The following is a 124,421-nucleotide window of genomic DNA, read 5'->3' as shown; positions in this document are numbered from 1 at the left end:
CAATGACCGATGGGTGAGGGGCTGGGGTCTGCAGTGCGCTGGCTGTGGCTGCACATAAGTGTTTCTGGAGAAGCGTGTTCTGTGCAGGAGGCCGTGATAATGAACATGTTAACCAGAGAGCGCTTCCCGGGGCGTGTGAAGACTGATCAGCAGCCTGGCAGTGCTGCTGTGAGCGGGAGCCGTGGTGCCCGGGACCCCCGAGCCCGGCCCTGCAGGGGGGAGAGTGTGGGATGCGGGCCTTGTGCTCTTCCTGCAGGGGCTAGGCTCTGCTTTCAATCTCCAGAGATCACGGCTGCAATGTCTCCGAGGCCTCTGCTCCCTGTGGGCTGGGTCTCAGGGTCAGACCCTGGGTCTCGGGGTCAGACCCTGGGTGGGTTCCTGATCTTCCGCCCTGGATCTTGCTGGCACCTGTGGACTCTGGGCAGCACCACGGACAGCGGTTGGAGCCGCCTGCCTCCCTGGAAGTACCTTCTGGTGGAGGCTCCTGTTCTCAGGCCTGCCCGTGGGCGGGCACTGTGTGCAGGGGCCCTGGAGGCAGGTATCAGCCCCCTCCTCTCCTGAGGCTTCTGGCTGGTGATCCCAGGTGGTGTCCGGCTCTCGCATGCCTGACTGCCCGTGGTCAGCTGGGGTTTTGGAGGAGTGTCCCCATCACCCAAGGGGTGCTTTGCTCCAGGACAGTGCTGTTGGGCCAATGGCGTGTGAGGAAACTGAAGCCAGGGAGCGGGAGGTTGAGGCCAGGCAGCTGGGGGAGCAGGGCAGACCAGAAGCAGAGTCAGCCTGACCAGCCCTGCCCTGTGGGAGGCCCCAAGCCCTGGAGGAGCCCCCTCCTCACCGGCCTCCAGCCCACCCAACTGCCTGCAACCCACTGGCTCCTCCCTTGTGCCTATCCATCCGGACCAGGCCCAGAGGACATGTGGGAGGCCAACCCCTGATCCCCAAGGGCCTCAGGCAGCAGGGCTGGCACACTCCTTGGAGAAGGCCAGCCTGCCTTTCACCGCTGATGGTGCCTAGAGCGGTGACTCCCCAGGGAGGCTGGAGGCTGTGGGATGCCGCCTCTGTGGACGGAAGGGGACACATCCCCATCCACCTGCCTTTGAGATCGGCATCCGCCACATTAGATAGGAGTCCTCGGACCCGACACTGAGGAGCAGGCGTTTCTTAAGCTTAGAAATCGAGACACTGTGGGGCGAGGCAAAAGGCAGGAGGCCCCGGGACTGGAGCTGCCGGTTGTGGTGTGAGCCGCCCGCTCGCCATGGCGTCCACATGCCTGCGCTCCCCACTCACCAGCTACTGTGGTCCTGCTGCTGCCAACAAGGGGGCAGCCGGGGGCTGGTCAGGCCCAGACAGAGGTGCCCACGACCCTGGACAGAGCCCGGCATCTCGGCTCCAGGGTCAAGCGTGAGGATGAGGTTGGGATGGACACCTTGGCCACCCCTGGCCCGAAATGCTGAGGCAGCAGGTCAGGGGCATGAATCTACTGCCTTTTCACTAAAGGCTGACGTTCTCCAGGCTCAGGTGTGGGTGGTGAGGGTCCGCCCGGGGTCCCCTGGCCTGCCCCTCCCCCGCTGCCGGTGATGCGTCCCCGGGGGTGGGGCCAGCTTTATGATGCCTCTTGGGTCCCTGTTAGTCTCTCAGTTGGGCCTGGGCTGAGTGAGAGGTGCCTGTGCGTCCCCAGCTCACCCAGGACCTGAGAACTGAAAGGAGAGGGTGCTCCGCATACTTTTGGCTGCGCCTTCCTGCTGTGAGGGAGGTGGGTGCCTCGCCTCCGTAGGCTCTGCCCAGGCCCTCGCAGGGGGCCTCCTGGACATCCATCCGCAGAGAGTCCAGGGCCGTCAGGACACGAGCAGACCTAGGACAGGAGTGGCCAGGGTCTGCGCCGCATTCAGAGGTTGTATGGTGCCTGGATGCCTGTTCCAGGGAGGACAGGAGCAGCGTGGGCCGGGGGAGACCTGGGCCTGCCCTGCCGCCCACCCCCCGGTCACCACAGCCAGCTCGCGGAGGCTGCTCGGGCCCACATGTCTCGGTACTCGTGTTGGGGGCCCGGAGGTGACACCGCCGCACAGGTCGTCCCAGCACCAAACAGCCCAGAGCCTCAGGGACGATGGAAAACCAGACACAAGAACCAGAATAGAGCAGAAAGGGGTCCCAGGCACGTCACACCCCAAACGGCCAGTGTTACGAGACTGACCCAGCGGTCTGTCCGCTGGTGATGTCAGGATGTCCAGAGGGAGTGGCCCCAGGATGGGGCCTGAAGGGAGGAGGCGGCGGGGGGCGGGACAGCGGTTCCTGCGGGCCCGGGCCCAGGAGTTTGGCCAGGAGAGCCGAGAGAGCGCGCCTGGGGTGCGAGGTGTCTGTGGCGCCTGTGGTGTGGTGGTGTGTGTGGGCTCTATGGTGTGTGAATTGTGTGTGGTGTGTGAGGAGTGTGGTTTGAATGTGTGTGGTGTGTGTGTGTGTGTGTGGTGAATGTGGTGTGTATGGTGTGTGTGCTGTGTGTGTGCTGTGTGTGCTGTGTGTGGTGTGTGGTATGTGTGGTGTGTGTGGTGTGTGTGCTGTGTTTGCTGTGTGTGCTGTGTGTGGTGTGTGTGGTATGTGTGGTGTGTGTGCTGTGTGGTATGTGTGGTGTGTGGTGTGTGTGTGTGTGGTGTGTGTGGTGTGTGTGTGTGTGGTGTGTGTGCTGTGTGTGCTGTGTGTGGTGTGTGGTATGTGTGGTATGTGTGGTGTGTGGTGTGTGTGTGTGTGGTGAATGTGGTGTGTATGGTGTGTGTGCTGTGTGTGTGCTGTGTGTGCTGTGTGTGGTGTGTGGTATGTGTGGTGTGTGTGGTGTGTGTGCTGTGTTTGCTGTGTGTGGTGTGTGGTATGTGTGGTGTGTGTGCTGTGTGGTATGTGTGGTGTGTGGTGTGTGTGTGTGTGGTGTGTGTGGTGTGTGTGTGTGTGGTGTGTGTGGTGTGTGTGCTGTGTGTGGTGTGTGCTGTGTTTGCTGTGTGTGGTGTGTGGTATGTGTGGTCTGTGTGGTGTGTGGTGTGTGTGTGTGTGGTGTGTGGTGTGTGTGGTTGTGTGTGTGGTGTGTGTGCTGTGTGTGCTGTGTGGTATGTGTGGTGTGTGGTGTGTGTGTGTGTGGTGTGTGTGGTGTGTGTGTGTGTGGTGTGTGTGCTGTGTGTGCTGTGTGTGGTGTGTGCTGTGTTTGCTGTGTGTGGTGTGTGGTGTGTGTGTGTGTGGTGTGTGGTGTGTGTGTGGTGTGTGTGGTGTGTGTGTGTGTGGTGTGTGTGCTGTGTGTGGTGTGTGCTGTGTTTGCTGTGTGTGGTGTGTGGTGTGTGTGTGTGTGGTGTGTGGTGTGTGTGGTGTGTGTGTGTGTGGTGTGTGGTGTGTGTGTGGTGTGTGTGGTTGTGTGTGTGGTGTGTGTGGTGTGTGTGTGTGTGGTGTGTGTGGTCTATGTGGTGTGTGGTGTGTGTGGTGTGTGTTGTGTGTTGTGTCCACGTGCAGCAGCTCTGTGGAGCCGTATCTCAAGGGGTGAGACAGGAGATCCTGTCCCCACAACAGCTGTTGGGCCCGCCGGGTTCCAGCTCCTCGTGCGTTGGGGACAATAATGGCAGCAGTCATGGCAGGGCCGGTTGCGGTGGCGGTCGTGGCGGTGGCAGCGGTGGTGGCAGTGGCCGTGGACTGCCGCCCGCCCCGGGTGCTCAGCTGAGCCTCCTCTTAGCGCGCCTGGCGGGCAGGGCGCGGAGTCAAGACGCAGGGAGGCTGAGCCACGGCCGCGGTCAGGGTTGGAGTCGGACAGCAGGGCAGGGACGGTCCGGCCTCGGGCAGAAGGCCGGGCCCCGTGAACGTCCCTGGAGGAGGGCGGGCACGGGCCACCGAGGCAGACGAGCTCTTCCAGCTCCAGGGACCCTGATCCCCGGGGCCCTGACCCTCAGGGGTGCTGCCCAGGAGGGGCAGGGGCGAGAGGTCCAGCCCTCGCAGCCCGTCTGCCCTCCCCAGGTCCCCAGCGTCAGAACCAGCACACGGACCCCCGACGTCCCAGCGCGGAGCCGAGGGGAAGGTCTGCAGCCACCGCCGGCCAGGTCTGCCTGCAGGGGCCCCAGGTGGGGCGGGTGGCCGGGCTCCCCGCATCCGAGCACAGCCAGCGCTGTGGGCTCCGGGTTTCGCGGAGACACACTGGCTCCCCCCGTAGCCTGCATACGAGGTGCCGGGCGTATCGGGGTGAGTCTTGGATCTGAAAAGGTGAGCAGGTGGCCCTGCGTGCCCCGAGGCGCCTCCTCTGTCCCGCCTGCGGTGATAGCCTGGCTGCTCATCTCCGGACAGGAGACTCAGCACTTGAGCTCGCTGAGTGCCAGTTACGTCGCGCCGTAGGTTTCCTTCCAGGACACAGGACTCTGTCCTCGGAGCCCCCATCGCCACCACTGTAGGTTCTTTCTTGTCTCCCTGCTGGTTCCTGGAATGCGATTTAAGGCTGGAGTCTTCAGTCCCCCTCAGCGCACATGCTTCCCTTTTTTCTTTGTTTTTTCTCTTACACCCGCTTCCTTCTCCCCACCTGGAAACCCGAACAGACCAGTCATGTTGTCTCCAGCTTTGTGGCGTTGAGCCTCATAACCATCGCTTCCCCACACCTCTGTTCCAAGACCTGCAGGAGTCCTTGATGCGACCTTCTGCATGCCTGCTGTGTGGGCACATGTTTCTCTCTGGGAATCATGTTTCTGCTCCAGGCCTGCCCCTCAGGGTTCTAATTCCCAGGGGCCTTGGTCTTGTTGCACAAAATGTGCCGTTCGACTTGCTAGATCCCAGCAAACTAGGGCCGCTGTAGCCTCTGTCCACGCGGGGTCTCGTCCAAGGACCTGGGTGGATGGCCAGCAGAGGCCGCTGCTGAGATCCGCCCTCAGGACAGCCCCCGGGGGGTCACAGCTCACGCAAGAGTCGCAATATTTTCATTGTTTCTGTTTCTTCCTGAAATGATGACCTCCTGTCAGCTAAATGTGCTGTGTAGGCTGTGTGCAGGGTCTTCTAAACTCCCCCAAGTTCCACCTGTAGCAGCTGTTAGTGTCACCGCTCCAACACCCATAAACACCCCACGGCCTCCCCAGGACACGTCCCTCCCCTTCCTGGCGGCCCTGCCCACCTTATGGGCTGGAAGGGCCCAGTTTCCTCCCACCCCTGGAGGGCCTACCCCTGGGCCAGGACCCTGGCCTTGCAGCCCTCCTGCCCTGGGGAAACATGCAGGGTTTCTGGTGGATGAAAGCATCTGACTGACCTGGCTGCAGCTGCCTTTTGCTCCCACTCTGGGCTTTCCCAGGGATGTGGACCTCTTCCTCATGTGGGTCCCCCACTTCCGTGGATTTTCTGATGAGGTGTGTGCATTTGTACAGTGACCAGCACACCGTCGCTGTAGGTGGCCCGCCGGCCACAAAGGACTGGTAACTGCCCGCCCTGGGGCCCCAGCAAGGGTGGGGGGGCCCGGAGACCACACACCCCGGACCTGCTTGTCCAGCTGTGACGTCCCAGGTTGCATGGGCTGTGGACAGGTGCCCACGCCCCCCCGCCGTGCCCCTGCTGTCTTGCAGATGGCCTTCTGCGCCAGGAGGTCAAGGCGGGTCGTCCCGGAGGCTGCGTGCAGCAGGAACACACAGGCGTTGCCGCCCCGCCTGCCCAGGGTGAGCGGCTGGTCGCGGCCCGTGCATTCCTTCCAGGTCGTGGCCTGGACCCTGTTCCTGATTCTGGCCCTCACCACCTTCGGGGTCTTCATCCCCCTCCTACCACGTGACTGGAAATACATCGCCTACAGTGTATCCTTTTCCCAGGGGCATTGCTGTGCTCTAAGCTGGGAGGGGCTGCCCAAAGGGCCCCCAGTGGGCCTGGCTCTGCCCACAGGGGTGGTCAGACCTGCCTCCTCCTTGGCTCCCACAGTTCAGCCATGGTTCACCCCCACCATCTGCACCAGAAACCCCACGGCTGCCCTCCAGTGGCTGCTGGATCGGGGTCCCGGCTACCAGTTCCTACCTGTGGGCAGGGGGAGGGCGCCCGGCTGGTGGCAGGGACGAGAGGGTCCTGGGTGAACAGAGACCCCAGGAGGGGAGGAGCTGCAGATGGGCTGCAAGCTGCCCTGACCGTGGCTACACGGCCATTCTGTGCTGTCCGAGAGGAACTGTGTGCGTGTGTGCACGCATGTGCGTGCACACGTGTGTATTGTGCACATGTATGTGCGTGAGTTGTGTGTGCGTGCACATGTGCAAGTGTGCCTGTTGTGTGCATGTGCACGTGTGTGCGTGCACGTGTGTGCATGTGTGCATGTGCATGTGTGTGCGTGTGTGCGTGTGTGCACGTGTGTGTGTGTGCGTGTGTGCATGCTGTGTGTGCACGTGTGTGCATGTGTGCGTGTGTGCACGTGTGTGTATGCTGTGTGTGCACGTGTGTGCATGTGTGCGTGTGTGCACGTGCGTGTGCGCGCACATGTATTGTGTGCGTTGTGTGTGTGCACGCGCGTGTGTGTGCACATGTATTGTGTGCGTTGTGTGTGTGCACGCGCGTGTGTGCGCACATGTATTGTGTGTGTTGTGTGTGTGCATGTGCGTGCATGCGTGTGTGTGCATGTGCGTGTGTGGTGTGTGCGCGTGTGTGCCTGCATGTGTGTGTGTGCGTGTGTGGTGTGTGCGCGTGTGTGTGCCTGCATGTGTGTGTGTGCGTGTGTGGTGTGTGTGCGTGTGCATGCACGTGTGTGTGTGCATGTGCGTGTGTGGTGTGTGCGCGTGTGTGCCTGCATGTGTGTGTGTGCGTGTGTGGTGTGTGCGCGTGTGTGCCTGCATGTGTGTGTGTGCGTGTGTGGTGTGTGCGCGTGTGTGTGCCTGCATGTGTGTGTGTGCGTGTGTGGTGTGTGTGCGTGTGCATGCACGTGTGTGTGTGCATGTGTGCGTGTGCGTGTGTGGTGTGTGCGTGTGTGTGTGCGCGTGTGTGTGCCTGCATGTGTGCCTGTGCATTAGTATTCGCTTTCTCCATCTATCTGCCTGCACTGGGTCTTAGCTGTGGCTCTCGGGATCTTTGGTTGCCGCATGTGGGATCTCGTTCCCTGACCGAGTGTGACCCTGGGCCTCTTGCATTGGGAGTGCAGAGTCTCACCCACTGGGCCCCCAGGGAAGCCCCAGGAACGGTGTGTTTTCATGAGAAAGGACTTGAGGTGCTCACATGCCCCCCTCAGTGTCAGGTGCACGGAGCCCCCCCCACGCCTTCCCTCTGAGGCGCTGATGTCTGTGACCCCCGGAGTGGCCTTGTTCTGGGTATAAGACATCTGATCTCTTGAGTGGGCGTCAGGGTGGTTTGGGGCTCCGCCAGAAACCCTGGCCCCCACCCCAAGGGCCACTGCATATTAGAGCCAGTGCGCGGGCTGTGTGTTAGTCACTTCAGCCGTGTCCGACTCTGAGACCTCATGGACTGTAGCCCAGCAGGCTTCTCTGTCCACGGGATTCTCCAGGCAAGAATACTGGAGTGGGTTGCCATTCCCTTCTTCAGGGGATCTTCCCGACCCAGGGATCGAACCCGCGTCTCTTACAACCCTTGCGTTGGCAGGTGGGTTCTTTACCACTAGTGCTCCCTGGGAAGCCCCGTGGACAGGACGGGCTGCTGTAAAGAGGGTTCTGGAGCCGTCTTCTGAAAGTGGGGTGTCTGCGCCTGCGCCATCACTCTGCACTGAGGAAACGGGCTACGCTGCCCACCCGCCAGGCATCTGTGGCCAGGTAGCGGAGGTGGCAGTGCGGCTAGGCGGGAAGTGGCAGGGCAGGAGGGGCTCGCGAAGCTGCCCAAGCCTTGAGCTCAGCATCTTTCAGCTTTGAAGAAGCAGGGAGAACAAAGTAACGGACCTCAAATCCTGGGTGCTAATTGCGACTGCCAGTCTTGTGTCGTGTCTGATGCATGCCGAGTGCCTCACGTGATGAAATGTCACCGGAATGCCCAGTCTGCCGCTGACAGAGACGTGTGTCTCTGCGCCATTCTGTTTTTCCACCTAAAAAATCCTTGGGAAGTTACCACGTGTTCTGTAATACCAAGGTTGGCATTTCCCCATTTCTAAGGTCCTTTTGCAGATGTGGGGCTGTACTGAGCCCCAAAGCACCCCCCCTGCCCCGCCCAGCCTCCATCAGCCAGAGAAACCAGGGCATCTGTATGGGTGTCTCTCCCTCAGATGAGGTCTGTCTGTCCCTGCCCCTGAGTTAGCAGAGACTTCTTTGTGGTAAGACTTGCCATGATCAATTTGCTCAGTAGAAAAGGGGCCTTTCAGCTTTCTCTGTTTCGTCTTGTCTGTTCTGGCAAGTCGTGTTTTTGGGAAATTTGAGAATGTCGCCTGGATTGTCATTTCTTGGAATAAAGCTCTTCGCACAATTTCCTGTTATCCGGCCAGTGTCTATAGGATCTGTAGTGATGTCACCAGTGATCCGTCTTCCTAGGGCTTATCACTTTTATTGGTTATTCAGGTTATTTGCCTTTGGACTTACTGATTTTCCCTGTTTACTTTTTCTGAATTTCTGCTTTTATTTTTGCTATTTCCTTTCAATGTACCGGCTTTCATTGCTCGTTTTCTACCTTCTTAATGTGGAAGCTTCAGTCATTGGTTTTAGACCTTTTCTCCTTTTTATTGTATCTGAAGCTGTAAGTTTACCTCTAGGCACATGCACACACAGACCCACAAACACACACACACATACACAAGTCTACATATAATGCACAAGTGACCCGCCAGCCACACACATGAACGCCCCCAGTGTTACACGCACTGAGGCACAGATGCACGGGGGATGTTTGAGATGTTTGGGGGGTGTGCCCCCTGCAAAGCTCCTGGGAACCACCCCAACTCTGCTGGCCCCAGGCGGCCACTGGCTGCAGATCTGGCCATCTCTGTGTCCTCACAGGGTCGTCCCCATGCGTGTCTGAGCCCTGGGCTTCTCTTCTCATAAGGTCACCAGTCCTGTGAGGTCAAGAGACACCACAAGGACCTCAGCTTAACTTGATCATCTGCAAAGACCCCATTCTCAGGTAAAATCATCATAGTTCCTGGGGTTGGGACTTAAGTGCCGTTCAGAGACACAGCTCCACCTGACCTGTGGGGCTCTGCTTATGTTGGTGTTCAGTCGCTCAGTCGTGTCCAACTCGTGGTCCCATGGACTGCACACACAGGCTTCCCTGTCCTTCACTGTCTCCAGAGCTTGTTCAAATTTGTGTCCATTGAGTCGGTGATGCTAATCCAATTTATCATCCTCTGTTGTCCCCTTCCCCTCCTGCCTTCAATCTTTCCCAACATCAGGGTCTTTCCAGTGAGTTAGTTCTTTGCATCAGGTGGCCAAAGTATTGGAGTTTGAGCTTAATCATCAGTCCTTCCAATGAATATTCAGGACTGATCTCATTTAGGATGGACTGGTTAGATCTCCTTGCAGTCCAAGGGGCTCTCAAGAGTCTTCTCCAAGACCACAGTTCAAAAGCATCAATTCTTCAGTGCTTAGCTTTCTTTATAGTCCAACTCTCACATCCATATATGACCACCGGGAAAACCACAGCTTTGACAAGACAGGCCTTTGTCAGCAGAGTGTTGTCTCTGCTTTTAACACGCTTTCCAGGTTGACCATAGCTTTGTGCTGGGCTATAATCCAGTCTCTTTGCTCTCTTTTGACCCAACACTTAGCTGAGTTTTGGCCCTGGGAGTCTTTTCAAGTGACCCACGTGCCCTGTCCGGTACCCCTGTGAGTGCCTGCCTGCTTTGTGCCCGGCAAGGAGCCCCAGGTGGGCAGTCCTTACTCCCCCGCCCCCGTGGCCCCGCACCCTGGTGGCTCAGCACCCAGTGTCCGTGAGCCCCTCCTGCCTGTCCCAGGCCGAGGATTCAGGGTGGCCTTCCTGGCTGTCCAGAGCTCAGACTGCCCGTGGGATGTGTTTGCTGGTCAAGTCTCCTGCTGCCCAGACCCGCCCTGTCGCAGCGAAGTCCCTGAAGGGCAGCAGTGCAATGAGTGTGGCCCTCTGGCCACAGTGGGGCGCCAGTGCCCCTTGGCACCTGCAGGGACCCAGGAGCGGAGCCTTCGGAGGGCCAGGGCCAGGGTCAGGGCTGCGGGGCTTCCGGAAGTCAGGAGGCACCCCACAGGCACCCTGGAGACGGAGTGAGGGGGGTGGGGGGTAAGCAAGTTGGACCCTGGCCGCCCTGCGTGTGCGGGAGGGGTGGGAGGGGCAGGGGTCCTCAGGGACCCAGGCCGTGGGGGGCAGGCCCAGTGTGGGCCCCGCCCCCAGCCTAGGGCTGGCGGGGCAGCCGGGGGACAGGGTGGGTGTCCTGGGCTGCGGCCGGCGCTGTTTGTTTACTGAACACAGATAGTTGCTAGGGGACCAGCCGCGTCCTCGTCCTGGAGCGGCTCGGGGCCTGTTTGCTGGAAGTGAGACGCTGGGCCAGGTTCTTTGTATTATTAACTTGAACCTAAGACTCTCCTGAGATAAAATTACATCCGAAAGTGAAAGCTGGCAGCTGGAAGGTGCGCCGCCTGCCTGCACCCATCTGTTCTGGGGCTCAGTGCCACTCACCCTATGTGTGACCAATGGGAATGGCCAGGCAATCGCGGGCAAGCATGACTGACCTGGCCTCCCCACCTGCAGACGGGCCCAGGTGTGTGCCTGCCGTGGACTCTTGGTGTCTGAGGGGCCCTGGCAGCTTGGCCCACTGTGTCTAGGTGGCACGCTGTCCTGGGGTCCCTGGCACCTGCAGTTTTGGGAAGGCTGTGGGGCTGCCTGTTGGCTGTGGGTCAGGCATCCCCACGTAAGGCTGAGGGTCTGAGCATGGGCACCATGCCCACACTCCCTGCCCAGCAGTGGTCTCTTGGGGAGAGAGCATGTGGCCCACCCGCCTGCTGTCCTGCCCACGGTCCCGGCTCTGCCTGAAGGTGCCCGGTGGGGTCAAGCCCACTGAGGCAGCAGAGCAGGACCTTACCTGGGCAGTGAGCCACTTCCTGCCCCCCGCCCGCCCCGCCAGCCACTCCCGTCTGCGCTCCGGAAGCGCTCCCGTTGCCCCAGAAACTATACAAACAGAGCAGCCCGCTGTGCTCCGGGAAGTGGGTGCCGGGGGTCAGCGGGCACAGACCATGTGGTGTCCCCAGCTGTGACACTGCAGGCTGGTCATGGAGCCCCGCCCGCCGCCCCACACCCTGCGCTGGGCATGCCCGTCTGCTGGTCAGCACTGTCAGAGGCGCGCCGCACCCCCTTCCCAGCCCTGCAGGGCCCCCAGCCTCAGGAAGGGCCCCAGTGGTTCCGAGGGATTCGGCAGCCCTGCCCCCATTGGGCAGCTGGTCCTCAGTCAGCCACATTTCCCATGTCCTCCGGGCCGTGCACCCGGCCAGCCCTGACCCAGGTGCCAGCCCTGACCTGGGCAGCAGCCCTCCAGTCGGCCCCGCCCTCTGGCCCAGCTCGCTGTAACCCGCATGGTAGTCTCCAGGCCCCCTAGCCAGCCCAGGCCTCTCTTGTCCCATGCCTGGCACCCAAGGCCCGGGGTCTGCGCTGGAGACTGGAGGACAGGGGGCCAATCAGCTTCGGGCAAAGCAGCACCCACTGAGGCCAGCTGCTCCCTGCAGGTGGTGGGTCCGGGGAGCCCCATGCAGGCCGTGAACGGGCTCCCGAGCCTGGGGGTCCCACCAAGCTGAGCGCCACAGGGGCCACAGGTGCCTGGACCCGACGGCAGTGCTGGGTAAGGAGGGCCCAGGAGGCTGGCCCTGCCCAGAGCCCATACACGGCATGGCCCGGCAGACCCTGCCAGCAGGTGGGAAGTGGGCCGGAGGTTCTGCCCGCTGCGCCCAGGTGGCCCTTGCGGAGCGGGCCTGTGCACCCAAACCCCCCTGCAGGACCCTCCTGGGAGTCAGGGCAGGGCTGAAGGGAGCCAGAGCGGTGCTTCCTCCCGTCTGTTTGGTTTCCATGGGGACAGTGTGTTGGTCCCTGAAGAGAACGTGCAGAGGGTGGATCTCAGCGCGTCATCTCATCCTGGGAGCCCTGGGGGAGGGGGTCGACGCTGAGAGGGCTGGGGGGAAAACAGACAGACAGAGAGACAGGGACACAGAGAGACAGACAGTCAGTCTTGGGCCCACTGGCCACAGAGGCTCACCCTCCCACCCTCCTCGTTTTCTGAGGACTCAAGCTCAGCACAGCCCCCCTGCCCCAAAGACCCCCACAGGCATGCACAGGCCTGGCCTTCTCCTCCAGGAGGCTCAGGGGAGTCTCAGGGCCACGGCCCACCCTGCTCTGTCCCTGGAGGATGGAGGGCTCGGGGGTCCTGCTGGGCACACGGCTGTCAGAGGGGCAGGCCTGCTCCCTGCCGCCAGCCACACACGGGCCCCCCCGGCAGCCGAGGACCCGTCCACCTGCCTTCTGGGAGGGCCCCACGCGTGCTGCCTGGGCCGAGTTGCTCCTTGACGTCCCTGCAGGTGACCGGCGGGATATTCTTCTTCCACTTCCTAGTCCACCTGATCGCCATTTCCATCGACCCGGCCGAAGCCAGCGTCCGCTTGAAGAACTACTCCCAGCCTATGCCGACCTTCGACCGGTCCAAACACCTGCATGTCATCCAGAACAAGTACTGCCATCTCTGCGAGGTCACTGTGTGCGTGTCCGGGGCGGGCGGCCACGGCAGGGGTGCCATAGTGTGTCAGGGGTTGGGGGGGGCTCACGGGCTGGACTCAGGCACCCCTGTTCCCCGGCAGGGTCCCGGGCACAGTCCCCCACCCCCTCCTGGGCAGAGCGCCCGCCTGAGGTCTCAGACGAGCCGCTGACCCTGGCCCGATCACGGCCCGGGCTGCTCAGGGCCCCGGGGGCATCCGTGGGTGGGCGGGAACAACCCGAAGCAGGCTCAGAGAAGGCGCCCACTGCGTTGGGTGGGCCCTCTGAGCAGATGGGCTCTGCCCGGCCCCCCACCGCACAGCCTACTGACAGGCTGCCACATCCACCCTTCCTCCCAGGAATGCCAAGGCCAAGCATTGCAGCGCCTGCAACAAGTGTGTCTCAGGCTTTGACCATCACTGCAAGTGGCTGAACAACTGCGTGGGAAGCAGAAATTACTGGTGAGGCCCCTCCCCCGCCCCAGATGGCAGAGGGGCCCTGGTGCAGGGCAGGAGCAGGCCAGGACCCACCTCCTTAGCCTGCTCAGCGCCCCTCCCTGGGGCACACCCCCTCAGGGTGCCTGCTCCCTGCCTGCAGGCCTGGAGGCCCAAGGAGGCTGAGCTCATGGGTGCTGCAGGTCCTGACACAGAGCGGGCTGAGAGGGGCTCTGGGCGGGGCAGGTGAGCCTGGGAGTCCCCACGTCCAAAGGCAGGGTCAGCAGGATGGGGCCACTGGGGGACAGGGGGCCGGAGTAAGGGACCTTCAGGTACAACAGCAGGAAGACCGAAGGAAGACACTTCAGGGAAGCCAGGCTCCGAGAATTGCCGCCCAGGGTTCATTGTTTTGGAGGGAGAGATGTTATTCTGGTCACAGGCTCTTGACAAGGGTCCCGGGGCTCAGCGGGGGTCCCGGGCTTAGTGTGGGTCCAGGGGGCTCAGCAGCGGTCCAGGGGGCTTGGCGGGGATCCCAGGGCTCAGCAGGGGTCCAGGGGGCTCAGCAGGGTTCCTGGGGCTTAGCGGGGGTCCAGGGGGGCTCGGCAGGGGTCCAGGGGGCTTGGCAGGGATCCCAGGGCTCAGCGGGGGTCCAGGGGGCTCAGCAGGGTTCCCGGGGCTTAGCGGGGGTCCAGGGGGTCTCGGCTGGGGTCCAGGGGGCTCGGCAGGGGTCCCAGGGTTTCGGCGGGGACACTCTGGAGCTGGCGACCCCCCTCCGGGGCTGTTGGGCCGCCGGGCGCTCAGCCAGCTCTGCCCACAGGTGCTTCTTCAGCTCGGTGGCCTCCGCTGCGGCCGGCCTGCTCTGCATCATCACCATCCTTCTGTACATCTTATGCCAGTACTTCTTCAACCCCGCCGCCCTGCGCACCGACTCGCGCTACCGGAGTGCGTGCCCCCTGCCCCCCAGGCCGGCCGCCCACCGCCCGCCTGGGGTGCCGCACGGGGCAGTCTGGCCCAAGCACCTGTCCAGACCTAGTTGTGGGGCGGACATTTTAGCGGAAACTCAGCCTTCAGTGGCCCGCACACGACCCCTCCCGGCTTTTCCTCACTTGGGTTTTGGAGACTGCGTGGTTGTGGTGTCAGGCCCCCTTGTCACAGAGGACTGTGTCCTGGAAATGCCCCCAAGGTGGTGGCTGCGGCCTTTCAGCTCTAGGGACAGTGGGGAGGGCCCAGCACAGTGGACGCCAGGGCCAGGCTCTGTGACTGGGGCACTTAGTTACTCTCTCCCAGCCTCACCTTCCAGACCCATAAGGGGAACCATAATGCCCACCGCCACGAGGAGGGGATGCCAGGGCACTCAGGCAGAGCGACGAGGAGCAGCTCACTGGGCAGGGCGGGGCTCTCTCGGGCTGCAGTCCCCTCCCCTGCTGCCAGGCACTGACCCCAGGACGCACCTGATGAGGCGCTGCCTCCACAGGTATTTCCAACAAGGACACGTGGCTGCTGTTCCTCCCGATCTACCCCGTGAGGACCAGCCCCGGCCTCCTCCTGGCGCTCGGGCTGCTGGTGCTGCTGCTGTCGCTCATCAGCCTGCTGCTGCTCGGCCACCTGCTCTTCTTCCACCTCTACCTGAGTACGTGTCCCTGGCTCCCCTCCAGCCAAGTACATGCTCCCCGGAGCACATGCTCCTCAGGTTGGCTGGCCTTCACCACTGTGCTCACACGGGTCCCCGGCAGGCTGCCCTCTCCAGCAATGAGTTCAGGGTAGAAAGGAGAACTCCAAGAGGGCAGAGGGCTGAGTTCTATTCTGAGACCTGCAGAAACACAAGGGGTTAAAAAGTGGGCGGTGACAGTGTTGAGAGAGATCAGGGGATGGAGTCTGTGAGGCAGGAGCAGGGCATTTAGAGAAGTACCTGCCAGGATTCCTGACAATAAAGAACACTGGACCTGATGACTGCGTCTCCAGCTCCTGTGTGGTTGGGGAGCAGGGAGGTGGCCAGGACGGGCCCCCGCAGACACAGGGCCCGAGGCGGAGCCACCAGGCCAGCGCACAGACTCAGCTGTGAGGAGCCTGGCCCGGCTGCTGCGAATCCTCAGTGAGCTGGCGGGGGAGACGGCCTCAGGCAGAGGTGCCGGGCAGTTGCACGGAGGCTGAGGGTCAGACCAGGGATGCAGGCCCTTCCCGCGTCTCCTCCTCTGTGTGCCCACCGCCGTCCAGGCCCATGCCACACCAGGCGGGCTCCGGGAGACACGCAGAGCCTGCCGGCAGCCCGTGTCCGGGGGCCTCTGTGCAGACCTGGGCAGAAGATTGGATGTCTTCACTAGAATGTCAGCAAGGCCCAGTTCGCATCCTCCAACTGCGACGGCCTCTGAGGGAGTGTGTGTAGTTAATGGAGAAAGAATTCAGCAGCTCTTGTAGGAGCCCCTGGGGAGGGGCGAGGCCGGGGAGGGGCTGAGCCTGGACCCCCCTCGGGAAGCAGACCCCCTGCCAGGGGCTGTGGAGGCAGCAGCCTTCCGTCTGCTCCTCAAGCTGCAAATAGGCTTCTGTGGGTGGCCTTTTCTCTTTCCAGAAATAATTATAAACCATCTGTTCCCATGTTTGTCAGTTTTCAGAGAAAGAGAAATGGAAAATTTAGCCCCCACCCCGCACCACCAGAGCAGAGACACGTGACTGGATCGTGTTTCCTTTCGTTAGTGGTGATCTTCTGTTGACAAACACGTTAGAGACTCTTTAATAACCTGTCTGTCTGCCACGTGCTGGCCGCTGTCTCACCTTAATTAAGACAGAGCTGGGCTCCGCACTTGTCACATCCATGCTGACTTTACGGGCCTGTGAGGCCCCCTCGGGCCAGGGCTGGTGGGCTTCGCAGGTGCAGGCACCTGCCGGCTTCGGCCCGAAGGTCAACTGGGCTCCAGGTCGCCTTCCAGCCGCTCCCCAGGCTCCAGGCTGGGAGCCAGCTCCCAGTACTGCGGGCGGCGGACGGTGGGTGGTGACTGCCTCTTGCCTGCCTTCTCCTTTCTAGTGGCCAAAAAGCTGAGCACGTTTGATTACATGACACAGGGCCGCCAACAGCAGAACTTGAAACACCAGACAGGGAAGAGGAATGTGAGTTTACAAATAGAAGACCTTTCACAGGTACGGGCGTCCGTGCTCCCCCATCTATCCGTCCAGGACTGGGGGTCCCAAGGTCACCTGGAGCCGGGACCTCTGTGTTGGTGTGGTGGGGTGGGCGTTGCGCGTATCTGTGAGTGTGCTTGGGGGTGTGTGTGTGTGTGATGCAGTGCACGTGTGGGGTTCTGTGTGTGTGGGTCTTTGGAGAGTCCTGTGGGTGTGTGTGTCGTATCATTTCTGAATTCACTCTCCACAAGATCAAGCCGGCGCGGCTGACTCCTTTCAAAGCCACCCATTTCTGCAGCTCCTCATGAGTTAACTTTTAGTCTTTAAAGGTCACCATTCAGAAAATGGAAATATAAGCCACAGAGAGAAATAATTATTTGCAAATTATATACATGTACCCAGAATATGTATAGAACTTTCAAAACTCATTTACAAGAACACTGACCAGGTTTTTTAAATGGGCAAAATATCTGAACACACTTTACCAGAGGGGGATCCCATGGGTGGCAGACAAACCCAGATGGTCAACTTCAGCATCATTCCCCCTTAAGGAAACACAAGCTAAAACCACGATGAGACGCCGCTACTTTCTGCCCAGAGTGGCCGTAATCAAAAAGCCCAACCCCCAGGGCTGGCACGGCTGTACACAGTGGGCTCGCACGTGGCTGGTGGGGTGTGAAGCTACAACCCTTTGCGAAGAGTTGGTGTTTTCGTGTAAAATAAATACATTGCTCTTCCTGTCTCTCACCAATGAGAAGCAGAGACGCTCACGCATGGGCAAGGGCGCGGGGAGGGGGCTCCCCTGTGAGACCCTTCCTTGTCCAGGACCCCGAGACCCCGAGGCACCCCTGCTCCGAGTCAGCTGCAGAGGACGCGGGTGCTGTGTTGACAAGCTCAGTGTCCACAGTGTTGTCACCGTGTGCCTGCGTTCCTCCCACAGCCTCTGGACAGCCCCCGGGGAGCCTCCGTGCAGGGGTGAGTTGCCATTTCTCTACAGCTGTTTTGTGCATCTGAAGTAGCTATATTCTCCTCAACTGCCTTGCTTTAAAAAATCGTTCTTTTCACAGAATATCCTCCATACTCCTTCCTAACACTTTTGTAATTTTTATTTGCTTCATATTTTGGTTTTCAAACCATCTTCAATGAATTGTTTTATTTAGTGAAGTAGGAGTCAAGGTTGTCTCATTCCAGCTGAGCTGGTGGTTGTCGTCTCGTTAACTGAATGGCCCTCTTTTCCTCCTCAAACCCAAAGGCACCTTCCTGATACCCCGAGCTTCCTTGGAAGCTGGTCTGTCTGCTTCTGGGTGCTGGTCTGTCCATCTGCTGTGAGTCCCCAGGACACCGTGCTGTTTTAGGGGCTGGACTACATTTGTTGTTGTTCCCTTACTAAGTTGAGTCCGACTCTGCAACCTCATGGGCTGCAGCGTGCCAGGCTGCTCTGTCCTCCACTGCCTCCTGGAGTCTGCTCAAACTCGTGTGCATTGAGTCGGTGATGCCATCCAACCATCTCATCCTCTGTTGCCCCCTTCTCCTCCTGCCTTCAATCTTTCTCAGCATCAGGGTCTTTTCCAGTGAGTCAGTACTTCGCATCAGGTGGCCAAGGTACTGCATCAGTCCTTCCAGTGAATATTCAGGATTGAGTTCCTTTAGGATGGACTAGTTGAATCTCCTTGCAGTCCAAGGGATTCTCAAGAGTCTTCTCCAGCGCCACAGTTCAAAAGCATCAGTTCTTCAGCGCTCAGCCTTCTTTATGGTCCAACTCTCACATACATACATGACTACTGGAAAAACCATAGCTTTGATTAGATGAACCTTTGTCAACAAAATGGTATCTCTCCTTTTTAATACACTGACTAGGTTTGTCATTGATTCCCTTCCAAAGAGCAAGTGCCTTTTAATTTCATGGCTGCAGTCACCATCTGCAGTGAGTTTAGAGCCCAAGAAAACAAAATCTGTCACGGCTTCTACTTTTCTCCCTTCTATTTGCTATGAAGTGATGGGACCAGAGGCCATGATCTTAGTTTTTTTCACATTAAGTTTCAACTTTTTCACTCTCTTCTTTTACCATCATCAAGAGGCTCTTTAGTTCTTCTTCACTTTCTGCCATTAGAGTGGTTTCATATGCATATCTGAGGCTGTTGATATTTCTCCCAGCAATCTTGAGTCCAGCTTGAAATTCATCTAGCCCGGCATTTTGCATCACGTACTCTGCATATAAGTTAAATAAGTGATGACAATATATAGCCTTGACGTACTCCTTTCCCAGTTTGGAACCAGTCTGTTTTTCCATGTCCAGTTCTAACTGTTGCTTCATGACCTGCATACAAGTTTTTCAGGAGGTGGGTAAGGTGGTCTGGTATTCCCATCTCCCATCACTTGAAGAATTTTCCATGGTTTGTTGTGATCTGCACATTCAAAGCAGAGAAGGTGATGGCACCCTACTCCAGTACTCTTGCCTGGAAAATCCCAGGGACGGAGGAGCCTGGTAGGCTGCAGCCCATGGGGTCATGAAGAGTCAGACACAACTGAGTAACTTCACTTTCACTTTTCACTTTCATGTATTGGAGATGGAAATGGCAACCCACTCCAGTATTCTTGCCAGGAGAACCCCTTGAACAAACAGTAAGGAAAGGCAAAGATATAGGATGTCAGAAGATGAGGCTCCCAGGTCGGAAGGTGCCCGGTGCTCCCGGGAAGAGTGCAGGACAATTGCTGACAGCTCCACAAAGAACAAAGCTGCTGGCCGCAGTGGACGCGACGCCCGGCTGTGGCTCTGTCTGGTGGTGAATGTAAGGTCCGATGCTGTGAAGAGCAATGCTGCGCAAGAACCGGGAGCATTAGGTCCATGGGTCAAGGCAAACTGGACGTGGCCAAGCAGGAGATGGCAAGAGTGAACAGCAACAGATTAGGACGGTGAGCTAAAATGGATGGGAATGGGAAATTTTAATTCAGATGACCATTATATCTACTACTACAGGCAAGACTCCCTTAGAATAAATGGAATAGCCCTTATAGTCAATCAAAGAGTCTGAAATGTGGTACTTGGGTGCCATCTCAGAAAAGACAGACAGATCTCAGTTTGTCTCCAAGATAAACCTTTCAACGTCACAGTAATCCAAGTCTATGCCCCAACCACTATTTCTGGAGAAGATGGAGTTGAATAGTTCTATGAAGACCTACAAGACCTTCTAGAACTAACACCAAAAAAAAAAAAAAAAAAGTCCTTTTCATCACAAGGGACTGGAATACAAAAGCAGGAAGTCAAGAGAAACCTGGAATAACAGGCAAGTTTGGCCTTAGAGTACAAAATGAAGCAGGAAAAGGCTAAGAGAGTTTTGTCAACAGCCTGCCTGAAGATCTATGGACAGAGGTTGATAACATTGTATAGGAGGAAGTGACCAAAACCATCCCAAAGAAGAAGAAATGCCAGAAGGTAAAGTGGTTGTCTGAGGAGGCTTTACAAATAGCTGAGCAAAGAAGAGAAAGGTGTACCCACTGAACGCAGAGTTCCAGAGAACAGCAAGGAGAGATCAGAAGGGCTTCTTCAATGAACAACCAAAAAAATAGAGGAGAACAACAGAATGGGAAAGACTAGCAATCCCGTCAAGAAAACTGGAGATGTCAAGGGAATATTTCATGCAAGAATGGGCTTGACAACCGACAGAAACAGTAAAGACCTGACAGAAGCAGACGATGTTAAGAAGAGGTGGCAGAACACACAGAAGGATTGGACAAAAAAGGTCTTCACGACCCAGATAGCCACGATGGTGTGGCCACTCACCTGGAGCCAGACATCATGGAGTGCGAAATCAAGTGGGCCTTAGGAGTCATTAGTATGAACAGAGCTAGTGGAGGTGAGGGAATTCCAGCTGAGCTATTTAAAATCCTAAAGGATGATGCTGTTAAAGTGCTATACTCAATATGTCAGCAAATTTGGGAAACTCAGCAGTGGCCACAGGACTGGAAAAAGTCAGCTTTTATTTCAATCTCAAAAAAGGATTTCATTTAGCTACATTTTAATACCAACAAGTGAATCTTCCTCTCATATATTTGTTTTTCTTTACAGTTGACAATTCTTTCACATTTATTTTTCCCTATAAGCTTAAAGATCATTTTGTGTAGTTCCAAGAAACCTGGAATTTGAACTAGAGTTAGGTTAGGTATGCACTTTACGTGAGAGGGACAAAGCCTGCCTTCCCATCTCCCCAGCCCAGCGTCTGTGTTGAAGAGTACCAGGAAGCCAGTCTCCTGGGGGTGGAGGGGGCATAGAGGGCCAGGAAGTGCCGGGTGCACCCACCCCTTGCGGGCTCCTTCTTCCCGGAAACCTTCAGGGCAGGCTCTAGCATTCCTGGAGGAGATCGGGCTCCTGGGGGCTCCACATCTCCCCACCCTTCAGCCCAGCTGGCAAAGAGACCCTGAAAAGGGAGAAGCGCACCGTGAGTCCATTTCCCCAAAGCTGACAATTGCTGCAGATTTTTGATTAATGATCAGGGAGTATAGTTTAGTGTGAAAGATCAGTCCCTTTCAAATAACCCCGTTTTTTTCTTTCAAATTTATTAGAAACCTATGGCACTAGTATTGTGAAAATCTTAGTCAGTTTGAATTTCACCTTCAAGAATCACCCAACTATACAGTCCTTTACATAAAATCTAAGATTATTTTTTCCTTTAACCCTTTCTGTCAAGAATGGCAAGAAACTAACTGGAATCAGTTTGGAAAACTTAACTCTAAAAATAAACAAGACAAAAGCCTCTTTTTTTTTTCAAATTGCCTAATCAATGTATATTCATTACAGAAAATTTGGAAACTGCAAAACTTCCCAGTGTGAAAATGAACATCCCTTCTTTCCCCACCCCCCAGTCGCCACTGCTGGCATTTCGATTAGTATTTTTCAGGTCTTCCTTTAAAAACTTTATGTGTGTATTAACATACATCATGTCTTATAAAGTTACAATCATATTTGTAGACCTCTTTAGAAGCCTTGAAAACTTCATATATTGTGAATATGTGGATTTTTATGAATATAGGTTGTTGCATCTTTGGAATGTACTGTATTGCTCATTTTTGGAATACTATTCTTCATTTTCAATCTAACCCTGCATTCCTTTACTGAAGGTTGATTGTGTGGGAAGTGTGCAAGTTTACAACCCTCCAGACCCAGTGAGCAGGAGAACAGGTGACCCTTCTTCTGCAGAAATGCTCCTGGGCTCATCTGCAGCCAGCCTAGCAACTGGCTAGTTGTTGCTGTTCAGTCGCTCAGTCGTGTCCGACTCTCTGTGGCCCCGTGGACTGCAGCACGCTGGGCTGCCCTGTCCAGCACCATCTCCTGGAGTTTGCTCAAATTCGTGCCCGTTGAGTCAGTGATGCCATCCAACCACCTCATCCTCTGCCACCCTCTCCTCCTTCTTTTGCATCAAGTGGCCAGAATATTGAATATTTTGCTTCAGCATTTATCCTTCCAATGAATATTCAGAGATGATTTCCTTAAGGATTGACTGGTTTGATCTCCTTGCAGCCCAAGGGACTCTGAAGAGTCTTCTCCAACACTACAATTCAAAAGCATCATATTTTCGGCACTCAGCCATCTATATGATCCAACTCTCACAACCATACATGACTACTGGAAAAACCAGAGCTTTGACTATATAGACCTTTGTCGGCAAAGCGATGTCTTTGCTTTTTAATAAACTGTCTAGGTTTGTCATAGCTTTCCTTCCAAGGAGCGAGCGCCTTTAAATTTCATGGCTGCAGCCACTGTCCATGGTGATTTTGGAGCCTGTCACCCTTTCTATTGTTTCCCTTCTATTTGCCATGAAGTGATGGGAGCTGATGCCATGATCTTCGTGTTTTGAACTAAGCCATCCTTTTCACTGTCCCCTTTCACCCTCATCAAGAGGTTCTTCAATTCCTCTTCTTTCTGCATTAGAGTGGTATATCGTCTGCATATCTAAGTTAAACAGAGTGAATATATAGCCTTGATGTACTCCTTTTCCAATTTGGAACCACTCAGCTGTTCCATGTCCAGTTTTAACTGTTGCTTCTTGACTCTTGTACAGGTTTCTCAGGAGACAGGCAAGGTGGTCTGGTATTTGCAGTCTCCTGAAGAATTTTCCACAGTTTGTCATGATCCACATAGTCAGAAGCTTTAGCGTAGTCAATGAAGCGAAAGTAGATGTTTCTGGAATTCCCTTGCTTTCTCTATGATCCGATGAATGTTGGCAATTTGATCTCTGGTTCCTCTGCCTTTTCTAAATCCAGCTTATACATTTGGAAGTTCTCAGTTCACTTACTGCTGAAGCCTAGCTTGAAGGATTTTGAGCATAACCTTACTAATATGTGAAATGAGTACAGCTGTCCTATAGTTTGAATGTTCTTTGACATTGCCCTTCTTTAGGACTGGAATGAAAACTGACCATTTTGAGTCCTGTGGCCCCTGCTGAGTTTTCAAAATTTGCTGATGTATTGACGTGCTGACTTTAACAGCATCATCTTTTAGGATTTTAAATAGTTCAGCTGGAATTCTATCCCCTCCACTAGCTTTGTTCATAGTAATGCTTCCTAAGGCTCACTTCATTTCACACTCCATGATGTCTGGCTCTAGGTGAGTGACCATCGTGGTTATCCAGGTCACAAAGACATTTTTTATATAGTTCTTCTGTGTATTCTTGCCACTTCTTCTTAATCTTTTCTGCCTCCATTAGGTCCTTACCATTTCTGTCCTTTTCATTCCCTTGATATCTCCAATTTTCTTGAAGAGATATCTAGTCTTTCCCATTCTATTGTTTTCCTCTATTTCTTTGCATTGTTCATAGAAGAAGACCTTCTTATCTGTCCTTGCTGTTTCCTGGAACTCTGCATTCAGTTGGGTATATCTTTCCCTTTATCCCTTGTGTTTTGCCTCTTTTCTTTGATCAGCTATTTATTTGTAAAGTCTCCTCAGACAACCACTTTGCCTTCTTGCATTTCTTTTTCTTTGGGATGTTTTTGGCCACTGCCACCTGTGCAATGTTATTAACCTCTGTCCGTAGTTCTTCAGGAACTCTGTCTATCAGATCTAATCCCTTGAATCTATTAATCACTTCTACTGTATAATCATAAGAGATTTGATTTAGGTCATACCTGAATAGCCTAGTGATTTTCCCTACTTCCTTCAATTTAAGTCTGAATTTTACAATAAAGAGCTGATGATCTGAGCCAGAGTCAGCGCTAGCTCATGTGTTTGCTGACTATATAGAGCTTCTGCATCTTCAGCTGCAAAGAGTACAGTCGATCTAATTCTGGTATCCATCATCTGGTGATGTCCACAGGTAGAGTCATCTCTTGTGTTGTTGGAAGAGGGTGTTTGCTGTGACCAGTGTGTTCTCTTGACAGAACTCTGTTAGCCTTTGCCCTGCTTCACTCTGTGCTCCAAGACCAAACTCGCCTGTTAGTCCAGGTGTCTCTTGACTTTCTACTTTGCATTCCAAACCCTTATGAAGAAAAGGATGTCTTTTTTCAAGTGTTAGTTCTAAAAGGTCTTGTAGGTCATCAAAGAACAGGTCAACTTCAGCTTCTTTGGCTTCCGTGTTGGGGCACAGACTTGGATTCGTGTGATGTTGGACGCTTGGCCTTGGAAATGAACGGAGAGTAATACACACAGCTTGGGAGATGCTGCTGGAACAGGTCAGGAGTCTGGGCTTCTAGAGACCTGGGAACATGCTCGAATCCTGGGCACTGCCGTGTCTCACGGGCGCTTAGTGGCAGCACTTTGTAGGACTTTACAGAGTGTGTCCCTAGCAGCAGTGATCAGACCGATTTATTGGGAGTGTTCCTTTTGGACTGTAGGCTGCTGTGGGACTGTAACTGGATTGGTTGTTGGGACTGACCGGCCAGGATGGAAACGTGAGTGGGGATGGCCACACACGGGCAGGCGTGCACTGTCTAGTCTCGCGGGCATGGCCTGCGCCCGTTCCCATTGCTCCACAGACGGAGTGACAAGTCACGGCCCCGGTGGCTCACACTCCAGCCGGCGCGCTGGGCTGTGCTCAGTGCTGTGCATGCACAGCCAGGACTCCCAGGCCGTGTCCCCATGGATGGTGGGCCTGGAGCTTTGACCGGCCCGTGCTGTCCTTATGCTCCCCTGTCAGGTCGGTAGAGGAGGGCCGAGTCCCCCTCTTGTTCGTGTGACGACGATGCCCCCCGAGGGTGTCCAGGACGAGTGTCCCGGGGCCTCCACCGGGAGGGGCCGTGCCATGGCCGCGGGCTCAGCTCCGTGCCCTTGTGCGCTTCTGCAGGCCCCTGCCCCACTGCTGCCCAGATTGGCATGTGCAGGGGTCGGGGTGCTCGGTGGGTGGGGAGAAGCCCAGGCAGCCGCTCAGAGCCCTGTGGGGCAGGAGGGCCGTGTGCTGCGCCCCCCCCACAGCCAGGCCCCCCTGCTGACCCCACCCCCACTTGCAGAGAGACGCCCAAGGAGCTCCGGCCCTCTTCCCGGCACCCAAGTCTGTGTTCCACCGCCTCCATACAGCCAGAGGACACCCCGCCATCGCTGAAGGTGAGCCTCCAGCCCCCGGCAGGAGCCGCCCCACCGCCCTCCAAGAACCAGGGCAGAGCCGTGTTTGGAATCACTTGTGTGAACTGCAGCCCTTATGTGGTACTTGGGGAGTGCCGCTCACGGGAACAAGGAGGTAGGGACAGGGGGCAAGTGACAGAACTCAGCTGAGCCACGGGTGGGCACTGTGTGCGAGTGTGTGTGTGAGTGAGTGTGTTTCCGTGGGGTGTGAGTGTGATGTGTGTGTTCTCTCTGCGTTTGTTCTATGAGTGTGATGTGTGTGTGTGTATTCTGTGTGTGTGTATTCTGCGTGTGTGTTTTCTGTATGTGATGTGTGTGTGCTGTGTGTGTATTCTGTTTGTGTGTGTATTCTGTGTGTGTGTGTATTCTGTGTGTGTGTTTTCTGTATGTGATGTGTGTGTGTTCTGTGTGTATATTCTGTTTCTGTGTGTATTCTGTGTGTGTATCCTGTGTATATGTGTGTATTCTGTGTGTGTGTATTCTGCATGTGTGTTTTCTGTATGTGATGTGTGTGTGTTGTGCGTGTATTCTGTTTGTGTGTGTATTCTGTGTGTGTGTTTTCTGTATGTGATGTGTGTGTGTTCTGTGTGTGTGTTCTGTGTGTGTATTGTTTGTGTGTGTATTGTTTGTGTGTGTATTCTGTGTGTGTATCCTGTGTGTCTCTGTGTATTCTGTGTGTGTGTATTCTGTGTGTGTGTGTATTGTGTGAGTGTGTATTCTGTGTGAGTGTGTATTCTGTGTGTGTGTGTATTCTGTGTGAGTGTGTATCCTGTGTGTCTCTGTATATTCTGTGTGAGTATTCTGAATGTGTATTCTGTGTGTGTATTCTGTGTGTGTGTATTCTGTGTGTGTGTGTATCCTGTGTGTATGTGAGTGTGTATCCTGTGTGTCTGTGTGTGTGTGTGTGTATGTGTGTTGTGAGGGTGTGGCGTGTGGGCATGCTCCATCATCCCCACCATCCCTGGATGGAGCCAGCGGGGCTGCCTCTCTTCGGCCCCCAGAGGTCAGATGCTCTGGGGTCTCTGGTGGGTGGGTTATTGTGAGCAGGTTTGCGAATGCTGACTCCTGCAGGCGACTGGTGACTGCGCTTTCTCTGCAGCGGAGACTCATCTCACGACCCCTGCAGGGCATCAGAGAGGGGCTCCTTGTAATAATGTAGAAGTAGGAAGCGGGTCGGCACCTGCCTTCAGCAGCAGTGATGTTTTCCTTGTTTACACTTGTACCAGCAGCTTCCATTCGAGGTTTGGAAGCACATTTAGGGGAACCTATAATCCTGTCCCTATCCCAGACTCAACCGCTAAACGTGATATCCACTCCAAGGTGGGAGCAGGTAATCAGGGGTTATGCTTTGCTGTCATTGAAGCCAGGGTGACCCCAGGTTCCAACATGCCTGCGACAGTCCCATTGGACACCTGCTGCCAGCCCTGACCGTGCAGCCACCACCCTGACGGACACTTGTCACTGACCATTGTGTTAAATCTCAGCTGGATACAGCTTTGTTACATTTATTTGGTGGCAAACAGGAGAGAACAAGGTGATCTCTAAGATTCTAAGAGCTGAAAGATTTGTCTCTCCTGCACAGGAGGACACATCATCTTTGGCATTCAGGAAGGTGAGATCCAAATTACCAATGTGCCGATGACTTGCTAATGCAAAAACAGTAACGTCATGGGTTTGGGTCTCTTAAACTTTTCTATACTTAATTATAAGTGTTCCAAGGTTGAAGCATGCTTTATTACTTAAGAAAGGGATTTACCATTCTACGTAATTGATACAAGTTACTAAACAATTCAAGAAGAAATAGAAAATTCAAATGGACATATAACAAGTAAAAGCTGTGAACTAGTAATTTTAAATTCTCCACAAAGAAAATCCTAGGCCCTAATGGCTTCATTGGTGAATTCTACCTGATGTTTTAAGGGAAAAAAACCCAAATCAATCATGCACAAACTTTCAGAAAATGGAAGAGGAAGAAATACCACACAGTTCATCCTACGAGGTGAGTACATAATCAATTCAGTTCAGTCGCTCAGTCATGTCTGACTCTGTGACCCCATGGACTGCAGCACGCCAGGCTTCCCGGTCCATCACCAGCTTCCAGAGCTTCCTCAAACTTATGTCCATCGCGTCGGCGATGCCGTCCAGCCCTCTCATCCTCTGTACATAAATGAGTACATATACTAAAGCCAGATCCTGTCGCCAAAGAAGAATCTTATAAGCTGATATCACCCGTGAATATAGAGGCAAATATCATTAACCAGACATAGGCATATATACACACACATAACAGGTCCATACATTGTAAGTAAGGGAGGGTTATTCCAGAAATACAAGGTCAGCTTGACATCTGAAAATGTATTAATGCAATAAGCATATGAAAAAATAAAGTACAATAAACATGAGCACACCCAATCAGAAAAAGCATTTGTTAACGGCCCATCCAGATAAAATAAAACAATTTCACAACCTAGGGGTTCAGTTCAGTTCAGTCGCTCAGTCGTGTCCGACTCTCCACGACCCCATGAATCACAGCACGCCAGGCCTCCCTGTCCATCACCAACTCCCGGAGTTCACTCAAACTCATGTCCACAGAGTCGGTGATGCCATCCAGCCATCTCATTCTCTGTCGTCCCCTTCTCCTCCCGCCCCCAACCTTTCCCAGCATCAGAGTCTTTTCCAGTGAGTCAACTCGTCGCATGAGGTGGCCAAAGTATTGCAGTTTGGGTAGAACCCCCTAAATCTGATAAAGAACTCTGATGAAACTTACAACTAACTCATACTTAATTCATACCAAGGCTCTTCCCTTAAGACTTGGACCAAGACAAAAATGTGTACTCCAAACTTCTATCTGACATTTTACTTAAAAGTTCCAGCCAGTACAGTAAAGCAAGAAATAGAAGTTAAAGGCACATATATCTGAAAGTGAAACTGTCTTTATTTGCAGGTAACGTGATCCTAACAAACCTGCATAAAAGCTAATAGAAATGATAGGGTAACTTAGCAAGGTGGTAGGATGCAAAATCAGTATTAAAAACCTGAATTATATTCCTGTAAACCAGCAGTGGGAAATCCGAAAACAGCACTGAGAAAGACATTCCATTCAGAGCAGCATCAAAAAACAATAAAACAACAAATACAAAATCCATATATATAAAGCTACAAGCTATTGTTGAGAGAAATTAAACACAATCCAAATAAATGGAAAGATTGATAATATTTATGGATTGGAGTACTCAGTATTGTCATGATAAGAAATTTCCCCCACACTGATCTACAAACTTACATTACCCCCATTGAATTCCCAGCAAGCTTTTTTCTTTAAGGAAATATCAAGCTGTATGTAGAAATTCAGAATCCTTAAGAATGACCAAAATAATTTAGAAAAAGAAGAACCAAATCGGAAAACTTCCATAATCTGATTTCAAAATTTACTACGAAGCTACTGTATGGTGCCAGCGTAAGGACAGACATACAGATTGGTGAAACAGAATTGAAACTCCAGAAATAAAACATTTACATTTCTGGTCATTGGATTTTAAACCAAGATGCCAAGGCAATTCAACGGGGAGAAATGTATTTTCAATAAATGGTACTGGAGCAATCAGATACCCACAAGGAAAAAACGAACCTGACGCACTATTTCACAGCAGACACAAAAATAACTCAGAATCAATCTTGGAGCTAAAATTTAAGGGTAAACTACAATACTCTGGGAAGAAAACAGAATATGTGATCGTGAGTCAGGCAAAGTTTTATGACACCAAAAGCACTATTAGAAAAAATTGGACTTCATAAAAGTGAAAAATATTTGCTCTTTGGAAGTCACCGTTTCAAAAATAAAAATACTTTTGGCTGGAATATCTCCAAACTGTTTACTTGTATTCAGAATATATAAAGAATTTTCAAAATTCAATTATAAGAAAAATGACCCAGGTTTTTAAATAGGAAAAGATTTGAACAAACTTTGCACCTATATATATATATATATGGGTGGCAAATAAGCACATGAAAAGATGGTCAACACCATTAGACATTAGGGGAATGCAAATTAAAGCCACAATAAGACACCACGGCACAGGAGTCAGGGCTTCCCAGGGGACGCAGTGGTAAAGAATCTGCCTGCCAATGCAGGAGATGCAGGCTCGATCCCTGTGTCAAGAAGATCCCCTGGAGGAGGGCATGGCAGCCCACTCCAGTATCCTTGCCTGGAAAACCCCACAAACAGAGGAGCCTGGTGGACTACAGTCCACGGGGTTGCAAAGAGTCAGACACGACTGAGCACACACGCACCTGAACCAGAACGGCTAGAACTGAAAAGGCCAGCAGGACCAGGCGACGGTGGCCCCGCAGAGGAGCTGGGTGTCTAATGCATTAAAAGTAAGACGAGGACTTAAAGTGACGCCCCTTGGGAAAGCCGTTTGGCAGTTTTCTTAGAATTTAAACACGTTCATGCTCGCCGAGAAGTGACACCACGCCGGGCACACAGCATGGTTGGGGAGGAGCATGTCTCCTCAGACAGCATGCTTGTGGGGGAAAGAAGCTGTCTCCTCAGTGAAAGCGCTCCCCAGGCCTCAGACATCCCTGCAACAGCATCCCGTGAAGTCCACTAACAACAAACTTGAAGTTTCTGAAAAAACAACCTCAACGTCGACAGTGTCTTCTTGTGCAATGTTACTGATTCTTATTTATTCTCACAGAAGTCAGTTGCCAACCCGGGGCCATCTGTACAGAGGTAAGTTAAATAAAATAGTTCGCTTAACATTACTAACAATTACTCATATCTCAGTTTTACTTATCTTGCAAAAAGTACAATAATTCTTCTCAGCCTTCTTTACAACTAACGTTTGAACGAATGCATGAAAGTCAGACAACACCCATCTATTTTCTAAGCCGGCTGGAGAGCATGGGCAGTGCTGCGTCTGAATGTCGCCCGTATGGTCCCTAAGAACATCTGGTTTCTGTGAAGCTCCTAAAAGTCAGGCCGGCTCACTCTGAGTCAGTTAATCAGTTAACACTGACCGTTTAGGGCTCCAGGGCAGTCATTCTTGCTACTCGTGGGAGGTTGGCTCCAGGAGCCCTTGCGTTTAACAAAATCCATGGATGCTCAAGTCCCGTAGTTGGCCATCCATATCCACGCGTTCTGGATCCAAGGGCTCAACCAAACAGACATTTCAGTCCAAGGTTTGGTGATCCCTGGATATGAGACCCATGAATCCAGAGGGCCAATGGTATACTGAAAAACACACACATATATGTTAACCTGCACAGTTCAAACCCATGTTGTTCGAGGGTCAACTGCTCATCTTTTTTGAAGGGACACAATTTGGTTCACACCAGTCTGCCCTCTGGCTCCCCAAAGCCCACTCCCTTCTGTCGCACAGAATAATTCACTGCATCACAACTTCCTGAATTCAGCCATCAGCACTAAGTCCCAAAGTCCGTCACCTATGTCACGTACCTCAGTGATGGCTGATATTCCGGGCAGGATTCATCCTGGGCCAAAGTCCTCTCTATATGTGAACCCGTGAAACCAGACAAGCCGTTTGCTCCAAAATGCAGTGAGGAGACCGTCATAGGCGAGACACACCCATTCTAGAAAGAAGAAATCAGAAGGAAGCAAAGGTCACCAGCCCCAGTCTGAAACCCAGCAGAGCAAATGCCTCAGATTTCACGTGTTAACAACCCCCTTTGGCTTGGTCATCTGTGGTATCGCCAGACCCCCCAACACCGTGCCAGGAAGCTGGACTGGTTACCCATTTGAAGTGTGAGAATTGGTTGAGATTAGTTCCACACCACTTCTTCATTATTATATCGTAACATGGGCTCGTGAACCAGTGTAAAGACAGTGGCACCCCCAACGGAACCTCAAGGGTGATGCCCGAGCAGCTCTCAGTGTGTGAAACTTCCAGGGTTAGGGTTCGACGGCACTGCACCTGTCCGTCTGCCACGCCCTAGTTCCCACCCCCAGCCGTGCATCTGGGACGGCGCCTGTGACCCAGCACGCAGACGCGACCGCTTCTCATCGGCAGTGTCGCCGTCCACCACAGGCAGACCGTGAGTTGATGGCCGTCCCCCAACAGGCCCTGCGGTTTGGCTGGCATGCCTCGTTCAGACGGTTTACCAGGAGTATCTCTGTGCCAATATTGTCAGGGGCATGCCTGTGCTGAGTCGCTTCCGTCGTGTCCAACTCTTCGCTACCCTGTGGACCGTAGCCCACCAGGCTCCTCTGTCCACAGAATTCTCCAGGCAAGAATCCTGGAGTGGGTAGCCATGGGCTTCTCCAGGGCATCTCCTTGATGCAGGGATCGAACCCGCGTTTCTCACCTTGCAGGTGGACTCTTTACCGCTGAGCCACCGAGGGGGCCCTGTTGTCAGGTGCAACTGGTCTTACTTCTGTGGACGTCCAAAAGGCAAAGGGCTGCCTGTGCTAAATCTTCATAAGTCTTCACGATTACTGTCCCCAAAGCTAGAGTGACTCACACTTCACCAGTTTCCCCAGACTCTGCAGCATAAGAACAGTATATTTGGTTTTATCCAGGTAAAACAAGTAATTGTTTCTATGAGCATCCCTCTGATACCAGTGGGAATGTACATCCTTTCATCTGTTTGACCATTCGACAATCTCTCTTGTGTGCACTGCATTAGGTTTTCAAATATTTTTCCCATTTTTATTCCGAAGTATTTGTATATTATCCATTTTAAGAGCTCTTTGCCTATTGAAAATACTGATTAATTCTTTGTTCCTTGTGTCTCAAATATATTTTATCCAATCTGTCATTTTAAAAAGTTTCTTTATTGTGTCTTTTACAATGTAGAGGTCACAAATTTTTCTGAAGCCAAATGTGTCAAATTTTTATTTTGTCTTTTAAAAACCTTCTTTGCTCCTGAGTTTTCCAAACACTCCTCCAATAGTCTTTGCAGTATTCTCATAGTTTTACTTGCTTTCCTTGCACGTTGATCCCCGTGCCGTCTTGGTGTTGGATACAGTGACGGGGGACAAGGCCAGTGGCCCCGTGACACAGACGGCCCACCGTCCCCTCTGAGTCTGGGCCCGCCTGCCTCTGCCTCCGTCTTCTGTTTCTACTGCAGCCTCTCCTTACTCCCTAGTAGACAGATTCCTCCCAAGCCTTTCTCATTTTTCAAATTTGTTGACAATTCTTGCACATTTGTTTTTCTGTGTAAACTTTCAGGTGATTTTGTCCAGTTCCAAGTCACCTGCATTTGGGGTTGGCGTGCTGAATACACCTTCACTCATGGGGCGGGGCTAGGCTCCTCCCAGCGTCACTGCCACAGGTGGGGACACAGAGTTGTCTCCCCTGGGGGTGGGGAAGAGGCCTGGAGTGCCTTCAGGAGGGGCGCCCTGCAGCCAGAGGGGGGCACTGGGGCTGTGGTCCTGGGGTCACTGTGTCCCCGTCCTGCATTCAGAGGGGCAGAGAGGGCCCACGGACCCCCAGGAGCGGGGAGCTTAGAGAAAGACAGCGCTTGGCAATGTCCCAAAGGCTGAGAGTTCCTGAGGTTCTTGCTTAGTTAACAGTTGGCCAGGAAATGCAGTTCACCGTGCAAGGACTGTTCTCTTTCAAACAACCCAGTAATTTTTCTTCCAGTTTTTCTTCCTTGGAAATCTGATTGGCAATACTAACATGTAAATCCACATCATTTTGAACTTCACTTCAAAATATCATTTAACCATGATCCTTTAAGTAAAATCTAAGAACATTTTCTACTTTTTCCTTTTCTGGTAAGAACGACAGAAACTTAACTGGAACCAGGATGGTAGACTTTTCCCTTAAAAATTTTCTTTTTTCAAATCAACGCGTGTTTATTATAGAAAATTTGGAAATACAAATTCCCAGTGTAAAAGCAGAAATGCACAGAGTTCCCCGCTCACTAATAACTATTGCTGGGACATGATTTGTATCTCTTACGTCTTTCTTTCCAGTACCTTTTCTGTGCGTATATATATAATGTTTTATTTTATAAAAGAGTGATCATATACGATTCCTTAGGAGCCTCTTGTTTTACCTCACGTACTGTGAGGTTCTTTCTGTTAAAAGAAAAGAACAAGACTTTTCTGGGCATGCTCACCCGCCTTGGGCAGGTGCCACATCTTTACAGGAACATTCGTTTTCATTTCCAATCCAGCCTGTGTTCCTCCTCCTGGAAAAGGAGCCGGCCCTATTTAATAAAAAGGTTAACGGGTAAAATGTGATACAAGGAAGTTACAATCCTCTAGATGAGATGGGAAGTAAATTACTGGTAGTCTTTTTTGTCGCAGGGAGTGTTTTCCGGGTAACGTAGTTTCTGGGCCCAGTTGAGCAAACTGGCACTGCTGACGACCATTCCCAGCCCCACTCCCGGGGCTGATCCTCTTAGAGCCAGTTAGAGCCAGTGGATCGAGTTCACAGAGATGAGAGGAAGTTTCTAAGCCTGTGACACCTGCCAAAGGAAGGGACACGCCCAGCACGCACCCACGCGTGTCGGGGCTCCGCAGGCGTGTTTCAGAGGAGAGCCTCTGTGCAGGACTTGACACAGTGTCCCTGGAGGCGGCGGCTGTCCATTTCTGAGAGTTTCTTCGGGACTACTTCCTCTGTTCTGAAATGTGAAGTGGGTGGGATGAGAATATGACGAGGATTGCGGTCTCACACACGAAGACACCAGCACGTATCTTCTCGTGGTTTCCTTGGAGCAGAAACCCGGCCAGATGAGCCTGGTCTCTGCTCTGCCCCCCCAGGGAGGACCCCCCGAGCACGCCGCCCCTCCTGCTTTGCTCCTCCTGTCAGCCGCGGCAGTCCAAGTCCTTCTCATGCTTGGAGCCTTCCCGGGTCCTCCGTTCCTCAAGGCTCAGACAACCACACGTGCATAATTCAACGTGACCCTCCTGTGTGCATTTTAGGTTCAGTGCGATGAATTCCCACAAAACAGGGCTGAAAACAGGAGGCCTCCATTCTCCATCCGTGTTGGAGGCTCCGGGGCTCAGCAGGGCTGCTCGCTTTCTGACTTTTCTGGGGCAGGGGGAGCCTGTGACCCATCCCAAGCTCCGAGGTCCTCAGGAAAATGGAAAATCATGACAGTGAGGCTTTCTGGGCCCCCAAGAACCCCCATTTGCTGACACGTGCTTCCTCTCTCCTCTGCGTCCCCACCAGCGTGAAGCCCACGCAACTCTTGCCAGAAGCCCTGGACCACCTCTCCAACCTCAACATCCGTGCCGACAGATGCTTGTTGCAGCAGGTGAGCCTGGTGTGTGGGGGGGTGGGGGGCAGAGGCAGGGGCGCGGCCGCCCCAGGACCTGCAGAGGACCGCACGGCATGGGAGGTGCTGGTCCGACGCGCTCACTTTAAATGTTTGCAGCTTTTTGGGGCCGTGCTACTTGAACGGGAATGATGGTGAGCATGTGACGGTGTTTGTAGCTCTGAGGCACAGGTGAAACAGGTGCAAACCATGTGCAGACCTGTCAGGCCAAGCGCGCCGTGTCCACACGGCCCCAGCCCGTCTGCTGCGGGTTCGCCCCCTCGTGGGCTCAGCAGCCTCCGGGCACCCAGTGCGAGGCTTTCCGAGGCCTCCCTGGGCAGCGGTGGGGACATGGTCCACCTGCGAGGATGCGCTGCTCCTGGGCCCTCACTGGGTCGACCTTCAGCGGCAGAGGCCAGTTGGTCCCTGCCGGTCCTCACGGGCCTGGGTGCGGCCGTCCGGAGACGCTGCAGCTGCCCAGGGGGCACCGTGTCTGAGGCCTGGGTCGGGTTAGGGTTGGACAACCATCGTATGGACGTGGTGGTCATCACAGAGCGAGGACCAAACAGTAACGAATCCCATTAATGATTTTAAAATATCCCCGCTTGGGAACGCAGACAAGATCCCCGTTCCCACAGGGGGCACCTTGAACGCTCACAGCTAACATCTTACCTCATGGTGAAAAGCTGAAAGCTTCCCCTTAAGACACACACCACTTTTACCTAAGATACTCGAGTCCCAACCCAGGTGAAGGGTGAGGGTTTGACTTCTTGAATGTAGGTCTGTGGTCACTTTTGAGACGCGTGTTTGTGTGGGTGAAGCAGGGTTCTGTGTCCATTCTCAGGTCCAGACGGGCACTCAGACAAACTGATTTCTCCCCATTTACTGCTTCTGGAAGAAATCGCATGTGATCTCCTGTTAAGATTTCCTGTGTAAGGTTTCCTTGGATACGGTACACAAAGTGCTACCTATTAAAGAGAAAAATGACCCATGTGTCCTTCCTGAGATGACTGCATATTATTACCGCTAGTCTCCTTTGTGTGTGAGACGACCTTGAGATGCACTCTGAAATTGCAAGTTCAGTCCCCACGAGGCATGTTAGGTCACTGGTTCACTTTTAAAGGGTCTTCCTTTGGGTAAACCCACTGATAAACGTTTGGACCCAGCCATCGCACTCCCAAGAAGGAAAACAGACACCAAGGCTTCCTGGGTCTGACCCTTTTTGCAGTTACCTGGGCAGGGGGCCCTGCGCAAACCTCCGAGTGTGTGGGTGATGATTAAAGGAGATGACCCACTGGCATAGCGCTCAGCACGTGGGAGCATCAGCTGTCTCCCACCATTAACTTAAAGCCCAGTCTTTGAAAAACAGACAAAGCTCTATGACAGAGATGTTCCCTGTAACTTTGCTTATAATAACAAAGATCTGAAATAACCTCAGTTCAGTTCAGTTGCTCAGTGGTATCCGATTCTTTGTGACCCCACGGACTGCAGCATGCCAGGCCTCCCTGTCCATCACCGTCTCCCGGAGTTTACCCAAATTCATGTCCATCAAGTCGGTGATGCCATCCAACCATCTCATCTTCTGTCGTTCCCTTCTCCTGCCTTCAATCTTTCCCAGCATCAGGGTCTTTTCCAATGGGTCAGTTCTTCACATCAGGTGGCTAAAGTATTGGAGTTTCAGCTTCAGCATCAATCCTTTCAAAGAATATTCAGGATCGATCTCCTTTAGGATGCACTTGTTGGATCTCCTTGCAGTCCAAGGAACTCTGAAGAGTCTTCTCCAACACCACAGGTCAAACTGAAGTTTTGAACAAACTTTTCACCCAAAGCGATCTATCGGTGGCAAATGGGCACCTGAAAAGATGCCCAGAATCAGGCGCCGAGGACGCACGGAGGCAGCACCACACACCTGCCCATAAGGTTCTAACCTACGGACACCAGGTGTGCGCCAGAGGCAGGGAGTCCAGGCCCGCGCCCTGGGAGGCAAGTGGGCGCCTCCGCGACCGGTCTGTCCCTCTCTCGCCCTGACCAAGGAGAAGCGAGCGCACGTGTAGGTGTGACGGTGTGTTTCTCTGCTGGGGCTGCAGAGGCCGAGCTGCCCAGACAGCTCACTTCCTTCTCCCATCCTGGAGGGCGCCGCCAGGGCTGGTGCTTCTGAGCCATCAGGGCCACGGTCTTTGTCCCGAGCTCGTCGTCCTACGAGGACATCGTGCCTCGCGCGCCGGGTCCCGCACGAGTGACCTGGCTCCACTGTTGATAGGCTCCGTGAGGCCCCGTTTCCAAAGACGGTCACAGGGCTTCAACCACGGAAGGGAGGGGACGCAGCTCAGCCCGAGCTCCAGGGTGGGGCCAGGCGCTGGCCTCCCTCTTCCGCCCTAGACCTGGGGGCCCCCAGGCGCCCTGACACGACAGCCAGGGTGGGGCTTGGCTGCTCCTAACCGGCTCCTCCTCCCCTCCTGCCCGCAGGGACTGAGTGCCGCCCGGGGCGCGTCCGCGGTGCGGTGAGTTGCCAGCCTTTCTACCCGACGGGGGCTGGGGGCTCGGCTCGGCGCAGGTCTCCTAGGAGAGCGAGCCATCTGGGGCGGAGCATCTGGGGCAGGAAACCCCTGCGCGGAGTTCACTCACTCACTCTGGCGCTCAGCTCTGCCCCAGCCTGGAAGTCATGACCCCTCGCGGTCACCCTGCTCACGGCCGCGCCTGAGCTGAAGGCCGCCGGGCATCACGCTCGTTTGACTTCTGTCTGCGGAAGTGTAGGCGGCCCTTCCGATGGTTCACAAACACGCACACGGGAGCGCACGCACGAGCGCGCACACACACGCACACGGGCACACACGCACGCACACGGGCACACACGCACGAGCGCGCACACACGCACGAGCGCGCACACACACACACACGCACAGGGCGCGCGCACACGCACACGGGCGCACACACTCTCCCCTCCAGCCCTCAGACACCCCAGCCCCAGCCCCCGCTCCCTCGTGCCGCCGCCCCACGCCCGGGTCCCCTATGCCTCTGCCTCTCGTGGTCCAGCAGAGTCAAGCGGAAGGAGTTCCTGCCTCCACTCTCCAGATGCTCCAGCCTGAGCTCCGTCAGCACCGTCACCCCCGAGAGCTCCCCGCCACCCCAGGTGAGCCCGCGGCCCCGGGGTCACAATTACGAATGTTTCAGAGATAGTGCTTTGGGGCTCTGTTCACAAGTCTTGCACCCGAAGACCTAAAGGAGAGTCTTGGCTACTTCCTGCCGAGTTTCAGGTTCTGATCTTGAGAGCTGGGTCCTTTCCTGCCTGTGGTGGTCGGTGTCTGTGGTGTGAGGCGGGGTCTGGCTCCCCACTTCCCAGGGGATTGCTGCTGTTTCCTGCTCCGTTCACCTTTAGGGTAATCAATCGGTAGAGAAGGATTTACTTCTGCTGCTCAGCTAACATACTGTTTCAATTCCTCCATGAGGGGCTGAGGAATAAATACAACTGACCTTTTGTATTTGATTGAGGTTTTGTGCGGCCGTTGGTTACCTGCTCCCTTCCTTTCCTACACGGTCTTTAGTCGTCTTCTTGGGGAGCCTGTTAGGCTACCGTCTATGCGGTCACACAGAGTCGGACACGACTGAAGTGACTTAGCAGCAGCAGCAGCAGCAGTCATCTTCGTAATGGTTACCTTGAGGATTACAATGAACATTCTAAATCTATAACAATAAAGTTTGAATAATGCTAATTCAGTTTTCAATAGTATTTTAATTCAGTTTTCAATAGCGTTCCAAGACTCTGTTCTCATACATTTCCATCTCTCCTCCTTTATGTGGTTAATGTCACAGATTATATATTTGTATACCGTGTGCCCATGAACAAAGATTTATAATTATTGTTTTATGCATCTATCTTTAAATCATATAGAAAAGGGGAAGAGTTACGAATCAAAGTACAATAATGCTGGCTTATAAATTAACGTATGTAGTTACCTTTACCTGCATTCTTTATTGCTTTTATGGCTTTGCTGTCTAGTGTCTTTTCATTTTAACCTGAAGAATTTGGAGAGACTAGTAAACTGTGTAAGTCTCTTTAGCATTTCTTGTCCATTGTAATAAAGTCCCTCAGCCCTTGTTTACCTGAAAATGTCTTAATTTCCGCATCATTCTTAAAAGATAGCTTTGGGGGTTTAGAATTCTCGGTTGGCAGTTTTTTCCCTTCATGACCTTATGTCACCCCGTGCCTTCTGGCTTCCGTGGAACCTGATGAGAAATTGCTGAGGGCCTCTCCTCTGTGACTAGCTCCGTCTCTCGTGCTGCTTTCACGTTTCTCTCTGGGTTCTAAGGGCTTGGCTGTACTATCTCTCACTGAGGCTTTTTGGCTTGTCTTGCTTGGAGTTAAGTTAAGCTTCTTGACTGTGCTGCTGCTGTTCGGTCGCTCAGTCGTGTCTGACTCTGTGACTCCATGAACTGCAGCGCGCCAGGCTTCCCTGTCCTTCATGTCTCCTGGAGCTTGCTCAACATGTCCACTGAGTCAGTGATGCCATCCAACCATCTCATCCTCTGTCGTCCCTTCTCCTGCTGCCTTCAGTCTTTCCCAGCATCAGGGTCTTTTCCAATGAATCAGTTCTTCGCATCAGGTGGCCAAAGGATTGGAGCTTCAGCATCAGACCTTCCAGTGAATATTCAGGATTGATTTCCTTTAGGATTGACTGGTTTGATCTCCTTGCAGTCCAAGGAACTCTCAAGAGACTTCTCCAACACCACAGATCAGAAGCATTAATTCTTTGTGCTCAGCCTTCTTTATGGTCCAACTCTCACATCCATACATGACTACTGGGAAAACCGTAACTTTGATTATATGGGACCTCGGTTGGCAAAGTAATGCCTCTGCTTTTTAATATGCTGTCTAGATTGGTCATAACTTTCCTTCAGAGGAGTAAGCATCTTTTAATTTCATGGCTGCAATCACCATCTGCAGTGATTTTGGAGCCCAAGAAAATAAAGTCTGACACTGTTTCCATTGTTTCCCCATTTATTTACCATGAAGTGATGGGACCAGATGCCATGATCTTAGTTTTCTGAATTCTGAGTTATAAGCTGGCTTTTTCACTCTTCTCTTTCACCTTCATCAAGAGGTTCTTTAGTTCCTCTTCACTTTCTGCCATTAGGGTGGTGTCCTCTGCATATCTGAGGTGATTGATATTTCTCCCAGCAATCTTGATTCCATTGTGCTTCATCCAGCCCAGTATTTTGCATGATGTACTCTGCATATAAGTTAAATAAGCAGGGTGACAATATACAGCCTTGACATACTCCTCTCCCGATTTGGAACCAGTCTGTTGTTCCATGTCCAGTTCTAACTGTTGCTTCTTGACCTGCATACAGGTTTCTCAAGAGGCAGGTAAGGTGGTCAGGTATTTCCATCTCTTAAAGAATTTTCCACCGTTTCCTGTGATCCACACAGTCAAAGGCTTTGGCATAGTCAATGAAGCAGAAGTAGATTTTTCCCTGGAATTCTCTTGCTTTTTCTATGATCCAACAGATGTTGGCAGTTTGATCTGGTTCCTCTTCCTTTTCTAAATCCAGCTTGAACATCTGGATGTTCTTGGTTCACATACTGTTGAAGCCTGGCTTGGAGAATTTTGAGCATGACTTTGCTAGTATATGAAATGTGTGCAATTGTGCAGTAGTTGGAACATTCTTTGGCATTGCTTTTCTTTGGGATTGGAATGAGAGCTGACCTTTTCCAGTGCAGTGGCCACTGCTGAGTTTTCCAAATTTGCTGGCATATAGAGTGCAGCACTTTCACAGCATCATCTTTCAGGATCTGAAATAGCTCAGCTGGAATTCCATCACCTCCACTAGCTTTGTTCGCAGTGATGCTTCCTAAGGCCCACTTGACATTGCAGTCCAAGATGTCTGGCTCTAAGTGAGTGATCACACCATCATGGTTATCTGGGTCATGAAGATCTTTTTTGTACAGTTCTTCTGTGTATTCTTGCCGCCTCTTCTTAATCTCTTCTGCTTCTGTTAGGTTCATACAGTTTCTTTCCTTTATTGTGTCCATCTTTGCATGAAATGTTCCCTTGGTATCTCTGATTTTCTTGAAGAGAACTCTAGTCTTTCCCATCCTATTGTTTTTCTCTATTTCTTTGCATTGTTAACTTAAGAAGGTTTTCTTATCTCTCCTTGCTATTCTTTGGAACTCTGCATTCAGATAGGTATCTTTCTGTTTCTCCTTTACCTTTTGCTTCTCTTCTTTTCTCAGCTATTTTAAGGCCTCCTCAGACAACCATTTTGCCTTTTTTCATTTCTTTGTCTTGGGGATGGTTTTGATCACCACTTCCTGTACAATTTACGATCCTCCATCTATAGTTCTTCAGGGACTCTATCAGATCTAATCCTTTGAATTTATTTGTCACTTCCACTGTATAATCGTAAGGGATTTGATTTAGGTCAGACCTGAATGGTCTAGTGGTTTTCTCTATTTTCTTCAATTTAAGTCTGAATCTGGCAATAAGGAGTGCATGATCTGAGCCACAGTCAGCTCCCAGTATTGTTTTTTTGGACTGTATAGAGCTTCTCCATCTTCAGCTGCCAAGAATATAATCGACCTGATTTCGGCGTTGACCGTCTGGTGACGTCCGTGTGCAGAGTCGCCCCTGTGTCACTGAGAGAGGGTGTCTGCTGTGACCAGTGCGCTCGCTTGGCGGAACTCTGTTAGCCTCTGCCTGCGTCATTCCGTGCTCCAAGGCCAAACTTTCTTGTGACTCCAGGGATCTCTTTACTTCCTACTTCTGCATTCCAGTCCCCTGTGATGAAAAGGACATCTTTTTTGGGTGTTAGTTCTAGAAGGTCTCGAAGGGTTTCCCTGATAGCTCAATTGGTAAAGAATCCGCTTACAATGCAGGAGACCCCAGTTCGATTCCTGGGTTGGGAAGATCCCCTGGAGAAGGAATAGGCTACCCACGCCAGTATTCTTGGGCTTCCCTTGTGGCTCAGCTGGTAAAGAATCTCCCTGCAATGTGGGTGACCTGGGTTCTATCCCTGGGTTGGGAAGATCCCCTGGAGAAGGGAAAGGCTACCCACTCCGGTATTCTGGCCTGGAGAATTCCGTGGACTGTATAGTCTGTGGGGTCACAGAGAGTCAGACACGACTGAGTGACTTTCACTTTCTAGAAGGTCTTGTAGGTCTTCATCAGTTCAGTTCAGTTCAGTCGCTCAGTCGTGTCCGACTCTCCGCGACCCCATGAATCACAGCACGCCAGGCCTCCCTGTCCATCACCAACTCCCGGAGTTCACTCAAACTCATGTCCACAGAATCGGTGATGCCATCCAGCCATCTCATTCTCCGTCGTCCCCTTCTCCTCCCGCCCCCAACCTTTCCCAGCATCAGAGTCTTTTCCAGTGAGTCAACTCGTCTCATGAGGTGGCCAAAGTATTGGAGTTTCAGCTTTAGCATCAGTCCCTCCAATGAACATCCAGGATTGATCTCCTTTAGAATGGACTGGTTGGATCTCCTTGCAGTATAAGGGACTCTCAAGAGTCTTCTCCAACACCACAGTTCAAAAGCATCGATTCTTCGGCGATCAGCTTTCTTCACAGTCCAACTCTCACATCCATACATGACCACGGGAAAAACCATTGCCTTGACTAGACGGACCTTGGTCATTCAATTTCTACTTCTTTGATATTACTGGTTGGGGCATAGACTTGGATTACTATGATATTGAATGGTTTGCCTTGGAAACAAAGAGATCATTCTGTCATTTTTGAGACTGCACCCAAGTACTGCATTTTGGACTCTTGTTGACTATGACGGCCACTCCACTTCATCTAAGGGATTCTTACCCACAGTTGTAGATATAGCGGTCATCTGAATTAAATTTACCTATTCTAGTCCATTTTAGTTCACTGATTGCTAAAATGTCGATGTTCACCCTTGCCATCTCCTGTTTGACCGCTTCCAATTTACCGTGATTCATGGACCTGACATTCCAGGTTCCTACGCAGTCCTGCTCCTACAGCACCGGGCTTCACTCCCACCACCAGTCACACCGACAGCTGCACGCTGCGGAGTTTCACTCTGGCTCTGTCTCTACATTCTTTCTGGAGTCACTTCTCCCCTCTTCTCCAGCAGCATATCGGGCACCTACCAACCTGGGGCGCTCATCTTTCAGTGTCCTATCTTTTTGCCTTTTCATCCTGTTCATGGAGTGTAGATTGGATGTGTAGATTCATGTTTTTATAGGCTTTGGGGAGTTTTCATTATTTCTTCAGATATTTTTCTGCTATGTTTCTCTCTCCTCCTGGGAGTCCTACAAGGCACATCTTGATACCTCTGATGGAGACCCACAGGCCCACCAGGCTCCGTCCACTTCCTTTCATGGTTTTTTCTTTACAGTTCAGACTGGATATTAATAATTTCAGTTTAGTCAAGTTTTTCTTTATCCGTTTTTCACTGCTCAAATCTGTTGAGCTCCTCTAGTGAATTTTTTTATTTCAATTTTTACACTTTTTAGCTCTAGAATTTTAGTCTCTGCTCACAATTCCTACTTCTTTGTTGGTATTCCGACCTGTCCCTACACCATTATCCTGGTCTCCTTGATGTCCTTCGTCCTTGATGTCCCCTGACCCACTGAGTGTTTCTGAAACAGCTGATTTCATGTCCTTGACTATTAACTTGAAAGTCCGGACTTCCTGTTTCTTTGTAGTATTACCATGTGATAACGATGGAAGTCAGATTTGTCCCTTGGGGATTATAGATTTTTGCCCATTGAAGGCTGAATTTTGCAAAGAGTGTATTTCTTGTCTTGAAAAATTTCTTCCATTGCCTGTTTTGGTCAGCCAGTGGACTGGGGAAGACATCCTTGACTGTCTGGCTGCAAGCAGGAGGGGGAAGGTCCTGTCTCTTTAAGTCTTCCACTGGGTGGCACGCAGGAGGCTGCTGCTGCCAAGGGGGCCAGAACCAGGACAGCAGCTGTGCCCATCCCTCAGGGCAGGGCCAGGCCAACCAGAGCGCACACTCCACGCCTGTGATGCGCCAGGCGCCAGCGCTGCAGAGTGGTGAGTGGGGGCAGCCCTCCCTGAGCTGCAGCCAGACCCCATGGACTGTCACCCGCCAGGCTCCTCTGTCCATGGGGTTTTCTAGGCGAGAATCCTGGAGCGGGTTGCCATTTCCTCCTCCAGGGGATCTTCCTGGTCCAGGGATTGAGCCTGTATTTCTTACCTCCCCTGCACTGGCAGGCAGTTCCTTACCACCAGTGCCCCCTGGAAGCCCCGCAGTGGAGGGCCAGCTTCTGAAGGTTCCGACAGCTCCCCTCTCCTTTTGGCAGACCCCCGTGTGCTTGATGCACAGCCCCCACCCCAGCCAGCCCCCAGGCTCTGCTCCTCACCGTCCAGCGCGTCGCCCGCCCGCTGCGCTGGGGCCTCCTCTTCACTCCGGAGCAGCGCTTTGCTCCTGACTCCCAGCGGCACTGGTGCTTGGCGACACCTCGGCCCCCCTCCACTCCCGGGCACCACGCCCTTGGGTGTGTGTGCGCTCACACTGCCCTCTGTCCACTGAGGTCACCGCTTTCGTGCGGGGCAGGCACCCACTGTTGCTGTGGATTCGGGAGGTTTTGCAGCAGCAACCCGCTGCCCGCCTGGCCGCTCAGCCTGCTGCAGCCCCAGCAAGCTACCCATCGGGACCCCCACTCCCACGGCCGCCCCCGCCTCCCTCGCGGTGGAGTCCATGAGGGCCTCTCCCGCCGTGCACAGCAGCCGCCTCTGACCTCCTCTGGACCTTTGCTTTCTCCTCTGTGGGGCGTCGGTGCTTCTGGCCCAGCGAGGATTCCCTCCTTGTTTCCCCTGAAGTTGTATCTTCACGCACTCATGTTATCTATCAATATTTGTACCTTGATAATTTTAAAGTCCTGGACCAGGGAAGGGACGAGAGCATTTACAGATGTGCTGTTTGGACTGAGAAGTCTCCCAGCGACAGATCTGCTTCAAAGTCTGTCCAGACTCTCAGAGACGTTTTGCATAGGCCCAGTCTCTGGGACCCGCGCACGCACCACTGAAAGCTGGGATGAGCACACCCCTTACCCTTCAGTGAGTCTGGTGAGAACTGCGGTCACCTCTTCGACCTGCCAGCCGGCAGACACAGGACAATACTGCAGTCAGTCTGCAGGGCCAGGGCAGAGGACACACGCCTGTGTTCAGATGGGGGTGAAATGCTCAGGCTTCTTGGTAGGCAGAACCCCGCACTGGGAGCAGCCAGCCTTTCTTGTGCTGGGAATCACGGGGGTCTCCCTGGCTTCCTGAGACCCTCACACTCATCAGACAAAGCACACCTGTGTCCGTCCTGACGCACAGGCCGGAGAAGGGTCAGCCTCTTGGTGAGGCTGCTGGGTTCCAGACCCAGGTCGAGGGGAAGGTTCTGAAGCTCCCGGTGACCGCCACAGCTCACGGGGGGTGGGGGGCAGACCTGTCTGTCTCTGAAGCGTCCCCTCCAAAGTGTCACCTGTTTTGTTCTCTTCGGCAGTATGACAAGCCCTGTATCATGGAGTCCCTGTGGTTTCTGTCTCTGTAGAATACACTGGATCAGAGGGAAAGAAAGCAACTTCAAGCAGGAGACGCGGCTGAAAACCACGGCTTCGCCTCAGGTGAGACCCTCTGCAGTCCGGCTCGTCGAGGTCTACCTAAATTTGATTGTCTAGAACGTCCAATATTCTCAAAAGGAGAGAAATCGCCAGAAAGCCAGGGTTGGGACCCTTGTGTTTGTGATGCAGACAAGGGGGAGCCTTCCAGGGGGTCCGCAGACAGCCCCCGCCCCCACTGCATGCCAGACAGCAGTGGGCTCCAGGGGTGAAGCTGGACACGGGTCTAAGCAGCAGCAGCAAACGTCTGCCTGGGCTGAGGGTCACTCTGGTGTCCTCTCCTGTGGCCCCACCAGAGCTGAGGAGCCCAGGAGTGATGGCAGCTGAGCTCTCGGCGGCCGCAGGGCAGGGTCCCGCAGACACCTGGGCTCAGCCCCGCCACGTCCCACCTGTAAGGGCCTCCAGAGCTTTACACAGACCTCTTCATTCGCGAGTCTTCATCCTTTCAGAGTTTAAACAACATCCACCACTCAGCTTTTCAACAGTGAATGTTCACAATACTAATTTCTCACGAGCGTGCGTCCCTGAGGAGTACGGGACACCTGAGCTGTTAACTCTTCAAAATGCCTGACGCGGGGCTCAGCACCTCCGACCCCTGGGAGGGAGCTGGCGGCTGGAAGGGCTAGTTTGATGTCTCCGTGGTTCCACGTAAGGTGGTTTTGGAGGATCACAAAGTACAAACATGAGTCAGTGAAACTGGCAGAGAAGGGAGGCTGTTCTGTGAGCCTGAGCGCGCGTCCTGACTCTGAGGACGGAGGGCGCGTGGTGGGCGCAGGGCGCGCCCCACGCACGGGGAGGGCCTCCTGTGGGCGGTGAGCCAGCAAGGAGGTTAGGGAGTCTCTGGCGGACACTGAGGCAGAGAGACGCCCGGGGCACCAGCCCCGCTGAGGTTAACCTTCCCAGACATGCAGGAGGCAGGAACAGAGGGCCAAGTCCAGGGCTGACTTGACTTCATGGGTTAAGTTGTCCCATGAAACCAGGACCCCCAGGTGCAGAGGTGAACAAGAGGCCCAGCGCTCCACCCCTAGCCCCAACCCTCGGGGAGAGTTCAGTTCAGTTCAGTCGCTCAGTCGTGTCCGACTCTCCGCGACCCCATGAACCACAGCACGCCAGGCTTCCCTGTCCATCACCAACTCCCGGAGTACACTCAAACTCATGTCCACAGAGTCAGTGATGCCATCCAGCCATCTCATTCTCCGTCGTCCCCTTCTCCTCCCGCCCCCAAACTTTCCCAGCATCAGAGTCTTTTCCAGTGAGTCAACTCGTCTCATGAGGTGGCCAAAGTATTGCAGTTTCAGCTTTAGCATCAGTCCCTCCAATGAACATCCAGGATTGATCTCCTCTAGAATGGACTGGTTGGATCTCCTTGCAGTATAAGGGACTCTCAAGAGTCTTCTCCAACACCACAGTTCAAAAGCATCGATTCTTCGGCGATCAGCTTTCTTCACAGTCCAGCTTTCACATCCATACATGACCACGGGAAAAACCATTGCCTTGACTAGATGGACCTTGGTTGGCACAGTAATGTCTCTGCTTTTTAATATACTATCAAGGTTGGTCATAACTTTCCTTCCAAGGAGCAAGCGTCTTTTAATTTCATGGCTGCAGTCAGCATCTGCAGTGATTTTGCAGCCCAAAAAAATAAAGTCTGACACTGTCTCCACTGTTTTTCCATCTATTTCCCATGAAGTGATGGGACCAGATGCCATGATCTTTGTTTTCTGAATGTTGAACTTCAAGCCAACCTTTTCACTCTCCTCTTTCACTTTCATCAAGAGGCTTTTGAGTTCCTCTTCACTTTCTGCCATAAGGGTGGTGTCATCTGCATATCTGAGGTTATTGATATTTCTCCCAGCAATCTTGATTCCAGCTTGTGCTTCTTCCAGCCCAGCGTTCCTCATGATGTACTCTGCATATAAGTTAAATAAGCAAGGTGACAATATACAACCTTGACGTACACCTTTTCCTATTTGGAACCAGTCTGTTGTTCCATGTCCAGTTCTAACTGTTGCTTCCTGACCTGCATACAGGCTTCTCAAGAGGCAGGTCAGGTGGTCTGGGATTCCCATCTCTTTCAGAATGTTCCACAGTTTATTGTGATCGACACAGTCAAAGGCTTTGGCATTGTCAATGAAGCAGAAATAGATGTTTTTCTGAAATTCTCTTGCTTTCTCCATGATCCAGCGGATGTTGGCAATTTGATCTCTGGTGCCTCTGCCTTTTCTAAAACCTGCTTGAACATCTGGGAGTTCACGGTTTACATACTGCTGAAGCCTGGCTTGGAGAATTTTGAGCATGACTTTACTAGCGTGTGAGATGAGTGCAACTGTGCGGTAGTTTGAGCATTCTTTGGCATTGCCTTTCTTTGGGATTGGAATGAAGACTGACCTCTTCCAGTCCTGTGGCCAGCGCTGAGTTTTCCAAATCTGCTGGCATATTGAGTGCAGCACTTTCACAGCATCATCTTTCAAGACTTGAAATAGCTCAACTGGAATTCCATCACCTCCACTAGCTTTGTTCGTCGTGATGCTTTCTAAGGCCCACTTGACTTCACATTCCAAGATGTCTGGCTCTAGGTCAGTGATCACGTTATTGTGACTATCTTGGTCGTGAAGATCTTTTTTGTACAGTTCTTCTGTGTATTCCTGCCACCTCTTCTTAATATCTTCTGCTTCTGTTAGGTCCATACCATTTCTGTCCTTTATCGAGCCCATCTTTGCATGAAATGTTCCCTTGGAATCTCTAACTTTCTTGAAGAGGTCTCTTGTTTTTCCTATTCTGTTGTTTTCCTCTATTTCTTTGCATTGATCAAAATCACTGTTGACTCCTGGACCCCTGGCCTACCCTGACTTTGTGAAAGGGGGTGACCCTGAGCCCCCAGCTGAGACCTGACAGACGGTTAGGGTCACCCCCAGTGCCAGGCAGGGGCCCTCTGAGACTTGCCCCTCATCATGCAATGCTGCTTCCCTGAGGACGACACGGACAGAACACAGAAAACCAGCGACTCCTTGACCGAGTGACTGACTCCCCACGGAGACAAAGCAAAACCACAGGAGAAACAGCCCCAAGGGCCTCGGGACTCAGCAGGGGAAATCACCAAATAACTACGAGGGTTTACTTTGCTTAGAGAAATAAAAGACAAAGTTCAGAATATCTGAAGAGAACAGAAAACTGTTAATTACCAAACACATCTGAGGGGCTTCCCTGGCAGCTCAGTGGTAAAGAACCCAACTGCCAATGCAGGAGGCCCAGGTTCAATCCCTAGATCAGAAAGATGCCCTGGAGAAGGAAATGGCAACCTGCTCCAGTACCCTTGCCTGGAAAATCCCATGGACAGAGCAGCCTGGTGGGCTACCATCCATGGAGTCGCAAAAAGTAGGACGCGACTGAGTTATGAGCAAAACACATTTGAGAAAGAATGAAACAGAGCTTACAGAAGTGCAAAGGGGCAGGAAAGCGGCACACAGGGCTGAGCCTGGGCTTTGCAGCCAACGGCAGTCCCTGCTGTCTGGGGGCCTGCGTGCAGGGCCCTGTGCGGCGTCCAGGCTCCACTCCCATCCCTGCCCCGAGGTGCTCACAAGGAAGTCTCCTTTCTCTGCAGGAGCCCAGGGACCCGAACCAGCCGAGGCCCGCGTCCAGGGGTCCTTTTCTACCGGGATCCCAGCTGCGGAGTCTGTCCTGGGAACCCTCCAGCTCCCGTCCCCGCTGCAGGGCCATGACTAGGACACGTGGCCCCAGAAGCACCAGGACACTGTCCCCAGCCGCCAGGAGCCCTGGACTGTGGAGTCCACAGTCATCAACATCCCCGGAGGCCTGGACAGCGCACTGGACGTCCATCAGGTGCCTCACACGCTGGTGGAGATGCCGTCCATCCAGGCGCCCGAGAGCCTGCCTGCCATCAAGAAACAGTGTGAGGAGGAGGGGACCCTGGTCATCAGAGAGGTGGGGGCCTCAGCCCCACCTCCGTCACCATGATCACGATGCCGGAGGACCCGGAGCTTGGGGACAGGGCTCCTCAGCTGATGTAGAGCCAGGACGCATCCCCCAGGCCCCCAGGACGCCCCTCCTTCTGGCTGGCATTGCCCACGCTGCCCAGCCTGGCTTCCACCTCGAGGAGGAGCCCCGTCCCCCGGCATCAAGAGGGAACAGAGCTGAAGCCCGCTGCTTCTGGTCACGCGGGAATAGTCTCATGAGCTCGCATCTCCCTCACTCCAGAAGCCATATCCTAAAGACCCACCGAGTTTTCTAAACATGTCTATATGTTATTCCGGAAAGAAGGCAGATTCAAGACAGGCTGAGTGCCATGTTTTTACTTTTGTTGATTATTAATGTTTTTAACTGTATGAATTTAAGTAGCTTTTAAAGAAAATTCTTTGGAACTCTTTAGTAAGTTATATAGAAAATAATAAAAGTTAATTCTAATGGCAATGAGCTTGAAATCAGTCTGGTAGATGGCTTTTGGGCAGCAGCTTCCTTGGAGGGCTGGCAACCGACCCTGGCCCTCCCCTACACTGGCGCTGGGTTCTGCAGCCCGGTGGGAACCAGGCCTGAACTGGGCCTCCAGAACAGGCTCCCAAGCCCGTCTCTGGAGGGAGACCCCTGAAATGAGGTGTGACCCTCCAGGCCTCTCTGGCTGAAACGAGAGGAAGAAAGTGAGCTTGAAGATAAGTGGTGAGCACCCAGAAGGGTGGGCTTTTCTGAAACCAGGCCTGGGATCAAAAGCAGGCTTGGGTGCAAGATCCCAAGACAAAGTCAGGGACCGAGGTGGAGACAGACTGCAGGAAGGTCGCCAGGCCGGGGACGCCGGGCCTCTGAGCGCTCTCGAGCCCACAGTCTCGGGTCAGTCCCAACAAGCTCACAGTCAGAGGTCAAAAGGAAGCACCGTCGGGAGTAGAAGCCAACAAGCAGCAAAGGTGGATTCAGGCCCCGGGACGCGAGCCTGGAGCCAGAAACACAGAGTATTCAGTAGGCTGCATAAAGCACGTGAACACACGAGAGCCACAAAACATAAGCAGTACGTGGATTTTCTGCATGATCAGAGGACGCGTAAAAGAAGTCGAATTTTCAGAAATAAATACACTTGTTAAAGTAAGTGAAACAATAAACACAGTTGAAGACTTATTAGGCTGGAAGATAATCTGAAGAAATTACCCAGCAGGGAGAACGAGATGGACAGAGGAGGCAAGGTCGGCAGAGGTGAAGGGCAGAAGGGGATCGCATGTGTCCAGCTTGAGCCCAGGAAGACAGGCGTGCAGGGAGGCCAGCGTTACAAGGGGCGACAGGGTCCCCCGAACTGACACAGGAAGTGAAGGTACAGAACAGGGGGCACCGAGCACAGCAAGCTGCGTAAACAGACCCCACCCAGAGGTCCTGTGGGGAAGGGCAGCGGGCTCACACCGGGGGCGACACCACAGAGGACGGCAGAGTGGTCAGCGTGGAAGCACGGACCCAACAACGCCGGCCTAGGGGGAGCACGTCGGAGGCGCCGCCCCGCAGGCCTGGCACAAGCAGAGGTGAGGAGGGACGGGGGGGCAGCGGGGCCCCAGACCCAAGGGGAAGCCCCCGGCCGCCTTGATGAGTTGAAGCCAGGCTAGATTTTCTAAGAAACAGAGTAAATAATAGGTCCCAGGTCCTGAAAATCTTATTACAATAAAAATTATGGAATCATCTTAAACCATGAGAAATTTATATGGCTTTCTTAATAAGACTGTATGCCCAGGTTTGTGACTGCAAGGGTAAACCTAAGCCGGAAACAGGTCTCCAAGGTGAGCGCCTAGCACACGCTGCTGGTGGACGTCAGCCCTGCCCCGAACCTGCCGTGTGTCCTGGGTCAGCAACTCAACCTCCCTGAATCCCGGGGGCACTGCCTTAAAATCCAGACGGCGATCAGGCCATTCACACCCAGGACCCCTGGGAGGTGCCCGGGGCTGGTCCAGTGTTCTGCTGCCGCCATCGTGAGATTCTTCACGATCTGGAGCAAATGTTTGGCCCCTGACGGGCTCTGGACGTCCACCCCAGGAGGCCTGTGCAGGGGGACAGGGCCCCCATGAGCACAGAGCGGGCGCTGGGCGTCCCCAGTCGCCACACCGAGCACGTTCACCATTGAGGACGCCATCCTGAGGACGTTCCTCCAAGGAGCTGGCTGTCCCCCCTCCCACACGCCTCCCAGAGGGGAGGGCCCTGCCCACAGAGGGGCTGCCCCGCAGTGCCCGGCCAGGGCTCCGCACTGAGGGCGCCCCCTGCCCGTGGAGGGGCTGCCCCGCAGTGCCCGGCCAGGGCTCCGCGCTGAGGTCTCCCCCTGCCCGTGGAGGGGCTGCCCCGCAGTGCCCGGCCAGGGCTCCGCGCTGAGGGCGCCCCACTCCCTGGGCTGCACAGAGCTCCTCGGGTCTCGTCTGTGATGAAGGGCAACTCTGCCTGAGCTGAGCAGCCCCACCAGGAGCCCCAGAGCTCTGCCCCCGCCCCCGGCGAGAAGACAGGCCCCCACTGCCGCTTGAGTGGGGTCTGGACACGGCCTGCGGCCCACGAGCAGCTTCCCACCTGGGGAAGCCTGTGTGGTCCAAGATGGAGCCACCCAGGCCTCCAAGCGTGTGGACAAGGACGCATTTCAACCGAGATTTCCTTTGGGATTTAAACTAAGGACCACGTTTGTGCCCAGCACGTGTTTGGTGCAGCCCTGGAGCCTGACGCCTTCCTGCCCACACCCATCCATCGCGGTGGTCCTCGGGGAGGGGGCCCAGGGTCTGGAGCCGAGTTGGCACAGTCGAGACATGGGACGCGGAGCCTGCCCAGGACGCCAGGCCGGGGCCGCTGGGAAGCGGAGACGGCGCCCAGTGAGCCCAGCACCCACCCCAGGCGGACGGCACAGACGGTGGTCTCTGCAGGCGTACTTAGGGGCTCGACAGGAGGGCAGCCCAGACGACCCGCTGGGCCCTAAATCCACGCGTGTCCTGGTGCAAAACACCGGGGGAGAAAGACATGGGGAGGAGCTCACGTGAGGATGGAGACCCGGGTCGGGCGATGCAGCTTGGGGCCCAGATGCCGGAGGACATAGGAAGGGCCCCAGAGCCATTGCAGGCAGCATGGCTACTGACACCCTGGCTGTGGACTGTGTGGACTCCTGCTGTTTAAGCCACCAGCACGTGGTCCTCTGCCCTGTGGCCCTGAGAAACCAGCACAGTGTCCCGCAAGGGCAGACGGTCCCATCCGTGGGCCTCCACATGGCCACGGGGCAGACCTGCTCCTGCCCACTCAGGCTGGGCTGCAATGACTGTAGGGCAGACGGGGATCATCCAGGTCTTGTCAGAGGACCAAGGGCCAGGGGGCAGTCATCGCCCACAAAGGATCAGTCCGGCAGCCACAGATGGAAGAAGGGTCCCCTGATCCCAAACCAGGACATAAACTGCCTCCCCTCGAGAAGAAAATGCTCCTAGCAAAACAGCTGTCACTATTTCAGGCGATTTTCTGAGTGTGCCCAGAACGGACCCCACGCTATGAAACAGCACACTGTGAACTCAAAACAAAATTTCACTCGCAGACAACGAGAGGCAGCCTTCAGAATGGGAACAGGGTTCCCCTCGTGGCATCTGGCAGTCTGCGACTGGGGTGTCGGGTGGGGCTGAGGGCTGCAGCTCCAGGAATTCTGTTGTTAGGGGATCACATGTGTGGGAGCCCACCTTGGCCCCCAGGCCCCGTCTGTGCTTCCCAAGGACGCTGTCCCTCGAACATTTCTACCCAAAGCCTGCCACGTGCCTCCCAGAGCAGCTCTACGTTGGCAAAATCACCAGGGGTCATGTCATGGCATTTGCACAGGTTTTGAGAAATACCCGCCTTTTGGTTATACGACAGTGGGGACATAACACTGAGAAGTCTGCATGACTTCGTTTGCGTTGTGAAGAACGTGGGTGGCACTCAGGGCTGAGGGGGCCCGGTGGGGCGCAGCCCAGCGTCCACTTGGAAAGTTAGGACCAAGATTCGCCAGGAGCCGGCCTTGGGTGACTCCCCGCTCTTCCTGCTCTTCCAGGTCTAAGACTCTGGACTCACCTGGGCTCCGCAGTATGAACCTTTGCAGAGAAATTAGAAGCCTGTCTTCGGCCGGTTCTGAGCAGAAGCAGAAACTAGAGGGAAAGGCCCAGGACCCAAGGCCAGGGTGGACAGCGCAGGACTCACCTGCCTGACCGGCGTCCTCTCACCCGCGGGCCGCCTGTCAGTCACCCGGCCTCCGGCTCAGCAGCCTGGCTTCCTCTGCTGCCTCTGTGGCCCCCTGGACTGGCTGGAATCCCAGGCGAAGTCAGAAGAAGCTGCTGCCACAATTCTGATTCAGGTGAGACTCAAGTCAAGTTGGGGTGCAGGGACTTCGCAGCCAGGTCAGAGGACAGGTCCTGGGAGTGGGGGTAGGGGGTGTGTGTGAAGTGTGTGTGTAACCGTGGCAGGGTCGGGGGGTGGCTTTGCAGCTGGGAGGGGAGGAAGGGCCTGGGGTGGCTCCTTGGCCAGTCACAAGGCAGCGAAGCTGGAAACGACCCAAAGGCCACTCTTCCCCCGGAGGCTGGGCATCCTGGCAGCCTGGGGCTGGTTCCTCCACTGGAGGGGGTCTTGGAGGATCCACCGGAAGACCCCCGCACCCCAAGTCGTAGCACTGAACACTAGCACCCCTGTCACCCCAGCCCCAGAACCTCTGCCGAGCACTGCTGTCCAGGTCAGCGGGGGTGCCCGCGAGCTCACCGTCTGGAGGGGAGAGGGCAGCAGGTGCCCCGAGAAGGAAGGAGGCGGGGGAAGAGGCTCTGAGGTCAGCGCTTTCGCACGGGCAGCCCGGGCCGGGCCTCCGCAGAACACCGATCGCCTCCAGCTGGAATGGGGTTGCACCCCGCCCCCGCCAAAGCGGCCCAACTGCGCACGGCGCCCAGTGCCCGGCCCGACCCCACCGAGGCGCTCACCGCACGCTCTGGCCGTCCCCCAGCTCTCGCAGGGCGCGCCCACTCCCCGCGCCCTGCACCCGCTCCGTGGGGCCCCAACCCCGCAACCGCGGCCCCCAGCGCGGCCCCACAGCGTCTCGGCCGAGAGGCTCGCACCCGACCGGCCCACCCGGGAGGCCGGTCCGCGCGCCCCTCCGTCGCCCAGCGCGCGGCGGCCAGGAGGGGCCGCCTCCGCCTGCGGAGCCGCATGGCCCCGGGGCCCGCGCCGACCCGCCTTGTAAGGCAGAGGCCGGGCGAGGCCGGGCTCGGGGCGCCGGGCGGCCGCGGGGAGGGCCGGGCGGGGCGGCCGGAGCGCGCGGGGCGGGCCGGGCCGCGTCTCCCAATGAGAGCGCGCGGCGCGCAGGGCGTGGGCCGGGCCGGGCGCGGAAGCGGGGGGCCGGGGCGGGCCCGGCGGCGGCGAGGCGGCGCGGGCGCAGGCCGGGCACCGGGTCGCTGGCGGCCGAGTCGCGGAGGCGCTGCCGCTGCGGTCGCCGCATCTCCGAGGTGAGTGGCCGCGGGGCGCCTGCTCCTCCAGCCACCTGCACCCGCAGGTCGGGGCGCGCGCCCCGGCCCGCGCGCCGGCCGCGTCCCTTCCCCGAGGCCCCGCGCCCCCCAGCTGGCGGCTCGGCGCTCGGGCCCCCGCGGCTGCGTCCGGACGCGGGTCTGGGGACGGGCGGCGGGGCGCGGGGGGCGCGGGCCGGAGCGGCCGGCGGTGCAGGGGACGGTTTGTAATGGGCCCTCGCTGGGGCGCCCCGGCCTTTCTGCCCGTCGGTGCGCAGAGGACTGAGGACGCCCCTTGCAGCCCCTTCCCCCTCCGCGTCCGTCTGCATAAACACGGTTCACACGCCCAGGCCCGGGGTGGCGGCTGCCAACGAGACGGCAGGAATTTAGGGCTTGGAGGCTTTGAAATGGAGCCGCTGTCACGCTGCACAAATTTCAGGGCCACAGAAAGGGCCGTTTGCGTCCGCGGCCCAGAATGAGCGTGATCCTCTGGCGAGAACGCCGCCCCTGTGTGTCCGGCATTGCTGTGCCCTATCGGAGCAGGTGAGTGTGTCAGAGCGACAGTCTGCGATCCAGAATACGCCAGAGGGCTGTTGTGTTTTCTTATCGCATGTGGGCACTAACCGTCAATCTAGATAAAGAGGTTGGCGGCCAGTGTGTGTTTTCCACACGCCCCTGGGGACCAGAGCCCCGCCCTTGAAGGAGGATCCGGAGAAACCCTTTATCTGCGGTTTCAGTTATGTAAATCAAGCCTGGAAAGGAGGTGGGAAGAAGGGCCCTGTGTGCCTGCCCTGTTGATGGGCGTTTTGTGTTCTCTGAAGAGGAGACACCTTTTAGGATAAGCTGGCTGTGCTGTCACCTATGTATGTATTTATTGGCTAATTCCTCTGACATTTATGAATGATAAAAGACCTAGCTTCCCAGGCCCCCAGCACACATCCTGGGGCTCGCTAGGGCTGGTCTCTCAGGGAGGGGTGCTGGCAGGGCCTCCCCAGAGCCTGGGAGGTAGTCAGTGAACCTGAACGCCAAATGCCCTGGGACCACATCCGGGGATGGAAGGATGAGGTGGTAAGGGCAAGCTTGGAGCAGGCAGGAAACGGGGGTGGGGCGGGGCCGCGGGAGGGGCGCCTTGATGAGGCCTTCCCCTGGACTCGTGATCCCGGCTCTGGGACCGGCCCCTGTTCCCACCCCACAGTTGGAATCCCAGGGCTCAGGGATAGCGAGGGGGCAAGGCGGTGCTAGTGAATTTCCTGGAGTATCTGCCAAGCGTGACACACACGAATGTGCGTGTTTTCTTGGGGAAGGGCCCGTGGCCTTCATGACTTTCAGAAGGATCTCCCAGGAAGGTGCCATCATTTAAGTACTGTATTAAAAATTTATTCTCCCTCTTTCTGGAATGATGACGTGAGCGAGACCAGAGGAAGCCGTGTGAGGCTGTGTTCCTGTCGTCTCGGTGTTGTTTGCCTAATCTCTGCGAATCCTTTGAAGTCGCAATAAATAAACTGTTTTAACTACATTCAAGGTTATAGATGCTCACCGTGGGAAATGTGCAAATCACAGGAGAATTTCGTAAAGAAAATTAAAATGGCTCATCACTGATTGAGGTTTAAGAGAAAGCTGTGAGCAGCCAAAGTGCCCTCTGGGGTGGCTTCCACGTGGCTCCCTTCCGCCGTGGGTAGAGGAGCCGTTCCCTGCAGAAGAGGCTGAGAATTAAACGCTTCCTCAGGGAGAGGCTTGCTGACTTAGCGCCAGGGCTATTTATAGCTGGTGATGTTGCTGGTGAGGCTGGAGGAGCATGTACAAGAGATGCCATCCGGGGATGCGGGGACCACGCGGCACCGGGCATCAGGTCCTCCTCGGGCCCCACCTGGCGCCACCCCGGAGCCACCGCAGACCCAGGGTGCAGGGCGCTGTGAGGAGCCCACCTGAGCTCAGGCAGGCCGCGGGCGCAGGCAGGAGGAGTGACCCGTGTCCAGTCCCGGCCGCTCCATCGACAGGTGTTCCCAGGGCAGGAAGGAGTGGAGCCCGGGTGGGACCCGCGGGGCCCTGGCACGCTCGCTTACCGTCCAGCTCCTCCTGGGAAAGCAGCTTCCTCTCTGGCTGTGGAGGTGGCCGTGGGGTCACAGTCCATGGATCCCCAGAGCCGGCACCCCCAAACTCCAGCATCCTCGATGAGACCTCGGTGTCCCAGCTCAGCAGCGCCTCTGCGGAGGGCAGGTCCTCTGCGGCATTCACGTGGCTGCTCCTGGGGTGCGTCCCCAGGGGTTGCATCATGGGGGGTGTCACCAGGGGGATGGGTCACTGCAGGGGGTCACCAGGGGGGTGCGTCGCCTGTGGGGGTTGGTCGCGTTGCCAGGGGGTGCGGGTTCTGTGATCTGCAGCCTCCAGGAGGGGTGTGTGGGGTAAGGGCAGGGCTGGGAGAGGACCACAGCAGGGTCAGGAGAGTGCTGGCACCCTGGCAGGGAAGCAAGACTCCTTGCACGTTGCAGAGTTGCCCTTGGACTGTACCAGGACGTGCAGTGACATGCAGTGAAGCTCAACCGCAACGTAATGTGTGCCTGTCCAAAGGAAGGACGTTCTTGGCTGAGGACAGGTGGACTGGCTCCCACGGGGCGTGAGGACGGGCCCTGACTGGCAGTGGACGCGCATGTCTTCTGTGGCGTGGTGGCGGGCTTACTCGTTCACACCGCTTTCCCTTTTCTTGCTAGACTTGTGGAAAGGAAGCACTGACCTTTCTCCAAGCCTAGAACTTAAGAGCACCTGGGGCCCTTACCCCCGCCCCGCCTTCCCCCTGCCCTGTTGCGCAGCGTCCCTGAGTGTGCTCCCTCCTGTCGCGTGTCCAGCACAGCCCCCCTGCTCTGGGCCAAATTTCCCAGGGTCTCACCCTGTTGCACCCGTGTGTTAGGGGCCAGGTGGCCAGACAGACGCAGGTGAGCCCTGGGAGGGCTGCCCCGGCGGGAACGTCACGAAGCTGGATGTCTCACACGCCCTCTGCCTCTGGCCACTGCGGCCACAGCTCTGAGCCCGAGCAGCCTCTGGGAGCAGGTTCAGGGCTCACTCCGCTCCACAGCCCCGGGCCCACGCTGCCCGCGGTGCCCTCCTGTCTCCTGCAGGGGCCGTGGCCGTCCCCACCATGTCCCCGGGGAGGGGCTCTGCCTCCTGCTGGCTTTCCTGCCTGAGCCTGTCCCCCCGCCCCCCGTCTAGTCTAACCTCGGCTCAGACCACATGCTCTTGTACCGTCAGCGCGTGTACATTCTGTGAACACGCCACCGCCATCCACTGCTCCGCTGCGCCCCACAGGCCCGGGGTTGCTTCTGATTTTTGGCTCCTGTGAGCGCGGCCGCCAGGAGCCTCCCTGCTCTGCTCCTTGGGGGACAGGCGAGCATCTGCAGGGCCCTGGGCGCCACCTGGCCTCCCAGTCACAGCCCCATCGCCAGCAACGCCAGCAGGGCACGGCCACCTGCAGGACGCGCATGAGAGCCTGCGCTTCAGGCCACGGTAATGGGCTGGCGTCCCCGCCTGGGCCTGGTGCCCGAGCCCCTCCCGCGCCTTGGCATTCCTCCGGGGCTGTCTGCTTCTGATTGATCCACAGAGCTCTCTCTAGATGCTGGAGACCAGCAGCGTAGGCTGCACATGGGAGACACCTTGTCCACCCCACAGCCACCTTTTCACTCCTTAAGTGACACTTTTGGAGGAACTGACGTTCCACATTTTAGTCTGGGGCCGTTTCGGAATCTTCTGCTTTGGGGACAGTGGTTTTGTGTACTGTGTGCAGTCTTTGCCACACAAGGACATCGGACGTTCTTAAGCAGCACTCACCTGGGGCTTAATGGCCTTGCCTCCTGCTGCAGTTGGCACCTGAATTAATTCTCATTTCTCTCTGTGGATCCAGTCAGTAAACCTGTCTCCTTTCTTGGAGAACATTTTCTTCTCTCTTTTCCTACAGGACCGCCTTGCCGTCCACCCTGTCTCCGCCCTGTGGGTGGGTGGGGAGCTTCCTTCTGCCCCGTGGTTCATTCTCTGTCCTAGCCAGGACCACACGCCACTTCATTTCCAGAACTGCCCATCAAGTCTCAAAACCGCTGGGCAAATTCTCCACCTGGTCTTCCTCCGAGATGGCTATTTAATTCACAGTCCTTTGCCGTTTCGTTTGCTTTGTGTTCAGCTTGTCTCACAACCCAGACCAAAAAAAAAGTGTAGGAATTTTTGATTGGATTAAGTTAAAACTGTGGTGAATTCGGGGATAACGGGCGTCTCTGCACTCAGACTTCGTCCGTGTTCACGATGTCACTGTTCTCTCAGTGACCTGTCGACGGTCTTGCGCAACTTTTGTCGAATTGATCCCTAGGCTATTGATCGCACGTTATTTTAAATGATGTATTTCTAAACACTGTTCTTGTCCGGTTTTGCTGCTTCATGGAAATAAAACAGACTTTTGTATGGTGACCGTGTAGGCAGAAATCTTGATAAACTCACATTGATTCTAAAAGCTTTCCCAGGATCCCTTTGGACTCCGTGTACACAATCATGGAAGCTGCGCGCAGCGGCAGTTTCATTTCTTCCTGTGTTGGTGCCACTTCTCTGTTTGCCTCACCGCACTGAACAGAGGTGGACAGAAGTGGTGACAGCAGGCAGGCACCCTCCCCTCACTCCAGCCTGAAATGAGAAACGTCCAGTATTCACACGTTTTTGTAGTTTTTTTACGTTTCCATTATCAAGGGCTTCCCTGGTGGCTCAGATGATAAAGAATTCGCCTGCAGTGCGGGAGACCCTGGTTTGATCCCTGGGTCGGGAAGATCCCCTGGAGAAGGGAATGGCGACCCACTCCAGTATTCTGGCCTGGAGAATCCCATGGACGGAGGAGCCTGGTGGGCCGCAGTCCCTGGGACTGTAAGGAGTAGCACAGGACTGAGCAAGTGACACAGCACCACCCATTATGAAGTTGAGAAACATTTTCCTTTTCTAATTCGCTAAGAATCTTTATGGTGAATAAATGCTAAATCCCATCAAATGGTGCATTTGTGTGCACACCATGTGTCAGTCACTTAGTCGTGTTCAACTCTGTGATCCTGTGGACCGCAGCCGCCAGGCTCCTCCGTCCATGGGGTTCTCCAGGTGAAAGTACTGGAGGGGGCTGCCATTGCCTTCTCTGGGGGATCTTCCCGACCTGGGATCAAACCCGGGTCTCCTGCATTGCAGATTCTTCATCATCTGAGCCACCAGGGAAGCCCGTGTACACCACACACGCGCGCGTTTACACATCTAGGGGTTTTCTTTTGGGGATTTCAGATCCAGGGGTTCTTTAATCTGCCCTGCTGTGAAACTGATCCGCTGAGTTCTGAATTTTAGTTGTGAAACCTTTTAGGGCTAGACTCTAAGGTGTTCTCTTTTCGGAGCGGCTCCCTGCATGCTCATAGCCGCTGTTCTCGTCTGGATTCCTCGCCTTGCCCTTTCTCTTCGCACATGGCCTGCCCACCCGTTTCCTCCGCGCGGCACACGCCGTTGCTGTGAGCGTCTGGCTGAGTCCGGTGCGGGGCGTGGAGCCTCTCGTTGCCTCTGTCCCCTGCTGCCTCTGCAGGCTCTTGGCACTTCCCGTTCAGCTCGGTGGTTTCTTTACCACATGTGGATACGGTGATCTGAAGATGTCACAGAAACGTCTCTGTCTCCAGTGGGAGTCTCTTCCTCTGGAGTGGGTGTGTCCTGCAGTGTTTGGGGCACAGCGATTCGGGGCCCCCAAGTCCACGTTGTGAGTTGAGAGGAGCCCACCTGGCGGCCCTTGCCGGCTGCCCGTCCACTCCCGGGCGCCCCTCTGTCTGGCAGGCCTCTCCTCGCCCCCCAGCCCTGAGTGCAGGGCTGGCCGCTATGGGGCCCCCCTCCCCTGGAGTGAGCCATGGGCTTCATGCTCCCCGGGAATGATGGCCCGGCCTCCACTCCAGTGCTGGGGGCCACCTCTCCCCTCTGCAGGGCTTTGAGGCCTGCGGGCCACACTGTCCCCCACCTGCCAGCTGGTCAGGTGTGGGCAGCGGCCTACCTTGCAGCCCTGGGCCTGCCCCTGGCCTGTGAGTGGCCTCCCAGGCCCACCCTTGGCGCCACGGTGTCTGGGGATCTCGGTGGTCCCGGGCAGGAGAGGCCTGGCTCTGGGACCAGCTGTGTGGGCCCGTGGTGACTGCTGGGTGCTGCTGTCAGGGAGAGGCCAGACCGCCCATGGCAGCCACGTTTCTGGAACGACAGACTTCCTGCCAAGGCCCCCGCCTCGCCCGCCATGCATAGCAGCAGGGGACCGGAGCCCGGGACGGGCCCTCTGCCGGCTTTGGCCGCCGGGTCTGTGTGCCCGCCTGGCGCTTCACCGCTTGGGCCTCCTGAGCACTCTTCTCTGGGGCAGGGACCCCCTGCCCAGTCCCCCGGTCTCCCCGGTGTGCGAGGGTCCGGGGCTGCTGTAACAAATACCCACAGGCTTGGATGCAACAGCAGAAATGTGAACTCCTTTCGCTCTGGCCCAGACCCCCATCCAAGATGAAGCTGATGCAGGATTGGGCTCCCTCGGGAGGCCCAGGAGGGTCCCGCCTGCTTCTGCCCTCTCCCAGGGTGCCAGGGGTCCCTGGGCGGGGCCGCGACACTCCCGTCTCTGCCTCCATCTTCACGTGGCCTCTGCTCTGTGTCTCTTCCCTTCTGCCCCTTGCAAGGACGCCTGTCGCTGGATTTAGGGCCACCCTGGTCTGGAGTGGGCCCATCTAGAGATCCTTAGCTTGATGACGTCTGCAGGGACCCTTCTTCCAAACAGGGTTCACCCACCTTGTGAGGATGTGGCCACACCTGATTCACCCTGGCACCAGGTGGGCTACAGATGCTGTGTTCTTGGGCTTTGTAAGAAGCAAGCTGAGGGTAGAGGCTGGCTCTGGGGCCCAGACACTGGGGCCCGGGTGTGGTTCCTGGGAGGCCAAGGGGTCCCCAGGAGGGAAACCCCCAACCTCGCAGGGACCCAGTGATCTCTGTCCACATGAGGTCTGCTGAGGGCAGGGCAGGTAACCGTGTTCTGGCCTCTTCCTCCCCTCCCCCAGCCCAGCTGCAGCAGCCCCCAGGTTTGGGGGGTGGGGTGGCTCCCACAGCGGTCCCGCTGCAGGAGAGTGGCCCTGGTCCTCAGTGGACGCCCCCTTGGAAAGACTGCCCACCCACCCCTTTCTTCTCGTCCCAGAAACGTCACCTCTGATTCCAGGACCCAGACCAGTGTGGCTGTGACCAGGCTGCTCCGAGGGACACCTCGCCCCATGCGGGAGGTCCCCACCTCCGGGGGCCTTTCCGGGCCCCTGACCTGAAGTGCGTGATGCGGGCCCTGAGCGTCTTCCTCGTCAGCCGGTGTCATGCGCCCCTTCCTGCCGGGGCCTCTGCAGAGCCTGTGACAGGCAGGCTGGGGCGGGGGGCTGCGTCCACGCCGAGACTTCAGGCACCGTCAGCTCTGCGGGGCGGGTGCCCTCCTGGGAGGCTCCGCTGACTGGGATGGGTGGTCATTCACATCGAGTGCTGGGCAGCTGCGGAGTGGTGGCCGTATTGTGACTCGAATGTGAACAACTGCCAAAAGGCTGCCTTGTGCCCAAGTGGACTCTGGAACAAAGGGCCAAGGCTTCAGGCTGCGGGCAGTCAGCGGGTCTGCGGGCTCGGCTCTGCTGCTCCCGGGGCTGTTTGCTCGGGGACTGTGCCCTTGCCAGGGGCTGGACCCGACCCTGGGAGCAGAGCTCTGGGGGGTGGGGGGCCGCAGAGTGGTGGTGTCCACTCCCTCGGCTGGGTCTTTTCAATATACTGTCCACCTCCTACCCCCGCCCGCAAGCCCTTCTGCAGGGGTCCAGCACTCACACCTGGCGGGGGTCTGGGGGGTGGGTGGGGGTCCTCCCCGGCACATCTGACCTGGCTCCCAGCCTCCTTTGCGTGGCTGTGGAGCAGGTGCGCTTGGGGCTCCCATGAGGGCAGCGGGCATCACGCCCCCAGCCTCCCCGCTCCGCCACATCCACCCCGGGAGCCGAGCCAGCCAGGGGGCTGAGGTGCCCCGGGAGGCGCCCGCTCTCCGCACTGCCTCCCCTCTGTCTGCCCGCTGCACAGGGCCTCTGGGTTCCCTCTGTGTGTCCAGCGGTGTCTAGCGTGGGGCCTTCTGTGGCTTGGCCTCCATGGGGCCGAGCTCAGGCACCCTTAGCAGACGGTCAGCCTGGCCAGCGGCCGAAGCTCCATCGAGGTCCAAGCTCGGCCCACTTGTCAGAGGCTCAGGGACCTGCTGTTTCCAGGGCCCGTGTGGTTCTTGCACAGAAGCTGGTCAGCAGGACCCTGGGCCTGGGGGTCACGCCGGCTGGCCCAGCCATGGCCCAGGGACTCGGGCTCCTGGCCCGGGGGGAGGGTGCTGCCCGTGACCTGGCTCGTAGGGGTGGCTGGCCGCCAGCCGCCCTGAGGAGCCCACAGGAGCTCCAGGGCCCAGGGCCCCTCCTGGCCCAGCTCCCACTCCTGAGCATCTTCCTGGGATGCAGCCCCCAGCGTGTGGTCACTCAGCGGGGCGGGTGCCCCCCAGCTCTTCAAGTAAGGGTTGTGATGCTGGCCCGACAGCCCAGCCTGGTGACCTGGCAGAGCCTGAGGGGGTCCAGGCACCGTGGTTCCTGGGCTGTGACCCCAGCTCCCCCGTGTTGCCAGCCCAGCTCCCTGGGTGTGAGGTGGGAGAATCACAAAGCTTGGAGTTGGGGCATCCTGAGGCCTGAAGGCCCCTCACCCGCTCGGGGCTGGTCGGCCCTGGGTTTTGCAGAGCAGGACCTCACACAGCCCCCAGGGAGGTGCTTGGAGCCTGGGGGTTGGGGGTGGGGGGCGGAGGGTCCCCTGTGCAGGTCCAAGCTCCAGACGTGTGTGTCCTGCCCATCTGCACACCAGCCTAGACCCCTCCCCAGTGACACTTGTCTCCCCCCAAGAAGGCCGGGTCATCTGGGCATACCTGGCACTCGCGGGAGTTGGGGCGGGTGCAGGGAGGCAGTGTGTCTGGTCCGCACCGAGACTTCAGGCCCAGAGCACACCGAGGGATGGGAGGGGCCTGGGGCTGAAGGCAGCCGGAGTCCCAGGGCAGGATGCTCCATCCGATCAGGAAGTGCCTGCAGGCTGGGGTGTAGACTACGGGCAGGATGAGGGGCAGAAAACTGAGGGAGCCAGGGAGTGGAGGCGTGTTCACACCTGCAGAAGAAGGAACCCACACTGCATCTCCACTCAGCACAGACCTGCCTTCTGCTCCAGCAAGGAGAACCAGGAGAGGCAGTTGATGCTGCCTTTAAAACACCACCTGGCCCAGCTCACAGACACCTGGTCCTGCTCACAGGCACACCTGGCCCGGCTCACAGGCACCCCTGATCCAGCTCACAGACACCCCTGATCCAGCTCACAGACACCCCTGGCCCGGCTCACAGACACCTGGCCCAGCTCACAGGCACCCCCGATCCAGCTCACAGACATCCCTGGTCCCACTCAGACACCTGGTCCGCTCACAGGCACCTGGCCCAGCTCAGACACACCTGCCCAGCTAACAGACACCTGGTCCCACTCACAGGCACACCTGGCCCGGCTCACAGACACACCTGATCCAGCTCACAGACACACCTGGTCCAGCTCACAGACACACCTGGCCCGGCTCACAGACACACCTGATCCAGCTCACAGACATCCCTGGTCCCGCTCACAGGCACACCTGGCCCGGCCCACAGGCACACCTGGCCCGGCCCACAGGCACACCTGGTCCGGCTCACAGACACACCTGGTCCGGCTCACAGACACACCTGGTCCGGCTCACAGGCACACCTGGTCCGGCTCACAGGCACACCTGGTCCCGCTCACAGACACCCCTGATCCAGGTCACAGACACACCTGGTCGCGCTCACAGGCACACCTGGTCCCGCTCACAGGCACACCTGGTCCCGCTCACAGGCACACCTGGTCCCACTCACAGACACCTGGCCCTGTTGCAGGCACATCACTATTGTGGATTCCCAGCCCTCCTGGCTGGGACACTGTGCTGAAGTCATGCAGAGGCGGTGACTATGGTGTGTAAGGGTCAGTCCTGTGTGATCTTTTCTATGGGGTTTGCTTCAGGCACCTGTCTTAAGGGCACTGCCAGGCAGAGTCGTTCTGGACATACAGCCTCTCCTCAGTCCCCTCCCCTGAGGCCTCGGGGGTCTGCGGGCCACGCTCACACGGCTGCCTCCAGGCCCCCTGCCCGTCCGCCCGGCCCCAGCCCTGGTCCACACCAGGACCAGCTGCTGACAGGGCTCCCCTGCAAACAGGGGCAGAGCCTGCCGGGCATCCTGCCTCCAGGCACGCACCTGCTCTACATCCCTGTCGGCTCCGACACGGGCTGTGTGATTTCTGCTCTCCCACCCAGTCCGGCTTCTCTCCAGGACACCTCGGAGTCACCTTGGAGAGCTTCCCACCTGCGCACAGGGTCTGACTCCTGTTTTCTCGTTTATTTTTGGCTGCACTGGGTCTTCATGACCGTGCGTGGGCCTCTCATTGTGGTATCTCATCGTCCCTTTGTTGCTCCCGGGCTCCAGGCGCCCTGGCTCAGAGCCTGTGATGCTCGGGCTTAGCTGCTCTGTGGCGGGCAGGACCTTCCCGGACCAGGGACCGAACCTTGGCACCCTGCACTGGCAGGCAGATCCTTAACCATTGGACCTCCAGGGAAGTCCTGACTCCTGTTCTTTTTGTTAAAGTAATTTTCAGGTTATTAAGATACTGTGTATTCACGGTGAACATGGAGCCCTGAATGGAGAGCCTGGCTCTGGGGCTCGCAGCCGCGTCCACCCGGCCCTGAGTCCCGGGCTTCCCGCACCAGCGACGGGGCTTCCAGCATGTCTCGAGCTATGCCAACCTTTCTCTTTGGGGAACTCGTGGGTCCTGAGTTCAGCCGGGCCTGGTGGGGACTCCCTCCATGCCAGGTGCTGCTTCCTGTGCTCTGACTCAGACTTGAGGGTTTTCTGTAGGTTCAGCTGTGAGCGAGTTCGCGTCTGCAGCTCTGACCTCACAGCTGGACTCTGTCTCTCCACTCACTGACCTGCTGGTTCTCCCGAGGCCGCTGCTTCTCCGGGGGCTGGGCTCTTGGGTCCGGCCCCAGCCACCAGCTGTACCTCTGGGGGTGTCGATGCTCAGCTCCGGGCCCCACAAAGCTGCTGGAGGTGGGCATGTCTCAGCCCCATGGGGACCTGGGCCCAGCCTTGGGGATTCACTGGGCTCCGGACACCATCAGCCACCCCTACAACACGGGGCCTCCACCTGGGGCCTGGGCACAGCTGTGCTCAGCCCTCGGGGTCCCCCAGACGCCTGCCCTCACCTGGGGCTCCCTATCCCCCTAGCACTCCGCTTGGCCACCCAGGTGAGGGGCACCCCGGTCAGCAGGCCGGGCTGTGCGGTGGGGGCAGTGGTGTGACCGCTCAGGATCCTCGCCGCAAGGACTGTGTCAGCCCACCGGTGCCGAGGGGTGTGGCTCGGGGAGCCCCTGGAGCAGGAGTAGCCGGGGGGAAGGTGAGGGGGTCGCTGGAGTGGTCCTGCACCCCCTGGGCTGCTGGGCTGCACGCTCCCCCTGTGGCTGGGGCTGTGCCTTTGGGGAACAGGTGGACAGGGTGCCAGGGCCGGAGGGGCTGGGCTGTGTCTGCAGCAGACGTGGGACACTCGGTGTCCCCCACGGTCACGAAGTCGCTTCTGGGCAGGGCTGCTGTCTGTGGGTGGCAGGGAGTCTCACACAGCCATCCACAAAGCAGCTGATCTCTCGTCTCTTCCTCCTGGCAGCATGGCTGACAGCAGGCCCAAGCCCGCCAAGCCCACCAACAAGACGCCCCCCAAGTCCCCAGGGGACCCCGCCAAGGACAAGGCGGCCAAGAGGCTGTCGCTCGAGTCGGAGGGGGCCGGCGAGGGGGCGGCCGTGGCGGGAGCAGAGCTCAGCGCCCTGGAAGAGGCCTTCCGGAGGTTCGCGGTGCATGGGGACACCCGGGCATCGGGCAGGGAGATGCACGGCAAGAACTGGTCCAAGCTGTGCCGGGACTGCCAGGTGATCGACGGCCGGAGTGTGACCGTCACCGATGTGGACATCGTCTTCAGCAAGATCAAGTGCGTTCCGGCTCCGCCCAGGGCCGTCAGGGCAGGTCTGGGTCCCTGTGGGTGGGGCCAGGGGCTAGGGTTGGGGGCAGTCACAGACAGCCGCGCGGGCCCAAGGGTCTCGCGTGGCCGAGTCCTGCCTGCGGGGGGTGGCGGGGGTGGCAGCCGGAGGCGGGCGTCCGTGGTGCGGCTCCTCAGCTCTGGGGGGCACTCCTGTGTGAGCAAGGGCAGGGGTAAGGAACAGTGGCCGCTGCACCCGTGTCTTCAAGTGTGAGCACCTCCAGGCGTCGGTGCACCCCCCTCCTCCTGCCCGCCACACCCAGGACCACACCTGAGAGAAGCACCCGCCGCATCACACACGTGAGCACACGTCGAGCTCAGGGCTCCACTCCCTGGTCAGGGCCCACCCGGAGGACAGTGCTTTGGACAGGCCCCGAGACACCATATGCAGGAAGCACGGGCGGTGGGGGGACACAGGCCCTCCTGGCCCCAGTCCCACTCCAGGGGGCAGGACGCCAGCTGCTCGGACACATGGGCGCCCCAGTCCCCTGACACGTGGGCGCCCCAGTCCCCTGGCACGTGGGCGCCCCAGTCCCCGGACACGTGGGCGCCCCAGTCCCCCGGCACGTGGGCGCCCCAGTCCCCGGACACGTGGGCGCCCCAGTCCCCGGACACGTGGGCGCCCCAGTCCCCGGACACGTGGGCGCCCCAGTCCCCCGGCACGTGGGCGCCCCAGTCCCCGGACACGTGGGCGCCCCAGTCCCCGGACACGTGGGCGCCCCAGTCCCCGGACACGTGGGCGCCCCAGTCCCCCGGCACGTGGGCGCCCCAGTCCCCCGGCACGTGGCCGCCCCAGTCCCCCGGCACGTGGCCGCCCCAGTCCCCCGGCACGTGGGCGCCCCAGTCCCCGGACACGTGGGCGCCCCAGTCCCCTGACAGACACGTGGGCGCCCCAGTCCCCTGACAGACACGTGGGCGCCCCAGTCCCCTGACAGACACGTGGGCGCCCCAGTCCCCTGACAGACACGTGGGCGCCCCAGTCCCCGGACACGTGGGCGCCCCAGTCCCCTGACACGTGGCCGCCCCAGTCCTGACACGTGGCCGCCCCAGTCCTGACACGTGGGCGCCCCAGTCCCCTGACAGACACGTGGGCGCCCCAGTCCCCGGACAGATACGTGGGCGCCCCAGTCCCCGGACACGTGGGCGCCCCAGTCCCCGGACACGTGGGCGCCCCAGTCCCCTGACACGTGGGCGCCCCAGTCCCCTGGCACGTGGGCGCCCCAGTCCCCTGGCACGTGGGCGCCCCAGTCCCCGGACACGTGGGCGCCCCAGTCCCCGGACACGTGGGCGCCCCAGTCCCCCGGCACGTGGGCGCCCCAGTCCCCGGACACGTGGGCGCCCCAGTCCCCGGACACGTGGGCGCCCCAGTCCCCCGGGCACGTGGGCGCCCCAGTCCCCCGGGCACGTGGGCGCCCCAGTCCCCCGGACACGTGGGCGCCCCAGTCCCCCGGCACGTGGCCGCCCCAGTCCCCCGGCACGTGGGCGCCCCAGTCCCCCGGCACGTGGGCGCCCCAGTCCCCGGACACGTGGGCGCCCCAGTCCCCTGACAGACACGTGGGCGCCCCAGTCCCCTGACAGACACGTGGGCGCCCCAGTCCCCTGACAGACACGTGGGCGCCCCAGTCCCCGGACACGTGGGCGCCCCAGTCCCCGGACACGTGGGCGCCCCAGTCCCCTGACACGTGGCCGCCCCAGTCCTGACACGTGGCCGCCCCAGTCCCCTGACAGACACGTGGGCGCCCCAGTCCCCGGACAGATACGTGGGCGCCCCAGTCCCCGGACACGTGGGCGCCCCAGTCCCCTGGCACGTGGGCGCCCCAGTCCCCGGACACGTGGGCGCCCCAGTCCCCTGGCACGTGGGCGCCCCAGTCCCCTGGCACGTGGGCGCCCCAGTCCCCGGACACGTGGGCGCCCCAGTCCCCGGACACGTGGGCGCCCCAGTCCCCTGACAGACACGTGGGCGCCCCAGTCCCCTGACAGACACGTGGGCGCCCCAGTCCCCTGGCACGTGGGCGCCCCAGTCCCCGGGCACGTTGCCGCCCCAGTCCCCGGGCACGTGGCCGCCCCAGTCCCGACACGTGGGCGCCCCAGCCCCCTGGCCGCCCGGACCGCATCGTTGCTGCCTCAGCTCGCGGGATGCCGGCCATCTGGGGGCTCGGGCCCAGCGAGGGTAGTGATCAAGACACAGCTAAGAGCAGCCTGTGGCTCCTTCCCACTGCCATCCTGAACCTAGACTCCCCGTGGGGTCCCTGTGACCTGTCCCGGGGGCAGGCCCCCCAGACCTCCCGGGCATGGAGGGAGGGACCCACCCGCATGCTCCTGTCCTTGGGGAGAGGCGGGTGGTGCTCCAGGCAGGGTCCTGCGGGACAGGCTGGGTGCCCAGGTCTGCAGAGCGTGGTGTGGCGTGGACGTGTGCGTGCTGGTTGAAGGTCCCCAGGTGGTGGCCCTGGCAGAGGCGGCCCGGCCTGTGGGAGCCGTGGAGGTGGACGTGGAGCCGCGGGGCCGACAGCGACGGCTGTTTCTGTTTGGGGCGGTTGCCATGGCTCGGTGGCCCTGCCGCCGGCCGGTATCTGCAGCCTCTGTTTGGGCCTGTCGCCATGGCAGCGCTTGTTTGTTTTGATGTTACTATGTGTTAAGTTTTAAACAAACTTCTTCCCTAGGCCTTGATTGAAAACTATTGTTTCCGAGACTGGGGCTACCCACCCCATCCCTGCTCCGCGCCCCAGGGCTGAAAGAGTGAACGCAGGACACCCGTTCCCACGAGCACGTCGGGGGTCCGACACTGCCGTCTGGGGGTCTGCGGGTGGCGGGGTCCCTGTGTGCACACCCAGGTGGGGCGGCCAGGAGGCGAGGGTGGGGGGCATCCCCCCTGGCCCCCACTCACAGCTTTCTGGCCGACGGTCACGTTCCCCGTGATTCCGCAGGCTCATCTGGGCTGGTTGGGACGCCGCGGGCTGGGACGGGGCGGGGACTGTGCGAAACGCGGAGCGTGGCACACCACAGGGCCTGAGGGCGCAGTGGGGGTGGGCTGAGCTCCTGGGGTGGGGTGTCCCAGGCCCGCCAGGGGGCCGCCCCTGCATCCAGGCTGGTAGGGACGCGGCCCCGAGGTCCTGCTTCCAGCTGCGGTGTTGCGGTCTCACAGGGTCCGAGGATCCTCTTCCGGCCCCCTGAGGCAGTGCAGGCATCCAGCAGCACCGGGGCTGGCTTGCTGCGGCCCGCCTAGTGTGTCTGCAGAGTCTGGGCCTGGGGTGGGGGGCCGGCCGGCACCCCAGAGCTGTGTGTGAGCAGCGTCCCCTCGGGCCCCAGGCCCAGGCGGGAGTGAGGCCAGGAGGCGGCCTGCAGAGGGGAGCCAGGGAAGGAGCAGGGGCCAGTGTCTGGCACCACTCGTGTGGCAGCCTGTGTGTCCGCTATGGTCCAGTCCCCCCAGGGCCCCCTCGGCCCGGGGCTGCTGCGGGTCACGCCCCACCTCCTGCTCTCTGGACGGGTCGCCAGGTCCGGCTCCTGCAGGTCAGGGGTGCCCAGAGTCGGCTTCCTCCAGCCCCGCATGTGGCAGGTTATCTGTGGTCCGGGGGGGCCCTTGCCTCGTCCTGGGACATGTTGGCTAAAGTCCAGGGCCCTTCATGACGCTGACCCTGGAGGCACCGAACTCTGTCCTCGGAGGGCTGGCTGGCCCCCGCCAGGATCCCTGGCCACCCGGTGTCCCCGGGTGACCTGCCCTGGGCCTACAGGCCCGGGAGTGCAGCGCCCAGGGAGCTCAGCTCGGGGGCCATGTGTGTGCCGGGTGACCCCATTATCGCCGGGCCAGCGTCCCCACAGGACAACAGCCCCCGACCCGGGAGCCAGGCGGGAGAAGGGGGTCTGCTGTGGGGACCCTCTCATCTCTGTGCTCGGCAGAACAGGCGCCCTGTGTATGCAGCTGCGTCAAGTAACCCGGCGTCTTCAAGAGCTGGCATTGTCGCTGGAGAGCTCCCGGGGACTGCTCTCAGTGGCCGGCCCCGGGCCCCCGGGGAAGCTCCCTGCTGGTCCCAACCAGGCCCCGAACCCTACGGGGCAGTCACGGTGGGGACACCCGCCCCTCCCGGCATGGCAGGCAGGTCAGCCCTGGCCCCGCGTACATGCGATCTGAATGCGGCCTCTGATGGAGGCCTGGGCGGCCGTCCCCCCGCCCCAGCCGAGTGACTCACGCTGGTGGCGCCTGGTGCCGGGGGGCTGTGCGCCCCCCGGCTGGACACTGGGCTGCCGGTCGGGCCTGGAGCCCGGGAATAGAGACAGGCCCGCCTTTGACAGCCCAGTGCAAACAAGCGGGACCCCGCAGCCGTGGAAGGTCACCCCCCAGCTGGGACGGTGGGGCCGAGCCCGCAGCCTCAGAGCGGCTGTGCAGGGCAGTGGGGCTTCCAGGGTAGGTGCAACCCACGGCCTGGACATCCAGTCTCATGAGGCCTCCTTCCGCTGGCGCCCTGGCCTCGGCGCAGTCAGTCAGTGTGTCCTGTATCCTCCGGCTCACATGTCAAGTGTGAGTCCCTGTGTGTGCCCGGGATGTCCCGAGGTGTGTCTGTCCATCGTCGCCAAACTGCTTGAGTTCTGGTGACTGAACTGGTCCGTGAACAGGAGGGTCAGCGAGTGGGCCAGGAGGGCTGGCGGGGGCTGTGTGGGCCACCAGCCTCCCAGGGGCCCCGCCACACCCTGCTGCGTGCTCATCCAGCCTTCACGGCAGCTGTGCTGGCGGGTGTGTGCTGGCAGGGGTGCCACGCCGGGCCACACTGGGATGCCCTCACTTCCCTCACACCCGGCAGCGTGGAACGTCCTTCCGGGGCTGCTTTGTATCTGGTAGACCTTGGACAAGGCGTCTGGTTCAAGTATTTTGCCCACGTTTTTCCCTTGCGTCTTCTTGGTGAGGTGTAAGGGTTGTTTGCGCTTTCGGATACAAATACTTCAGTGAACTTTTTCCAGTCTGTGGCTTGTCTTTTGCTTAACAGTATCTTTTTGAAAAGCATGGTTTTAAAAGTTTTGGTCAAGTCCAATTCATTTTTTCCTAGGTTGTTTTTTGGGGGCTGTTTCTAAGATCTCTGCCTAAGCCGGGGTCACAAAGATTTCCACCTGGATGCTCTCTCAGAAGGGGGACGGTTCGGGCGCTCTGACAAGCGCAGGACTGTGGTCCACTTACTACTGTAGGTGGTGCGGGCCAGCCCAGGCCTGCTCCTCTGCACACTGCCCACCGGTCGCCGTGGCTCTGTTTGATGAAAAGACAGTATGCGATCACTCACTGCCTTTGTGGCCTTGTGGAAATCCTCTGTGTTCCCCACCTCTGACGCTGTCCTGCGGCCACTGTGGCCAGTGCCGACGTGGGCGTGCTGCCTTCCACCCAGGGTGCCCTCCAGCCAGGACCCCGGGCACTGCAGCCACGCTGCCCCTGGAGTCCTGGGCTCCTGCAGGCGGCCTCTCTCATCCCAGGCCCATCCTCCACCTTCTCTTGCTGTAAACCACTGAAGCTCTCACTGAACGGATTAGCCGGGGGAGATCTGCTCCAGGGGGCAGAACTGTTTACCAGTTAAGATTCTCAGAGATGGAGAGCCATTTCAGAGCCACCTTGAAGTTGGGAGAATGACCTACCGGGTCCGGGCAGCCAGGGGCTGTGTCTTCGTGGAGAGCTGCTTCCAGACCCCTGGTCAGGCCGGGACGTGGGGAGGTGGCCCCCAATCCTGGCCCCAGGGGACGGTGCCTCCGTGCAGGCTGGGGGGCCCTCGCTGGGGCTGAGACATCCTCGCCACTGCGGGGGGCGACATGCTTCCCACCCTCTCTCTCTGCGGGTCCGTCTCCCACGGAGGCCGCACACTTGCCTGCTTTAGAACCAGACGAGGCTGTGTTTTGATGTCCAGTCTTTCATAAACGATGTGCTTTCTTTAAGCTTCTCTCCAAGACAATTTATATTTGCTGCCGTTGCCAAGAGCAACCAACTGCTGGGTGCAAACGCTTCAGACTGGGGTGGGGGAGGGGCAGGCTCACTCTGGGCTCTGCGGGGGAGGTGGGGGACCCCGATGTCATGGGGCCGTGGGCGGGGCGGGGGTCCGTGGGTGCCCCCTGAGACTTTGCTCCCTGCAGGGGCAAGTCCTGCAGAACTATCACATTCGAGCAGTTCAAGGAGGCGCTGGAGGAGCTCGCCAAGAAGAGATTCAAAGACAAGAGCGCAGAGGAGGCCGTCAGGGAGGTGCATAAGCTCATCGAGGGCAAGGCCCCCATCATCTCGGGGGTGACGGTGAGCGCCCCGGGCGGGCGGGCGGGACAGGATGGGTCCCCGCGTGGGTGGCCCCTGTCCGTGGTCTGGGCCCTGGGCTGACCTCCCCCACGCCCCGCTCTCTTGCAGAAAGCCATCTCCTCGCCCACTGTGTCACGGCTCACGGACACCACCAAGTTCACGGGCTCCCACAAGGAGCGCTTCGACCCATCAGGCAGGGGCAAGGGCCGGGCGGGCCGCGTGGACCTAGTGGATGAGTCGGGCTATGTGCCGGGCTACAAGCACGCAGGCACCTACGACCAGAAGGTGCAGGGGGGCAAGTAGCCGGCGGGGCCTCCCCACCTCCCCTTCAGTACATTCCTGTGCTCACCGGCAGAGCTCGGACCTGGGGCTGGGCGACCGCGGGCTGCCGACCTCCCTCCTGCCGCCCTCGCGCCCCCCGGACCCCAGCTTGGCCCCTGAACTCACCTTTCCTAACACATCCGCTTCATCCCTGCCAGGAAGTAGACAGACGGCCCTTTCCAAAGTGTCTCCCAGAACCAGACCACACTGGCCACTGGCTTGCAGCAGAGGGGTGTCCAAAGGAGCTGGCGGGACAGGTCGGGTCTGCTGACGAGGGCGCCTACCTGCAGCCCCGATGACGCGGAGGAGCCCAGTCAGGGCCCAGGGGGCCCGGAGAGCACTGTGCAAGCAGGGGAGGTGGGCACACGCGTGCACACACACACGTGCATGTACACATATGCTGCATGCACACACGCACACACACGCACACACAGGCTGCACACACACACACATGCTCAGGCACACGCGCCCATAGACCAGGGCTGTGCTAAGGGTGGGCGCTGAGCTGAGGGCTGCTGTGCAAAGGAAGGAGCCTCTTCCATCAACCAAAGTGACTTGAAGTGTGAAGTTATAGGATTCTAAAACTAAGGGCAATTCATTTCATTTCACTTTTCTGAGAAGAAATAAGAAATGGTGATTAGAGTTTGCTCTCAGAACGGCTCAGGGAAGACTCAGAATAGCCCGTCTCTGGGCCTCACTCCCACAACCCCTGTGCCTTGAGTCCTGGGCCAAGAAGACTCCTGGGCTCAAGGCTGCAGGTGGCCTGGCTGCCCCCCGCCCACAGCTGGCCACTGCGGCCTCTGCGAGCGGTCCTATCGTCCACCCCTGCCCAGGAGAGCAGAAACCGCAGGGTGAGACCAGCCCGAGGAGGGCCCAAGACAGCAGCGTCTGTGTTGGGGTCTCCGAGAGGCCAAAAGCGGGGCCTCCTGCTGTCACACTGGCTCCTTGGCAATGTGTCCTTTTGCGTAAACCTGGCCGCAGCCTGGCATGTGACCCGCCGGGCCCCAGGATCCTGGTGTCAGTCTTGGGAAAGCCCATGGTGGCCCCTGGGGAATGCCTCCTGGAGCCCAATGCTCTGCCACTGTCCGTCCTGTGTCCAGGGTAGTAGGCCACCTGGGGCACCCCTCCCTGGACATACGGCCGGCCCACAGCACAGGTGGCTGTGAGAAGGCCAGCACTGCCATGCACACTGGTCCCTGCTGGACCTGGAGGCCCTGCCCACCGCAGAGGGGCTCAGGCCAGCGCTGGACACGGCCCCCCGCACGAGGCTCCCTGGAATGGCAGTGGCTTCCGTGGGCAGCTTCGTCCTAAGCCCCTGGGACCTCGCTGCAGAAACACCTGAGAAGTGAGAGATGGAACACAGGCATCCAGAAGCACTTGGAGGACATGGTCACTGCCATCTGGGAAGTCTCAACCTTGGGGAAACGAGGCTGCCTGCCAGGCCCTCACCCCACCACCAGGAAGCCAAAGGCTGGGGGGCGGCAGGTAGGCAGGACACCGGTCCCTGCCCTGGGCTCTTCTCTGAGAGGCAGCTGCCAGGTGGGGAAACACGTGTGCAGACAAACACGCAGAGTCCCATGTCCCACGGCCCCCAGGGCTGGCCTGCAGGGCAGCACCAACCGCTACGGGAGACCGGCTCCCCATGGCAGCGGTGGCCCTGCCCCTGGTCCAGGGAAGGTCAGTGCACGGCAGCCACCCTGGCCCAGCCCCGTACTCTTGGGCTCCTGAGGTGTCTAGAGGCATCCAGGCAGGTCTCGCGTGTCCCTGGCCCAGCTGAGGTTCCCTTCCTGAAGTGCAGCTCTGGAAATGCACCTCCAGCTCAGGGCAGGGCACGCGGAGGTCCCGGGCCTACCGGCCCTGTAACTCAGCACAGTCACTGTGGACACAGGCAGGTGTGCCCTCGCCGCACATCCTCTGCAACACCCGCTCGCTTCTGCTAACTGCGGTCGACTAGAAATTACATGTCTGTCTGTGAGCCAAGGAAACTGCACAACAAGCCCGCTGGGACGCGGGGCCGTGGTCGGGGCACTCCTTGAGGACGGTGCCCAGCCAGGACCGCAGCGCGCACGTGAGCACCACTGCCCCTGTATTTATTTCTATTTAACGCTGTAGGAGAAGCAACCAGGCAACAGTCAGGTCGCCAGAACTGAAGCTGAAACCGTGTACGTTTAAAACATTACAGGAAGAGGTCTATATTTGTACTGGAGTATTTTTACACCTCGAGTATCCTCAGTCTTAAGGTTCGAGCAGGTAGAAACCGGTCAGGAAAAGGCAGGTGGGGCTCGGGCCATCCACACCACAGGGGCCGCCAGCTCAGGGCAGGCCGAGGCGGCCCCTAGAGGCCCGGGGGTGGAGGCTCTGTGGGAAGCCCAGCAGCCTGAGGTCAGGAGGTCTCTGGCCGTGTGGGCAGAGGGAGCCGAGGCGCAGACCCACGGCCCACAAGGCCCGCAGTCACCAGGAAGGCCGCCGGGGCCGACCCCCCAGGACCCAGTGGGCACCCCCCCAAGGGTGGTGTCCCCACATGAGCCCGCGGCACATACGGGTGCGGACGCCACTGTCACCTGTTCCCACGGCACAGGCCGACAACTCAGCCATACTGTGAAGTGGAGAGACCGTCCTCAGAGCGCTGACCCCGAGCAACTTCCCTCCACAGACCGACTACTGAACGCTCTGGGGCCCCGCAGCTCAGCTGTGTGACCTCGCCCGGGGAGGGAGGGGGCTGCCCCGCACTCGGGGGTGCTTCGGCTAACGCTCTCATCCCCAGACCAAGCCAAACAACAAGGAAACGCACATAATTCAGACTTGAAAGGGATCATAGGCTACTGGTTTGTATTAAGTCTTTTCAGGAAGGGAAATAAATGTACATAGAGGTGCGGTCTATTTTTGCACTGTTTTCTTACTGTGAGGGAGTGATGACAGCGTCACCTGGTCAGTGTGCTGGGGCAAGCAGTGGGCGGCTTGGAGCCCGGACTCAGAGCCGCTCTCCAGGAGCTCTGGGGGCATCCGGGGGGCAGGCACAGTGTTCCGCCGGAGCCGCTGTCCAAGGCCTGCTCGCAACCCTGTGGTGAAACAGCTCGCTGTCTGTCTGCATACCTCCTCGTGTGACCCCTGTTGCTAACGTTGTGTCCGGTTGGTAACGTGACAAATAAAGGTGTTGAATTGTGGCCTGTGGTCCTCCAGCTGCGCCGTGTGTACGGGGGTCACGTGGGGCCACAGCGGCACGAACCGCCTTGCAGGGCCTGTGGCTCACAGCAGCGCCTGCCATGGGCCAGGCGCGAGGCGGGGAGCGGGGTCTGGACACAAATCACAGCACAAATGCCAGCAGCAGCCCCGGATGCGGGGTGATGGCGCCCTCAGGAATGACATAAAGTAAGGGTGTTTTTGGATCGTTACGGGGGGAACTCCAGCCAGTAGGTGAGAAAGGAGAATCCAAATGCAAAAGGCGAGGACAGAAGGCAAATCTGAGCCCTAAAGGGGAAAGTGGGGTGAAGAGTGAATGGTAAATAACCACAGTGACTGTGTCCGGTGACACAGAATACTTCACTCGGGCCCGAGCGCTGTGTAAGCCGGAGGGGGCCACAGGGAGTCACGTGCTCAGAGCTCGTGTGTGGTGTCAGCCATTCTATGATGCCACCCACACCAGGAACAGGGCATACAGCGTCCACACCCGCAGAGGTGAAAATGTGAGCAACAGAAAACTATCCCAAACAGCAAAAAAAATCACACAAGTAGAACAAGCAGCATGAAATGAGACGGCCAATTCAAACTAAAACCTATCGATTCCATTAGCTGATAGAAACCAAATGAAGCAACTGATAAAGGATTAATCTCCAAATTATACAAGCAGCTCCTGCAGCTCAATTCCAGAAAAATAAATGACCCAATCAAAAAATGGGCCAAAGAACTAAACAGACATTTCTCCAAAGAAGACATAAAGATGGCTAACAAACACATGAAAAAATGCTCAACATCCCTCATAATCAGAGAAATGCAAATCAAAACCACAATGAGATACCATTTCACACCAGTCAGAATGGCTGCTATCCAAAAGTCTACATGCAATAAATGCTGGAGAGGATGTGGAGAGAAAGGAACCCTCTTACACTGTTGGTGGGAATGCAAACTAGTACAGCCACTATGGAGAACAGTGTGGAGATTCCTCAAAAAATTGGAAATAGAACTTCCATATGATCCAGCAATCGCACTCCTGGGCATACACACCGAGGAAACCAGAATTGAAAGAGACACGTGTACTCCAATGTTCATTGCAGCACTGTTTATAATAGCCAGGACATGGAAGCAACCTAGATGTCCATCTGCAGACGAATGGATAAGAAAGCTTTGGTACATATACACAATGGAGTATTACTCAGCCATTAAAAAGAATGCATTTGAATCAGTTCTAATGAGGTGGATAAAACTGGAGCCTATTATACAGAGTGAAGTAAGCCAGAAAGAAAAACACCAATACAGTATACTAACACATATATATGGAATTTAGAAAGATGCAAATGATAACCCTGTATACGAGACAGCAAAAGAGACACAGATGTATAGAACAGTCTTTGGGACTCTATGGGAGAGGGTGAGGGTGGGATGATTTGGGAGAATGGCATTGAAACACGTATGTTGTCATATGTGAAACGAATCACTAGTTCAGGGTCAATGCATGTTATAGGATGCTCGGGGCTGGCATGCGGGGATGACCCAGAGGGAGGATAAAGGGAGGAGGGAGGTGGGAGGGGGGTTCAGGAGGGGGAACTTATGTAAACCCGGGGCAAATTCATATCAATGTATGGCAAAACCAACCAATATAATATTGTAAAATAATTTGCCTCCAATAAAAAATAATTACCTAAAAAAAAAAAAAAAAAAGAAACCAGAGCGGGCAGCAGGAGGGAGCGGGGCCCCTGCCCACGGCCAGGCTCGCCAGGGTCTCACTCCGTGACCAGAGGGGACCGCAGCCCTGCCGGGGTCACGCGGTCACTGGCCGGGGTCACGCGGTCACTGGCCGGGGCATGGGCAGCAGTGCGCGTGGAAGGAAAGGCTTACAGGACAAGGGGGAGAAGCCGTGCGGCCGTCCCAGAGCGCGGGAAGAGCGCCTTCCTAATACAAGTCGTCCATTCGTGATGACAAACTCTTAGCAAACCAACAACAGAAGGAGCAAGGTCAAAAACCTATTTTAAATTTATTGGAGAAATGGTGAAAGCCCCCCTTGATTCCGTCCACGCATAATCCACACTGCACCAGATGAGCCCGCCAGCATGAAGAAGCAAAACTCGGAGCAAAACCAAAACCAGCGCATACAGTAAAACCCAGAGTGACGGCATGGAACAGAGAGAAGAGCCATTTCTCACAGAGCTACAACTGTTCTAGGAAGGTCAGTACACCTACAGGAAAATTGGTAGGAGTCTAACAAGACTAAAAAATCAATTATATTTCCATATAATGAAACAGACACATTTTAAAAATATATCTTTTAGATATAGCATCACAAAATAAGAAAAACCTAGGAAAAAACAAGAAGTACAGAACTGCAATTAGAGGAGATCTGGTCAGTGGACACAGAACCCAGAGTCATGGCCTCTAAGGCCCAATCTTACCTGTGTCCACTCTTTCCAAGTGACAACGCAGCCTCAGACGAAACCCCAACTGAACCAGCTGATTCTAAAGTTCATGAAATTCAAAGGGTCACAAGCAACACAAACGTCCCGAGAGAGGATGGGAGGCCCTGACCTGTGGCTGTGGTGCTGCTCAGGGACGGACGGGAAGCCATGGGGAGCGGACACAGAAATCACTCTGACTGAGCAGCCGTGCGAGTAATGACGCCAGGCAACTGGACCTACGTGGAGGGACCCTGGAGCTGGGCTGCTAAACTGTACCACATGCACACAGTCAGCTCCGGGGGAGCATGTGTCTAAAACTCAAAACAGACAGAGCTGTGCACTCTTAAAAGATACATGCAATGTGTTATGACCACAGACAAAAATCATCATGGAAAACACTGATTAATTGCCTCCTATTCAATTTTCTCTTCCTCAAAAGACACCATTAAAATGTGAAAAGACTAGAAAGAGCTATTTGCAAACATATTCCACAAAGTACTAGTATCTAGAATTATAAATAACTCCTACAAATAAGTAAGAGACAGACCCTCCTGTAGGAAAACAGAAGGCCTAAAGAGACCCTCTGGAAACTCAGGTGCTTGCCCCAGGGGACAGGGCGGTGGTGGGGCGCAGGGGTGCGGGCCTCTGGGAGGGAGGTAGACTTGGGAAGCTGCCAGTGGGAGCAGGGCCGGCAGGGCCCCCAGACCTGCTGGCAGGCGTGTCAGCTGCCTCAGCACCGCACAGTTTCCCAGGGCCTGCAGTAAGGCTGTTCAGAATACAGTTGAAGAGTCACATGAAACGTGAACGTATGGGAAATAAAACCTTTACAAGAAAGCTTCTTTCCTTTTTATAAAAGAGGACCAAATGGAATTTTAGAACTAAGAAATATACAATCTCTGAAATTAAAAATTCACTCTATAAGCCGACAGTGCACCAGGCAGGCGGAGGAAAGTGCAGTGAGCTGCGGCAGGACGGAGGAGGCTGAGAGCCTAGGAGGGAGAGACCTGAGTGCAGGGCAGTGGGGGCCAGACCCAGGGTTTGAGGCGGTGGCATGGAGTCCCAGGAAGGCAGGTGGGAGGCTGCGTCAGGCGAGAAACACCAGGAAACGGCAGCCAAAACTTTTTTTTCCCAACATTTGTTGAGAAATACAAACTCAGGTTTCTAAGAAGCTCAACGAAATCCAAACCAGAAACAAACTAACAGCACGGTGACAATTTCCTACAGGCTGGAAGTGCATTAATGCAAAAGTCTTTAAATTAAAAAAAAAAATCTGATGATGACCCCCTCCCCCAACCTCCCTGCGAAGTTGCAAAAACAAAACATGACCTGAGGGTGGGTGATGCTCCCTGTCCGGGACCCACACAGCCCCCATCTCCACCTGCAGATCTGCCCCCAATCTACCACAGGCCCTTTCAGCAGATCACGTCGTTTCACCAAAGACAGCATGTATCCCATGAGATAAGTTTCCAAACTGAAAATCTAGCTCTGTGCTGTTAGGATGCAATTCTAAGAAACGCCCTGCAAACAAGAGCCGGCGCTCGGGCCGGCATCCCCCTGGATGTCAGTCTCCACAGCCCTAAGGGCTCCTTGTATTCAGTCTCCGTTTCGACAGTTCCTGCTCATCAACTGTGGAGCACAGCTTATTTCATAACAGAATTCAATGTGAAACTCAGTTACAATTAAAGCCACTTTCTAGAACAACGTGTTTATTAAATAAGGCTGCCTGTTACACAGTAAGTTATTTTCTTTAACTGTCCTTGCACGTTCCGCAGAAAAATGCAACGTTTTCTTTACCTCAAGATAGTTGATGGAAAAGTAGAGATCTGACTGACACGTGAAGGGCGTGGATGAACCTGTCTTTTTAGGCCGCTTCGGGCCCTGAAGACGCAGTGGGGAGGGGCTCACAGGGCACGCGGCGGGGAGGCGGGCCGCGCATCTCGGGGGCTGCTGGGGAACAGCGCCAGGGTCTTCTTGAGCTCCCTGTAGCTCCAGTGCAGCTGCTCCACCTCAGCCTGGTGCTGTGCCCGCACCTGGCCCAGCTCCTGCAGCAGGCGCTCGTTGGTGCTGACCAGGGAGCTGGTGGACGGGGCGGGAAACAGGGACAGCACTCAGCCCAGAGCCACCCGGCCTCCTCGGGGCCCCGCCTCCCCTGCCGCTGCCCAGCGCCCCTCGGGGCTGGGTCTTCTTGGCCTGGGGCTGGCGGGTGCCCCACTGGCCTGTGAGCTGAAGGGGTAGGGAGGGCCCACTGACAACTGTTTCACTTCTAAAACAGGCTCAAAGACGGAGACACTTCTAATTCCTGGTCAAACACAATTCTGATGTGGACACAGTAAACTGGAAGTCCTGATTCTGGGTCACTGGGGCCACCTTTAACTCTGCAGGGGTCTCGAGAGGAGGGTGGGGCTGGACACTGCCGACCCCGGCCCGACACTGACTGAGGGCCTTCATGGCACCACGAGCAACTGATGACACAGGGCCGTGTCCGCCACGGAGCTGCCCCCAGGGACAAACCCTGTCTGCCAGGACAGCAGAGGGCCAGGTGGACACCCAGCGCTGCCCGTGGCTCGCGGAGGCACCGCAGCCCCACCCGTCCACACCAGGCCATGGCGCCCCATGGCTGGGACCTGCCTGGCCCTCCCCTCTGGGTCAGGGGCTGCGTAGGCACGGGGCCATGGCCCTCCACCCCTACAGAGTCACTGGCTCCACTAGCCCCAGGGGAGCTACGGAGACCTCAGCCCGACAGTGCGGAGGGGCAGGGGAGCAGAGGACGGGGGAGAGTGCCGCCCACTGGCCAACCCCTGGCCGGCGTCCCCTCTGCAGACGCCACCCCCTCTCCCCTCAAGTCTCATCACAAAAACTGGGCCAGGGAGTGAGGTGGGATCTCCCTGTTCCTGAACAGTCGAGAAGCACGCTAGGGGACGTGTGCAGGCCACCCCCGCCCCGCCCCAGGAGGCTGTAGTGGGAGGGGCCTCGCTGCAGGGGCAGGGCCAGTGACACCTGTGGCTCTCCTGCAGCATCTGCGTGAGCTCCTGGATCTTGTCGTAGTGTTCCAGATGCTGCTTGAGCTCCACGAGCTCGCCCGAGAGCCGCTTCACACTCGCCTGGAGTCCTGACGGGACAAGGGTGGCTGTGCTCAGGGAAATCACTCACTCCTGGGCTGGGAGACTAGATGATTCTAGGGTGTCAGTGAGTCTGGGGAACGTGGGGCGAGGTCACTGGGGTGGATAGCATGGCCCCTACATCCCACCCAGGCCCAGGGCCAGCCCTGCTGGGGGCAAAGCCCCAGACCCCGCCCTCTGGATGCCCCTGAGGGGCACGTGTCCAGGAGCAGAGAAGGCCAGAGGGGGCTGGATCTACTGGACGGGTTGGCCTTCAGGGAGAGCCCGGAGCCAACACGGCTGGGATGAAGGTCAGCGGGGGTTGGTCTCCGAGCAGGAGGGCCCGGAGAGCCTCCGCTATGGCCGTGCTCATGCCTGAGGTGTGTCTGCCGGCCCTTTAGGGGACTGCCTCAGACCTCAGAGGTGAGAACGGAGTGGGTGCTCAGACCTCAGAGGTGAGAACTGAGTCGGTGCCTCAGACCTCTGAGAGGTGAGAACGGAGTCGGTGCTCAGACCTCAGAGGTGAGAACGGAGTCGGTGCCTCAGACCTCAGAGGTGAGAACGGAGTCGGTGCTCAGACCTCAGAGGTGAGAACGGAGTCGGTGCCTCAGACCTCAGAGGTGAGAACGGAGTCGGTGCTCAGACCTCTGAGGTGAGAACGGAGTGGGTGCTCAGACCTCTGAGAGGTGAGAACGGAGTGGGTGCTCAGACCTCTGAGAGGTGAGAACAGAGTCGGTGCTCAGACCTCTGAGAGGTGAGAACGGAGTGGGTGCTCAGACCTCTGAGAGGTGAGAACGGAGTCGGTGCTCAGGCCGAAGCCCCGGGGGTCCTGCAATGCATCACCTACCCCAGGGCAGGCCACACCCCAGCTCGAAGTCCCAAGGGCGTGCCTGCAAAACTGGCAAAACAGAATCCAAGAGAGGGAAGAGAGGAAAACATCGACCTGGGTACAGATGGAGCCATGAGCAAGGAGCGCTGGGGAGGGTTCTGCAGCCTCTTGGGGTCAGCGGGCTGGCCCTGCGCACTCCCGCCCAGACATGCTCACAGCTCCCGCCAGGCCTGGGCCCAGTGACACGGGGACGCACACACGGTTGAGAGCCGTGAGCTCACCGGAGATCTGCAGGTTCAGCGCAGACGGCGCGTCAGCGGTCCTCACGTCTTTCTTCACGCTGAACAAAAGCGACTTCAAGCTGCTGCTCTCCTCCAGAGACCTGTCCAGATGCTGCCTCAGGTAATCCTGGATAGAACACCACATGCAAACAGGTCAAACTCTGTCCACCGCACTGGTACAAGGCCGGCACCCAGGTCCGTCTACCTGGATGCAAATGGTCCCAAACCGCACAGGGTGAGGGGAAGGGATGCCACCTGCTCATCCACCCAAGCCTCCAGATCCGTGGTCCTGCTTCCAGGCCGCTCTGCCCAGAGGGACGACGCGGGAGCCATTGGTGTGCAGACACCCAGCGGCTGCCGGTATCACGCCACTGCTTTCACGTATCCCTCTAAAATGAGGCTCTGTGTGGGGTCTGTCTTGATAAAACGAGCACCAGACGTTTCTGACACTTGTCTCCAGCAACCTCGTGGCTACTGTCCCTCCTGTTCTACGAACGAGGGGACGGAGCAGAGGGTGCTCTCGCCCTGGGAGGCTCCCCCTTTAAGCGGGCCGCCCCAACACACACACGACACACAGAAGCCACAAGCGCACCCTCGGGGTGGCCTTCCGCCTGGGCACCCTTGTTAGCAGCTGTCGCACTGTGACTCCCAGGACTGCCTGGAGTAAGTGCAGAGGACCCACATTCCCTTGAGCCTTCGGAAGTGACCACAGCCCCAAGATACAGCCTGATGGCAACTTCAGGAGACCCCGAGTCAGACACACAGCTCAGCCGCACTGGGCCCTGACCAGAGGTCACACGGGGAAGCATGTGTTGTCTGAGGTGTGACCAGGTGGTAACAGACTACCGAACACAGAGGGTTTAGCACCTGCTGCCACCCCCACAGCCCATCCTCCTAACCACGGGACAGAAACCAAAAGCTCCTGCACAATCAAGGAAACCAGCAACAAAATGCAGAGCCAGCTTACAAACTGGAAGAAAAGTATCTGCAAACCATGTATCTAATAAGAGGTTAACATAAAAAATGCATAAAGAACTCACACAACTCAATAGTGAAAAAACATCTGATTTAAAAATGGGCAGAGGATCTTAACAGACATCTTTCCAAAGTATACAGATGGTCAACAGGAACATGAAAAGAGGCTCAGCATCACTAATCACCAGGGAGACACAGATCAAAACCACAGGGAGGTATCCCCACCCTTGTCAGGATGACCATCATCAAAAAGACAAGTGATAGCAAGTGTCAATGAGGGTGTGGGGAAAGGGGAGCCGTCCTCTGCTGCTGGGGGCGGTGTACGTTGGTGCAGCCACTATGTAAAATCGTACGGAGATTCCTCAAAAAGTTAAAAACAGAGCTACCAGATAAAGCAATTTCATTTCTGGGTATTCATCTGAAGAAAACAAAAACACTAATTTGAAAATATATGTGCACCTCCATCTCCACAGATTACTCACAATTCCCAAGATATGGAACAACCTAAGTTCCCATTTGGAGAAGGAAATGGCAACCCACTCCAGTGCTCTTGCCTGGAGAATCCCAGGGACGGGGGACCCTGGTGGGCTTCTGTCTATGGGGTCACACAGAGTCGGACACGACTGAAGTGACTTAGCAACAGCAGCAAGTTCCCATTAACAGATGAATAAAGATGTGGGATATAAATACAATGAAGAAAGCAAATACCACATGACCTCACTCATATATGAAATCTAAAAGGACAAACAAAAAAAAGAAGTGAGGCTCATGGATGTAGAGAACTTGGTAATTGCCAGAGACAGAGGGCAGGGGTGGGAAGAATGGGTCAACTGTTCTGGTTTTCTAGTTTAAATCAACTTAAAGTTTAAAAAATGCTACTGCAAAAAAAGGCTGCTGCTGCTGCTGCTGCTAAGTCACTTCAGTCGTGTCTGACTCTGTGTGACCCCATAGACGGAAGCCCACCAGGCTCCCCCGTCCCTGGGATTCTCCAGGCAAGAACACTGGAGTGGGTTGCCATTTCCTTCTCCAATGTGTGAAAGTGAAAAGTGAAAGTGAAGTTGCTCAGTCGTGTCCGACCCTTAGCGACCCCACAGACTGCAGCCCACCAGGCTCCTCCATCCATGGGATTTTCCAGGCAAGAGTACTGGAGTGGGGTGCCATTGCCTTCTCCGACTTTCTTGTTATAAACTATAAACAACATGGAAGTAACAGGAGAACACTCTAAACAGTCCCCATACCATTAAACTGACCCAATGACTGGAGGTGAGAGCCCCTCGCACTGAGTGCGTGACGGCCTCCCTCCCGACAGCATGCGGCCGAGGTGCCCCTGATGACAGCACGTGGTCTGCACGCGCTCAGTGGCCTGATGACCACAGTCCAGCACACACGTCTCCTCACAGAGGAAGCACGTTTTGGTGATGAGAGCTCCAAGACTCTGCTCTCAACAGAGCTCCAGGGTCAACGTGGTCTGACTAACATGACTGTCAGCCATGCTTAGAGCCCTGGACTAACCCCTACAGAACTGCCACTCTGCCTGGGCCCACCGTTCCCCCACCTCCCGCCGAGGGTGACCAGCGGTCTACCCGCTACTTCTGTAAACTCACCTCTTAGATCCCAGGTATGAGATCACAGAGGTTTTTCTTTGCACGTCTAACTTCACTTGGACAATGCCCTCAAGGTCCAACCAACATGACCAACTTGATGGACATGAGTTTGAGCAAGCTCCAGGAGACGGTGAAGGACAGGGAAGCCTGGTGTGCCGCAGTCCATGGGGTTGCAGAGTCGGACACGAGTGAGCGACTGAGCCGAGGAACTGGAGTAGGAAACGGCAACCCACTCTGGTATTCTTAGCTGGGAAATTCCCAAGACAGAGGAGCCTGCCACATTGCAATCCACGGGGCTGCAGAGTCAGAGGTGACTGCGCGTGCACACACGACAAAGCTGAATAACGTCCCCTTTATCTATTCCTTCATCAGGGGCCTCGGGCTGTTTCACGTCCAGGCTACTGTGAATGTGCTGCATGAACATGGCAGTGCATCTCTCCCTGAGATCCTGATTTCACCTCCTCTGGATAAACACACAGAAGTGGGATTGCTAGAGCATATGGTAGTTGAATCCTGAATATTCACTGGAAGGACTGATGCTGAAGCTGAAGCTCCAATCCTTTGGCCACCTGATGCAAAGAGTTGACTCACTGGAAAAGACCCTGATGCTGGGAAAGATGGAGAGCAGGAGGAGAAGGGGGCGACAGAGGATGAGATGGTTGTATGGCATCACCGACTCGATGGACATGAGTTTGAGCAAGCTCCAGGAGACAGTGAACGACAGGGAATCCTGGCGTGCTGCCGTCCATGGGGTCACAAAGAGTAGGACACAACTTAGTGACTGAACAACATGATAGTTCTACTGTGGATTTTCTGAGGACTCCCTATACTGTTTTCCAGTGTCTGCACCAAGCTGCATTCCCACCCACAGAGCACAAGGGTTCCCCTGTCTCCACACCCTCCACTTGCTGTCTCTTGTCTTCTGACGGAAGCCATTCTGCAGGTGTGCAGTGGCATCTCGCTCTGGTTTTGACTTGCACTTCCGTTGACGATCAGTAATACTGAGCATCCTTTTCACATGTCTGTTTGGCCACACCATGTGGCTTGTGGGGTTATAGTTCCCGGCTGGGGATAGAACCCACACCCTTACAGCGTAAGCAGAGTCCTAACCACTGGACTGCCAGGGTACTCCCTTCCAGGAGTTTTATAGTTTCAAGTCTTATACTTAAATCTTTAGTCCATGCCGAGTTGGATTTTGTGTGTGCTGTTAAGACAAGGGTACACGTTCATCTTCTACATGTGAACATCAAGTTTTCCCAACATCATTTACCAAAGAGATTACTCTTTCCCCATGGTGTGTTCCTGGTGCCTTTGCCAAAAATCAGTTGTGAGGGTTTATTTCTGGGCCCTTTATTCTGTTCCAGCAATCTATCCCTGTTTTTATGCCAGCACCATACTGTTTGATTACCACAGCTTTGTAATATAATTTTAAACCAGGAAGTATGATACCTGAAAAATGATCTTTCTCAAGAACACTTTGGTGATTTGGGGTCTTTGTAGAACTAGAAAACGAAGAATACAAATGATAAGAAACATACAAATTTTAAACTTGTTTTTTCTGTTTCTGTGGAAAATGCCATTGGAATTTTTACAGGGATTACACTGCATCTGTAAATGTCTTTAAGATCTTTCACCTTCTTGGTTAAGCTTATTCTTTAATGTTTTATTCTTTTTGACACTATAAATGGAATTGTTTTGGAATGCTCATTGGTATAAAGAAATAAGAATGAGCTGTTATGCTTTGTATCCTACAACTTCACTGAGTTTATTCTAATTTTCTATTATGGTATCTTTAATGTCTTATACATCATTTATAAGCAGAGGTAACTTTACTTCTTCCTTTCCAACCTGGATGCTTTCTATTTCCTTTTCTTGTCCGCTTGTGCTTGCTAGTATACCTGACCCCTGAACAATGGCGGGTGGAGAGGGTAGGGGTGCCAACTCTCCTTGCAGCTGAAAATCCACAAATAATTTATAGTCAGTTTATAGTCAACTTCCCAAATCTGCAATTCCGTATCCAAAGATGCAACCCACTTCCAATTGCACAGTATTACTATGTTTACTTCACATTCCAAGATGTCTGGCTCTAGGTCAGTGACCACGTTATCGTGACTATCTTGGTCATGAAGATCTTTTTTGTACAGTTCTTCTGTGTATTCCTGCCACCTCTTCTTAATATCTTCTGCTTCTGTTAGGTCCATACCATTTCTGTCCTTTATCGAGCCCATCTTTGCATGAAATATTCCCTTGGAATCTCTAATTTTCTTGAAGAGGTCTCTTGTTTTTCCTATTCTGTTGTTTTCCTCTATTTCTTTGCATTGATCGCTGAGGAAGGCTTTCTTATCTCTCCTTGCTATTCTTTGGAACTCTGCATTCAAATGCTTATATCTTTCCTTTTCTCCTTTGCTTTTCGCCTCTCTTCTTTTCACAGCTATTTGTAAGGCCTCCTCAGACAGCCATTTTGCTTTTTTGCATTTCTTTTCCATGGGGATGGTCTTGGTCCCTGTCTCCTGTACAATGTCACGAACCTCCATCCAGAGTTCATCAGGCACTCTATCAATCAGATCTAGTCCCTTAAATCTATTTCTCACTTCCACTGTATAATCATAAGGGATTTGATTGAGGTCATATCTGAATGGTCTAGTGGTTTTCCCTACTTTCTTCAATTTAAGTCTGAATTTCGCAATAAGGAGTTCATGATCTGAGCCACAGTCAGCTCCTGGTCTTGTTTTCGCTAACTGTATAGAGCTTCTCCATCTTTGGTTGCAAAGAATATAATCAATCTGATTTCGGTGTTGACCATCTGGTGATGTCCATGTGTAGAGTCTTCTCTTGTGTTGTTTGAAGAGGGTGTTTGCTATGACCAGTGCATTCTCTTGACAAAACTCTATTAGCCTTTGCCCTGCTTCAAAAGCCTCTTGATGAAAGTGAAAGAGGAGAGTGATAAGGTTGGCTTGAAGCTCAACATTCAGAAAACAAAGATCATGGCATCTGGTCCCATCACTTCATGGGAAATAGATGGAAAAACAGTGGAAACAGTATCAGACTTTATTTTTTTGGGCTCCAAAATCACTGCAGATGCTGATTGCAGCCATGAAATTAAAAGATGCTTGCTCCTTGGAAGGAAAGTTATGACCAACCTTGTCTATTAAAGAGCAGAGACATTACTTTGCCAACCAAGGTCCGTCTAGTCAAGGCTATGGTTTTTCCCGTGGTCATGTATGGATGTGAGAGTTGGACTGTGAAGAAAGCTGATCGCCGAAGAATCGATGCTTTTGAACTGTGGTGTTGGAGAAGACTCTTGAGAGTCCCTTATACTGCAAGGAGATCCAACCAGTCCATTCTAAAGGAGATCAATCCTGGATGTTCATTGGAGGGACTGATGCTAAAGCTGAAACTGCAATACTTTGGCCACCTCATGCGACGAGTTGATTCACTGGAAAAGACTCTGATGCTGGGAAAGGTTGGGGGCGGGAGGAGAAGGGGACGACGGAGAATGAGATGGCTGGATGGCATCACCGACTCTGTGGACATGAGTTTGAGTGTACTCCGGGAGTTGGTGATGGACAGGGAGGCCTGGCGTGCTGTGATTCATGGGGTCGCGGAGAGTCGGACACGACTGAGCGACTGAACTGAACTGAACTGAACCATGTTTACTGGGCCTCCCAGGTAGTGCAGCAGTGAAGAATCCACCTGCCAATGTAGGAGCCATAGGAGGCACAGGTACTGTACCTGGGCTGGGAAGATCCCCTGGAGGAGGAAACGGCAACCCTCTCCAGTACTCCTGCCTGGACAGAGGAGCCTGGTAGACTACGGTCCATGGGGTCAGAATCGGGACACAACCGAGTGACTGAGCACAGCACATACACGATTTACTAATAAAAAAATCTGCACATAAATGAATCCATGTAGTTCAAACCCACATTGCTCAAGGGCCAACTGTCGTCCCAGTAGAAGAGACGAGACAACAGTGGACATCCTTGTCTCATACTGGATCTCAGAGGAAAAACTCAGTTCTCGCCACTGATTGTGAGGCTGGCTGAAGGCTTCTCATAAACAGCCTTTATCATGCTGAGGAAATTTTCTTTTACACCTATTTTGTTGAGCCTTTTTTAAAAATCATGAATGGATGCTGAACTTGGTCAGATGCTGCCCCTGCGTGAATTGGGCTGACAGTATTTTCTTTCTCTCTCCATGTGTTAATGTATCTGTGCACACAGCTCCCTCAGGGGTGTGTACAGTCTTCCTGATGTGTTGCTGGACTTGGCATGTGAGTCTTCTGCTGAGTCTCAGATTCGTTAATATGGCGTGTCTGTGTATGGTAAAGCAACCGTGCTCTCCAGGGGACAACCCCCTTGGGGGTGTGTATGGTGTTGATGTGCCGCTGCACTTGGGATGCTAGTCTTCTGTTGAGTCTCAGAGAGCAGTCTGTAGTTTCTCTTCTTGTGGAGTCTTTGCTTTGGTGTCCAGGTAATGCTGGCTTCATAAAATAGTGTGAAAGTAGGCTCCCTACTTCTATGTTTTGGAAAAATCTGAGAAGGATAAGTATTAATTTTTCTTTGAGTATCTGGTAGAATTCAGCCATGAAGCCATCTGGTCCTTGTTTTCTGGGCTTGCTTTCTTAAGAGGTTCATTACTGTTCCATCTTATCTATTATTGGCCTATTAAGCTTTATTTCTTCTCGACACAGCCTTAGTAGGTTGTATGTTTCAAGGAATTTATCCGTTTCTTCTAGGTTCTCCAGAATGCTTGTAAATAACCATTCCTTGACCACATTTCTGAGGCATCCATTGTAATGTATCCGCTTTCAATTCTGATTTTGAGTCTTCTCTCTTAGTCTACCTAAGAGTTTATCAGTTTTGTGTCTTTTCAAAATCCAGCTCAGTTTTGCTAATTTTTTCCTGTTATTTTCTACTTTCTACTATTTCTGCTCTATCTTTATTATTTCCTTCCATTTACTTTGGGTTTAGCTTCTTCTAGTTCCTCAAGTTGTAAAGCTGTTTACTTGATATTTTGAGACCTTTTCTCCTCTTCACGTAGGCATTCATGAATGATGGTCTCAGGGTGAAGCTACAGAGGACAAGGGTGGCCTGTCCGTCCGGAGTTGAGCTCCACTGTCACGTCCGTACCATGCTGGCTCTGGCTGCCCAATGGTGCCACCTGGTGGTGGAGCTCTCGCAGGTCCAACAGAACACCCCGGCCCCGCGCTGGCTGGGGCAGGCAGGACAGCAGCAGGGACCCATGTCACCCAGGTCCCTGGAACCTCCTCACCAATGGTCTCGGAGCATGGGCCAGGGAACACCGGGACCAGAGAAACTCCCCTGCCAAGCCCAGCCTCATCCTCCTGCCTCTCTCAGAACAGAACAAAGCCGCCGGGGCAGGCAGAGCTGGGATTGGCAGCAACGCAGACATCTGCAGCCACTGTCACGAGGGGTCCTGGAGCGAGAGCCAGGCTGTGCCCCTCAGGGCAGCTGGCGTCCTGGACGGGGAAGCCTGGTGGAAGAGGCGGCTCATGTTCTGCGAAGGCAGGAGGGGCCCCAGGGTTGTGCCTGACAGCTGTCAGGGGAAGCAGAGTTGAGAAGCTACCCGCATTCTGTGATGTCAAGACTGTTTTTGGCCCCTGCTGAGAATGAGTGGGACTAACCATCTCCTTCCGAGTGTCACTGAGTTCCACCACCACCTCAGCCATCTTCATGCCATATTGCTGCTGCAGCTCGGCAAGGCGACTGTGCAGAGACCTAGTCTCCAGAGTCAGGGAGCTGACTTCTTCACTCACAGTTGTCCAAGTGTCCCGAGTGGTTGTAAGCTCTTGAACAGAGGACAAAATGTGTCTCGCCTGAGCTACAAGAGAGAATGTTGAGAAAATGAGTGTAGACAAAATGTGTTCAATGCATTTTGAAACACACAGGCTGCACACCTCAAAAACACTGACAGGTATGAAGACTAGAAAAGGGACATGTATGCCACTGAAATGACCTTGTCAGGCCTGTTTACCCCAGGCATGGATGGGGATGACAGACAGACAGCACCAGCTCTAGGGACCTAGAGGAAGGAGCCAGCATTGCTGGCTGCTGATACCTTCCAGGAAGCTGGGCACCAGCATGTGTGGAGCAGCAGCCACTGGGCCTCCTCGTCTGCCCCCCGACCCCGAGCACTCAGACACCGTAAGCAGGGCCCTTGGGATGTCCCCGCAGCCCAGAGGGCAGTGAGGCCGGGGACTGGTCCAGCAAGGCCAGGGTGTGAGGGCCCAGCAGTGGGCACAGGCGCTGGCACGCGGCACCCTGGGCCAACTCACCAAGGAAGGCTTCGCTGCTGTGCAGGGACCTGCGGCCACTCCAGTGCCTGTCCACCAGGTCGAGGAGCGCTTCCAGGAGCAGCGCCTCCAGGGTGGCCTTCTTCCCGGGCAGTGCGGCGGAGTACAGTTTGGGACACGCCTGTCCACAGACAAACGCATCCTTGGCTTCCGTGCCCAACCCAGCAGGTGCGATGCAGTGTCAGACCGCCGCCTCATCCACTGCCTGTGCCACGGAGGAGGGTGACACCGCACAAACCTGCAGGTGTGGTACGTGGCACTCACCTCCCTACCCCCACCCATGCCTGTCCATGTCTGTGGGGCGGGGAAACCATCCCGCAGCGGGAGGAACAACTGAGTTGTGGCCTGTGTCACAGTCAGGAAATCAGGCGGTTCTGAGAGCTGGCGTCCTGGGTCCTCCTGACCAGACTCCGCCACTCTTGCGGGGTGGGGAGGACACAGTGTTGGCCCGATCGCTCACTGGAGCCCGGTGGCCCGAAGTGTGACCAGCGCACACAGGACCAGAGGGAGGGCTGGCTGGGCCGGAGAAGCACCAGGGTGCCAGGCAGAGCCTCACGGCCCCACCCGGGCCCGACCACGCTGGGCCCACAGTCACTGGCATTTCCATCAGCACTCACTTTTCTTCCCTTTAGAAATCATTTCATCAATTTTAAGGGATTACTGCAGAAAGGGAGCTGGCTCCTGCCCTCCGGCCCATTTTCTGAGTGTCCAGGGAACATTTCCTGAGAAGCGGGGATTTAGCGAGTCAACGCCAACAGGGCCAGAGCTGGGATGAGGCCCGGTGCCCTCACTGTTAGATAAAGCAAGGGTTTCCTCAAAAAGAGCATCTGTAACACTCAGCCAGACACAGAAAGGGGTGCGGGAGCCACTGGGCCCCTCACTCCCGCCACCCCCACCCACGGGAGCCCAGGGCATGGGGAAGCACAGGCCCACGAGGGGTCATCAGGCTGGGCAGCCATCCCCTGGGACTGGTCGGCGTGGGGACACTGAGGCCAACAGCTGGCCACAAGCAGCGGAGGGTGAGAGTGTCAGGGGCGGCAGCATCAACACTTCCATCAGAAGCTGCACGGACGCAGCCTCAGGCGTGGGAGCAGAGCCCAGTGGTGTCAGGCTTCTGCCTCCCACCAAAGGAGCCGGGATCAAGCCCTCTCCAGACAACCACCCGGGGCCACAGTGCTGGAGGGAGGGGAGCTGCAGGCAGCACCCCCCGTGCAAAGTCCCAACCCCACAGTGAGCGGGGTCCCTCGGGGTGGCTCCACTCAGGGACAGGAAAGCCCCAGTGCGGTCCTGACTCAAGCAAACCTCCATTTTCACTTCTTCACTCAGTCCAGTGAGAGACTAGAGATAAAGCCAGGCCAGCCATGGAAGCAGACCTTGGCCCATGGCCTGTGGCAGCCACCCAGGAGCCACACAGCACCTATGACCCCAGCCTCCCTGGTTCTACTGGTCTCCATTCGGGCCCAGCCACGAGGGCCCGGCGCCCCCGGCCCCCTGCGAGCGGGTGGGCCCCTCAGGTCCTCGCAGCCGGGGTGCTCTCCCCTCCGCTGCCCGCGTGGGGGTGCTGTGGCGGGGCCGCCTGCTGCCCCGTCTGCACGGTGGGCTTCACTCGAGCCCCAAACCTCTGAGAACAGCTCAGTCTTCAACCTGGCCACAACAATGGCAGTGAGCCACCATCGATGACCACTGTGTCATGATCTGGGGAGAGCCTCCTCTCGTGAACCAGGAGAACCACAGCACGCACAGCCGGGACTGCGTTCACGGCAGCCCCGGGGAGCACCAACCACGGGGCGAGAGGCCGCGCGGCCGGCAGGCCCGAGACGACACCACAAGGCACCCCGCACCAGAGGACAGCCTGGAGGTGCACTTTCTAATGACAGCGGTGACAACACCAGAGACGTGCACGTGAGGGCCGCGTCCACCCCCGGGCTCGGAGAGCACCCCCACCCCTGCTCACCTCGCTGGCGCTGGGAGGCCTTGGCTGCTCGGACCCCGCGGCGGCCGAGAGGGAAGAGGCGGCCTGGCCCCAGCCTTCTGAACCGCTCCTCGGGCTCACACTCAGGCTCCCCTCCAGACAGCTGAGACAGGCCTCATCTGCGGGCACCTGGAACCTCCCTCCAGGCATCCTCCGCTTCCTGTACTTCTCAGGAGCAGGCAAGGAGTTTAACATCTTTTGTGTCGACACGCTGGTCTTCTGAGAAGAAGCGCCTGAGTCCTCAGTCTCCGTGGAGTCTGTGACAGAGAGGTGGGCAGAGCCCTCAGCATCAGGCTCCCGGGGCTCAGGGACCAGCACTGCAGTCGTGTGCACACAAATATGGGAAATTAACCTGAAAGTGACAAAACTGACCCATTACTGCATCTTCCTGCCAAAACCGGGCCTGTGAGTGGGCGAACCACTGCTGTCTGGCTACCTGGGTCAGAGACCACCTGGACAGCAATGCCCCTTGGCTCTATGTCCGTCACCAAGTCCACCTGACCAGTGTCAGCAGGCCACCCCCACCCCCTTGCCAGGACCAGTCTGACTCACCCACTCAGAGGGACCCAGCACCCGCCTTCCACGACCCAAATGCTCACCAGTCACTGTCTACGCTGCCCTATTTCCCCCTGACCTGTGACAGCCTGGGGCTTCTGCATGAGTCCACCCCCCACAACATCCCAGCCGAGTCTGACCACAAGGAGCCAGCAGAGCAAGCCACCTGGGACTGAGGGTGACCCTACAGAAGTACAGTCTGAATGCTTCAAAACTCCAGGACAGAGACAATGGAAACCGAGAACGTGTTCCTGCTCACAAGCATCTGAGACGTGACATTAAGATACACCATGTGCACCGGATGGATCCTGGACCAGAACACGCACACATGTGCCCCCACATGAATCTGTGTGAAGGGACAGGTGTGAAATCTCACGACACAAAGTAAATGAAGTGAGAGGCTGTGACTGCGGGCCACAGGCACTAGGTAGCCACCACCACGACCCACCCTGCCTCTAAGGCCCCCACAAGCTCACCTGGTAAAACTCAGGGAGGGACTAGGTCTGCTCACACTTGGGAGGTTTCTGACGCTTTTTCCACATTCATGCAAACAACACTCTCAATTAACTTATTTAGTTTCCCTTGTCTTTGTGTTATTCAGTTGCAAAGTTGTGTCTGACTCTTTGTGACCCAAAGGATCGCAGCATGCCAGGTTCTTCTGTCCTCCAGAGCAATCTCCCAGAGGCTGCTCAAATTCATGTCCATTGAGTCAGTGATGCTATCTAACCATCTCATCCTCTGCTGCCCCCTTCTTGTTTCTTCAATTTTCCCAGCATCAGGGTCTTCTCCAATGAGTCAGTTCTTCACATCAGGTGGCCAAAGTATTGGAGCTTCAGCTTCAGCATCAATCCTTCCAATGAATATTTAGGGTTGATTTCCTTTAGGATGGACTGCTTTGATCTCCATGCAGTTCAAGGGACTCTCAAGGGTCTTCTCCAGCACAGCCATTTAAAGGCATCAATTCTCTGGCACTCAGCCTTCTTTATGGGTCATACCTGAATGGTCTAGTGGTTTTCCCTATTTTCTTCAATTTAAGTCTGAATTTGCAATAAGGAGTTCATGATCTGAGCCACAGTCAGCTCCCAGTCTTGTTTTTGCTGACTGTATAGAACTTCTCCATCTTTGGCTGCAAAAAATATAATCAATCTGACTTCAGTGTTGACCATCTGGTGATGTCCATGTGTAGAGTCTTTTGTGTTGTTGGAAGAGGGTGTTTGCTATGACCAGTGCATTCTCTTGGCAAAACTCTATTAGCCTTTGCCCTACTTCACTCTGTACTCCAAGGCCAAATCTGCCTGTTACTCCAGGTATTTCTTGACTTCCCACTTTTACATTCCAGTCCCCTGTAATGAAAAGGACATCTTTTTGGGTGTTAGTTCTAGAAGGTCTTGTAGGCCTTTATAGAACCGTTCAACTTCAGCTTCTTCATCATTACTGGTCGGGACATAGACTTGGATTACCGTGATATTGAATGGTTTGCCTTAGAAACAGAGATCATTCTATCGTTTTTGAGATTGCAACCAAGTACTGCATTTCAGACTCTTGTTGACTGTGAGGGCTACTCCATTTCTTCTAAGGGATTCTTGCCCACAATGGTCATCTGAGTTAAATTCCCCCATTCCAGTCCATCTTAGTTCACTGATTTCTAGAATGTCAATGTTCACTCTTGCCATCTCCTATTTGGCCAGTTCCAATTTGCCTTGATTCATGGACCTAACATTCCAGGTTCCTATGCAATATTGTTCTTTATAGCATGGGTCTTTGCTTCCATCACCAGTCACATCCACAAGTGGGTGTTGCTTTTGCTTTGGCTCCATCTCTTCATTCTTTCTGGAGTTATTTCTCCACTGATCTCCAGTAGCATATGGGGCACCTGCCAACCTGGGGAGTTTATCTTTCAGTGTTGTATCTTTTTGCCTTTTCATAACATTCATGGGGTTCTCAAGGCAAGAATGCTAAAGTGGCTTGCCATTCCCTTCTTCAATGGACCACTGAAGTTTTCTCAGAACTGTCCACCGTGACCCGTCCGTCCTGGGTGGCCCTGCCGGCATGGCTCAGTTTCACTGAGTTAGACGAGGCTGTGGTCCGTGGGATCAGATTGGTTAGTTTTCTGTGACTGTGGTTTCCAGTCTGTTTGCCCTCTGACAGAGAAAGTAAGAGGCTTCTGGAAGCTTCCTGCTGGGAGAGGCTGAGGGGAAGCTGGGTCTTGTTCTGATGGGCGGGGCCATGCTCAGTAAATCTCAAACCCAGTTTTCTGTTGAAGGGTGGGGCTGTGTCCCCTCCCTGTATCTGACCTGAGGCCGGACTGCGGTGGGTGATGAAGACACTGGCGACCCCCTCCCATGCACTCACTGCTGCGCTCCGCGTCCCCAGCCCTGCAGCGGGCCACCGCCGACCCTCGCCTCTGCTGGAGACGCCCAGACACCCACGGGCGAATCTGGGTCCGTCTCCTGTGGGGTCACTGCTCCTTTCTCCTGGGTCCTGGTGCACAAGGTTCTGTTGTGCCCTCCCGGCGTCTGTTTCCCCGTCCTCTGTGAGTTCTGGCAGCCCTATGGGGGGTTAATGGTGACTTCCTCCAAGAGGGCTTAGCCATACCCGGGTATGCTGCCCCCAGAGCCCCTGCCCCGCGGCCGTCCACGGCTGCCCCGCAGCCCGCGGGAGACGCTCACGCACGGTCTGCCTCGGCCTCTGTGGGGCTCTGCGTCCTGGTGAGTGCAAGGTCTGTGTGAGCCTCCCTGGTGGGTGTGGGGTTTGATTCTAAACACGATTCCACCCCTCCTACCGTCTTGCTGGGCTTCTCCTTGGTGCAGGGTTGCCTTCTGGATCACTGGGAAAGGATGTCTGCTGTGAGCAGCACATTCTCTCGAGAACACTGTTAGTCTCTCCCCCGCTTCATTCTGTACTCCGAGGCCAAACCTGCCTGTGACTCCAGGGTCTCTTGACTTCCTACTTTGCATTCCAATTCCTTATGAGGAAAAGGATGTCTTTTTTCAGTGTTAGTCCTAGAAGGTCTTGGAGGTCATCAGAGACCCGGTCAACTTCAGCTTCTTTGACATTAGTGGTTGGGGCATAGACTTTGATTACTGTGATACTGAATGGTTGGCCTTGGAAATGAACAGAGGTCATTCTATCATTTTTGAGACCACACCTAAGTACTGCATTTCTTATTCTTTTGTTGACTATGAGGGCTCCTCCACTTCCTCTAAGGGATTCTTGCCCACAGTGATAGATAAGATGGTCACCTGAATTAAATTTTCCCATCCATTTTAGTTCACTGATTCCTAAGATGTTAACGTTCAATCTTGCCATTTCCTGCTGACCACATCCAATTTACCTTGATTCATGGACCTAACATTCCAGGTTGCAATGCAATACTGTTCTTTACAGCACTGGACTTGACTTTCACAACCAGACACATCCATACCTGAGAGCTGCTTCCAGTTTTGCCCAGCTGCTTCATTCTTTGCGGGGCTATTAGTAATTGCCCCCAACCCGTCCCCGTAGCACACTGGACACCTTCCAACCTGCAGGGCTCATCTTCTGGGGTCATGTCTTTTTGCCTTTTCATACTGTTTGTTCATGGGGTTCTCGCAGCAGGAACACTGGGGTGGGTTGCCACCTCCTCCTCCAGGAGGCCACGTTTTCTCCCAGTTCTTCACTGTGACCCCTTCATTTTGGGTGACTCTGCACAGCATGGCTCATAGCTGCACTGAGTTATGCAAATCCCTCTGCCATGACAAGGCTGTGATCCATGAAGGGATTTCTAAATTGTAGCTATTGTCATAGGCCCACGATGTATTCAGAAGAGAATGTGTAGGGAGTCTAAGTGTGCCGAGAAAGTACCAAAGTACTCACAGAGCAGGAACCTACACCACGCACGGTTTACAAACGTCAGCTCCCATTTGTAAAGGAGCTTCTCCCCGTATCACATCTCAGGGTCTCACGCACACACCATCGAGAGGAGAGGAGCATAGCACACTGGGGGGTCACCTGGGGCGAAGTGCTGTGGGGGGAGCTCGCCGCAGCGCTGGTCCTGCAGCCTCGGCTCCACGCAGCCCGCCCTGGAGCTGTTCCTGTGCCGCTCAGGGCCCTTCCACAGGGAGTCCCCGCACTGGTGCTGGACTGACTGGGGGCTCAGTCGGTGCCGCGACTCTGCTGTGTTAAAAACATTTAAAAAGTTTATTCCATTAAAACTTACACTTCAGGTTTCTGACAGTGTAGCATATCTGTCAAGCACACGCCTATGTGGGGTAAACAGGAAAAAAATGCTGAGTGGACAACACAGCAATGGCCACCCTGAAAGGAACCTGCAGGCGTCACTGCCCACAGCACCCCAGGCGAGGTGGCCCAGCCCCACATGCAGGGGGAAACACCGTCCAGCCGAGGAGTCGGGACAGACACAGCGGTCAGCGGATCCAGAGACTCCAGCCGCTGAATGAACGCCCTTGCAAGGTTGTCTTTGTGATAAACGGCACTGGTACAGCTGGATACACGCTGGGACAGACGGACAACCTGAGCCACCACCTCACACCACACCCAGAAATTCACTCGAGAGAGCAGTTCTCAGACTGAGGTGCGGGTCCCCAGGACGTGGATGGGTCCGTGGGAGGAACCGTCCGCAAGCACAGTCAGCACACTGAAAAGCACAACCCGAAGGAAAACAGGGTGAAGTGATTTCACTCAAATAAAACCGCTCCTGGAAGCACGTTTAGAAAATGAAAGGCAAGCCACAGGGTGGGCAGAAATCTGAGACAAGCTGTGTTCTACCAGCATAATGGAGTCCGGGGCGTCAACACCAGGAAAGGAACAGGGGAGGGGGCAGCGGGAAGAGAAATGGCTCAGAAGACAACCTGAGCGCACAAGCAGGCTGCTGGGACTCATCCCCAGGAAGCGCGAACTAAAGCCCTCAGTAGACACCGCCACACGCCTAGGACGGGCGCCACACTGGAGAGCCCGACAGGCCCTGGAGGCAGAGGGGAGGCTGAGGCAGGGTGCTACCGTAGCAGGAAGACCCAGCCGCTGTGACTTCACGAAAAGCTCCTGGGACCCATGAGGACAGCAGCAGCAGAGCAGCTGAAGCTCGCACGCGAGTCCTGGCGGGAAGGCGGCACGGGCGTGAGGGGGCTCACGTGCCCGCCCTCGCCAGGTGTCGCCCCTCACTCACGTGCAGCCGGAAGCAGAGGGGAGCCCCTCGAGGCTGCAGGGACTCAGCCCCCAGCGCAGGGCGCCTCCTCCTCGTCTGCTCAGACGCCTCACACCTTCGCTGCCCCCGCGGCTGACCTGAGAGGGACTTGAGGTAAAAGGCTTGCAGTATGACGACAGCCACCTAAATATACTGACTTCTCCTGTAATTCCACGATCAAATCACTGACATTTACAGGTGCACAAGACTTCCTGAAGACTCTACATTCAAAGGTAAGTTCTCTTAAAAAGGCAACATGGATCCTGAGGCAGCAGACGTCAACCTTCCAGCCGGGCTGCGCGCCCACCCTCTCGGCGAGGAGCAGCCTACCTTGGGAGCTCTGGAGGCTGGCCTCTGATTCCTTTTGACTGGAACTCATGCTCCCAGGAGGGTTGCTCAGGTCCCACTCGCACTCGGCAATGAGGTTCAGGACCGCCTCGTCATCCGCGTCCATGACCAAGCACTTCTTGGCAGAGGGGTCAGTGCACTTGACTCTGGAGTGATGAGGTCTACAAAGAAAAGCAAACCTGGTTCTAGAGCTCCCACCTGCACACAGCACAAGCAGACCCGGGGACACAGACGCCTGCACCACTGACACTGCCTCAAGGTCTCTGAGGAAGAACAGCGGGGGCTTCTGCCACAGGGAAGGCGGAGTGAACTTGGCCAGGACTGCTCCCCACACCCGGCTTCATTAAAGGGTGGCAGTTCCAGGAAGCCCCCGTGCGAGGATCTCCTAGCACTGCAGTACACGTGACCAACAAAATTCAAGGAGGGACTTGCCTGGCAGTCCAGTGGTTAACACCCCATGCTTCCAATTCAGGGGGCACGAATTCTATCCCTGGTCGGGGAAGCTAAGATCCATATAGACTGACCAAAAAACAAAATAAAAAGATCAAGAACGTGGTGTTCCAAATTTCTATTTTCACATTAAGTGAATATATCTCTCTAGCAACTGAAATGTGAGGTTGTAGAATAGGATGTCCCTCCATACAAAGGTAAACGTTCACAGGGGACCTAATTTCTAACAAAGGCAGCTTCAAACAAAGAATCACTCTTCAAAACAGAACGCAATCCCACACTATGAATATTGGCCTTATGACCCTGACCACACTTTGAGAAGTCAATGACACTCTATCTTCTAGAGCTGAGTCTTCCAGGTCCCTGCAGAAAGAAGGGGACCGGCTTCTCCTTCGAGGTCGGCCCACAGACACCTGACCGCGGACACACAGCCTGTTTGGGTCTCTGCTGTCACCTCTGGATAATAAGGTCACTGCACCAGATCATCTCAACCCTGTGAGAACTTAGTCTTGAGATAATCAAGGATAGGTCAACCGAAAACACACTCCCCAGGTGGCTCAGTGGTAAAGAATCCATCTGCTAATGAAGGCGATGCAGGAGACATGGGTTTGGTGCCGGGGATGGGACGATCCCCTGGAGGAGGAAATGGCAACCCAGGATTCGTGCCTGGAGAATCCCATGGACAGAGGAGCCTGGCGGGCTACAGTCCACGGGGTCGCAAAGCACTGGGCACGACTGAGCACGCACACAGACGGCAAAACGCTGCTGAAACAGAGTAAAGATGACATGAGTAAGCGGAGACGCACCACACGGGCACGGACTGCAAGACGCAACACTGTCAAAATACTCACTGCCCAAACAAGTCTACAGAATCAGTGCAATCCTATCAAAATCCCAATGATATTTTCCCCAGAAATAGAAAAACCATCCTAAAATGCATCTGGAATCTCACGGAGCTCCAAATGGCCATAACAATATTGAGAAGAGCAAGCATTAGGACCAGCTTCAGAAACGCTGGATGAAATCAGGCTCTGATTTTAAACAACTGTGAGTAATAATGCTACAAGAGCTAATGGAAAAAAGAGACAACGTGAAGAACGGACGGGAAACGCAAGCAGAGACGGGGACATTCCAAGCAAGACCCTAACAGAAACGCTAGCTGAAGACACGGCACCAGATGAAAAGCGCCTCTAATGAGCTCAGCAGTGAGCTGGATGTGGCTGAGGAAAGAGTCTCTGAACTTGAGAACATAACAACAGAAACTCTAAAACTGAAAAGTGAAGATTAAAAGAGACTGGAGAAAAAAAAGAAAAGAAAAACCAGAATAGAATAGCTAGAATCGTGGGACAACACCAAAAGGTATAACATTCACATATGAGACTACCAGCAGGAGAGAGGGGGACTGAATGAATATTTGAAGATGACTAAGAATTCCTCAAATTAATGTCAGATACCAAATGACAGAAACAGGAAGCTCTGAGAACAGTGGCAGAATAAATGCTGGAAAAAATTATAGCAAGGAATATAGTCAAACTGGAGAAAAGCTAAGACAAAGAAAAAAATCTTAAAATAAGTCAGAAGGGAAAATTCTTTATGTACATTATTGTCGTTCAGTTGCTAAGTTGTGTCTGACTCTTTGTGACCCCATGGACCTCAGCACGCCAGGCTCCCTTGTCCTTCATCATCTCCCAGTGTTTGCTCAAAATCACCCTCAATGAGTCCATGATGCCATCCACCCATCTCATCCTCTGCCACCCCCTTCTCCTCCTGCCCTCAATCTTTCCCAGCATCAGGTCTTTTCCAATGAGTTGGTTCTTCACATCAGGTGGCCAAAATATTTATTGGAGCTTCAGCTTCAGCATCAGTCCTTCCAATGAATAATCAGGATTGATTTCCTTTAGGAATGACTGATTTGATTTCCCTGCAGTCCAAGGGATTCACAAGAGTCTTCTCCTGCACAATTCAAAAGTATCAGTTCTTCGGCATTTAGCCTTCTTTATGGACATGAGTTTGAGTGAACTCCGGGAGTTGGTGATGGATAGGGAGGCCTGGAGTGCTGTGATTCATGGGGTCGCGGAGAGTCGGACACGACTGAGCGACTGAACTGAACTGAACTGATGATCCAACTCTCATATCCATACATGACTACTGGAAAAATCATAGCTTTGATTATGTGGACCTCTGTCAGCAAAGTGAGGTCTCTGCTTTTTAATGCTGACTAGGTTTGTCACAGCTTTTCTTTCAAGGAGCAACCGTCTTTTACTTCCATGGCTGCAGTCAAGTCCACTGTGATTCTGGAGTCCAAGGTAAGAAAAATCTGTCACTGCTTCCACTTTTCTCCCTTCTATCTGCCATGAAGTGATAGGACCAGATGCTATAATCTTAGTTTTCTTACTGTTACACTGTACTTAGTCTATTAAGTGAGCAACAATATTGTGTTAAAAAACAATGTATACACTTTAATTTTAAAATGTTTTATTGCTAAAAAGTGCTAACCATCATCTGAGGCTTTTGCAAGTCATGGCAGCAATGGGATCACAGATCACCATAATATAAAAAGCTGAAAAAGTGTGAAACACCGCAAGAATTACCAAAATGTGACACAGAGACATGAAGTGAATAAAGAACCAATGCCACTGGGAAAATGGCACGACAGACCTGCCTGACTCGAGGTTAACACAAACCCTCCATCTATGAAAACACAGAATCTGCACAGCATAGAAAACGAGGTCTGCCTGTCCTATGTGCTCAGGGCAACCACCAAGTGAAAACACGCACATACCTGACATGCTGAGGGGGAAAACGAAATCACTGGATGATCACGTAAAACCACGAAAGGAAGAGAAAGATCAGAAGACAAAGTAAGAACAAGGGCATCAGACAGAAACAGCGAACACAGCAGCTGCTAACCCAGCTGCACCAAGTATCACTTCAGACACCAGGATCTAAACGCACCAGGTGGAGGGCAGAGACGGTCAGCATGGATCAAAATACAAGGCCGACTACATGTTACCTACAGAAACCCCCCTCAAATACAAAGATGCGCAGTTACAAGTGAATGGACACAGAAAGAAAACCAGACTATGCTCGCAGCAATCGGAACACAGTGGAAGTAGCTGCATCACTTTCAGACAGAGCAGACTGCGGGCAATGAGAGCAGCCCGGGGCGAAGAGGCGTAAGGGCTCGGGGCAGCTGCGGGAGACGCGGGAGACGCCGCAGCCCCAGACGCGCCTGCGCAAGAAGACAGCATCCGGTCACCCACCACGGGCGCCGAGGGTGCTCAGGAGGACGCTCCGGGGGACGCGGAGGGCACTCCGGACGACGCGGAGGGCGCTCCGGGGGACGCTCAGGAGGACGCGGAGGGCGCTCCGGGGGACGGAGCCGCTTCCCCACCCCGCGTTGAGAAGGGGGGGATGCCGCAGGCAGACAGTCACCAAGGACACAGCTGGGCGCGACACCACCACGGCCCCGGAGGTGCCGGTGCCCACCTCGTCCAGACAGCAGGATGGCGCTCCTCCCACAGTCACACGGAGCACTCACCAACACAGATTCGTCCTGGGCCACAAAACACACCTCAACACGTTAAAAAGAAAACACATCACATGATGTTTGTTCTCAGGGCACAATGGAATTAAACTTGTAATAAGATAAGTAACAGAAAGGTAACTGGAAAATCTCAAAAAAAGGAAGATTAAACAACTATTCCCAAATAACATGAGTCAAAGAAATCTCAAAGTATTTTGAACTAAAGTACTTCAAAATAAAAATATTTTCAACTGAATTAAAAAGAATATACACCTCACCGAAATTTGTGGGACGCAGTGAAAGTAATGTGTAGAAGGAATACATAATATGGAATGCATAGTAGATGCAGTGCAATCCAAAATCAATAACCTAAGCTTCCACCTTAGGAAACTAAGAAAATAACTTAAATCCAAAACAGGAAGAACAAAAGTAATAGTAAAATTTAGAGCAAAAATCAATAAAGTTGAAAACAGGAAAAAAAGAAAATCAACAAATCTAAAAGCTAGTTCTAAATTTAAAAAGATAAATAAAATGGAAAAACCTCTATCTATCTATAACAGGTTGACCAGGGAAAAAAAGACATGTCACTACCAAAGGAGTTAAAAGGAGCAGCACCACTAGAGAGCCCATGGACAGCAAGGGGACAACAGAGAACACTAGGGCACTGCCCACAGATGTGATGACCTGGATGAAATGGAACCGTTCCTGGAGATGCACAATCTTCCAAAATCCACACCAGGAGAAGTGGATGATAAGAACAGACTTGTACGGATTACAGACCTTGAATCAATAATTGATAGCCTCCTAAAATACCAGGTCCAGATAGGTTCACTGGTAAATTCTACCAACGTTTAAGGAAGAAATTATACTAATTTTCTGTAAGACAGAAGAGGAAACAGAGGGAATACACCCTAACTTATGAAGTCAGTATCACCTTAACGCCAGAACCAGCAGAGACAATGCAAGGAAACTACAGACCCTTTATCTCCCATGAACACAGATGCAAAAACTCTGCAACAAATACCAGCAACTTGAGGCCAACAAGGTATGAAAAGAAGTCTACAGCACAACCGAGTGGGACTCATTCCAGGTATGCATAGCTGGTTCAACATCTGGAAAAAAGTCAGTATAATCCATCACATCAACAGGCTCAAGAAGAGTCAGATGACAGTATCAGTAGATACAGAGAAAGCATTCGACAAAGTCTAATACCCATCTATGATAAAATGGACAGCAAACTAGGCATCGATGGGAACCTGCTCCACTTGATAAAGAACGCCTACGAAGGCCCGCAGCTACCACCACACCTGGCGGTGAGAGGCCAGCTGCCATCCTGCCAAGGTCAGGAACAAGGCAGGCTCGTCCCCTCTGCTCACTGCTGTCACGCCACACTGGAGGTCCCAGCTAAGGCAGTGAGACGAGAGAAGGACATTAAGGGCACACAGGTTGGGAAGGAAGACATGTAACTACAGATGGTCTGTTCAAAGATGACATTCAATCTACAGAAAATCAAAGAAACAATCTTACAGCAAGCTCATAAAATTCAAGATGGATGGGTTACACCGTGTCCCCTAAAAAGGAATGCTGAAGTCCCAACACACCACACCTCAGAGCACGACCTTATTTGGAAATAAGTCTTTACAGAGGTAATCGAGTTAAAATGAGGAAATTATGGGGACCCCTAAGCAATATGACTGATGTCCTTCAGAGCGGGGAGATCTGGACACAGGACAGACGGGCACAGTGGGGGCTCTGTGGAAAGATGCAGGGAGGACAGCCACGGGGACAAGGGCTGGAGACAGCGCTGGGCGTGGCGAGCAAACCGCCGGAAGCCAGAGCCACGAGGGGAGTCCCTCTCAGAGCCGCCAGGGGCAAGCAGGGCTGACAGCACCTTGATTTCAGACTTCCAGCCTAAGAACTGGAAGGCAGTAAAGTTCTGCTATTTTAAGCCACCCTGTTTGTGGTACGTCATCACCATTAGCTGCATACAAGTCAAACGCTTTCATATATTGTCAGCCATGAACAACTGGAATTTTAAATTAAAAAGCCTAGATTAGCCTCAAAACACCAACATACCAAAGCATAAGTCTAACAAAATATGTACAGCATCAAATAAGGAAAACTACAAACCTCTGATAAATGAAATCAAAGAACTAAATAAATGGATATTGCATGTCCATGGATATGAAGACTCAATAGTGTTAAGATGTCAGTTCCTTCTCATCTGTAATTCAACACAATCTCAATCAAAATTCCAGCAAGCTATTTTGTGGATACTGACAGATTAATTCTAAAAGACATATGGAAAGTAAACGGCAACTCAGTGTTAGAGGAGGACACGCTCACAAGACTGACGCTGCGTGACTCGCAGACGTGCGGGGTGTGGACGGGGCTAGAGAGCTCTGCGGGGCCTCTTCTGGAGGAGGGCACCAACTCCACCACGAGGGTCCCCCCGCAGGACCTCATCGCCTCTAACAGGCCCTGTCCCCTACAGCCAGAGCTGGGGGTCAGCACTCCAGCATGTAAATCTGGGGCACACAATACTCAGACCATTCTGCACGGTCAGTTAGCCAGGTTTGAAATAGGGACGTGAGGGGAGGAGAACTCCAAGCGAGGCAGCTGAGGGAATCTGGAACTGATCTTAAGATGTTAGAACAGAAGTTGGCAAAGTATGGCCCACAAGTCAAATCCAACCCACTGACTGTGTTGTAAATAAAGTTTTATTGGAACACAGTCATTAGTTTATGTATTGTCTATAGCTGCTTTGATCTACAAAGTCAGGGTTTAGAAGTTAAAACACAGATCATACAGTCCACAGAGCTGAAAATATTCTCTCCAGCCCTTTACAAAAAGAGTCAGCTGACCTCTACGTTAGAGAAACTTACAGATGGACTAAGGTGTATAATGCGAGAGAAAGGAAACTATTAAAAGCTTCAGACAAAACAAAATGGTATCTAAGAAGGAATATATAATCCTCACAGGTTACAAGCTAGGTAAACACCACTGACTGACTTATACCTTTAGAATCAACCAAACACATTAAGACTATGCTTTCAGAACACATGTGCTACCCCCTGACAATCTCAAGTCAGACATAAAAGTGCAGACAGCAGGCACTGGGAGGCGCTGAGAAGCCAGGAACAGGCGGCACAGGCTCTCACAGCCTGGCAGAGCCGAGTGGGAGCCCTGCCCGCAGAGCACAGAAAGGAAGGGGGACGCTGGAGGGAGCGGAGCCTGAGAACTAACACCGCTGGGGTGGAAAGAGGCGGTGGCAGCTCCAGAGCTGCCAGGTCCCACCCACAAACAGCAGTGTCCGCACCTTCCGAGATCAGAAAGGAACAGACAGAACCTGGAAGCAGCAATGGTTAGAGAAGGGCAAGCGCTGCCTGAGGAGCGGGCGGGAGCTGGGCAGCAGGCCAGCTTCTTGCCACAGGCCTTTCAGCAACCATTAGAGAAGGATTAGAGAAGCGCTGCCTGAGGGGTGGGCAGGAGCTGGGCGGCAGGCCAGCTTCTTGCCACAGGCCTTTCTTGCTACCTATCAGTCAATTACTTTCACAGCGTTTTCAGTATTGGGTTGGAAAGAAAGTTCGTACCATCTTACAGAAAAACTCAAACAAACATTTTGGCCAACCTAATATTGAAAAGTAACCTACAGAAAATGTGATCGACAGGAAGAGAGACTGTCCCACAGTACCCTTTATTGCTAGCTGGTATGGGGCAAAGGCTAATAGAGTTCTGCCAAGAGAAAACACTGGTCATAGCAAACACCCTCCTCCAACAACACAAGAGAAGACTCTACACATGGACATCACCAGATGGTCAACACCGAAATCAGATTGATTATATTCTTTGCAGCCAAAGATGGAGAAGCTCTATACAGTTAGCAAAAACAAGACCAGGAGCTGACTGTGGCTCAGATTATGAACTCCTTAATGCCAAATTCAGACTTAAATTGAAGAAAGTAGGGAAAACCACTAGACCATTCAGATATGACCTCAATCAAATCCCTTATGATTATACAGTGGAAGTGAGAAATAGATTTAATGGACTAGATCTGATAGATAGAGTGCCTGATGAACTCTGGACGGAGGTTCGTGACATTGTACAGGAGACAGGGACCAAGACCATCCCCATGGAAAAGAAATGCAAAAAAGCAAAATGGCTGTCTGAGGAGGCCTTACAAATAGCTGTGAAAAGAGGAGAAGCAAAAAGCAAAGGAGAAAAGGAAAGATATTAGCATCTGAATGCAGAGTTCCAAAGAATAGCAAGGAGAGATGAGAAAGCCCTCCTCAACGATCAATGCAAAGAAATAGAGGAAAACAACAGAATAGGAAAAACAAGAGATCTCTTCAAGAAAATTAGAGATTCCAAGGGAACATTTCATGCAAAGATGGGCTCGATAAAGGACAGAAATGGTATGGACCTAATAGAAGCAGAAGATATTAAGAAGAGGTGGCAAGAATACACAGAATAACTGTACAAAAAAGATCTTCACGACCAAGATAATCATGATGGTATGATCACTGACCTAGAGCCAGACATCTTGGAATGTGAAGTCAAGTGGGCCTTAGAAAACATCACGACGAACAAAGCTAGTGGAGGTGATGGAATTCCAGTTGAGCTATTTCAAATTTTGAAAGATGATGCTGTGAAAGTGCTGCACTCAATATGCCAGCAAATTTGGAAAACTCAGCAGTGGCCACAGGACTGGAAAAGGTCAGTCTTCATTCCAATCCCAAAGAAAGGCAATGCCAAAGAATGTTCAAACTACCGCACAATTGCACTCATCTCACACGCTAGTAAAGTCATGCTCAAAATTCTCCAAGCCAGGCTTCAGCAATATGTGAACTGTGAACTCCCAGATGTTCAAGCAGGTTTTAGAAAAGGCAGAGGCACCAGAGATCAAATTGCCCACATCCACTGGATCATGGAGAAAGCAAGAGAGTTCCAGAAAAACATCTATTTCTGCTTCACTGACTATGCCAAAGCCTTTGACTGTGTCGATCACAATAAACTGTGGAAAATTCTGAAAGAGATGGGAATACCAGACCACCTGACCTGTCTCTTGAGGAACCTGTACGCAGGTCAGGAAGCAACAGTCAGAACTGGACATGGAACAACAGACTGGTTCGAAATAGGAAAAGGAGTACATCAAGGTTGTATATTGTCACCCTGCTTATTTAACTTATATGCAGAGTACATCATGAGGAACACTGGGCTGGAAGAAGCACAAGCTGGAATCAAGACTGCCGGGAGATATATCAATAACCTCAGATATGGAGATGACACCACCCTTATGGCAAAAAGTGAAGAGTAACTAAAAAGCCTCTTGAGGAAAGTGAAAGAGGAGAGTGAAAAGGTTGGCTTGAAGCTCAACATTTAGAAAACGAAGATCATGGCATCTGGTCCCATCACTTCATGGGAAATAGATGGAAAAACAGTGGAAACAGTGTCAGACTTTATTTTTTGGGGGCTCCAAAATCACTGCGGATGCTGACTGCAGCCATGAAATTAAAAGACGCTTACTCCTTGGAAGGAAAGTTATGACCAACCTAGATAGTATATTAAAAAACAGAGACATTACTTTGCCAACCAAGGTCCGTCTAGTCAAGGCTATGGTTTTTCCAGTGGTCATGTATGGATGTGAGAGTTGGACTGTGAAGAAAGCTGATCGCCAAAGAATTGATGCTTTTGAACTGTGGTGTTGGAGAAGACTCTTGAGAGTCCCTTGGACTGCAAGAAGATCCAACCAGTCCATTCTAAAGGAGATCAATCCTGGGTGTTCATTGGAAGGACTGATGCTAAAGCTGAAGCTCCAATACTTTGGCCACCTCATGCGACGAGTTGATTCATTGGAAAAGACTCTGATGCTGGGAGGGATTGGGGGCGGGAGGAGAAGGGGACGACAGAGAATGAGATGGCTGGATGACATCACCGACTCGATGGACGTGAGTTTGAGTGAACTCCGGGAGTTGGTGATGGACAGGGAGGCCTGGCGTGCTGTGATTTTTGGGGTCGCAAAGAGTCGGACACGACTGAGCGACTGAACTGAACTGATGGGGCGTTTCTCCAGCCCCACTACGTCCCCTGAATGCCTGCCCTCTAAGTGGCAATCCGCATGCGAAGTTTACATCTTCAGTTAATGCTGAAGTTGGCATTTTTCTATCACCAATGAACACTCCCCAAGGTGTTCAAACACCACTTCTGCTCATGGGCTTCCCTGATAGCTCAGCTGGTAAAGAATCCACCGGCAATGCAGGAGACCTGGGTCAGGAAGATCCCCTGGAGAAGGGCCAGGCTACCCACCCCTGCACTCTTGCCTGGAGAACTGCACTGCACAGTCATGAGGTCACAGAGCGTCGGACGTGGCTGAGCAACTCCCACTCTCACTTGTTCTGTTCATACCTCTCTTCTCTGGAAACAGACAGGAAGCTCTGCTGCGAGTCCAGTGATTCCTCCGAGCCAAAATGCAGCCGGGACGCTCTCCGCTCGCTCTCCCTCACGGGGCGGTCATCTACAGAGAAGACACCATGGGAAAGTAGCGACCATGAGGCAGGTGCCAGGACCCTCCATGGCGCGCCCGCCAGCCTCCCCTGGGAAGTAAAGGCGTCCTGCTGCCCCCACTCAGCCTCACACGCACCTGACCAGGGGCACTGCACTGTTCTGGGGCCCTTCCCTCCCCTGAGGGCCAACCCATCACAGAAGCCTGTGGAGATGCTGAGCGTGATCCCTGGAGGCGGCAGCTCACACCTGGCTTGCGCCTCAGACAGGAAGGGAAACACACATGCAAGTTCACATGCGGGCATGCCCTTCTTGTCTCCTCTTGACACATATCCTGGGTGCTGGGCAAGGTCCCCAAACCACACTGAGCACCCCTAACAAATGTCCATGGGTGAGGAGCCCAACACATTGGAGAGAAGATGCCCAAGCCATGTGCTGGCACCCAGGGCTTACCTCCTCAGATCCTGGGGACTGGAAAAGGAGACACAGCCAAGCTTAACTGTCTCCGCATGTGCCCTGGACCCAAGAAGACCTCACGCTTCCACAGCCACACCTCCTCAGGAATACCCAAGGGAGGCTGCCCTCCCAAACGCTGGAGGCTGGCCCTCAGGAACTTGTCTGGACTGCCCCAGAATTGCTCAGGAAGCTGAGCCCAGAGGCGCACGTCCCAGTGAGAAACAAGGGCCAAGGTGTGGACTCTGCACGGCAGTCCCGGCCCCACATGGGGGGCCCCCGGGAGCCCCCTCCATCCCCTCGGGGACTCCGTCTGCCACAGGCCAGTCTGAGGCCTCTTGGGCTCTATGCTCTCACGGCCTGGACACAGCCTTCATGCCAACAACTCACGACTTCACTTGCTCAGCCTGAACTTCACTGAGTCAGCGCCATGCCCCTCACTCTGAACTCAAGCTCCATGTGGCTAAGACCAGCGCAAATGCGTCTCACCTAGACCACACCCTCTCCGCATGGCAGCGAGGGCCTCCTCTGCTCCCCCAGAGCGCTTGGGTTACTCCCTCGGAGCCCCCAGGGCGCCCGGCGGGAGAGCGGGCCTTCCAGGAGCTCCAGTGACTCTCCTTTCTCATGTCTGAGTACCTTTCAGACTGGAACAACTCTGTAAGACCGAATCTAAAACTTTTATCACAAATGGAAACTAATCATTTAAGACTGAAGACTGCACAATCAAGGATTGTAATGCTTCAGTTGTTGACAGAATACTTACAGTCAATTAACGACACAAGCATTTAATCCTCCCAAATATCTAAAAACCAACATAACGTTGAAACCCTAAGTAGGTCTGAACAAACAGTGTGTCTCTGGCGGTCAGTGCCCCAGGTCCGGGCCGGTGTGGCCTAACCACACAGCCAGGCTCCCCAGAGCCAGGGCCACCAGCCTGGGGACAAGGGAGTGAGCCAAGGCAGGCCCAGCTGGGTGCTTGTGAGAGACACTCTGTGCACCTGAGGGGGCAGAGCCCGGAGTGTCTGCAGGTCCTGTGGACACTGATGGGCAGGAGCCACGGTCTGCCTGCTGCCCAGCGTCTACCTGACCAGCGCTGCCATGTGGGTCTCATTTCATTATCTCAGCACCTTGGAGGTGGAGACAGCCTGGAATCCCTCTAGCCTCCGCAAGTCGTCAAAGGCCCTCCGAGTGGAGAACACGCGCTGATCACTGGGGGCACAGGACCACCACCCACCCTCCAATCAGACAGTCCTAACTGCCCCCACGCGGCACTTCCACAGGAGGACCAGATCCGAGACCCTAGGCCCTCCTTCCCCAGGGCCTCCCAGCTGGAACACACTAGGCTCCCGCTGCAGTGCCCTCCTCTGAAGCAGGACACAGGGTGGGGCGGGGGGCGGCCAGCGGTGCCTGGGCCATATTGCTCACAGCACAGCGGCTCCCGAGAGCCAGAACAGCAGTGAGGGCTCTGGCCTCCCTGAGCATGACGCTCCTGACCAGGCGTGGTTGGTTGGCACCCTGGTAGCTTGGTCTGCAAGCCCGAGAGATTTGGTTTTTCCCTGGCCATGGCGGCAGCTGTACCTGCCAAGAGGCCCTCCTGTGGCACAGTAACCTCTCATTTCTGTGCTCCAGGCACACGCAAAACCAGGCTGAATCCAGCCGTCCGGCTGAGCCTGGGACAACGCCCAGAAGGCCATGTGAGGAAATAGACAACAGAGCTTGAGAACAGCTGGAGAGCCGAGCCAGACCACACCTGCGCCCCTGCCAGGCCTGGCAGGCACTCGTGGCTCCCTGCCACCTTCCCAGGCGGCTCTCCTGTGAGAGGAGGAAAGCAGCTCCCCTCTCCAGAAGGGCCAGCAGCGCGACTGCCCCAAGAACACGAGCGGGGTGCCGAGCGAGGCTGGCAGCGCAGCCGGCCTACCCAGCTGCTGGAGCCCTGGGAGCATGTGCACCACGAACAGGCGGTAGTCAGACTCGCTCTTCACCACGGGGTTCAGCCGCAAGTCCACGTCCGAGAGGCCCACCAGGGAGTGGAGCCGGAAGACCTCCGCCAGCGAGGAGATGCGGTTGTAGTAGAGGTTGAGGCTCTCCAGCGCCGTCAGGCACTCAATGCCCTGCTGGGACAAACGCAGGGTGAAATGGGCATCGACACACACGCACACCCCACACACAACCCCCCATCACCAGACAGCAGAGCGAAGGCAAGCTCCGCCGCGTGCTCTGCTCCCGGCTGTGAGGCGGCCGAGCGGGTCAGTCTGCGGGGCCTCACGTGCCAGCTGAGCGACACATCGAACACCACACTTCCGCACCCAGCCCCGTCAGCGGAACCGCCGCTGCCCCCGCTTCACAGGTGAGAGGACTGAGTGCAGCCGGACGAGAACTTGCACAGACGCTGCCGCGAGGGTCAGGGCTCCTGGCCGGGTCAGGGGCACCGATACCCGTGCTCCGGGCAGTGCCGTCCTGCCTCCCTTTCTCCCCACCCAGGCCCTGGCAGTTCACACGGCGTTCCCGCTCGCCAGCACCCGGTGACTTCCTGCGTCCTCTCCATCACCAGCGCCTGCCGTGTCAGGCATGCGAGCCACTCAAGGGTCCAAGGCCGCGCACAGTCAGACACACAGGGAGGAGAAGAGCAGCGTGGACGCAGAGAAGGACAGCTGACGCAGGATGAAGGGTGGGCACGCACACGCTCCTCTTCCGGGCCTCTTTTCCTTTACAGACTCAGCGCGGTGGTTTCACGTTATAGTTGGAGCGCGATGTGATGAATGAGAAACCCAGCTCACAGCACACACAAGAAAAGCAGCACAGCGCTTACAGTCACTTTGCGTGTACAGTCGACAAGTTTTAGAAGCAGTCATAAAACAGAGTGCTTTTTTTTTTTACCATAAATGTACTTCCCACTGCTATTATATAGCAATAAATTTTCTTTTACGAAACAAACCTAAAACTTACCTCTAGACTAACCAAGGAGTTTCGTGAGAGATCTAGAGATTTTAGACCTGTTAAATTCATCAAAGAATTTCCTAGGTGAGTAATCTTTTCTTGGTAAGTTCCAGGAATAGATAATGACCGAAGTTCAGCTAAGAATAGAAAATTAAGAGATTTTAACTTTATTATTTTACTGAAAATAAATTATTACAGTAATTTATTCTCCCTCCAAAACCCACTCACCAGGAAGCCCTCTCAAAGGGGGCTACCAGCCCAGTGTCTCTAAGCCTCCACGAAGGGATCACATCTGAAACCCTCTCAGGGGCTGACCTGAGGTCACGCCATTACAGGTGAGGGCCAGCGGCACTCGGGGGGCACCACACACTTCTCTGGGACACACCCAGTAAGCGCTCATAAGACAAATGTCACTACAAAAATAAGTTTCCCTAATGAAATAGACACACTGTGTTTGGATACACCAAGTATTTTCCTGGGAACTTTTGTTTTAAGACACATTTTGATTAAATACAAAACTGGTTTTTGGGCTTCCAGTTTCGGACAAGACAGAGTGGACACATTTCACCCTATTCCTCCCCATTTATTAGACCTAAAAACCCTGGACAACAACATGGGAAGCAAGCGCCTGGCAACTGAAGGGTGGGGGCAGAAGGCCAACTGTCTAGGGACCTAAAAAAATGGTCAAGCACCGAGGGTTGGTTTTGTTGTCTCGTAGACATCCCAATCTGAATGCAAGAGGAGCTGGCCACCCAGAAACTCCCATGGACATCTACCAAAACATATGGGTAAGCCTGCTGTCCACTGTGAAAGATGGACAGTGATGGTCTTGCAGGAGAGACAGCCTTGCAGGACAGACTCCTGACAACCCCAGCCCCACTTCCACCCAACACCAAGGGAAAATCATGACCTCGTACCCCTGGCCTTGCACAGCGGCCAGCACTCGGACCATGAGAGTGGACCTGACTACTGTCCTGGGCTGCCTGTAATGAGGCGTCTGTAGAGGCTGTGTGTATGACAGGGGCCTGGCCACCGCCTCAGCAACAAGGCAGCATCAAGGCAGTGACAGAACTGAGAAAGAAGATTTAAATAGGAAGCAAAATCCCAATCAAAATGATCAATCAAAAATGATGAAGAACTAGGGAAATCTCCATCTGAACGAGAGAAAACAACGGATATCAATAAGGGGATGAGAGAAACCAGAACCGTCTCACAAGGGCTTTAAAGCAACTGATAGAAAAATGGTTCCATGAGCACTTATGAGCATGCTTTAAAAAATGGGGAACTGGGGGTTCCTGGCAAAACCAGAAGATACAAAGAGGAGGCAAGCAGAAGTTTCAGGAAGGAAACGTACAGTGACTGAAACAGACAGACAGAAGCCAGGCGAGCAGCTCGGTGACTGGGTGGAGGCGACGGGAGACAACTCAAGGGCGGCAAATGCAGACAGACCAGCCAAACTGTCCGATCCGGCCGAGAGAGAGCAGACTGAAAAAGGAACAGAGCTCAGGCTCCCCTAGGAAAAGAAAACGCAACCTAACATTCATATCCTTGGGGACCCATGGAGTCCCAATTAGAGTTTCAAGAAGAGAAATACAGGCTTAAGAAAAAAAGTTAAAGAAGTAACAGCTGAAAACTTTCCAAATTTGGCAAAAAAACAAAAACCTACACATTCAAGAAGTTGAAAAACCACCAAACAGAATAAAGGCAAAAGCTAACATATCAGAATCAAAAACACTGACGGCAATGAAAGAACCTTGAGAGCAACCAGAGAGAAAGGCATCACCCAGAGGGAGAAGCAACTCCCACGGTAGGAGTTACTCTTCAGAAACCACCTGCCCTAAAGGAAGTGCTCTCACATTTTTCAATTGCTGAATAAAAGAACTTTCATCCTAGAAATCTATATTCTCCAATAACAGTCTATACAACTGACGGTAAAATACAGATATTCTTAAATGAAGAAACACTAAGAGAACTTTTCACCAGCACGCTTGCCCGAAGATAACTGCTTAAGAAAGATCTTTAAACATTAAGGAAAGATAAAAGAAGGAAACCTGAGACATCAGGCATGAAGAAACAAAAATGAAACAGGTAAACATGTGGGTTAATGCCTCCTCCTTCCAGTAGTCACGTATGGATGTGAGAGTTAGACTGTGAAGAAAGTTGAGCACTGAAGAATTGATGCTTTTGAACTGTGGTGCTGGAGAAGCCTCTTGAGAGTCCCTTGGACTGCAAGGAGATCCAACCAGTCTATTCTAAAGGAGATCAATCCTGGGTGTTCATTGGAAGGACTGATGCTGAAGCTGAAACTCCAATACTTTGGCCAACTCATGCGAAGAGCTGACTCACTGGAAAAGACCCTGATGCTGGGAGGGATTGAGGGCAGGAGGAGAAGGGGGATGACAGAGGATGAGATGGCTTGATGGCATCACCAACTCGATGGACATGAGTTTGGGTAAACTCTGGGAGTTGGTGACTGACAGGGAGGACTGGTGTGCTGCGATTCATGGGGTCGCAAAGAGTTGGACACGGCTGAGCAACTGAACTGAACTGAAGCTATTTAAACTGTCAGGTGATTGTAAAAAGAAAAAAATCTTATCATTACTGTGGTTCTCAGGTATGCAGATGAAATATCTAGACAAATCATATAGTGGGAGAATAATGAAACCTAAATGGTGGTACACTTGCAGAGCATATCATGAGAAATGCTGGGCTGGATGAAGCACACACATGCTGGAATCAAGATTGCCGGGAGAAATATCAATAACCTCAGATATGCAGATGATATCTGCATATATCATACAGGGTGACTGCATTCCCTGGTGGCTCAGAGGGTAAAGCATCTGTCTGCAATGCAGGAGACCCGGGTTTGATTGCAAGGTTGGGAAGATCCCCTGGAGAAGGAAATGGCCGCCCATTCCAGTATTCTTGCCTGGAGAATCCCATGGATGGAGGAACGTGGTGGGCTACAGTCCATGGGGTGCAAAGAGTCAGACATGATTGAGCGACCTCACTTGCACGCAGATGGCACCACCCTAATGGAAGAAAGTGAAGAGGAACTAAAGAGCCTCTTGATGAAGGTGAAAGAGGAGAGTGAAAGCTGGCTTAAAACTCAGCATTCAGGAAACGAAGATCATGGCATCTGGTCCCATCACTTCACTGTAAATAGATGGGAGAAAAATGAAAACAGTGAGAGACTTTATTTTCTTGGGCTCCAAAATCACTGAGGACGGTGACTGCAGCCATGAAATTAAGACACATGCTCCTCGAAAGAAAAGCTGTGACCAACTTAAGACAGCACATTAACAGAGGTGTCACTCTGGCAACAAAGGTTCAAACAGTCAGGCGATGGTTTTTCCAGTAGTCACGGAGAGATGTGAGAGCTGAACCATAAGGAAGGCTAAGCACCAAAGAACTGACGCTTTTGAACCGTGGTGCTGGAGGAGACTCTTGAGAGGCCCTTGGACTGCAAGGAGATCCAACCAGTCAGTCCTAAAGGAGATCAACCCCGGATATTCATTGGAAAGACTGATGCTAAAGTTCCAGTACTTTGGCCACCTGATGCGAACAGCTGACTCTTGGAAAAGACCCCAACGCTGGGAAAGACTGAAGGCAGGAAGAGGAGGGGGCAGGAGAGGGTGAGATGGTTGTGTGGCATCATGGACTCAATGGGCATGATTTTGAGCAAACTCTGGCAGATAGTGAAGGACAGGGAAGCCTGGCATGCTGCAGTCCATTGGATCTCGAGTCGTACACGACTGAACAACTGAACGACAACAAAAAAAAAACTGGTGGTCAAGTTTCTACTTTCACTCGACATGGTAAACCGTCCGCACAAGTAAGCTGTGTTGGACCATGTAAACACTGTGTACTGTAATGTGCAGAGCAACGACTAAAAAGCTATACGAAGAGACGTGCTCAGAAACACAGTCAGTGAATCAAAGCGAAACAACGAAAAATACTCAAGGGAGGGAGGGAGGGGCTTGCCTGTGGCTCACCTGGGAAAGTCTGCCTGCAACGTGGGAGACCTGGGTTCGATCCCCAGGTTGGGAAGATCCCCTGGAGAAGGAAAAGACTACCCACTCCAGTATCCTGGCCTGGAGAATTCCATGGACTGCATAGTCCATGGGGTCGCAAAGAGGCGGACATGACTAAGGAAGAGGAAGGAAATAGGAAACAAAAGAAGAAGAAACAAAGGGAATAAACAGAAAAATAATAAATGGCATACTTAAGCCATATCAATATTAATAAATGGTCTAAATACACTATAAGAAGGAACCTTCCCTGATGACTCATGGTAAAGAACCTGCCTGCAATGCAGGAGATGCAGAACCAATGCAGGGTTCCATCCCTGGGTCAGGAAGATCCCCCGAGAAGGGAATGGCCACCCACTCCAGCATTCTTGCCTGGAGAGTTCCATGGACAGAGGAGACTAGCAGACTACAGTCCATGGGGTCACAAAGAGTCGGACACAACTGAGCAACTAACATTTTCACACTGTAAAAGAGGTCAGCAGAGTAGATTAGAAATTATATATAGTATATACTGATTCCCTTGTTAATTCAGTCAGTAAAGAATTTGCCTGCTCTTCAGGAGACCTGGGTTCGATTCCTGGGTGGGAAAGATCCCCTGGAGAAGGAAATGGCAACTCACTACAGTATGCTTGCCTGGAGAATCCCGTGGACAGAGGAGCCCGGTGGGCTACATTCCACAGGGTCACAGGAGTTGGACACAACTTAGTGACTAAACCACCACATGCTGTCTACAAGAAACGCATTTCAAATATTACGATATATGTGACCTTACAGACGAAATAGTAAACAGATAAAGACATGCCCTGCAAACACTAGACAAAAGAAAGCTGGAGAGGCTACACTCAGTCAGTTCAGTCGCTCAGGCATGTCCAACTCTTTGCAACCCCATGGACTGCAGCACGACAGGCCTCCCTGTCCATCACCAACTCCCAGAGTTTGCTCAAACTCATGTCCATTGAGTCAGTGATGCTATTCAACCATCTTGTCCTCTGTCATCCCCTTCTCTTTCTGCCTTCAATCTTTCCCAGCTTCAGGGTCTTTTCCAGTGAGTCAGCTCTTCGCATCAGGTGGCCAAAGTATTGCAGTTTCAACTTCAGCATCAGTCCTTCCAATGAATATTCAGGACTGATTTCCTTTAGGATAGACTGGTTGGATCTCCTTGCAGTCCAAGGGACTCTCAAGAGTCTTCTCCAACACCACAGTTCAAAAGCATCAATTCTTTGGCACTCAGCTTTCTTTCTAGTCCAACTCTCACATCCTGACATGACTACACTAATTGGGCTACACTCACTTCAGTTCAGTTCAGTCGTGTCCGACTCTTAGCGAGCCCATGAACCACAGCACGCCAGGCCTCCCTGTCCATCACCAACTCCCAGAGTTCACTCAAACTCATGTCCATAGAGTCGGTGATGCCATCCAGCCACCTCATTCTCCGTCGTCCCCGTCTCCTCCTACCCCCAATCGCTCCCAGCATCAGAGTCTTTTCCAGTGAGTCAACTCGTCGCATGAGGTGGCCAAAGTATTGCAGTTTCAGCTTTAGCATAAGTCCTTCCAATGAACACCCAGGATTGATCTCCTCTAGAATGGACTGGTTGGATCTCCTTGCAGTCCAAGGGACTCTCAAGACTCTTCTCCAGCACCACAGTTCAAAAGCATCAATTCTTCGGTGATCAGCTTTCTTCACAGTCCAACTCTCACATCCATACATGACCACGGGAAAAACCATAGCCTTGACTAGACGGACCTTGGTTGGCAAAGTAATGTCCCTGCTCTTTAATATGCTATCTAGGCTGGTCATAACTTTCCTTCCAAGGAGCAAGCGTCTTTTAATTTCATGGCTGCAATCAGCATCCGCGGTGATTTTGGAGCCCAAAAAAATAAAGTCTGACACGGTTTCCACTGTTTCCCCATCTAGTTCCCAAGAAGTGATGGGACCAGATGCCATGATCTTCGTTTTCTGAATGTTGAGCTTTAAGCCAACCTTTTCACTCTCCTCTTTCACTTCCATCAAGAGGACTTTGAGTTCCTCTTCACTTTCTGCCATAAGGGTGGTGTCATCTGCATATCTGAGGTTATTGATATATCCCCCGGCAATCTTGATTCCAGCTTGTGCTTCTTCCAGCCCAGAGTTCCTCATGATGTGCTCTGCATATAAGTTAAATAAGCAGGGTGACAATATACAACCTTGACGTACTCCCTTTCCTATTTGGAACCAGATAACGTAGATGTCTCACTGTTGAAAATTATCAGGGATAAGGAGGAATACTACATATGTTACAAAGGTCACTCCAATACGAAGACATAAAAATCCTAACTATGTATGCACCAAATAGCACAGTTTCAAGACACATGAAGTGGAAAGAGAAACAGACAAAACCACAGTTACAGTTAGGGACCTCAATGCCTATCTCCTGGTAATTAAGAGACTCACTGGACAGAAAATCAGCAAGGATAAAAAAGAACTGAGCAACAAGTCAACAGAACCAAACTGATGTTTATACAACACTCCAGTCAGTGACAGAGTACACATTCCTTCCAATTGCACTTGGTACATATAGGTCAGATCTTGGGCCATAAAACAAACCTCAACAAATTTAAAACAATTAAGATCACACAGAGTATGTTTTCTGACCATAACGGAATCACATCAGAATCAATAACAGAAAGAAAAAAATACCAAACTAGGAAAAGCTCCAGTCACACAAAAATGAAAAAACACATTTCTGAATAATCCATAGGTCTAAGAGAAAGTCAAGGGAAATTTAAAAAACGCAGTGAACTAAACCAAAATGAAAATACAACAAAACTTCTGGATGCAGCTAAAGTTGTGCTTAAAGGGAAACTTACAACACTAAAATGAAAGTCTCAAATCAGAAAGCTAAATTTTCATCTCAAAAATCAAGAAAAAGAGCAAAATTAATCAAAGCAGCAGGAAGAAGAAAATAATACAGAATCAATGAAATTCAAAACCAAAAAACCTATGAAGAAAACCCAAAAGCTGGGTTTTCACTGACAAGTGTAGTAAAATCTATAAACCTCAAGAAAGACCGAAAAAGAGAAGACAAAATGCCCAAATCAGGAATGGAAGAAGGGTATCACTACAGACCACACAGACATTAACAAGCTAACAAGGAAACACTACAAACCCTATACACATAAATTCAACGTTAGATGAAATCAGTTTTGCATAAACCCCACACAGACATTAACAAGCTAACAAGGAAACACTACAAACCCTATACACATAAATTCAACGTTAGATGAAATCAGTTTTGCATAAACCCCACACAGACATTAACAAGCTAACAAGGAAACACTACAGACTCTATACACATAAATTCAACATTAGATGAAATCAGTTTTGCATAAACCCCACACAGACATTAACAAGCTAACAAGGAAACACTACAGACTCTATACACATAAATTCAACATTAGATGAAATCAGTTTTGCATAAACCCCACACAGACATTAACAAGCTAACAAGGAAACACTACAGACTCTATACACATAAATTCAACATTACATGAAATCAGTTTTGCATAAACCCCACACAGACATTAACAAGCTAACAAGGAAATGCTACAAACTCTATACACATAAATTCAACGTTAGATGAAATCAGTTTTGCATAAACCCCACACAACCATAACTCACTTAAGACGAAGTCGATAATATGAATAGTTCTATAACAACTGCAGACATTGTATCTGTAATTTAAAAACTTCAAATACATAAACTGCCAGGCGCATAAGGTTTCGCTGGAAAGTTCTATCAAGCAAAAAAGAACTGGCACCAATTTTACAGAATCTCTTCTAGAAAACCGAAGAGGCACTTTACCCACGATGTCATGAGCTCGAGAACCAGACACAAATAAATAAAAGAAAACTAGCGCCCAACATCCGTCTTGAACACGAGTCCAGAGATCCTGGGCCGGGAAGGGGCGAACGAGTCCTCCCACAGGAGAGGTCGCCCCTTCCCCAGAAACGAAGGTGCTTCACGCTTTCGCAGAAAACCAACCTAATCCAGCTGAGTAACGCGTGAAAGAAAACCCAAGTGGTCTTTACCGATTAACGCAAAAACACCGCCGCAAAGGCTCGGCAAACGCGCCCCGGAGGAGCCCCCTCAGACGGCGCGAGGGCCGCCGCCCCTCCGGGGCCTCCGCTCGGGCCGCGGCTGCCGGGCCTCTGCTCGCCGCGGCCCCGGGCTAGCCTCTCCCCGGCCCCGGGCCAGCCTCTCCCCGGCCCCGGGCTCGCGCGCTCGGCCCCGCGCTGCCCGGCCCTCCCCGCGGCCCCGGCCCCGGCCCCGGCCCTCAGGCCTGCGGCGGCTCGGAGCCGAGCGGACTCTTCCGGCACCTCTGGCCGGACCGGTGCTCCGACGGCGCAGCGGGAAGCTCGCGCCCTCGGCCAGCGCCGCCCGCCGCCCGCCGCCCGCCGCCCGCCGCCCGGCGCGCACCCAGGTCGCAGTGAGGCGCCAGGCCGCTCTTCTCCCGGATCTTCTCCTCACACAACACCACCCGCCCGCCCGGCGCCATACTTTTCAAACGGCGCGCACCTGCCCGCGCCTGCGCGCCGGAGACGCGAAAGGCCGCGGGAGGGGCGGGGCCAAGGAGCGGGACAGGGGCGGGGCTGGAGGGAGGGGCGGGGTCGAGGGCGAAGTGGGCGGGGCCAATGCCTGCACGGTGCGAGGGTGTAGGGGTTGAATGAAGGGGCGGGGCCGGAGCCGGGGCGGGGCCGATGCCTGCAAGGTGCGGGGGTGTGGGGGCCAAATGAAGGGGCGGGACCGGGGGCTGGTAGCCGGAGCCAAGGCCGGCAGGGCTCGGGGATGTGGGTGTGGCCGAGGCAGCCTGGAGGCGGGGTTAGGGTAAATTGGGGCCCGCCCCAGGGCATACCTGAGTTCCCGCCCCACTTGGGGACCTCGCCTCACCAGGGCACCTGCTCCAGCTGGGGCCCCTACCCACCCCCTGATTGGTCTGCATCCTGGGCTGCGGGCCCACAGGTTCTGCCCGGGGTTGCGGGGGCTTAAGTGGGGTCTTGGGGCTCTCCCGCCCGCCACGGTCAGGTCACTCGGCCACGTCGGGTCCAGCTCTCCCCTGGCATATCACAGCCTGAGTGGTGGCACTGGGGGTGTAGATAAGATTGTAGGGGCAGGTATAGGCGCTGGTGTGGGGCAGTATGGCAGAGTGTAGGAGAGGTATAGACAGAGTGTAGGGCAGGGTGTATACAGGGGCTGTGCTCATGGGGCTGGGGTGTGGGTCCCCTGCAAGGTACCAGAATCTCTCCTGAGCAGGGCAGGGCTTCACACCTGCTGGGCCAGGCCCCGTGCGGCCCTGTGCCAAGTCACCTATGGAGACCAGCAAATACTCAGTGATACTTCGTAACGGCCTAGTGTCCCGCTTCCCACAAGACAATGGAGGGACTCTGGCACAACCAAGGCCATGTGGTCACCAGCCGGGGCTGCCTGAGCCGAGCTGGTGCAGCAAGGACGCTAGAAACAGAGCAAATATCCTGGCTTTCAGAAGTAAACAGGGGCAAACAAAAGGCTTCTGTCACTGACTGCCCACCCCCACCCCCCACCCCCGAAAAGCAGCTTGTCAGTCAGGGCACAGCCCATACTCCAAACACCACTGCCTCCTCCTGCTGCCAGTCACTTCAGGTTGGGCAGCCCAATCCTGAGTCCTCTATAGCTTTCTAGAACATTCCAGGGAGGCTCCCAGGGCCCTCAGCCTTGAGCCCCAGACTGCAGGGTCAGTTCATCCCAGGGAGAAGCCGGCCACAGAGATGGAGACCCGAGGATGAGCCCACAGCAGTCATGCGCTGGGCAGTCAGAGGGGTCCTCCAGGGCGCTGGCGGCCTGGGACGTCTTGGGCTTTTCCTGCACTTTATCTGGCCTTGGCTGGGCGGTGGGGGTGGGAGGAGACAGGGCGAGCAGCTGTGGCACTGGCCGTGGGCTCTGGGAACTGTGACCTGTTGTATTAGTGTCTCTCCACCCTGGGGTGGACGCCAGCACGGTCACTTCACCCCCAAGGAAACACCGGCTGGCTGGGGGCACCTGGACCGAGACTCGGATTTGAGCTCAGCCCAGGGGTGCTTCTGCACCAGGCCCTCCACACTAGAGGCACGGAACCGCACAACCCTGCCTCCACTCCACTGAACTCCTCCGGCAGCCCGAGGTCCAACTCAGGTGGCCATTCCCCTGCCAGATGGCAGGGAAACCCCGGTCACAAGCGAGGCACCGCCCAGCGGCCAGAGCTGGGGCCTCACCCATCAAGCAACAGGCATCTGGTCAAGGACAGCTGCTCACTGGTTCTTGTGCTCATTTGATCATAAATGTTGAAGGAAAAAGCCCTTTCCCAGTGGTTTTTATACACAAGATCAACACCAATTATGTGTGAATTGTCGATGCATCATTTTGCCAACTAGCCTGTATCCAAAGTGTGGCATAGAATGGGGTGTGATGATGCCTGCAGCTGTTTGGAAGGTGAACAGGATTGAGAGTGGGCAGGGGCTCATGTAAACATCTTACTATCGTGACTACCTCAACTGAACAGAGAACGGAGTCTGTATTCACATGTGCGTGTAAATGCTTATATCCAACTGAGCTTTCAGTTAAGATGCAAGTAAAACCCACTGGACCCAGGAACTATCGGGGGACCTGACGTAAGGACAGCTGGCTAGAATCCCTAAATGGGCTGGGCTCAGCTTGGCTGGCTGGCAGCCAAACCTCTCTCCCGGACACTTGGCCATGCAGCCTGGTTCACAGAGGCAGGGCTCCTTCCTGACTTTGTCCAGCTAGAGATCCTGCCCTACCTACAGAGTCCACAGCCCCAAGAGTCCCCTGTCCTGCTGGCCTGGGTGGACTGTCTCAGAGCTCCTGAGCCACCTCTGTGCCCACCAGGGCTTCAGCTAGGTGAGGAGGTAAATGAAGCCAGGTTCTCCCTTCAGTTGCCGACACCTAAAAGCCTGAGTTCACTTCAGTTGCTCAGTCGTGTCCAACTCTTTGTGACCCCATGGACTACAGCACTCCAGGCCTCCCTGTCCATCATCAACTCCCGGAGTTTGCTCAAACTC

At 54.7% G+C, this 124,421-nt stretch overlaps 4 protein-coding genes and 3 long non-coding RNA genes across 17 annotated transcripts; 2 read left to right on the top strand and 5 right to left on the bottom strand.

The window, feature by feature from the left end:
- Positions 1–5,552: 5,552 nt before the first annotated feature.
- Positions 5,553–48,249, top strand: LOC129553123 (uncharacterized). The gene is made up of 19 exons (XM_088845558.1): positions 5,553–5,774; positions 12,411–12,586; positions 12,942–13,043; positions 13,834–13,958; positions 14,491–14,646; positions 16,036–16,148; positions 16,729–16,798; positions 16,956–17,105; positions 24,096–24,205; positions 24,265–24,455; positions 24,567–24,793; positions 30,588–30,732; positions 33,822–33,906; positions 34,125–34,354; positions 35,994–36,142; positions 36,373–36,402; positions 36,615–37,036; positions 44,444–44,516; positions 48,112–48,249. The coding sequence occupies exons 1-19, from the start codon at positions 5,553–5,555 to the stop codon at positions 48,231–48,233; spliced, it is 2,898 nt and encodes a 965-aa protein (XP_088701684.1). The 3' UTR covers positions 48,234–48,249.
- Positions 48,250–53,753: 5,504 nt separating this feature from the next.
- TPPP (tubulin polymerization promoting protein) lies at positions 53,754–75,853 on the top strand. Of its 3 annotated transcripts, XM_055422324.2 has the most exons (5): positions 53,788–53,962; positions 54,399–54,502; positions 65,750–66,067; positions 72,215–72,368; positions 72,477–75,853. In XM_055422324.2, the coding sequence occupies exons 2-5, from the start codon at positions 54,435–54,437 to the stop codon at positions 72,669–72,671; spliced, it is 735 nt and encodes a 244-aa protein (XP_055278299.1). In that variant the 5' UTR covers positions 53,788–53,962; positions 54,399–54,434; the 3' UTR covers positions 72,672–75,853. The 3 variants fall into 3 exon arrangements, with proteins under 3 accessions (XP_088683740.1, XP_055278299.1, XP_055278298.2); XM_088827614.1 differs by lacking the exon at positions 54,399–54,502 and having other exon boundaries at positions 53,754–53,962; positions 65,750–66,102; positions 72,477–72,615; XM_055422323.2 differs by lacking the exon at positions 54,399–54,502 and having other exon boundaries at positions 53,793–53,962.
- Positions 53,977–57,915, bottom strand: LOC129553405 (uncharacterized). The gene is made up of 4 exons (XR_016035222.1): positions 57,779–57,915; positions 56,023–56,663; positions 55,497–55,662; positions 53,977–54,490 (listed from the first exon to the last, which is right to left on the bottom strand). It is a non-coding gene; the product is annotated as an uncharacterized LOC129553405 (long non-coding RNA).
- On the bottom strand, positions 58,324–60,205 carry LOC129553406 (uncharacterized). Of its 2 annotated transcripts, none has more exons than XR_008685448.1 (3): positions 59,991–60,205; positions 59,436–59,659; positions 58,324–58,615 (listed from the first exon to the last, which is right to left on the bottom strand). It is a non-coding gene; the product is annotated as an uncharacterized LOC129553406 (long non-coding RNA). The 2 variants fall into 2 exon arrangements; XR_008685449.1 differs by having other exon boundaries at positions 59,436–59,595.
- LOC129553404 (uncharacterized) lies at positions 61,421–65,763 on the bottom strand. Of its 3 annotated transcripts, XR_008685444.2 has the most exons (4): positions 65,295–65,754; positions 65,019–65,133; positions 62,919–63,151; positions 61,421–61,558 (listed from the first exon to the last, which is right to left on the bottom strand). It is a non-coding gene; the product is annotated as an uncharacterized LOC129553404 (long non-coding RNA). The 3 variants fall into 3 exon arrangements; XR_008685445.2 differs by having other exon boundaries at positions 64,836–65,763; XR_008685443.2 differs by having other exon boundaries at positions 65,019–65,754.
- LOC129553403 (uncharacterized) lies at positions 66,109–69,842 on the bottom strand. The gene is made up of 2 exons (XM_055422325.2): positions 68,425–69,842; positions 66,109–66,268 (listed from the first exon to the last, which is right to left on the bottom strand). Exons 1-2 carry the CDS (start codon positions 68,654–68,656, stop codon positions 66,132–66,134), a joined length of 369 nt encoding a protein of 122 aa, XP_055278300.2. The 5' UTR covers positions 68,657–69,842; the 3' UTR covers positions 66,109–66,131.
- Positions 75,854–79,851: 3,998 nt separating the features above from the next.
- CEP72 (centrosomal protein 72) lies at positions 79,852–121,936 on the bottom strand. 6 transcript variants are annotated; one of them, XM_088827610.1, is made up of 12 exons: positions 121,807–121,936; positions 113,329–113,456; positions 112,301–112,496; positions 109,834–109,942; positions 99,435–99,613; positions 97,913–98,074; positions 93,350–93,624; positions 91,378–91,516; positions 90,727–90,923; positions 82,504–82,630; positions 81,293–81,404; positions 79,852–80,371 (listed from the first exon to the last, which is right to left on the bottom strand). In XM_088827610.1, exons 1-12 carry the CDS (start codon positions 121,883–121,885, stop codon positions 80,197–80,199), a joined length of 1,878 nt encoding a protein of 625 aa, XP_088683736.1. In that variant the 5' UTR covers positions 121,886–121,936; the 3' UTR covers positions 79,852–80,196. The 6 variants fall into 6 exon arrangements, with proteins under 6 accessions (XP_088683736.1, XP_088683738.1, XP_088683735.1 ...); XM_088827612.1 differs by having other exon boundaries at positions 79,853–80,371; positions 90,727–90,890; positions 97,913–98,077; XM_088827609.1 differs by having other exon boundaries at positions 79,854–80,371; positions 97,913–98,077.
- Between the last annotated feature and the right edge of the window lie 2,485 nt (positions 121,937–124,421).

Source organism: Moschus berezovskii, chromosome 18 (assembly GCF_049115385.1).
Source record: "Moschus berezovskii isolate FMDL1 chromosome 18, NW_MosBer_1.0, whole genome shotgun sequence".
Lineage (NCBI taxonomy): Eukaryota > Metazoa > Chordata > Mammalia > Artiodactyla > Moschidae > Moschus > Moschus berezovskii.
The sequence above is the reverse complement of the archived record's forward strand: the minus strand, read 5'-3'. Positions and strand labels throughout refer to the sequence as shown.

What these genes read in the sequence shown, in the direction of transcription:
- LOC129553123 (XM_088845558.1), top strand. Translation starts at nt 5,553, where the DNA reads ATGGCCTTCTGCGCCAGGAGGTCAAGGCGGGTCGTCCCGGAGGCTGCG. An exon ending in CACCGACTCGCGCTACCGGA is followed by an intron (nt 13,959 to 14,490) that starts GTGCGTGCCCCC and finishes CTGCCTCCACAG; the next exon opens with GTATTTCCAACAAGGACACG. An exon ending in CCGCCCGGGGCGCGTCCGCG is followed by an intron (nt 36,403 to 36,614) that starts GTGCGGTGAGTT and finishes CCTGAGCTGAAG; the next exon opens with GCCGCCGGGCATCACGCTCG.
- TPPP (XM_055422323.2), top strand. Translation starts at nt 53,802, where the DNA reads ATGAGAGCGCGCGGCGCGCAGGGCGTGGGCCGGGCCGGGCGCGGAAGC. An exon ending in GCGGTCGCCGCATCTCCGAG is followed by an intron (nt 53,963 to 65,749) that starts GTGAGTGGCCGC and finishes TCCTCCTGGCAG; the next exon opens with CATGGCTGACAGCAGGCCCA. An exon ending in CCATCATCTCGGGGGTGACG is followed by an intron (nt 72,369 to 72,476) that starts GTGAGCGCCCCG and finishes GCTCTCTTGCAG; the next exon opens with AAAGCCATCTCCTCGCCCAC.
- LOC129553403 (XM_055422325.2), bottom strand. Translation starts at nt 68,656, where the DNA reads ATGGCAACCGCCCCAAACAGAAACAGCCGTCGCTGTCGGCCCCGCGGC. An exon ending in CCAAGGACAGGAGCATGCGG is followed by an intron (nt 66,269 to 68,424) that starts GTGGGTCCCTCC and finishes TTGCTCACACAG; the next exon opens with GAGTGCCCCCCAGAGCTGAG.
- CEP72 (XM_088827609.1), bottom strand. Translation starts at nt 121,885, where the DNA reads ATGGCGCCGGGCGGGCGGGTGGTGTTGTGTGAGGAGAAGATCCGGGAG. An exon ending in GGCGCCTCACTGCGACCTGG is followed by an intron (nt 113,457 to 121,806) that starts GTGCGCGCCGGG and finishes TTCTATTCTTAG; the next exon opens with CTGAACTTCGGTCATTATCT. An exon ending in GCTGAACCTGCAGATCTCCG is followed by an intron (nt 81,405 to 82,503) that starts GTGAGCTCACGG and finishes TTGTCCCGTCAG; the next exon opens with GACTCCAGGCGAGTGTGAAG.